The 122,540-nt window shown below is 43.9% G+C and overlaps 1 protein-coding gene across 3 annotated transcripts; it reads right to left on the bottom strand.

The window, feature by feature from the left end:
• Positions 1–28,287: 28,287 nt before the first annotated feature.
• Positions 28,288–83,692, bottom strand: DSP (desmoplakin). 3 transcript variants are annotated; one of them, XM_056854404.1, is made up of 24 exons: positions 83,475–83,692; positions 69,678–69,780; positions 65,883–66,031; positions 64,673–64,844; positions 61,573–61,701; positions 60,676–60,726; positions 59,153–59,314; positions 58,128–58,232; positions 57,217–57,312; positions 56,504–56,629; positions 55,011–55,163; positions 54,199–54,353; positions 51,434–51,560; positions 48,252–48,477; positions 47,493–47,707; positions 46,746–46,912; positions 45,102–45,240; positions 44,500–44,693; positions 43,550–43,712; positions 41,773–41,856; positions 40,227–40,334; positions 39,155–39,253; positions 34,915–37,209; positions 28,288–31,531 (listed from the first exon to the last, which is right to left on the bottom strand). In XM_056854404.1, the coding sequence occupies exons 1-24, from the start codon at positions 83,690–83,692 to the stop codon at positions 28,352–28,354; spliced, it is 8,616 nt and encodes a 2,871-aa protein (XP_056710382.1). In that variant the 3' UTR covers positions 28,288–28,351. The 3 variants fall into 3 exon arrangements, with proteins under 3 accessions (XP_056710382.1, XP_056710383.1, XP_056710384.1); XM_056854405.1 differs by having other exon boundaries at positions 36,244–37,209; positions 47,493–47,695; XM_056854406.1 differs by having other exon boundaries at positions 36,712–37,209; positions 47,493–47,695.
• Positions 83,693–122,540: the final 38,848 nt, after the last annotated feature.

The following is a 122,540-nucleotide window of genomic DNA, read 5'->3' as shown; positions in this document are numbered from 1 at the left end:
CCTGAAGGCAGGCAACCCTAGTTATAAACCTCTGTAATTAACAAAGTGCATATTTTTAAAGTTCACTCCAGCCACTGGTACAGACAAAGGCTGTAACAGAAATGTGTAGAACTAATTCCCAGATAACTTATACCAATCTGTTTGTATAGCAGTTCTAGTATTTAACTCCTGCCTATCGAGTGTGACATTCCACAGGGAATTGCAGTCTGGGGAGGAGCGGGGGTCGGAGGCTTGAACTTCTACAGCAGTTGCTCAGTCAAGGCACTGCATCACACAAACTGGCTTCTATAAGAGATCAGAAATTCTGCAGGCTCCATCTCTTTTAGGATGGCCAACCTCCAGGTACTAGCTGGAGATCTCCTGCTATTACAACTGATCTCCAGCTGATAGAGTTCACCTGGAGAAAATGGCCACTTTGGCATTTGGACTCTATGGCATTGAAGTCCCTCCTCTCCCCAAACCCTGCCCTCCTCAGGCTCCACCCCAAAAACCTCCCATTGGTGGTGAAGAGGGACCTGGCAACCCTAGTCTCTTTCCAGAAGTAAGTACCAAATCAGGCACCTGGTTTTGTTGTTAATATTATTTTAAAAATTATGTAAAGTGTAAATTCATTTTTAAAGTGTTTTAAAGTGTTGTTAGCCGCTCTGAGCCTGGCTTGTCCAGGAAAGTGCAGCCTATAAATCCAATAAACTAAACTAACTAATCTACAGCTTTAGCATTTGCTTCCGCTGTAGATTTTTCTTATTTGAACCACAGGATGGTGCGTCTGCTCAGCTGTAACCAAACGCAGATTTTTGAGCATCTCTGACATGAGGCACCTTGCACTCTCCAACATTATTGTTTACTGCACACTACCATTTAGGTTTTATGTGCAAAGGAGCTCACGAGTGCTGTCCTAGTGAGCTTTACTAGTAACTCCCCAAGCCAATTAACAAAGATTACTGGAGGCTCTTTTAGTAAAAAAAAGAGCTCATTAATTCAAGTGAGATGCTGTGAAGCTTGAGAGGTTTTGTAGTTCTTAAATCTCATAAGGACAGAAAAGAACCTACTGGCAGCTTTTCCTAAGTCAAGAGGACTGTGATGCTTTTTCTCTGAGGATAGTTTTTCCCCACATAGGACCAAAACATATGTTAAAACCGGTTTTAACTTCTGTTAAAAGTAAACTGTGCATGTATGCCACTGTGATTTGGACAGTGGGGAGCAGCAATTTAACTCTTCAGGCCTGTTCATTTTCACTAATAAGCAAAGCAACATCATGGGGAAGGAACAGGAAAGCAAACATGTAGTGAACAAGATGAATAGAATATGTGTAAATGTGTCTGTGTGTGTTGGGAAACACACCAACTCAAAAGGCACACATTTGCTCTGAAATATGAAATGGGCAGACATTCAGGGACATCTTTACCAGAGGGTAATTCTGAGTAATGAAAGCCAAGTGGATTGGATACATGAGTTATAGCTATGGGCTTTAGGAACCAGCTGCGTGTGCATTCCTGAATGGAACATGGGTTTCAAAATGGAGCGTTAAAGACCCTTGTTCTAATAAAGGTTAGTCTAGCAGACCTTCTCACACAGGTCAACAAAGCCTGCCTTCTCACCACCATGGAATAAAATGTTGGTTAGGCAACAACCTAAACACTGAGCAGAAGTTTCTATCATCTTGCCTCTTTGCAGAGGAGTGAAAGATATTAATTCTTTGGTCTCTTTCAAGGCTGGTCATTCTTTGAAATGCAGTTCTGTGAAAACCGTAAGCACTTCAGCAAGAACTATAACAGCCGGCTACAGTGTTGAAGAGTTATTGGGCGTTTGTGTGTTATACAGAGAGGGGAGAAATATAGATGGATAAATGCTGATACTATGTGTCTCCGTTTCAATTGTACAATAGGTTGAAATGCAAAAACTTCAGCTGTACAAGGATTATAACCTGGTGTTGAATGAAACCTGCTATGAAATACCTGGAGGGGTGAGTTAGGAGAGATGATGATGATGGAATCATTCAAATCTATTTTTGTTCTAATTACATATCTAGTATTTATTACATTTTTGTTCATTTCTTTTTTTCTGTGCAGGAAGATGAACCTTTGGTAAGTCTAAAAAATATTAATATATCTAATAGTATAATTGCTAGCTCCTGTGCAAAAAAAAAAGCCTTACAACAATACCACTCACAAACAAGGTAGGGGCCTCTAAGTACTCATAAGACCCTCTAGGGATGACTTTGTAAATTAACCAAAAGGCACAGAAAAATGTCTAAAACCCCAGCTTGATGAGGACTGAATATTCTAGAGAAAGACTGGAATGATAAGGCCAGTTTGTTTATTTTATATTCCACTTTTCTCCCCACTGGGAACTGAAAAATAAGAACGCAGTCATGTATGAAGAATATAAGAAGTTACATTTTTGTTGTACTACTCTTAGTACCATCTCTTCCCTGTCATAGAAAGGCTTCCAGATGTTCCTGACTCCTCCATGGAAACAACATCCGATTTTTCCTGCACTACATGAGATCCGGTCCATGCTGTGCATAGTCTGTTCAAATGGAAACCTAGAAAAAATGTCACCTTATCTCCCAATTCAAACTATTTAGATCTGGCTTTGTTATCATATCAGCTGCTCAGTTTGCTTGAGTGCCACATTCTCCTGAGTAAGCATCATCATTAGGGTTGCCAGTTCCGGGTTGGGAAATACTGGGAGATTTTTGGGGTGGAGTCTCTGTCGCCTGGAGATCAGTTGTAATAGTGGAAGATCTCCAGCCACCACCTGGAGGTTCTACAAACACAATCAGCACTGATGGCTAAGTTATAAATTGTAAGCTGTATTAATATCATTGTTTCTTTGGCATCCCTACTCACAAGATGTAATGGGGATTGTAATACTGTAGTGCTTTAGCCTTGCTACTGTTCTTGCCCATAATCTGGCATGTTACACCAGACTGGAAATATTCTTTCACATTCTGCATCAGCCTGAGACAACAGAAATTCAACAACAACTTGTGTTTAGTTCACGTGATCCCAAAACATTCTGCATACAGAATATTATGAGCCAACTCAGTTAACCTCCTCTTGTACATTACAAGCTGTTTGACAGGTTCCCAAGACACACTCGGTTCCCCTGATTTCCACAATCTATACGAGATTGCTTCTTCCAGACCACCTGATCCATAAGGGTTTCAGAGAAGGCCTCTTTCGAAGAAGGCCTCTACTTGAAAGAGTAACTCCATTCTGGAGTCAGTAAGAACACATGGTCAAAAGGGAGCCCTTCATGCCAGCCGGCAGGGATCCAGAGATGAGAACAACTCAAGAAAGCCTCATTCTAATTAGGATTTTGGAAATAAGAACCGTATCATGTGCACAGAGGGGAAATGATTTTTCTCATCCAATAAAAGTTAAATTATTGTTTAATGTTCCATAATTCTCCTGCTTGTTTTTTTTTTTTTGTTTTTTTTCATTTCATCGTCCAAGGTAAAAAAGGTGATCAAGGGCCTCTGGGCTTCCAAGGTTTTCAGGGAGGTCTGGTAATTACAAACGTAGTTAGTGTAAGGACTTAAATGAAAAATGGAAGGCAGCTCCGGCAGCCTCATCCTAAACTGGCCATTATTTCCAAGGGGTTAAAGTCAGCTTCACTCATAATTTTGGTGCCATGGACAGAATTTTTAAAAACAGCCACACGGAGACTTCATCGATCTGGCAGACCTTTTGTGTGAAGTGGGTTATCGACACAGATACAGTGGTCTTTAACACAGCATAAAGAAAGCCACTTCCATGTGGTTGCATTTTCAAGGGACTACCACACTATATAGGGTTGCTAGGTCCCCCCTCTCCACCAGTGGGAAGTTTTTTGGGCGGAGCCTGAGGAGGGCGAGGTTTGGGGACTTCAATGCCATAGAGTCCAATTGCCAAAGCGGCCATTTTCTCCAGGTGAACTGATCTCTTATCAGCTGGAGATCAGTTGTAATAGCAGGAGATCTCCAGCTACTATCTGGATGTTAGCTAGAGAAGGTAAACACCAATACTATAAGGCTAGGCTGTATAAAGTAATAGTATGAGGCTCTCAATGCTTATCAAAATGCTATATTATACTTGTTACAAACATGTGGTGAATATGTACAGAGTGTCCAAAATTATACAATTCTATACAGTGTGACAACAAGACAATAAAAAATATAAAGACAGAGAAACGAAGTAGCTATATCTTTGCTACAATAGTATCAAAATGAATTATATTTCAGTTCAGTTAATAACTTTTTCTTTTCTTTTATAAATTTTGTTTCAATCATCAACTTCTTCAAGAGAACATGGAAGGAAGCATATTGAAAAAAATGGAAACGCTGCCCGGATGAACAATGACTCTAAAAATAAGAATGAGACATAGACAAACTGTTTTTGTATTTATATATATATATATACATTGTTTACAGAAACACAATATATGTGAAGCTATTGGCTGAAGAAGCTGCCTTTGGTAGTGAAAGCGCGATTGTTCATAAGCATTGTGAGCCTCATACTATTACTTTATACAGACTATCTGGAGGTTGGCAACCCTAACACTCTAGCATGCATGTCTAAATTAAGTCTACCACATAAATACGCTGAGAATCATGGCCTTGGACAGGAGTCACATAATGTAGCTGGTAGGCTACACTAATTTGGCTCCTAGGTTCTTTCATGTGCTTAACTTGTAGCAGCGCTTGCCATGGCCAGCAGCCTGATTTCGATCATTTTGAGCGTAGCCCTGAAACACATGAAAACAAAAAGCAGAAGTAAACACGGAAGTGCAAGCAGAGCCTTGCTGGACCAAACCCCTCTGGTCCAGTTTCTGTTTTCGGTGCCGCTGAGCCTGCTTCTTCTACTCACCACAGAATCATCCCGAGCTGCCTGGAACCAGGCCCAAACGGGGAAAGGAGCCATACAGCCCGGGCCTCTGGCTGAAATGGAGGCAATTATACAAACGCTAGATTTCACCTCAGCAATGCATTTATACAGAAAAGGCCTAGTCCAGCGTTTGTTAGTTTTTAAAACATGGTAATCAAATTACGTTTCACTCCTGTTTCCTTTTCCGTTGTCATCATTTTTTATTTTTATGATGGCTGGGAGCCAATACAAGTGGCAAGCGTTTTCCTCCGCTCTCTCAATTAACGTTTGATAAGCTCCTGAAGTGCTCTCTCCCCTTCACCCAAGAAGTAGGGGGCCAATTAGTCTTTTCAGTGTACATGACTGCACTTTACCACGTCTTTAGATAACAGACAATTATTTAGACATCCTGGATAATAGCAAACAACCTAGGGATGCCAGGGTGGGACCCGGGGATTCCCCGGAATTACAGCTCATCTCCAGAGTACAGAGGTCAGTTCCCCTGGAGGAAATGGATGCTTTGGAGTGTGGACTCTATGGCATCGTACCTCACTGAGGTCCCTGTCCTCCCCAGGCTCCATCCCCAAATCTCCAGCGGTTTCCCAACCTGGAGCTGGCAACCCTACCCCCCCCCATCCACCATCGGTAGCCGGGGGGACTTGGTAACCCTATAGCAACCTGAAAATATAGAGGTTGGCCCTCTCTGTGCTAATGACCTGTTCACTTTCCCATCCCAAGACCTGACCGCCAAAGAAGTGAAAACATGTCAAAATAGTCTAAGGACATTATATTACTGCAAAGCAAATCCAGTTTGCAGAGCTAGGCCCATTTTTTTCATAGTGTCCTCAGATTTGTTTGAAGCAGATAACAGATTATAGCACAAAGGCTAACTAGTGAAATAAATGACTAATATATGATACTTATGAACAAACAGCATATATTTTTTCTTCATAGATGCAAAAATAATACTTCTATCACTACATTCATACTTCTGTTTGGTAGGGAAATCCAAGTGCTTCAGGAGACGAGGGACCTTCTGGGTATTCAGGAGCTATGGTAAGTAGCCAACAGATGAACACAAATGTTTGAACACCAGGCTGGAGCTGCAATATATTCAATCAGACCGTTGGTTTATCAAGGTCAGTATTGTCTACTCAGACTGGCAGCGGCTATCCAAGTCCTCAAGTAGATGTCTTTCATATCACCTACTGCTTGTTTCTTGGAGATGCTGGGGATTGAACCTGGGACCTTCCTGCATGCAAAGCAGAGGCTCTTCTACTGATTCAAAGCCCCTCCTCCATGTTCCTAAACTGAAGTAGTGCAGGACATAGACCACAAATCGAGGCTGTAGCTTTTCATCCACCCTGTCCCCTAACATGCTTTGGATACAGTCTTTCCTTAAACACTCTACCTACACCTAACATAATTAGGTGCCATAATTCAGAAGCAACTTGACGGCACTTAACGCACACACTAGCATGCCAAAAGTTTCTTCACCCTTCTCTTGAAAGTAATATCTGGCCAAAGTAATATCTTGGCTAACTAACTCAAACCATGAATGTCTGATCATCATGGTATCTGTCAAGTCTGTTTTAGCGACCCTATGCTCAAGCCCTGTCATATGTACACTTCAGCGTGGTGAGAGCCAGCATGGTGTAGTGGTTTGGAGCGGGGGACTCTGAACTGGAGAACCGGGTTTGATTCCCCACTCCTCCACATGACCGGCGGATGCTAATCTGGTGAACTAGGTTGGTTTCCCCACTCCTACACATGAAGCCAGCTGGGTGACCTTGGGCTGGTCACAGCTCTCTTAGAGCTCTCTCAGCCCCACCTACCTCACAGGGTGTCTGTTGTGGGCAGGGCAAAATTAAGACCTTTAGAGGCCCTAAGCACTTAAAAGGTTTTGGGGTCCCCATATATATGTAAACAACAACAATTAATATTAAATTATTAAATATTTTTTAAAAAATAATAGGTTGAGCCTAGTGTGATTATTCTCCGTTCCCGATTTTTATTCATCCTTATGTTTTTTAAAAGGGTAAGAGTAAAAATTGTGATGTTCAGGGTTTTGTTGATTTACTGTATGTATGTAATTTTTTCATTTTTTGTGTGGGCCCCTTTTTGTGGACCTTGGTTCTGCTGCACCATTTGCAGTTTTGCACCATATGGTCAATGGTAAATCTGGCAGCGGAAAATTTCTGTGGTGCCCCCACTTCCCTTGATGCCCTAAGCACATGCTTATTTTGCTTAATGGTTAATCCAGCCCTGGTTGTGGGGAAGGGAAGGGAAAGTGATTAGAAGCTGGTTTGATTCTTCCTTAAGTGGTAGAGAAAGTCGGCATATAAAAACCAACTCCTACTCCTCTTCCTCTTCTTCCGGCCATCTATGCAGGGTCGATTTTGATGCTTGCTCAAAGCTCCTTTTTTAAATCCAACCTTTAAAATGACTATTCACGATCCGGATGCAAGAAGAGAAAGACAAACAAATTCCACCCCCACTTGCCTGCTCCTTTGTTCCTTCGTTTGCATAGCCATTAGCAATGCTCGTTTGCATAGCTAAGCTACGACTGAGATTCTGCATGCTTCCTTCAGTGAATGCTTTGATGCGGGGGCAGAGCAAGTACAAAAGGTCATATTAAAGGGGCTCTTAAGAAATGCGAAGCTGGTATGAGCCAGCTTTGCAGTGACGTCTGGAATGACGGTTCAGCGTGAAGAAATTAAAATAATATGAGGGGCACTTCAGCCTGGAACACACTGCTAATTACCAAGCATAAACGGCCTTTATTTTGATGCCTTGGAAACAAATGCAATGAGACTGAGGCTGTCCAGTTTCTACACCAAAGGAGGACTCCAGACCATTCAGTTTTTGCTAGAATGATTGCCGTGTATCAGCAGCAGGGCAAGGAAGGTAAGTTGGTTCTAAAGCAAAAGATAATTTTGTTTTTCTTTCTCTATCACAGGGTGAACTAGGCCTGCTTGGACCTCTGGGTGAACCTGGAGAAAAAGGAGAAATTGTTAAGTGACAGAGTCTTTTCTGATATCTTTTTTTGGTGAATGAGTACTGGCAAGACGCTTTGGCCCTGATCCATCAAGTGCTAGTTGTGAATAACTCCCATTGAAACAGATGGAATATGTTAGCAACAACTACCTGAACCTTAACTGTGGAACTCTTGTCAAAACTAACTTTTCGGATGCCATTCAAAGAAAGTTAAGCAAGTTTAAATCCTATTGGTTTCAATGAGACACAAGAGCACTTAGCGTTCTCTGAACTGGAGCGTGTCCAGAGGAGAGCGACCAGAACGGTCAAAGGTCTGGAATCTATGCCCTATGAGGAGAGACTTAAGGAGCTGGGTTTGTTTAGTCTGGAGAAGAGAAGGTTAAGGGGTGACATGATAGCTATGTTTAAATATTTGAAGGGATGCCATGTTAATGAGGGAACTAGCTTGTTCTCGGTTGCTTCAGAGACTAGGACACGGAGTAATGGATTTAAACGAAGAGAAAAGCGATTCCACCTAAACATTAGGAAGAACTTTCTGACGGTGAGGGTGGTTCGACGGTGGAATGCACTGCCTCGTGGGGGTGTGTGGAGTCCCCGTCTTTGGAGGTCTTTAAGCAGAGATTGGATGGCCATCTGTTGGGAGAGCTTTGATTGTGGGATCCTGCATGGCAGGGGGTTGGACTTGCTGGCCCTTATGGTCTCTTCCAACCTTGTGTGATTTTGTGATTTTGTGAACTGCACTAATTGCTGATATTCTATCATTCTAGAGGGGAAGAATCTCCAGAGTCTTCATTCCATGCAGTCAAAATTAATGGCCATTTTGCATTTCAGGGAAATGGTGGTGAAGCTGGTACCGATGGCGGCTCGGGAGCTCCTGGTGAACAGGTACACATGACTGCAGCCTATTGAAGCTGAATTTCGTTCCACCCTTTAAAATGTTCACAAAGTGCCTTCTGAAGATCTACAAGGAGAGGGCTCCCCTAACCTCTGCAGGAAGCCCATTCTACAATGTGGGGGCCATAGTAGAAACTATAGGCGAGCATCTGAAGAACAACTTGGTGATCCAGGGAAGTCAGCATTGATTTGCCCCAACAGGTCCTGCCAGACCAGCCTTGTTTCCTTTGTCAGGGATGCTCTCGGCTTATCCTGCATTAAGCAGGGGGTTGGACTAGATGGCCGGTATGGCCCCTTCCAACTCTATGACTCTGTGATTCTCTATGATTCTATGAAACAGCCTGGCCTCTGTTCAATTCCAGGCAGGTCACCCTAAGTGGGGAAATAGCCAGCAGGTGCACTGGAACATATGACTGGAGACTGTCCTTCAGATATGTGGGCCCCAGGCTGTGAAGGGCTTTAAAGGTCATAACCACGCCTTGAATTGAACTCAGAAACAAACTGGCAGCAAATGTATTAATTTTAGGATGGGCAAGATATGTTCCCATTGACTAGCCACTGACAGTAATTGGGCTGTAGTATTCTGGACCAGTTGCAGGTTCCAGGTTGCCTTCAAGCGCAGCCCAACGCAGAGCATCTTACAGTGACCCAGCCGTGAGATTACAGAAGCATGGATCAGAGTAGTGTGGCGAGAGTAGATGAGTCTAAGAAGGGACAGAGTTGTCGAACAAGATGCAGCTGACAGAAGGTGCTCTTGGCCAATGCTCCTGTCTGCTTTTCAAACACCAAGGCTGGATCCATGAGCACCCCCAAGCTCTTAACCTGCTCTGCAAAAGCCAACTCCATTCCATGGACTGTTGTTCATGACCAAATTGTTTTCAAAAAGACTAGTTATGTTAATTTTTCATTTAATAAGTATAAGGATTTTTTTCTTATTGTTACAGGGTTCTCAAGGATCAGGAAAACAAAGTCTTCCAGGACCTCAGGGTCCCAAGGTAAATTCTCCTGTGTATTCCCCATGCATGCTTTACCATTAGTGATAAATCATCCCATCACATTCCACTGACCCTTCCCCTTTTTCTTGACTAAATTGCTCGAGTGCATCTAAAATCTGGTCCCAGCAGATATCTCCATCCACATGTAAATCCCCAGATGATGTCTAAAATGCATTTCATAGACCCCTGTGATTGTAGAACAGGGCACCGTTATTTTTAAAGCATGACATTCTGCTGAGTTTCATAATTTCTTGAAATACTAGAAATAGAAGAGATTGACTTTTAAAAGTATGTTCTGGAGTCAGCTACTTTGGGAACCAAGGCAAAGACTTGAAGATGTTTTCTGTGATCATTACTAAAAACGTAGGGCCAAATGAGTCATTACATCTACCTTATGACCACCTAAGTGCTTCAGGTGCCTCATATGGATTGGGACAAGGGAGGAAGGGACTTCATCCTCCACTGGTGTGGTTTTCCTGACCCAAAATAGCCTTGAAGAGTGTTGTTTTCCCACTGGGGGCTGCAAGTGGCCCTGTGATTCAGAAGAATGTTCCAAGAAGAAGAAGAAGAAGAGTTGGTTTTTATATGCTGACTTTCTCTACCACTTAAGGAAGAATCAAACTAGCTTACAATCACCTTCCCTTCCCCACCCCACAACAGACACCCTGTGAGGTAGATGGGGCTGAGAGAGTGTGACTAGCCCAAGGTCACCCAGCTGGTTTCATGTGGAGGAGTGGGGAAACACATCCAGTTCACCAGATTAGCCTCCGCTGCTCATGTGTAGGAGTGGGGAATCAAACCCAACTCTCCAGATCAGAGTCCACCGCTCCAAACCAGAACTCTTAACCACTACACCACACTGGCTCTTACAGGTGCAGTATGGAAACTTATAGGTGCAGTATGACTTCCAGTCTCTGTGGCAGTCATATAATATATGTCACATCTGCTTCATATCTAAATGGTTACAAATCAGGGATTCTCTGAAGAAGTGAGCTGTGGCTCACGAAAGCTCATACCCTGCCAGAAAATATTTTTGTTAGTCTTTAAGGTGCTACTGGACTCTTGCTCTTTTCTACTACAGGGATTCTCTGGTATGATAAAAACCTCTTTGAGATAAAGGAGTTGATTTAATGAAAAAATTAGATGTATTAGGATAGTAGGCTGCGTTGGTCTCTCTCTGAATCTCTTTCACATGCACATATTACTATTCAAGGGCTTTCCAGGTGCTGATGAACATAAAGGAATAACTGGAGAGCAAGGATATATGGTAAATATGAAGTTAAGATCCACCACAGATAAAGTGCGCGGAAGTCACCAGTGTAAAACTCCCACTTAGGCCTGGTTCACACATGCAGGTACATCATCTTGTAATTTCTCTTGGTTGCTCAAGAGATTTGCAGCTGAATTTGTAAACTGACTCCATTGGCAAGTATTGTGCCCAAAGTGACATCAACCAATAAAGAAAGCAGCAGTGACAGCGCCCATGCAAGTCAGCAGTTGATACAGCAGTAATCAAGTGATGAAGATGCACGTGTTAACCAGCCTTAAGACGAGTTGAGGTTCTGTAAAGACCTTTATAAAGCTCAGCCCATAGGACGTGACGAGTCACAGAACATTTTACAAAAATTAAATTGTTCTTGATTTGTTCTATTCTGTTTCAATCTATTGGTGACCCATTGACTATTGGTGTTGGCATGGGCTGCCTAATGAGAGCAAATGTTCAACCCAGGCAGACTACAACATGAGGATGGGCCATGTCTCAGTGGCAGAGAATCTGCTTTGACCCTGGGCCCTTCCGCATGCAAACCCTGGCAGCTCCAAGTTAAAAAATAACCAGTAAGTTGGCAATGGCAAACCACCTCTGAATGTCTCTTGCCTTGAAAACCCTAAGGGGTCACCATAAGTCAGCTGTCACTTGACAGCACACATACAAGTGATATGAAAGTCCTCTGCCTAAGACCCTGGAAAGCCACTGCCAGTCAGAGGACAGGATATTAGCTTTTATAGACCAATGGGCTGGCTCAGTATAAAGCAGAATCATGTGTTCACAAGCTACAATACATGTCAATGATTTTTATAGGAAAGCATGAAGTGTAGTTTTCAGACCTGTTATTCATTCAGCTTGATACTGATTGCTCCTGGGTTGTTTTTTTTTCTAATTTGCGTGCCAAGATCTACTAAAAGCTGATTCACATATTACAATCAGCCAGTTGCTTGCAGATTTAACAGCTCACATGAATGGTCACTTACATGACCTCGGTAACATGTGAAGAAGGAGTGAATGCAATGCTGCTGCATGTATTCAGATCTCTATATTGATGCTGTGAACTGAGTATGTAAGCAGTCAGTTGCAATTGCATAAATTGGCAATTTAAATACATTTATGTGACTAAAAGTTAAATCCTTTAGTACATAAGTACATAAGTATGTGGTTATTGTTTGCTGCTCCATAACTGCAAAAACAGTTTGCTTGTTTTGCAAGTGAGCATTGCCTTGATAAAATGAGAAATGCCTAAACTTGACAGAATAGTTTTGTCAGAGAAGATCAACTGGCTATTTAGAAACAATATTTTAGAAATGATTCTGTTTGCTTTATATCTTTCAGTACTATGATTGACATCTTTTTTCCATTTAGGGATATCCAGGAATCATGGGAGAAACTGGAGATGAGGGACCAAAGGTATAAAGAGTACAAATGAAATCCAGCCAGCCCTGTCACTAAAATCTTCCCTAGTTCCCATCCACACCTCCATACTACATGGTTTTTATCCCTGGTAGTCCCATGATCTCCAGCATAGCCTTTTGAGGGTCAAAGTGGCCCTCTTCTCTTTTTCACCAATAGAAACGCTGGCTGGATCCCATCGATTTTTTTATACACCGACACACTCCTTTGTGTAGCCAATCATTAGGGTTGCCAACCTTCAGGTAACAGCTGGATATCTCCTGCTATTACAACTGACCTCCAACCGATAGAGATCAGATCTGGAGAAAATGGCCGCTTTGGCCATTGGACTCTTATGGTATTGAAGTCCCTCCCCTCCCTAAACCCCGCCCTCATCAGGCTGTGCCCCAAAAACCTCCCGCTGGTGGCGAAGAGGGACCTGGCAACCCTACCAATCATCATAGCCTTAATCCTAGGCCATTTATCCATTACATTTTCATTATGTGCTGATAATCTCTAAACAGGCAAAATTGTGATATAGGAGTGTAGCACAAATAGCTTGTCTACCATGGATTGCCAACCACTGCTTACCTCTGAGGGAAAAATTGGGGAGGGGAAACTATGTGCAGAGTTTCATCATATAGATTTAAGTCCAAGTTGTATTTGGACTCTTGTATACTAAAGATCAAGCGGCTGTATCTTTTCACTACTATTAAGGTGCCCAGTATATTCTTAAACTGCTGAGAGAGGGATTGTATAACTGATTATAATCATTACTATTTTAGGGTGATGAAGGATATCCAGGAATTCCTGGCAACAGCGGCATCCCAGGAAACAATGTATGATCTTCTTCAAAATACGAATCTCCTCATACTACAATAACACCATTATACAAAGTGAAACGTCAATTAAATCTGTCTGTCTGGGCTTATTTTAATGTAGCTCCAGGCCCAGTTATAACAGAAACAGCCTTTGTTGCTCTGCTGGACAACCCACTTTGGGAGACAGAGGGGGAAGCGTGTCCACTGAATCTCTTGGATATCTTGGAGGCCTTTAATATCATCCGTTATGGTATCCTTCTTGACCAGGGGTGGGGAACGTCAGGCCCGGGGGCTGTTTAAGACCCCCGAAATCATTTGGTCTGGCCCTTCCTGGGCCCTGGCAGATCTCTAGCTCAGAATGATCGAAGACTAGTGATCCACCCCCCTCCCGCGGACAGGAATAGCTTCTATTCAAGGCGAATGTGAGTTTGTTTTGCTGAGAAAAGGAACCATTTTTCCCCCTTGCAGAAGAGTCATTAGCTATGGAGCTGCTAGGACCGCCCAAGAAACTGTGTTAACCCTTTCCCACCCAGGCCATGGAGAAACATATTCCCTCTGTACTACAAGAGGGCTGGGGGCAGAAGTGGCGACAATGGAGGGGTTGAAGGAGGCAGAACCAGAATGCGCGTGGGGGGGGGGGGGCGAGTTCTTAGCCAGTGTGTCCTCATTTCATCCCTACAGGCAGAGGTAGCAGGAGCCGGCTGTAGAATCTGGCCCCGACCATGCGGAGCAGGAGCAACTCCAGCGTGCAGCTGAACGGCTATGCCCAGCTGGTGCAACAGATCTCCCTGTGCCACCAGGAGGGCGAGTGCACCACTGGTTGGATGCCTGCCTGCTTGCCCGCGCCTGGGGTGGACATCTGGGACAGCTACCTGCTTAGGGCTTTGTCGGCTAATTTTTAAGTTGATAGTTTTGTATGGCCCGCAAATGATGTTATAAATATCCAAATGGCCCTTGGCGGAAAAAAGGTTCCCCGCCCCTGTTCTAGACCAACTGGCAGCTACACCGATGGGGTTCAGGGGCACTGCACTGAGATATTGGCAGGAGTTGGTGATGAATCAATAACATGAATCCTGTTAAACTGAAGGTTGTGTTGGTCAGTTACAGAGCCAATCAGGGACTGAGCAATCCCTGTACATGGTTGCATTCCCCTAAAGGAGCAGGTTTGTAGTAACATAAGGTACGTGTCTAAAGTTGGAGGCACAGATCTGTAGCACATAACACCTGCCATCAGTTTCAGCTGGCACACCATGAATGACAAGATTTGGCCAGTTATCTGTCCATTGACCTTATCCTGGTTGAGCTACTGCAGTGTGTTTTACATGGGGCTGCTTTGAAGATGATTCAAAAACTGCAGTAGGTGCAAAATGTAGCAGCCAGATTTCTGACCAGTGTTGCTTATGCAGGGCATATTTCACTGATCTTAAGAAAGTTACATGCAGCCGATTGGTTTCCAGGCCCAGTTCAAGGTGCTGGTTTTGAGATGTTGTTTTTTAAATAAATGGTCTGGAATGGGACTAAGGATATGTGACAGATGGCCTGCTTCCTTCCATTCCTGCGGCCCTGCTTTGCCTGTCACCGTAATGATGGTGAAGTGACAAAAGCAGGGCCTTTTCAGCTGTGGCACCCCGACTGTGGAATACCCTCCCCTGATTTGCTCACCTGGAACTGGCTTTGGAGGGGGGTTCTGCCACCAGGGGAAATCATATCTGTTCATTCGGATGTTTGTTGATCCATTTGTTTTGTTGCTTGTTTTTATTCATGTTTTATGGATTATCATTTCCTTGGCATTTTAATCTTCTGCAGCTTAATTATTTAAGGTAGTGCTGTTGTGTTAGTCTTGCTCTGCTGTATAGTCTACTTGGTTTTTCTTTTTTTAAGAGATCTGCTGCCTTACAATGCCTTATTCATCCATGTTCATATTGGCTCCAATGCTTTTTTAGTCTGCCTTCTGTAACTTTAAAATTCTCCTAGATGTGTCTGCTGTTACCAAAATGTTATTTTTTTTATCATTTTACAGTTTGGAGTGGGTTTCAGTGATTATGTTATTGTCTCTATGCTGCACTGACATATGATGTGAGCTGCCCTTTAAATACATTTTCTTTTTAGGGTCCTCTAGGATTACCTGGATTAGAAGGCAAGGTGGGACCCAAGGGGCCAAAGGTAAAAGCAGTTTGTCAGAATGAAGAGAACAAAGCAATCAGTAAACTTATTAGGATGATACACAGTTTAAGATTTGCAGCGGAATGCTAAGAGGAGTTATACCCTTTTAAATCCATTGACTTCAAGGGGCTGAATCCTAAATTTAGGATTGCACTTAATCTGTTCAGTTGCTTCTGCTTGATGGAGTTCTCTTTCAGATAAAGCACAAGGTATCTAGAGGCCAGCACTATTTTTTTAGATGACAACATTGCAGCGTGCATGCTCTAAGAAATTCATTAAAGAGCTTTCACACTGTGAGGCCATATATGCCGGGCTGTTTCCCTTGTAGTCACCCCACCACTGCTTCGGGGCTTCCTTTTAATTATGCATGCCTTTCCCCGACTGTCAGAGGTCACCAGGCTTTCCCCATGCGTTTCCATGTGGTTTGCCCGTGTTTTCTGGAAACATTGCTAGCGTGTACCCAGCTCCCAGCATCATGCCTCTGGGCCTAGCACGAACTCATAACAGGCCCTTCCCCACCTCAGTTGTATCCCATACACACAATGTCATTCGAGAAAGATGACTAGCTTATTTCCAGAATGTCATAAATAGACCACATCAGGGTAATGACCCACAGGTTCTAATAAAGACTACCTATTACTCTCCCCCTAAACACACACACACACAGAGACATACATAGGGTTGCCACCTCTGGGTTGGGAAATACCTGGAGATTTTGGGGGTGCAGCCTGAGGAGGGGAGGGTTTGAGGTGGAGAGGGACTTCAATGGTGTATAATGTCATAGAGTCCGCCATCCAAATAGGCCAATTTCTCCAGGTGATCCAATCTCTGTCACCTGGAGATCAGTTGTAATAGTGGGAGATCTCTTGCCACCACCTGGAGGGGGGCAACCCTAGATATACACTATCCATTCCTTGGGCCATAGGTATACCTACTTGTTTTAAAATTAAATAGATTGGTCTATTATGACAGGTTTCCTGTTAAAAAGAAAACTACGAGAAATCAAAATATCTTTGCAGGGTGATAAAGGTGACCAAGGTCTGAGAGGTCCACCTGGAAGGCCTGGCCATGTGGTAAGAAGTGCTAGAACCTTTGTTGAATCTACTGAAAGCATTTCAAAATATCTGGTGGCCTCACTTTTCATTTCCTGCTTGCACATCAGTGCTGTAGTGGGATAGCTGTATCTAGGATGGGTAGAAAGGCTGGTTTCAATTAATTTATCTGCTTTGGAGTTATCCAATTTGCTTTTGTCTTAGCCAGGGTTGGAATGAAGTTCTCCCACTATAGTGGAACTAACAACCAAGTAGAAACTATGTATGTGTGTACAATGCCTGACTAACTTGTTCCTCCCTTTTTGCAGGGACTTCAAGGTTTAATGGGGGAACCAGGCTTACCAGGAAGACAAGGCCCTAAAGGAAGAAAAGGGCAAAGGGTAAACTGGCTGCACACTAATGCATAATTGTTCACTACTTAATGAGTAAATGTCAATAAGTGTTCAAAAATATATGTCAGCAATAACTCCATCTCATAGAACAGCAGGGAGTAGCCAAAGCCAGGAAGACTCATATCAGGCATGGATTGGACTCCACCCAGAAGTGGGTCCATCCTAGGGTTGCCAACCTCCAGGTACTAGCTGGAGATCTACTATTATTACAACTGATCCCCAGCCGACAGAGATCAGTTCACCTGGAGAAAAATGGCCGCTTTGGCAATTGGACTCTATGGCATTGAAGTCCCTCCCCTCCCCAAACCCTGCCCTCCTCTGGCTCCACTCCAAAAACCTCTCACTGGTGGCGAAGAGGGACTTGGCAACCCTAGTCCATCCACTCAGGAGTAGGGCCCAGGGTTGCCAACCTCCAGGTGGTGGCTAGAGATCTCCCACTATCACAACTGGTCTCCAGGCAATAGAAATCAGTTTCCCTGGAGAAAATGGCTGCTTTGGCAATTAGACTCTATGGCATTGGAGTCCCTTTCCTCTCCAAAACCCACCCTCCTCACCCCCAAAATCTCCAGGTATTTCCCAACCTGGAGCTGGCAACCCTAGTAGAGCCAGAGTTGGGGCAGGACACTCGTGCTCAGGGTCAGAGACGAGGGATAAAATGGAGCCAAAGTTCTCTTATGATATAAAGATGTGCAACTGTTCCACGTACTTACAAATCTCACCAAGCAATAAATCCACACTCAGTAAAAGACCAACATAGAAATCTACCACATTCCAGGTTCTTTTAGGTAAGTGCACCACAGTTTAGCAAAATATATAATACATAAATATACAGCATATTAAAAAATTAAAGCATCCTTAACAAATTGAAATAGCATTATGTAAATATTTTAAAGAAAGAAATGTTTAGCATTAAGTATTAAAAACATTCTGTAAAGCAATGTATTTTATAGATCAGGAATAACTGAAGCAGTGAGTGTCTAGTTCAAAAGATAATCAATGAGGGAACAGAAGAGAATTTCCCACCTAAAATAGATCCCTCAAAAAAAGAGCCAAGAAGCAGGACAAACACTGAATCTGTGCAAAATAGCAGATCACTTAAGTAAGCCTTAACCACAGAGTAATTGAATCCATGGGACAGACAACTAAAAACCCATACAGACGTGTATGCACACACACGTTGGTCTTTAAGGTGCTACTGGACTCGGATCTAGCTTCTGCTGCAACCAGCACAGCTAAAGGTAAAGGTAAAGGTCCCCTGTGCAAGCACCGGGCTTTCCTGACCCATGGGGTGACATCACATCCCGACATTTCCAAGGCAGACTTTGTTTGCGGGGGGGGTTTGCCAGTGCCTTCCCCAGTCATCTTCCCTTTACCCCCAGCATTTCACCGACCTCGGAAGGATGGAAGGCTGAGTCAACCTTGAGCCGATTACCTGAAACCGACTTCCATCGGGATCGAACTCAGGTCGTGAGCAGAGCTTTTGACTGCAGTACTACAGCTTAACACTCTGTGCCACGGGGCTCCTATACCCACCTGTATACCCACACGTATGCAGTTTCTCTCCATTATCACCCACAAAATCATTCTGGGTACAACATGCTTGGATTTGATGTGCTTTTGTCTTTGCCTTTTGGTAGTCGACAGCTAAAAACCTGCCTTTGATTTTTCATCTGAATGATTGCATTCCTTCTCTTTTCTTTAATTCAGGGGCCACATGGGGAACCTGGAGAGGATGGCCCAAAGGTAAGTTTCCTTTGAATTTCAGACTGTGCCTGTAGATATTTTCCCCAAGGTGCATTATGCGGTTCCATGCACAGATGGTTGGGTACAGGCCAGTATTCCTGAGCTGCATTATAGCAATAGTAACAGCAGAACTAGAACGTGCCTGTTTAATGCAAGCAACATTTTCACCTACTTGCTTACAATATACCGGAGGTCTCCAACATTTTTGAGCCCACGGGCACATTTGGAATTCTGACATGGCATGGGTGGGCGCAGGAACAAAATGGCTGCCACAAAATGGCTGCTGCAGGAGGCAGAGCCAGCCACAAAATGGCTGCCACTGCTTCACTTCAGTAACACAGTGCAGATCCTTGTGCTGTGGGGGCAGCTGTTGCCAGAGCAACATTTTAAAGAATCTGCACAGCCAATCAAGTCTCTAATAGTCAATAAAAATCCTTGCTGGGCAAAAGTCCTACCTGGCCCCGGCCACTTCCTAAAAAACTCTTGGCGGGCACCAGAAAAGGTGTCAGCAGGTACCATGGCGCCCATGGGCACTACATTGGGGACCCCTACAATATACATTTTCTTACAATTTGCTTTCTTGGTCTCTTGCACACTTCTTTACTTGATCGCTCCCTGACATAATAATAATGTGCATACTGGTGACTTCTCTTTTTTCTTTCACAGGGTGAAATAGGAATAAAGGGAGAAAATGGTAACACTGGGCTCAAGGTAAAGACTCTAGCAGTCTTTCTTCCTGAGGATAGAAAGGAGAGTCAGATATAACTACCATTCATACTAATAAACCTAATGAATTGTTCTCTCCAATTACTTTCTTGACAGGGTAATGTAGGGGAGCAAGGAGACAAAGGACAGGTATGGTCACTTCAGCTGAACAGAAACGTGGAATACTTTAAAGTATGACTTACAGTAAAGCTTAGTAGGACAAACTCATACTTTCTTCTGTCTAGAACACTCAGCATTTTGACACACTTCTTTTTTATGTAACGTGATACCAAATCAAGGTATTTATTGTCTTCCTTTGACATACACCTTTCTCTCAGAAACGGATTACTAAAATTAAAATACAATAAAACTAATTGAAATATTTTCAAACCGTGAAAACCACCACAACATCCCCTTCATGAAGTCCCCTCCTGAAAACTACCATGTTACGTATTCTATGGGGGGGAAAGAATTGTGGGAGCCTTCCTTACCTCATCAAGTAGGTTATTACCACAGGCGGGAACCACAAAAGAATGTCTGCGTACAGACAGTCATGAATTTTACCTCTTTGCAGAGTAGTACCTTTAAAAGGTTTTGCTGAAATTCGAAAAGCTGTTGGAGCCGAGCACATCAGAAGAAGGGTCCTGCAGATACGTGGGTCTTAGGCCATGAAGGGCTTGCTGTGTCTTTCAGCGGCAGAGACCTGAAGCTGGCTAAGAACTACTCAGGTGCAAGGAGAACCCACACCATAGTTGGAGGGTGGGACCTGATCTTCAGGGCAGCATCAAGGTTTAAGTTTGCAGGGGCCAGATTCAGAGGCTCGAGAGCCACACACTGGCCCATACAACAGGTTAGACCAACAAGGCTTCTAGCTGGGGTTGCCAACTCCGGGTTGGGAATTTCCTGGTGACTTGGGTGTGGAGCCTGGGGAGGTCAGGGTTTGAGGAAGGGGGCCCCTCAGCAGGGCACAATGCCATAGATTCCACCCTCCAACGCAGCCCTTTTCCGCTTGTGCAGTCTGAGGATGTAGATAGGATCTTGGAAGTTTGAACCCCACCACCTGCTTGTAAGACCCTTGCCCCTGCTGGCTGCTTAAATATGTGGGGGTGGGGAGCTAGCGGACCAGGTTCAGGAGACAGTAATTGCCTCACTGAGAGAGGGGGTGGTCGCTGCTGTCTTGAAGTGGGTAATAGTGCATCTACTCCTAAAAAGTCACTGGAAAAGACAATCAGGCTAGGAAAAGTTGAAGGCAGCAGGAAAAGAGGAGGACCCAACAAGAGATGGATGGACTCTATAAAGGAAGCCACAGTCCTCAGTGTGCAAGACCTGAGCAAGACTGTTAAAGACAGGACATTTTGGAGTACATTGATTCATAGTCGCCATGAGTCAGAAGCGGGTGGGATTAAAATAAAATAAAAAACTATTGTCCAGTCTTAAATGTACCATTCTTGAGCAAGGTGATTGAATGAGTGGTGGCTGACCAACCTCAGGAATTCCTGAATGAAGCAAAATGTTTAGATCCATTCCAATCTGGTTTTAGGCCTGGTTATGGGACTGAAACGGCCTTGATTGCTCTGATGGATAGGGTTGCCAACCGCCAGGTATTAGCTGGAGATCTTCTGCTATGACAACTGATCTCCAGCTGATAGAGATCAGTTCACCTGGAGAAAATGGCCGCTTTGGCTATTGGACTCTGGCCCTGAAGTCTCTCCTCTCCCAACCCCACCCTCCTCAGGCTCCGCCCCAAAAACCTCCTGCCAGTGGCAAAGAGGGACCTGGCAACACTATCTTGGGCCCACTGTCTCTATCAATTCTGCTGGATGGGGAAAGAACCTGGGGGGCTGGTGGTCTGGGGTCTGACCCTGCCAGGGTGAGGGATAGCTGCCCTGGGATCCAGTGAGTTGACAGCATACAGAGGCTTCAGAAGCAGGTCCCTTGGCCAGGACCTAGAATCCAGGGGAGGCTGGTGACTCTAGAAATCCTTTGAGCTGCCCCCATCTTCCTCTGTGGTGGCTTCTTTCTCATCTTGTTCCTTCTCAGATTAAGAGTCAGTTCCTGGGTCCAAGTCTGTCCCTGGAGGGGTCCTCACAGGGCTTTCTAGGGGACAACCAGTGGCATGAATCCAACCCAGAAGCTAACTGGTAACCAATAGAATGAGTGCAGAGCAGGTGTAATATACTCACCTGTCTAGCTTCTGACAGTGATTGAGCTGTGGTGTTCTGTACCAACTGAAGTTTCCGAGTTACCTTCAACAGCAGTCCCATCAAGAGTGTGTCACAGTAGTCTAGCCTCAAGGCTTTTGTAACATGGATCCATGTGGCATGAATCCACATTGCCCTATGTTGGGCTGATCTGAATCTGAGTTGTGGTGTGTTATGAACCATCACCTTTATTGGCCATAATAGAGGGGGAAATGGGCGTCTGATGTTTATTGCTGTTTTTCTGTTGGTCGTCTTCCTTCTCCCCAAACAGAAAGGCAAATGTGGCTTTTCTGGGATACCTGGAACCAAGGGACAAAGAGGTATAGATGGGTTACCTGGTCCAAGAGGCTTGCCTGGTCCTATTGGAGAGATTGGAGCAACTGGGTCTCCTGGGTCTCGAGGTCCTCCGGGCCCAGAAGTATGTTATGACTCCCTTCTTTTTAAAAATATTGCTTTACTTAATCATGTTTTGACACTCTACTGGTTTCTTATGCAAGTTCCATTCTTCTTTATAGATCTGAATGCCTAACTGTATTTCTCTGTGACTCCTAAGGCTGACCTTTTCCCATTGGGGAAGCATGTTATTATTATATCCCAGGCTAGCATTTGTGGTTGTCACCATTCCCCCTTTTATCATAACAATGTTGTGAGGTAGGTTGGCCTGACTGGTTCACTGTCCCTCTGATTAAAGTCCAAACATTTAGCCACTGCAGAACATTGCCTCTGCCAAACTTCCACTGTCATCTTCATTCGTATCTTTCATAGTGGAAGTAGATTCAGGTTCAAAGCCCAAATATATCTTCACATTCTGTATGTTTAACTGCCATAGCTTCTCCCAAGGAATCCTTGGAAGTTTAGGGGGAAAACTGAACATAATATATCAAGTGGATTCATCATGAACACGACATACAAACTCACCAAGCATTCCGTCTTAGCCCTCTCCATTTGCCACTGCTGTCTCTCCTTCGTCCTTCCTCTGCAGGGCAATTTGTTAATTTTCCAACACTAGGGCAGGAAGTGGGAATGGACAGGGAAGAACAAGACTGATATCTGGAAATGATTGGCTGGTCTCCTTGTCACTCAGTTCCATTATGAAACCAACTGGCAGGGCATTTGAAGAATGCATTGTGATCCCCCTTTTTATGTTATGTGTCTCCCCGCCCCTGTAGTTTAGTTAGGATAATGTGACAAGGAATTTATTGCAGGTTCCAACAAGGGTCGCCAAATTATGTACTCCAAACAAATCAAAGCCGTTAAAGTAATCTTTTATTAAAAGCTCAAGCTGAGACGTTCAACTAGTTTACGTCACTTAAAGACAGGGAAGTTCTAATAAGCTCATTATGCATACAACCTTTGTAGATTTTAATGACATCACAGCGCTACTTGGGAAGAACTGGAAAAAAATTATCCCATCCAATTAGACATAAGCAAGTATTGACGTATTCATGCAGCTTAGAAGTTGTATCTAGCTTCTTGGAGCTACTGGGAGAAGGATAAGTCAAAATTCTACTCTGTGCCATCTTATCAGCATTCAAGGCCGGAGGCCTTGTCTTCTTTGACAATTAGTCCTTTGAGAATAGCTGGCTTTGTCAGGGTACAGAGGTTCATTTTTTAGCCAGAGAGGAACCTAGCAGAAAATAAAGATGGCTCCACTTAAGCCAAGTTAAAATTCACTCACACTGAGAATGTTCAGGTAGAGATCCCTAGCTTCCCTCACAGAACTACACTTTCCAGGGTTCCCTGGCAAAAGAGAGTGGCCAATAAAGTTGCTCAAGCCTGCAGTAAAGATATGGCATGCAGTTTGTTCTCTCCTAGCCATTTCGCAAGTGTAAAGAAATGCATGAATAACTCGAAGAATTCCTCTCTGGAAGAGTGCTTTGCAGATATTCTAACACAACTGAACAATCTGTATTTCCCTCCCAGGGTCCAGGGATGCCTGATGAACAACTGTATGAATTGTGTCGTGCTGTGATCCTTGAGCATGTAGCCCAGGTTGCAGCTGGCATCAGATACAAATGTGCCAGCGCATGTCCTTCTGCCAACATGACACTGATAGGTCCCCCTGGGCCAGCTGGGCCACCAGGAGAAAAGGTGAAAGTCTGGTGTAATAACACTTGTGCAAGTAAATCTCTGAGGAAGTTAGGGGCAAGCAGTAGAGAAGAAAAATTACAGTGGGTTGAAAGGACCAGGTTACTATATGTGGGCCACATTCCGGAGCCTCACCTCATTGTGAGACTTGTTTCAGGTTTTGCAGTATCTTGAATTTTATGCCTGCATAGAAGTTTACACTTGAAATAGAAAGCTGGATTCCTTACCTTGTTAACTCAAGAGCCACTGTGATGCATGCTTTAATTCAGTTTCAGTCCCTAGCATCTGTAGCTACGCCAAGCCACTATACCATGAAACTACACTATGGGGAGGGGCTGTGGCTCAGTGGTAGAGCATCTGTTTGATATGCAGAAGGTCCTAGGTTCAATCCCCGGCATCTCCAGTTAAAGGGACTATGCAAATAGGTGATGTGAAAGACCTGAGACCCTGGAGAGCCACTGCCGGTCTGAGTAGACAATACTGACTTTGATGGATCAAGGGTCTGATTCAGTATAAGGTGGCTTCATGTGTGACAATTCTTTATATTGGGGGGGGTCTTTTAAAGTTTTTCATTCAAGCTTCCATGAATGATATATTTGGTATGAGAAATTTTAATGTGTGCTTCGAGAACAGTGAAATTTGAAAATGAAAATCTATGTTTCTCTGGCAACAGGGTCAAGCAGGTCTTGATGGGCTAAAAGGTGCATCTGGACCAGTGGGATCTAGTGGATTTCCTGGAACTAAAGGAGCTGATGGAGAACTAGGTAAGGATCCCAATGACATTAGTTTGTGAGATCTCAATTACCCCTTTCAACTTGTAAATAGGGATGGGATTTATTTATTATAATTTATACCCCACCCTCCCCAGCCAAAGGCCGGGCTCAGAGCAGCTCACGTAACATTTCAATAATAGTTCAAATCAGATACCCTCGTTTCGATTTTGCTTCTTCATGTGAATCAAACCCGTCTGCATTTTCACACTATTTTTCCTGTAACATATGTGTTCTACCCAATGTTCTGTCTGTATCAATAAATTAGTGTGTATGTGTGTATAATATTCCTGTAAGTTATGTACATATACAAACTGAAACAATGAATCTTTAGTACCAGCAGCTACATAACCGGAACAAAAATGTTCATACATGGAAACCAAAAGGGACATATTTATCCAGCCCTGCTTGTGGCATTTACCATGTTTGCTTTTCTGTTTCTCATTGCCCAGGAGAAAAAGGGCAGAAGGGTGAGAGGGGAAAACTAGGAACAGGCCTCCCTGGACCTGATGGACGCCAAGGTGCAACAGGTAAAATGTCAAATTCTAATCCTAATTGTCACCTGCTTTTCAACCACTCCCCCTCAAACTGTAATTTACGGCAATCCTAATACTGGAGGATAATTATAGGCCAGACCTGTTAGGGGTGCATTTCATCACCTTTTGCTGATGAGCCAGCTGTGGTCCTTCCTGGGTAGAAGAGTTCTGTTTTATACCCAGTTTTAAACCCCGCTTTTCTCAATCTTTAAAGTCTCAAAGTGGCTTACAATCACCTTTCCTTCCCCACAACAGACACCTTGTGAGGTAGGTGAGGCTGAGAGAGTTCAGAGAGAGCTGTGACTAGCCCAAGGTCACCCAGCAGGGTTCATGTGGAGGAGTGGGGCAACTGACCCGGTTCACCAGATTAGAGTCTACCGCTCTTCACCACACCACACTGATATTGCCACTGTAGTGAATGCCCTGGTTTAGATAAGATTGCTAGAATGTGCTCTACATAGGGCTGCCCTTGAAGACTGTATGAAAGCTGCAGTTGGTACAGAATGCTGCAGCCAGAGTGTTGACTAGAGTTGAAGGAACCGTATCACTCCAACCTTGTTCCACCTACTTCCAATTTGCTTCTGTGCTCAATTCAAAGTGTTGGTATTGACCCTTAAAGACCTGTACAGCCTCCCTTCTCCCATATGAGCCTACCCACTAACTCTGGTCATCTTTGGAGGCCCTGCTTCAATTGCCCTCGTCATCTGAGGCTAGATTGTTGGTGACCTGAGAAAGGGCTTCCTTGGTCATAATACCATAACTTTGGAACTCCCTCCCCAAGATTCATCTGTCTATTGGTGTCTTCCACCAGCAGGTGAAGACTTTTGTTTCGTTTGGCGTACCCCCAATAATGGTTACTGGCTCCCTACACGGTTTCTGGTGTTGTTTATGTGTTTTTGTTGAATTATTTTATAATTTTAAATGTTTTTAATTGTTCAAAAATTTTAATGCAGGTGGAAAGGCAGCATAAAAATGTTTTAAATAAACAAACTTCTTACAGATCATTTGCAGTGTTATCCCAAAAGAATTACATGGTTCTAAATCTACGGAAGTCAATTCTTTTCAGTGTAATTCTTTTTAGGATTACACTGCTAGCTAGTGGAGTATGTATTATACACCGAGAAGCATTTTCGTTTTTCCTGATTCTTTTCCTCAACTATGGCATTTTCCCCACTGAACAGAAAACAGATTTTCTTCAAAGAATTTTTTATGGAAAATGTTCTCTTCATATTTACTTTAGAAACTTTCTTTAAAAAATTAAGACAGTTTTCATGGTTTCTGTCAACATTTTCTACTTTTGGGATGTCAAACATTTAATTAATTAAAAAGAAAGCCAAACATTTATTGCATTTCCCTACAAGTAACCCCTCAACTGTTACACTTCTGCCTCATCATTCTTCTCCAGGATTTCCTGGCCATCCTGCAGTTTCCAGAATCGGCCCACCAGGAATGTCAGGACCCCCTGGGTACAGCGGACCTTCAGGGCATCCCGGACCTCCAGGCCCACCAGGTGTCCCTGGCCTATGCGAAACAAGAGACTGTGGTGCATACATTCCCATCCCACTGGTTCAGCAGAGACCAGCAAAAGAACCAACGGCTTAAAAATTGGACTAAAAGAATGTGGAAGAATTCTTATTGCTGCTGTAAAATACCCAGAGGAGATTCTGATGTTATGAATAAAAACCCAAGTATCTCTCCCCCCCCCCGAAATTTCAGTTGTGTATATTCATGTTCAATTTATTATTTTCAGAATGTAACATCTCCTATACATGCATACAGTCAGGAGTAACTGACAGTGCCATCCTAAGCAGTTATTCCAGTAAAGTCTATGGGCTTCTTAGAAGAACTCTGCTTAGGTTACTATGGTGAGTAACCACTGTTAAGCAGTCAAGCTAACAGTGGCTCCTACCCTTGTTTTTCTCTCACTGACTTGTTTTCTGAGTCGAGCTCTTACATTACAACTGTTTGTACTTTAGGAAATTAACCTATAAATCTTTTCCAACCTGACTTTGCCTTTACCAAATGGACAGGAAAAAATTTCTTCTCAGTTATACAATTCAACCTTAGAGTGACCTCATCAATGCTTAAATAAGCATCTGCCAACAATTCACAAACTCTTTATGGCAACCCCAGCATGGAGCTTTCAAGGCAAGTGATTAAGCAGAGGTGGTTTGCCATTGCCTTCCTCTGCAGAGTCTTCCTTGGTGGTCTTTCATCCAAGTACTACTGACCCCTGCTTAGCTTCTGATGAGACTGGACTATACCATATAATTCCACATCCCCATCGATGTGGGGGGAGAGAAGCAAAAGGAAGAAGCCAAAGGGCTTCAGGATGGATGTACTGAGGAATTTCCTGTATCCCCCATGCTGGCACTTTTAACAGTGAGATGTGGCTTCAGAAATCTTTACACCCACTATTTCTGTTAAGAAGTTAAGGAGTAGCAGTCTACTGGACCATACAGCTGTTCAGCTCTTTATTCAGTACTGTCTTCTACTCCTTGTCTCAATTCTTCTAATATGTCTACTGAAAATTATTGATTGCTATAATAGAATTTTGGTTGCAGAATTAAAGGATTTGGAAGAAATAGGACATTGGGTACCCTGGTTGAGTAATGAATTGCTGCAGTCGATGCTAACATGAGACAATGGTTTAACTTCTTCACCATTTTATGGATTTGGCTCTTTTTATAACTTGTGTGAGTGGAAAGAGTTATCCAAAGCTAGGCCAAAGGAATATCCCATGCATAATGCTCAGGATACAGTCAAGCACCCTAAGCCACTACCAAAACGACATTCGTATCAGAAGTTTAATGTCAAACTCTTACACAAATATATCAAAGGAGGTTTCAAATTTTATTGCCAGAATAGTAAATGTTATTGCTGTCAGGCCTGTACTTTGTTACACAAAGAATAAGCAAGCAAAAATGAATAGAAATGATTGGCCACTGCAAAAGAAGGGCACATTCTAATATAGCCACCCTCAGCCATCAAATGGTAGATAAGGACACAGCCCAGGGCAGCTGCAGTGCAGATAACAGATCTTCCTTATTATTCACTGCAACATCCACACTAAATCCACAGAAATACAGAACCAACATACAACTCGGGCTAACAGTTTGCAGTAGCCAATGGAAGGAAATGGACAGCATATGCAAAGAGCAATAGGAAAGATGCAAAACAAAATGCATTAAAGAAGATACTACACCTTTTTTTGCTTTATATCACCATGGCTTTACAGGTCTGCACCCAAAACATTACATGGTTTTAAACATATGGAAAAACAGCAAGGATTTTTTTTGTAGCTTGCATCTGGGTTTAGATTCTTCTGCTCTGCAGCTTAGCTATTTCACCCAAGCCAGTACTAAGTTTACCACCAACCAGTTCCTTTTTTTTTGTTTTATTTGCTAATTTTCTTGCTTAAAAAAAAAAAGAGATTCCTGCAGATGAAAGTGAAGATTCAGGAAAGCTTGCTGGTTTAATTTCTAGCGCCCAAGGGAGCTGCTGCTGATGGTTGTATAGGAATAAGAATATGAAGTATTTGTGGCTGCGTCAAAACTTCCCCTCCTTGATCCACTGCGGGAACCTGAGCGGGAGCCCGAGCGGGAGCCGGGTGCCGAGGAGACATTGTATGGGCTGGATATGCCTTTGGATGAAACAGAAGACGCTTCTAATAACCTAAGCCCAGTTTTGTCCTCCACCATGGACCGATTCATCGCCTCTTTGTAGGAGATCTTCAGCTTTGTTTTTGGACAGGTCAAAATCTTTGCGTAGTTGCTGGTGTCTTGTAATCTCTGGGAGCTTCGGCCATCAATCAATCCTTTTCTGATGGCTTCTTCGGTACTTATTCGTCCCCGTACTTCAGGATCAATAAGGCCTCCGGTGAGGAACTGAAACTCAAGGAAGCGCTGCCCAGCCTCATAAGGCAGCCATTTTTCCCTCACTGCCTCCGCTGCTGACATTCTCTTTCGACCCTTGATGCCTTCAAACCCTATGAAGGCTTTTTGAGCTGGCTTCAGTCGCGTAGACATCTCATGGTCGATGATGCCTTGGGCAACGGCATCCTGAAGGGACAGCCTCTGACCTGTGGTAGGGCACACAATGCCTCCTGTGCAGGCTTGTGCTTCAAGTAAACGCTGAGCAGTTATGCTGTCAACGATGCCCCGTTGCACCGCTTCTGAAATGGAAATTTTCTCCAAGTTTTCAGTGTCAAATATGGCTGCAATGGGAGTTGTTTCCTCCAGGGAATCGGAAAAGGAACCACTCCTCAAGATCGTGGAGGAGCTTTTGACACTCACTACTGTGGGAGACCTACTAACAACAGACTCATGCTTGAAGACTTCATCACCGCCATTTCGGCTGGCAATCATGTCAGCAAACTGCGTGAGGCTTAAGGATCCAGAACGGTATTGGTCAAAAAATTTCTTGTCAACGAGGCCTTTATCAAGGGCATCCTGAATGTCATACTGGTTGCCGGTTTTTCTGTCAACAAGGACTACTCTTGTGCTTCCATCTGATCCTGTAATAGTTATTTCTTCCCATTCACATTCCTGGTCAGAAAGTTCCATGTAAGTGTCATAATCTATAAGACCTTTATTGTATGCCTGTTGGACAGACATTTCCTTATTTGTGTCTGGATCCACAATGACAACTCTGCGTTTCCGAAGTGTATTCTTTTGGGAAGTTTGTACCGCTTTCTTCTTCTCTCTCAGGGGTAGAAGGCAAAGCCCAGTTGCTTCATCAATTATAGATCTTTCTTTTAACTGCAGATAGGTCAAGTTTTCTTCAGTGTTTGGGTCAAAAAACCCTTTGGTATCATCACTGGGATCCAACAGAATTTCATTGAGCTCTTCATTGAAGTACCCACGTTGGTACGCTGTGTGGACGGGTAAACGATGACTTTCCTTGGGGTCGATGATCCCACCAGTGGCTATCTGGGCTTCCAGCAATCGGATGCCATGACCTTTCTCAATTAGTTCTTTGTTCATTGCCTGGAACAAGGAGATGATACTTCCCGTTTCTGGATCTTTGTATCCAGTGACTGCTCTTTCAGCAGACAGAAGTTTCTCTTTAAACTCTATTCCAACCAGGCCTCTCTTGTACGCATCTTCCACCGTAAGCCTTGAATTGCTAACAGGGTCCACAATGAATCCAGTGGCTGCCTGGGCTTCTAGAAGCTCAAGTGCTGTCCCTGGCCTAACCAAACCTATCTTCATGGCCTGATAAACGCCCAGCTTCTCTCTGGTGGCCTCATTATAAATACCAGCTATGCAGCTGGAGCCCTGAAGGAAATCCTTAATTCGGTCAGTGACTTCTTCAACGGTGATTGCTCCTGTTTCAAGATCATTTGCTGTGGATTCCCGAATGATACCTGAGTCGACTAATTCAGTAATTGTGACCTGCTGCCGGATCCCTTGGAATGACATGCTTCTCTTCTGCACAGGGAGAAGGAGTAAACCAGTATGTGGTTCAATTCTACATTTGTCCCTCAGTTGCATGTAACTTATGGCCTTCTTAGTGATAGGATCGATGAAGTGCTTTGCTGAGCTTTGAGTATTTAAAATTCTATACAACTCTCGATCGATCAGCCCACGGGACACAGCAATATCTTTCGGTAAGAAGACACTGTTGATAGGGTCAACAAACCCTCCCACAGCCAACTGGGCCTCAAGCAGACGCATTCCAGTCTCCCTGTCAATCAGATTTTTCTTGATGGCTTCTGACACAGGCACTGTTTTCCCCGAGAATGGGTCTTTAAACCCAGTGACAGCTTTTTCAGCAGCATAGATTTGCTCCCTATCATCAAAATCGATCAGGTCTCTAGCGATGGCACTGTCCACACTCAACAATTCATTCCTGTGGGGGTCGATCACACCACCGGTGGCTGCTTGGGCTTCCAAAAGCAAGACGGTGTTTTCTGGCGTCAGGAGTTGTTTCCGTTTTGCCTCCACTAGAGAGTACTTGTCCTTGGGGCTGAGAGAGGCTCCAGCGATAGCCCCAGCCCCTCTAAGGTATGGTTCCAGATCAGCGGCAACCTCTTCCACTGACTTCTGCCCCCTCAGCAGCTTATCCAGAGTGCTTTTGTCAATCAGCTGGCATTCATACAGCTGGACAGCAGTTATTTTTTTCCGAAGGCCACTGAAAAGCAATTTCGAAGGATCGATAACAAAGTCCTCTTCCGTCTGGGTGCCTCTGTGGGCCCCGTACGGGCGCTGCTTAAGCTTCTCGATCTCCCTCTGCAGTCTCAGGCGCTCTGTATCCATCTCTGACTGGCTCTTCCTGCTCGTCTCCTCTAACCTACTCCGATACCGCTCTTCGATCCTCTTAATCTCTGCCTGCAACCTCTCAATTTCTATCAACAAGGCACTCTTCTCCCTCTCGCTCTTATCACGCTCAGATTCAATCTTCCGTATTGTCTCTTCTTTCCGGGAATATTGGCTCTTCCATTGATTTAGGTCATTCAGGATCTGCTGCTTTTCACTCTCCAGACGCATTTTCAAGCGAGATTCTGATTCCAGTGTTCCTTTAGTACGATTGACCTCTTCTTCCAGCCTCAACAGCCGTGCCTTGTCTTGTTCCAGGGCATTTATTTTTATCAGCAATGTTTCTCGCTCTTGCATGAAATGATTACACTGGTTTTTGGACTCTTGAATCCTATGGGATGACTGTGCAATAAAGAAAATAAATAGGAGAAAAGTTAGCTTTCTATTTCAATGTCTAACCATGTTCTTTATTCATTCCCTATAATTCAGTGTGTCCCATAAAGGCACAGGATCACTGCAGATCTCAGTAATTAATATGGTATTTTTGATGCAATTTTGGATGTTTTAATATGTGATTTATTATTTTACTTTATTGATGCCCAGCCTTTCTCCCCAATGGGGACCCAAAGCAGCTGACATCATTCTTCTCGCTTCCATTTTATTTCACTTATAAGAAGACAGTTATAGAAAATATTCTCTGATATTAACGAAAAAAATATTTTAAGTAAGTTTTTTTGCATAAAATCCTGGCTCCATCAAAAAGAGTGAGATGTTTCCTGAATGAAGAGAGAGCTCTTTCATGCAAGGGAGCACACAGACCTTTTGTGCAAGAGCTTCTCCGTTATTTTCAATGGAGAATTTGATCTACGCGTGTCTTCTTAAGTGAACTGGGAAGCGACACGCTATATTGTATTCCTTGTTAATATTAAATAGATTGTTTTTGTGTCTACAGTTCCACATTAGATTACTAGACTGCCCTCTACACAGGCTCCCTTTGGAACCCGAAAGATTCCACTGGCACAAAATGCAGCAGTGAGATTGTCGACCGCTGCAGGGAACCTATCTCATCATTTTAAAAAGTGCTACACTGGCTCCCATTGCTTCTAGGGACAATTCAAAGTGCGCTAAGCTCTAAATAGTCAGGGACTGAGGTAATGAAAGGCCGCTACAGAGTATTTAAGGACTGCTCTTATCTGAGCCTGCCCATCAGGTAAGGTCGGCTACAGAGATGCTGCTACCGTGTTTCCCCGAAAATAAGACACTGTCTTATATTTATTTTTCCTAAAGAAGACACACTATGGCTTATTTTCAGGGGATGTCTTATTTTTTATTAAGTATGGCCTGGGGCCGCCTGAGGGGAGTGGCCATGGGGTGGCCGGGCTGGGAGTTGGGGCCGGGCCGGGCCTGCGTCTCAGGGCTGGGCGTGGAGGGAGGCCCGCGCGGCCACGGCGGCCGGATCAACGAAGGCGCGACCCGTCCAAAGGCTTTTTGAAGGGCGCTTTCACACAGCCTATTTGGGGGTCGGGGGGGTCTCTCTTCCCATCCTGCCAACCCAGCCCCAGCCTCCCCCCTTACCCATGCTGTGCCGGCCCAGCGGGGAGCCGAGCCGCCTCATCCCTCTCCGCCGCCTCGTCCCTCTCGCTTCAGCCGCCGCCGCCAAGCTCAAGCCAGACATGGCGGCCCCTCCATGGGCGGGAATGGCGGCCGGGTGCGGGCAACAAGCGAGGAGCCTCCTTCCAGCGGCCGCTTCCAAGGGGCGGCATTTCCCTGCCCGCCCCGCCGCCCCTTCAGCGCCGACTCGGGCTCCCTGCCCGCCGGAACGAGGCAGGGGGAAATGGGCGGAGCTACAGGATGAGTGGTGTGAGGCCGAGGAAACTCTCCAGAAACAGTGAACTGGCGGGAAGTCTTGGTAAGCTTCATACCCACGCCTATCACCATGTCTTATTTTCGGGGTATGGCTTATATTAAGCAAATGGTTAGAAATCCTGCTACGGCTTATTTTATGGGTATGTCTTATTTTCGGGGAAGCACGGTATATATGCTCCTGCTTTCTATAGCAAAAAAAGGTGGCTCTAAGGGACAGGGTCTCTTCTGCTGTGGCGCCTGGACTCTGGAACTTCCTCCCTGAAAACATCTACAGCACCAGACTTGCCAAACGTTTGGTGCCAAGTAAGCCCTCCCCGTCCTTCCAATATTTGGATGATTATTGAGAGTTTTTCAGCACATTCCTGAGAGGAATGCCTGCGCTGAGCTTAGGAGGCAGCCCTGCGGCGTTGCCTCCTAAGGAGGTTTCGGCACGCGCAAAAAAACCCGTGCAACCCTCATAGGAAGAAAAGAACATTTATGGACCAATTCTAAGATTTATTGCACCAGCAAAATGATGCAGCCCACAAAATACTGCTAAGGCACACCCTCCATTAATGTCAATGGGTTGTGAAATGAATTACTTGAACTGCAACAATATTTACTGGCTTATTCCCATTAATTTCCCAGTTACATTGTTCTTGTGGAGACACAGGGGAGGGGCCACAGTCCAATCAAAGAGAATGTGCTTTGCCTGCTCTCAGAAGGTCCCAGTTGCATTCCCTAGCATCTCCAAGTGAAGATCTCATAGGGTAGGTCTTGGGAAAGATCTTTCTTTAAGAACTCTGAGAGATACTGCCAGTCAAATTACACAATGCTGAGCTAGATGGACCAGGCATATTCATATGCTGATACAAATCTTAGAATTGAAGAACGGCAGTTAGAAAAGAAAAGTAAGGACAAAGCTACGAAGATAAGATCATCTCACTTAAAGGCTCCCAACCCAAACTGCCCAAACCAATGGCCACAATCTAATCAGAGTTAAGTGCAAATAAAGCTCATTGATTTCAGTATGATTTAGTATAACTAACTGTGTTGGATTGAGGCCCATTTCTTTAACACAGAAAGGAATTATATTTATCGCAACTGTAGAACATCAATATAACTATGCATACATGTGCATATATAGAGATATATATAGAATATATATATATATATATACATAAACATCAATAACCAGCATCACAAATATCTCTCCCCCCAATATAATTATGCATACATATGTACATACATGCTTTAGGGCCAGTGTATATACACATAATATATACATAATATCCTACAAGAGAATAATGGTTTGGAAAAAGCAGAGGCCTTTCTTCAATATGTAACTTCATGAGTAACATATTGTATATCCCACCAGATTAAGCCATTAGACAGGTAGTTCTAAGTGTAAATCTCTCTTTGGGGAAGACAAAGGCAGGTTTTTGGAAACCCGGCCTGATCATCAGGTCTATAAAGCTGTAGTCAGTACAGGCAGCCGATCGATCTATCTCTGCATTTTAAACTGTTTCTTTCTAAGGACTGCTAATGTTTCATAGAGAAGCCTTCGAGTTGCTCTAAAATGTTTTGGTTCTAACAGTACCCAAAGAGTTTTTACACCAATATAGCCAAAGCACGGCAGGTGTTCCTCCCTCCACCTAAAGCAAGAGAGGGAGAACTGAGGGATGGACACAAAGGATCCCTCATGTCCTCAGCTGCCTGGTTAATGAACCATATGGCTTCTTTACAATAGCTTGTAGTACATGCAGTCTGTAGAAGGGGCCCAAGTCTGGATCTATAGGTAAAAAAGTCAAATCATAAGGGGGAAATGACTAAATTAAAATTCATGTCCATTAATGCATTAATTTGATTGAAAATGCATTTGGTGTTAAATTATGGGGGTTGAGGGAGGAGTAAAGTTGCGATCAAATATTTGTGAATACCTCCAAAGCCTGCTTTTGGAATTTTTCAATTTCCTGTCTCAAATTTTCCCTTTCTTTCTGCAAACCATTTATCAGACCCTGGAGTTCCAGGGTGTGCTTGCTGCTTGTTTGTAGTTGACTCTTTAGTTCAATAATTGTGGCATTTTTCCCCTCATCCACTTCACTTCTGCCCCTTCTCAGATCATCGTATTCCAATCTTAAGTTGCGCAATTCCTCCTCTAACATCAGGTGTTCTTTGGTCAGGTTCTCAGTAAGAGACTGAAGCCGCTCAATTTCTATCTTGCACTCATTGAGGCTTTTGCTCTTATCCTCAATCAGCTTCTGCAAGTGCTCGTTGCGTATGTGGGCCTGTTTAAGATTGTCTTGCTCTTGGACGAGCTGGCGGCGCAAGGTTTCAACCTCCGAAGTGTACTTCCTTATCTCCTCCATGTGCCTCTGCTTATCTCTCATGTGGCTATCTAGCACCTCTCTTTGGTGCTTCAGATCATCTTCACTCCTTTTCTTTACAATCGAGACCTCCTCTATCTGCTGAGTGAGGTTTGTGATTTTAACGGCTTGCTCTCTGTAAGACCGCCTCATTGATTCTAACTCCTCTTCTGCTTTTTTCCGTTTGGAAATCTCTTCAGCTATGGTTCTAGACTGCCTACTAAGCTCCTCCTCCAGTTTGCTTTTCTGGTGCTTCAGCTCTTTTATCGTGCTCTGAAGCCTGGTGTTTTCTTGATCTTTCCCTTTTTTCTCTTGTGAAACGCGTTCATATTCACTTTTGAGGCGTCCCAACTCCTGCTCTTGAACTTTAAGTCTGCTGATGGTCTCTGTGGCATTGATGTTGACTTTCTCCAGATCAAACTGGACTCTTTGCAACCGGATATTTTCTTCCTCCATGGATTTCCTCTGGTTTGTTTCTGCTTCTAACATCTTTCTCAGCTTTTCGATCTCTTTGTTTTTCTCCTTGACTGTTTTTCCCACATCGTCTAGCGACTGCTTGTACCGTATGGTCTCTTCTGAGTACTTCTGAACAGTCTGCTTTAACTCAATCTCAAGATGCTGTTTCTTTTGGGAGATCTCTGAGCCGATTGCTTTTTGTTGCTGAACACTTTCTTCTACTTTTCTAAGGTTGTCCGTGGTCTGGCTTAACATGTTCTTCAGTCTCCTAATTTCCTCACACAAGCTCCTATTTTCTCTCACAACATTGTCGAGTTGTGCTCGGTAATTACTGGTTTCTTCTTCCTTTTGTATGGTCACCTGATTTATTGTGGTCTTTGTAATATTAATTTCAGTCTCATACTTGTTCTTTAAACTAATCATTTCCTCATCATAATTGTTCCTTACCTTAGCCAATTCATTCTCAAGTTCCCACCGGCCTTTAGCCTCTTCTTGCAGCTGAATCTTTAATTTTTCAAGCTCCTTGGTTTTGTCCTGGATGGTCATAGCGGCATCTTCAAGCGCCTGCTTGTACCTTGCATTGTCCTCGTTGCGCAGTTGAAGGATCTGCTTCAGCTCCAACTCCAGCTGTTGCTTATGTTGGGCCACCTCTGTGCCACAGGCTTTCTGCTGAAGAGCATTTTCTTCTGCCCTCCTCCGTTGTTCTGTAGTTTCCAAAATGGCGTCATTGAGCCTGACAATCTCATCCTTCAGGTCTCTGTTCTCCCTCTGCAGTCTATCAATCTGGACTCGGAGGCCCTTGGCATCCTCCTCTTTCTGGACTGCTATCTGGTGGATTGTAGTCTTCTTAATGTTAATCTCGGTTTCATACTTGTTCTTTATATTACTCATCTCCTCATTAAACTGGTTTCTTACCTTAGCCAGCTCATTCTCATATTCCCTCTTCCGTGTCCCCTCGTCCTGAAGAAGAACCCTTAACCTTTCTATCTCGTACTCTTTCTCCTTGATGACTTTCTCAGATTCTATCTTTTGCCAACCAAGACTTTCCTTCTCATTCTGCCTTGTCTTCTGCAGTTGGTCAAAATCGGACTTCTGCTGCTCATATCTGTCTTCCAGCAGCTTCCTTTTCCTCTTCTCATCTTCAATCTCATAAGTCAGTCTTGTTATCCTGTCGTTAAGATCTTTGATCTGAGCATAGCATTTGTCCAAGTTTTGCTTGGCAGAACTGCCATCCATCTCAGCGTGTCTCTTCATTTCTTCCAAACTCATGAGTTTGGCTTTCAGCTGGGAACAATCCACCTGGAATTTCTGTAGGTTTTGTTCCAGGAATTTGTGCTTATTGCTGTTGTCAGAATTGGCATCTCTGGCCAGTCTGAGCTCTTCTTCCAATAGTTCTATTTTGGTGCTTTTCATCTGCAGAAACACAAATGGAGAGGCGATGTTACATGTGAGGACATTTTGACCACTGCTTAAAATGTAATGTGGCATTTAAAACAAAGAGTGAGCGAGAAATGCAGAAAATGCCTTTTCATGATTGGTTACAAAATCTTTGGGCTCTCTTGTTTAATTGTAAAGGACCATATCTTGATGTTCAAGCACACAGTTTAATATGTTATAAATCTGGGCACAATACCCCTACACAACAGGAATAATTTATTGTATTTGGAAAAATGTATTGTACTCCATGTGCTCTGGATCTAAGTCCTGGCACCAAAAATAGAGTTAGGGCCAGCTTAAACTAAATTAAGTCCTAGTTTACACCTCTTAATTTGACATTCCATCATACAGAAACATGTTGTTTGTTTATCATGGCTGAACTGGTAACCGATGGCAGACAATGTAACCCCACCATAGCCAGTTTCTACAAATGAAAAGCCAAGGGATCATTTCTACAAAAAAGAAAGGTGCTACGAATCACTGTCCAGGAAGCTATACACTTCACCCTGGATTTGCTGCACTGCTAATCGCTGACGTATGGAGATTAGTTCTGCAGTGAGCAAAATGCACTTTGCACGGGCTCTGTCTTCATTCTAATGCCTTCACATATTCCGTGGCTAAGCCCAGACATCCTTGCGGCCTATTCCTGGGTGCTGAGCCAGTTCAGATTTTGCCCTATGCAATGCTGGTACGAAACCAGGTTCGGAGACTTTGAACCTCTGGGAGTGGCTGTCAGAAATGCTCAGCGTAACCTTTGTAAAAGAGAAAAATCTCATGGAGGAAGAAAAGTTTCATCTACCCTAATAGGAATAGCTAGATGTCCACCCACACCTGCAGCAGAATAATCTATTACAACTTTTCCTAAACAGTATGTCAAACCGCAGGGGGGAGAAACAAACATTTGATAGCTGCTAGGACATTGTGGAAATCTAGCCTGGAATCCTTCTCCATGATGTGGTACTTTTCTGTATCTGAGAGTTTAAAGGGGCAGTGTCCAAATATTCAAGTCCCCTACAAGGTCAGAACTGGCCCAGTTCAAAAAGGATTTATCATGTTGGCCCACTGTAGGTATAGACCTCCTTAGCTGGAATGGAGAAGGAAAGCTTGGTCTAAACTTCTGGGAGAAGCAGCTGATTAATGCTAACCTCTTCTAAACATCCAATCCCCACCCCACCCCCATCACACTGAAATCTGAAGGGCAAAAGCATCTTTTTCTCTCAACTAGACAACTAATGAGCTTTCTTGTAAGTAAAAGGAACAGATGCATTTCGGGGACCCATTTCACAGACGGATGTGCGTGCATTTTAAGTGCCTTGATGCATTTTCTAGCCCAGGGGTCCCCCAATGTGGTGACCATGGTGCCCGCCAGCACTTCACCTGGAGCCCACCAAGTGTATTTAGTAAGTGGGTGTGGCCAAACAGAGCTTTTGCCAGCAAGGGTTCTGACTGACCATTCGCTGTGCAGGTGTTTTTAAAAATTGCTTCAGAGGCAGCTGCCAACACAGCACAAGCGGTCTTCATAGCATGACTGAAGGTCAGCTGTTTGTATGCAAAAGATATTTTTAAACGATATGTTCAGTTTAAAAGGCATCCTGTTAAACAAATCTTCTGCCTGAAAAGTTCAAGGGTTACTATTAGAGCTAAGCATAACCTCTCTCCCTGACATTTTGCAGTTGGCGCCGCCTCCTACAGCAGCGATTTTGTGGTTGCACCTACCTCTCTCTGTCAGAATTCCAAAGGTACCCATAAGCTCAAAAAGGATGGGGAGGGCCCTGTTCTAGCCAATAACCTTTGACTGTTATTTATGACTGTTTTATGGAAGTATTATTTACGAAGCCACTAAAACAACAAGGCAACTACAGGAAACAAGTAAGATCTTTTGAAACTGGCAACTCAAGAGACCCAGAAAGAGGCAGATTACCTTTAACTCCTCCATGCTCTTCAACATTTCACTTAGGAACTTGTAATAGTCTCCCGATCTCGTCAGAAGCTCAATGTACCGAGACTGAATCTCTCCAGCCTAGAGGGAGAAAAAAAGGACAGACACCAATTGTAAGCCTAGTCTAAATATCATTTTTAGCCTGCATCAACAGGATTTTAAAATGTTTTATAAGAAACCAGAGTCCTCATGTAGACCAAGATATAAATGTCAATAAATTCATATGGACTTGATAAAGTCAGTGTGGTTGTAATAGCACTATGAGACCCAGGTTCAAATTCCACTCTGCAGCGCAGCTTGCTCTGCGACGTTGAGCCATTTGTTCTCTCTCAGCCTATCCTACCTTGCAGGCATATTGTGAAGACAGAAAGAGGGCGAGGAGAGCTTGTACACTGCTCACTCCTTGGAAGAGGAGACAAAATTCTAATAAATAAAGTAAGAGCTGATCCTCACCTAGCGGTTAGTGTCAGAATAGGAGCTGGGAGAACATGAGTTTCAATCCCTATCCTGCCAGGGAAGCTCAGTGGGTGACCTTGGACTAGTCCCTTATTACTATAGGGGTATGATAGAAGTGGGGAGAACAATATTGGAAGCCAGTTTGAGTGCGTATCGGAGACAAAAGCATGGTATAAATAAAAAATAAACACATTTTTAAAATAACCTATGATATGGTACTGCCCCATTTCGACTGTAACTCTCTGTAGGGATTCCATATTTGAACTTTTCCATGCATAAAACATTCTGCATACAGAAAAACAGATCATCAAAAAAGACTTTGGCTTAGAGCATGCTAATTTCTGGTGGGTGCAGAGAGTTTCTGGCATGGCTCAACATTCGGTTATGTGATTTTTCAATCTGTACTCTTGAAGTGGTGCAGACTCCAGATGACTGGACCATGTGCTTCCTCTGAACTTGGTTTAAGAAGCTGAGCACCACATGGTGGTCAGGTTGTTACCTTTTTTCCACAACTGCTCACAGATTTTCCCGCCTAACAGTTTAAGAAGGTTTTACCAAGAAAGAGGTCACAAGCACAACAACAGGGGAGGCAGTGTACCTCTTGCAGAATTAACCCAGAAGGCGACTGGACCAAGCTCCTCTTAATCGGAATGTTGAGCAAAGTTTCCAGGCCTGAGCAATAAGATGCAGCCTGGAGTTCATAATCCTACAGAACGAGAAGAAAATGCAGTTTTGTATGAGCTGTTACCATCGTTCTCCTGACATCATTTTCAGAAACAAAGGCAGGTAATATTCTCCTTTAAAAGCCCCAGTAAAGTGGAGGGGAAAGCTGTTAAAAACGGGCAAAAAAAGCAGAGGCATGGTGACACTGAGGAAATGGCTGAAGAGAACTACTTTATTCCACACATGTAAATACTTAAGAAGCAGAAATGTTTTAAGGGAGGAAGTCAGAAAAGGTCTCTCTATGAGACCAGATCAGTGAGAAATAATGTTTCAGGAAGGTAGCCATATTGGTAAGTAGAAGAGCTATGTTTGAGTCCAGTAGCACCTTAGAGGCCAACAAAATTTGGGGTGGGGGGTGGGGAAATAAGCTTTTGAGACTCAAATTATCTGACAACGGGTGCTTTAACTCTCAAAAACTTATACCCAAAACTCTTGCTGGTCTCTAAGCTGGAAACAAACAGGGAAACAAATCTAGTTAATGTGTCTCAAAGCTTCCCATTAGGAGAGCCCCACAGAAAAATGATAAATTTGTAGATGTGACTAACAGAGTAACTGTAAGTTAAGACCAACTTCATCTAAAATAATTTACTTTCCAGTAAATCTGCTCAAGATTGCAATCTGAATAGAAGGTGTATTATAAGGAGGTTCAGAATCAAAAAGTTATAATATGATTTGAGGTGTCCATTTCCTTGACCTTGGCACAACCTCAGAGAGGAGAATTCTGGGAACATCTCTGTCAGCCACATGAGATCCAGGCTAAGCTTTGGTTTTCCCTTTCCATTACAGGTGGGCATGGACAGAGACACAAGCCTGTTTGGCAAGCACAGGGATTTTGATCCTTGGCTCTTCGTCAGTGGCTGCGGCTTGCTGACCGTGGCCCTGAATGAGCCAGCCCATCATAGAATCATAGAGTTGGAAGGGACCACCAGGGTCATCTAGTCCAACCCCCTGCACAATGCAGGAAATTCACAACTACCTCCCTCCCACTCCATCTAGGACCGATGCAAGAAGTAGTTGGTTTGTAATTTGTAATTTTTTTAATTTTTAAAAGTTTGCTTATTTGTCTTTTTGTAAGCAGTTTTGGATCCCCACTGGAAAGCACAGTAAAAATACCTAAGTAAAGTAATAATTAAAAAAAAAAACTCCCATACTGACTCTTGCTCTGTTGAACTGACATCAGCATTTGTGCTTTTTAAAATGCACGCTAAAGATTTTCAGCCAGCCAGACTGCCATATGTAGCTTTACAGAAATACAGTGAACATCAGTGGGGGATCGGATATTACTGGCTTGGATTTGCAAGTTAACTAAACTTACTGTGTCAGAAAACGGAAGTGTGGAAGACTAGGACGGGTTTAGCCTAAAATGAAGCAAATCTTGCTGGGTGACCCTTGGAAGTAAACGTAAACTAAAATAACTGTACCTTGATTGCCGCTGAGCAGATCTCTGCATTCTTGACCACCTCTTCCACTTTGTCCCGCTTGCCTGTTATTTCACCATGTAAGGTCTGCCAAAAAAGGGGGGAAATGTATGGATTCTATACGAGTTCCAACAGTCGTGACATCTACCTGCTCAGGAGAATGGCAATCATTTGTCAGATTGTTCTGTTGCTGACTATTATATCTCATGGCGGAGCCTGAATGGAAGATGTATGAGAAGCATACTCAAAATCAGTCATAACGCCATTCAAGATGTGCCCTTTTGTTCAATATAACCCAGGGAATCAAGAGTTTGCTATGATATGCCAAAACAAACTACTGTTTCCATACTATGGTTTCTCTGCAAATGAGAATTAGAAACTCTTAACGTGAAATGGATTTCCCAGTCTAGTTTGGACACAAAGCATGGTTTGCAGAAATCCTCACTGACTGATTTGGACAGCATACAAATCATGGCACTTATAGATCAGGAACAAGAAACTGGAGTATGCTAAGGGAAGAGTAGGGAGGAGAGAAAGGAGCCTCAGAGTCCAAGGCTCAATCCCAATGGTCATTACATCAGAACTGCACCAATGAAACAGAGGATGCTTAGAGCCTAAATCAGGGGTATCGAACTCATTTGTTACCAGGACCGGATATGGCATAAATGTCACTTGGTCAGGCCAGGCCATGCCTCGCCAGCCCAGATCGGGACTGGGGCAGGTGGCTGGCTCACGAGCCGGTTAATTGCTCTCAAGGGGCCAGATTTGGCCTGCGGAATGTGTGTTTGACACCCCTGGCCTAAATAAAGTGCAAGCTCAACTGAGCTTTGAACTAGGTATATCACTGCAATCCTAAACAGAGTGACACGCCCGTCTAAACCCACTAATTTCAATGGACTCAGCAAGGGTGTCACTCTGCTTAAGATTATACTGCCAGTCTCCTAGCTCAGTGGTCGACAAACTGCGGCTCGCGAGCCACATACGGCTCTTTGGGCCCTTGAGTGCGGCTCTGGAAAGCGCCCCCCTCCTCCCCCCTTTCCCTCCCCTCATAGAGCGGCCGGGTTTTGCACGCGGTACTCGAGAGCCAGCGGCACCAAGGCGGGCGGCGGCAGCCCATCAGCGGGCGGGATTTTTCGCGCAGGTTTTGGTTGGCGGAGGAGGCCGAGGTGCTGAGGACGGGTGGACGGCACGCCGGCCGGGGAGGGAAGGAAGGAAGGAGCCCAGGTGGCGGCGGCGAGGAGGAGGTCGGGGCCCGGGGGGGGGAGCCATGTTTGATTCATGCACATTTTCCCCATCCAGATTCTCAAAACTCTGCATGGGGGGTTATTGGCCATTTATGAATAGGAGGTTTTGCCTTGGATTTGCCACTCAGATGCACATTTTCCCCATCCAGATTCTCAAAACTCAACAATAAGCCCCCCTGCAGAGTTTTGAGAATGCAGATGGGGAAAATGTGCATCTAGAGAGCGGCAAATCCAAGGCAAAACCTCCCGTGCATGAATGGTTGTTAAAAGGCGTTTTGGCTCTCAAAAGAAATCTCAATCGTTGTACTGTTGATATTTGGCTCTGTTGACTAATGAGTTCGCCGACCACTGTCCTAGCTTGTGCTCTTAACTACAATATGACCCTAGGAAGCCCCTCTACTGGGACTGTGACAAGACCCTGTCCAGTTCCTAATCCTTCATTGATTGTAAGTTGTTTCCAAGTTTGGTCAGCAGAAGCAATTTCAGGTTAGTCAGTTCTTGAAAAACACTTCTGACTATTCAGAGCAAAACAATACCTTCTGCTCCTGCAAGTATCGCATGACTGTGCTGACATCTCCGAGCTTCATGGTTTCAACAGTGTCTTGCCGGCGCCTGGCATCACAGATCCATTTATTGAGAGCTTGGTAAAGATCACGGTAGGTTCTCAGCTGTTTCACTTGTTTTTCTAAATCCCAAGTTCTGCAAGTCAGACCAAACAAAATAATTATGCCAAGTCGGACCATATTTAGCCCAGCGCTCTCTACTGCAACTAGCAGAGGCTCACCAAGATATGAAGATATTTTCCCCATCTCTACTACCTGAAATCTCAGGGACTGAGTTTTGGTCCTACACCTAAAGGATATGTGCTATCACTGAGCTTTCTTCTAAACAAATCAATATTCCTCCTGCCCCCAGCCCTTCAACTCTCTGCTCAGCACAGAAGTTCCACACGACAGCTGCTCCAAAACAACACAGTATTTTCACAAAATGCATGGTTTTTGCAACAACTGTGTCAGTTTTAAGAATCAATTTCATTCTCTATCCCAAAATTACTTAAGGACATGCCGTTAAAAATGTAGTTTAGGATCATAAGTCAAAAACTCAAAACCCTCCCTGAGATCCCTTCAGATGGAACTTCGTGGGACCAAAATGTAGCAGAAATTTACACTGCAGTCCTTGACAGAGATACACCCTTCTAAGTTCCCTGAAGTCAATAGGCTTAGAAGAGTGCACCTCTGCTTAGGAGCGTTCTGTTCTATTCCAAACTGTTGATTCAAAATAGCTTAAAAAGTCACTTGCCCAGAAATCCTGGTCTGCTTATTTGCAAGTCTGGCACGCACGCGCGCACGCGCGCGCACACACACGCACACACACACACACAAAAGCCAAGTCAAGCAACTAAAGCTCTAGTAAAAAGAGAATCAACTAAAGAAGCGTCAGTGATGGTGGGGGAAGATTGAGGACAACCTTTAGATAAAACACAAACCTATCATCCATCTGTTTCTCCACTCTTTGCCAACGATCTGTCAGCTGGCCAACTTTTTCACTGTACTTTCCGAGATCCAAGTCATAGAGCGCGTATGCCTGGGAAGACTGAGAGTGAATCTGCAGCACCTTCTGCAGATCTGCTTCCAGGGTGCCCAGCAGTGATTTTTTCAGGCTAAGGTCTGCTTTCATTTTCTGGGGGTGGATGGGGTGGGGAACAGACACAAATGCAACAAAAAATTAAACCAGCTTCTGGGAATCTGTAGACAGTAACAACATCCTGACAACTGCTTACAAGAAGCTAGTCTATATTGTACATAATCAAGCTTACTTATACAGTACATTTAGAAAAATATAAACAGGATTTTTCCCCACAGGAAACCAAATTTACTCCTTAATTTTTGTAATTTACATTATGGGTCAAAACTTGAACAGAAACATTACGGTTTTCTTGAATATCTTTTATACTTGAAAAAGTCATATGTATAAATTACTGATATTTTTGCTAATAAAAATAACTTAGACAGTAAAAGACTGCTTAAACATTAAGTGCATGTCAAATTTACAGCTTAATCCCTGATTTTTTTAAAGGTTCACTCTCACTTTCAGGCTGGCCCGGTATGCTTCCACTTTATCAGGATCCAAGGAAAGGGTGTCTTCTTCTGTGAGTCTGACTTCAAACACCCGGACCACATCTTCTGTCTGGAGAATATTCTGGAGCAGTGATTTCAGTGCCCTCAAGCTGCAGCAAACAGTTCAGTTTTAAATACTATTAGCTCATAATCCATCATAGTTTTATCAGATAAAGGAATTACAAAAGATATCACATATACAGAATCCAAGTTGGGGGGGAGATGAGTACACTTTTCCCAGAGACCCCAGGCACAGGGAGGACAGCGAATTACTATGACATCCATATCATGTCAGCAAAATTTCTTCCATGACTCATGAGGCTATGTTATGGGATAGGATCATGTGTGAGCTGGGGCCCATGTTCAAAGTCTGAGCCTGCTTGGGCCCTATTGCTCCAGTCGAAGCCAATTAATTTCCACTGAAAACAATGAGACTTAACTCTGTCAATGAATCCTATTAGTTTCAGAAGAACATTTGTACCCACCAATGTCTAATTTGCCCCACATGCGACATAAAGCCCTTAAAGATCTGGGACCCTCACACCTAATGGGACTACCTCTCCTGTTAACAACCTTCCACATTCCCTTCAGTCATCCTCTAGGGCGTCTTGCAGGTGCCCAGCCCCAGGACAGCTCAGTTACCTGTCACCAGGGGAAGGGCCTTTTCAGCTGTGGCCCCAGAATGCACTCTCTTGTGACCCCTGTGCCCTACTGGACTCGTTTAGTTTCCGCAGGGCATGCAAGGCAGAAATTGCTTTGGACATCCACATGTTTGGGTGGTTTTGTTAGTGGTATGGTGCTAGCCACATATTTTAATAGTTTAACATTTTAATGTTAATATTTTATATTTGTTATCTGCTTTTATGTTGTTTTTAATTCACTTATACTGCTTTAATGTATGTTGCCAGGCGACCCTTTGGGTGAGCAGCGACTGAAAAAATCAAAATAAATAAATAAAAGAATCAACAAGTGCTGGGGTTTGATGAGAGAGATTATCCAGCTTCCATTTCTACTCAGTTATGAAGCTCTTTTCCAGCATTTGGTCATATCTGGTTTACATTTATGTATGCAATGAAGACCGCGCTCTGTCGTTTTCTCATACTGAATGGCCACCGCCGGAGGTGAAGCCAGGCTCCATGTCAGGGAGTGAGGTTATGCATAACTGTCATAGTAACTCTTCAACATTTCAGGCATTTCAGGTTTAATAGGATGCCTTTTAAAATGAACTTATTGTTTCAAAAATATTTTCTTGCTGCAAACAGCTTATCTTTAGTCGTGCAGCAAGGATCTTTGTACTGGGGTAGCAGCTGCTCCCAAAGCAACTTTTTAAAAAACCTGCCCAGCCAATCAGATCTCCAACAGCCAATAAGAAGCTCTGCTTGGCAAAAGTCCCATCTGGCCCCACCCACTTTCTAAAAACACTTGGCCACCAGGAAAGATGTCACAGCACATCATGTTCACATGGGGACCCCTGGTATACACTACAAATAGTTCAGGATATTTTTGACTTGTAAACTTCATGACAATATTATCAATATTTTTTTATTACCAAAGCAAATTTCTGGAATATAATAATTGATACAGATACCATAGAACAGCTTGTCGGTTTCCTTACCTGTCCAAATAGCCAGCAGAGACTCCATTAATATTTTCTAGTTTCTGAAACAAAGCACTGATTTCAGACTGCAAGTAGATATACTTTTCAGTGCCTCTAAAGTTAGGAAGGTAATCATTTTGCCTGTTCAGGGCATCAGCCATGGCCTGGGACTCATTTTGTACACCCTAAGGGGGGGAAAAGATATTAAATTACTTTGACATGTTATGATCAGATGAATAATACGCCTCTGGTATCATTATCTGTTTGTTTACTAAACGTATAAGCTGCTTTTCAAGGATTTCAAAGTGGCATACAACGTAATTCACAAATTAAACAGTGTAAAACCTTTCGGGGTGGGGGGACAGTTAAGCATCAATACAGGTCATAAAATGATAAGATTTCTACCATAGTTAAAACCAGGTAAGAGCAATATAAAAACATAGTAAGTGTGAACAGGTTTAATAAGTGATAGAAACATGAAGGTTTTCACCCTTCCACATATTGACTTTCATAGATGATCTAGAGCAGTGGTTCCCAACCTTTTTTTGACCAGGGACCACTAGGACTTTTTTGTTCGGTACAGGGACCCCAAGGTTCAAAATAAAAATTCCGAGAATTTGAAAATAAACTTTAATTATAACTGTTAGTTAAACATTAAACTTAGAATAATATTTGAATATATATATTTTATAATAGAGAACTTTTAATTGAAAATCTAGACTCACAGACCGCGCACTATGCCTGGTCATCGCAAAATCAATATACCTCTAATTCGCTGATTCTGACTAACAAATTGTGAGAGGCCCCTTGATCCAGCTGAAGTGGGGTCCTCTGCATCATCCGGAGCTCACAGTTTTCTATTTGCCGCCGAAGCTTCTGGAGTTCCATGAGCAGCCAGGCCTCTTGTTTCTCCTGGTCCCGGTTCCTATCACTCACTTGACCTTGATTGACAGAGCCCACATGAGTGACTTCAGTGACAACTGGAAAAAATATATTAGAAGATAACCAATGGGTTAGTTTCCAGGTTTGCATAGTTAATCCCTATGAACAGGGGAGAAGCATGTCATCAGGGTGCATGACGTTTGGCACCAAACTAGGAATAACTGGCAGGCTCGTTGAATGCAGTATAAGAAGTCTCCCTTCACCTCACATTCCCTCCCACCTGGCAAACAAAATGCAGTGAAAAGGTTTGGGCTATCCTATGACCCGCTATAAGCATCCCATTTACCTGTAGAAGCACCAAGTACTTCTTTGTTAATATTTGCTTTTTACAGGCTGGCCTGCTCAATCTATGATCCACCAAACCTAAGGCAGCCTAGGGCAGCCCCCCGGGCGTATGTTCTAATAAATGTCCCCTCTCCCTGTTTTTGCTGTCCCAAACAGAAAGTATAAACCCAGGAGGTTTAACCCCCCTGCTCACACCCGGTGGGAGCTTGGCTCGGCTTTGTGGTCACACACTGAGCATGCCTGCAACATGAAGCATGAAAACAGCTCATTCACTAGCATCCTTGCAGGGAAACCAACTTTGTTGAGTTGGTGGTGGTGGTGGTGGATGAGGATGAGGATGGCCTGGCAGCTGGATGACCAGAGTTTGGTAATGCTTCTGGGCGTTGCTGAACTGGCTCTGGATGTTCCTCTTTTCATCATCCCCAAACATCTCTGAGCCTTGGCTGTGCCTGAGGAATTCTTGATAATGGAGCTCCAGGTCACTTATCACCCTCTGATAATCTTCTCTGCGCATGGTCTTCAGCTGGAAACAAACAGGGAGAAACAATTTAAGGAAAGGCAATTGAAACCATCTGTTAAGTAGGGGGAAAGTTGTGATCCACACAAAATCCAAAAATAAGAACAAAATCCACATTAACACTTTTCATTGTGAGTGTGTAAAGTGCTGTCAAGTCATAGCTGACTTACGGCAACCCAGTAGGGTTTTCAAGGCAAGAGACTAACAGAGGAGGTTTGCCATTGTCGTCTTCTGCATAGCAACCCTGGTATTCCTTGGTTGTCTCCCAGCCAAGAACTAGCCAGGATCAATCCTGCTTAGCTTCTAATATCTGACGAGATCAGGCTAGCCTGGGCCATCCAGGTCAGGGCAACACCTTTCATCAGGACCAATGAAATAAAAAAAAACAACATTCTGCAGGCTTTGGAGTTCACCAGCCTGATGAAGACTTCTAATGAGCTCACACATTTGCACAATGTTTTGTGTCGATGTGGTGGGCCTAATAAAAGGTATTGGGAGGGAAGGCAGCATGGTATAGCCTGATCTCATCAGATCTCAGAAGCAGGGTCACTACTTGGAAGGGAGATCACCAAGGAAGACTCTGCAGAGGAAGGCAATTGCAAACTACCTCTGCTTCTCACTTGCTTTGAAAACCCCTTACAGGGGTCGCCAAAGTCAGCTGTGACTTGACGGCACTTTACACACAATAAAAGGTATTACATGGATTTTGTTCTTATCTTGGAACTATCAACTAGCCAGGGAATACAATCCTTCAAATGAGGAAAATAATACTGGAAGCAATACATCTGGAGAGCAAATCTGCATATATATTTTTTGGAGATAAGACTTAAAAGTGACAAATGGGTTAGCTATGGAGGTCTATGTCAGAATGAAGTATCTAAGGTTACAAATTGTGGAATGTGCAGATAAGAGCTACAGGGAGAGCCTGCATCAGCAAAAGCCTATTCAAATTGTGTTTCCTCTCAGTACATAAAGCACTTGAGAGGAGGCAGACAACATCTGTAAAGTCTGGGATGTATACACCTTAATCTGGTTATACTTGTGTATAACAAGCAACCATTTGCAAGGAGCATGGTTATGTAGTTCACTGGAAGTGCATCCTATGTGCATTTGTTATCGCCACTAAATTATGAATCAGTAAGATTCACACAGTGAAACCCGATGCCATTTTTTTAAAAAACTGCTTTGGTGCAAGGCCTCATTTTTTAGTAGAGAAGTGGTGGGAACAGGAAGAGGTGCTTAACCCTTTCCATGCTACTGTCCGACAGTCTCATTGTTCAAACACGACTAGCCAGAAAAATTCAGGAACGTAATAGAGCGGCTATTATGAAGGAACCAGGCAGTGGCTATTTTCCTTCTGCCAACTTTAACATGTATGTCCTATGTTGCACGTGCAGCTTGATCTAGCACATGTTTATTCTGAAGTGAGTTCCACTGAGTTAATGGGACTTCCTAGTATTACTTTCCTATTAACAAATGGAGGGGTGCTGACACTGTGAAATTAAAATGGACAGCCCTCAATGTGGATTTTGGGTCACAGCTGGAGAAGCAACCTAAAGATTTCAGAGGTGAATGATCTCATAATTCTTTCCCTCTCTCCCTTCCTACATTGTGTATTCACTGTACAAAGTCTATTACAGGGCTGAAAACTTATCCGGTCGATCTGGTTCTCCCAGAAAGCTAATGCTGCTCCTTTTCATATTTAAGTGTCTCTTTAAATAGCTCGGGGTTTTTCCAGATAATAGTAATGAGACAAGCTTGTATTTGAAATTCCAGAATCTATTAGGGACATGTATGAAAGATCACTTAATCTGGATCAACAACGCAATCTTATGCAGAGTTACTCAAGTCTAATCTCGTTGATTTCAGTGGGCTTAGATTGGAGTAAACCTGTACAGGACTATACTGCAACTCTCTTTAACTGTCCTAATGTGATTCAAGTTGAGTATCCCTTATCCGGACATCCAATATCCAGACTGCCCCCCAAAACTGGACTGTTTGAGCTGGCAGGCAGGCAGATCAGTGCCGCCCAGAACAAGGTACAGAGGTGACAGGAAGGAGGATGGGAAAGGGTGGGGAGGGAAAAAAAGGTAAGCCAGCTTTCCTTCCGGGGAGGAGGAAGACAATCACCAGCATGCCTGCTAGAAGCTGCTTCACTCTCTCTGCCTCAGGCTGGGGACCAGATCTTCCAAAATATTCCGAAATATAGAAAGATCTGAAATACGGACCACTTCTGGCCCCAAGCAGTCTGGAGAAGGGATACTCATCCTGTAATGATACTTACAGATGGGTAGCCCTCTTAGTCCACAGCAGCAAAATTAAACTGGAGTTCAGTGGCACCGTAAAGACTAACAAAATTGATTCCAGCATAAATTTCTGTGGAGTCAGAACTCAAGCTGCATGGAGCTTCAAGTATAAATTATAGCTGCTGTGGAAGACATTTCACACATCTGATGAAGTAAACTCTGACTCATAAAAACTTAATTCTAGAATACATTCTGATGGGCTTTAGGGTGCCGCTGAATTCCTGTATTATTTTTTCGTGGTCATGATCCAGTGATTAAGGGAGAGCTTTCCCCAAATTTTCACTGCATGCCTATGGATGAATAGAGTATTCGAAATGGAATTAGGACTGTGTCATATGGAACCAGGGGTGGTAACTAGCCCAGGATATTTGTAATACAGTTCAAGCGTGTGATTTTATGAATGCAGTTAAGGAGCCAAATGAGGGAGACTGGCTGGCACAGCAGGGAGGCCAGATTCTGCCAGACAGGCCTCCAGTTCCTTTCAGAACTCAGGTGTGGCTCCCCGTACCTGCAATGCAGTGATGACAAGAAGTCATTAAAGGCTCAGGAACCTCGCCCAGAAAGGTAGCCGACAACGGCAGGTTTGCAAACTGATGGAGAAGTAGGAAACACCTGTCCCCTCTTATTCTAACAATAGAAGTCGAGACAGTGCTCACCTTAGCAATAGTCATGGCCTTGATTTTTTCGATGTCAATCATGCAGTAATGCCAGGACACCAGGCTTTTCATGTTGATGTATAGCTGATTCCAGAGAGCCATAATGGCATCATAGTACTGCTCAATCCTAAGGAGCAATGAATGATTTTTCGTGTTAAAAAAAGCATGTATATTTCCTCCTCAATAAAATCTGTTGAGTAGACTACTGTAGCCCTGACCTGGATGGCCCAGGCTAGCCTGATCTCCTCAGATCTCAGAAGCTAAGCAGGGTCGGTCCTGGTTAGTATTTGGATGGGAGACCACCAAGGAATACCAGGGTTGCTGTGCAGAGGAAGGCACTGGCAAACCACCTCTGTTAGTCTCTTGCCTTGAAAACCCCCCCAAAAGGGGTCGCCATAAGTCAGCTGCGACTTGACGGCACTTTACACACACAGACTACTGTAAGAGAGCCCCGTGGCACAGAGTGGTAAGCTGCAGTACTGCAGTCAAAAGCTCTGCTCATTACCTGAGTTCGATCCTGATGGAGGTTGGTTTCAGGTATCTGGCTCAAGGTTAACTCAGCCTTCCGTCCTTCCGAGGTCAGTAAAATGAGTACCCAGCTTGCTGGGGGTAAAGTGTAGATGGCTGGGGAAGGCCATGGCAAGCCACCCCATAAACACAGTCTGCCTAGTAAACGTCAGGATATGACATCACCCCATGGGTTAGGAATGACCTAATGCTTGCACAGGGGACTAACTTTCCTTTTAGACTTCTGTAATCCAGAAGAAATAGGAAAACCCAAATATTCCAAAGAGAATTAACTCTGGGCTACTTTTTTCCCAGTATGGTACATTCATAAGTAATAGTTTGCCCCTAAGACATCAATTCCAGAACAGTGTGTGGCACTCATTAGCGAGAAAGGCTGAAATGTGCCTTGGAAAACTTAAGCCAAAATATTACACGCATTCCCCACAGGGCTCTCTGTCTATATCACATGAACACATGAAGCTGCCTTTTACTGAATCAGACCCTTGGGCCATCAAAGTCAGTATTGTCTACTCAGACCGGCAGTGGCTCTCCAGGGTCTCAGGCAGAGATCTTTCACGTCACCTACTTGCCTGGTCCCTTTTACTGGAGATGCTGGGGATTGAATCTGGGACCTTCCGCATGCCAAGCAGACGCTTTACCACTGAGCCACAGCCCCTCCCCTATCACTCCATGCATTAAAACCAACACACGTAGAAAGGAAGCAAGAACTAGTGCTCTAGCCACACACCCCACTGACACATGATCATATACAGGTGGGACATGAGCACGGTCTCCCTCCCTGCTTGTGATCAGGAATGTTCAAAAAAGGCTGCGTTCCAAATCACAGGGAAGGAGCTTGTGCACAAACACTTCCTGCATGCACAGATGGGACAGCAAGTTTGTGTCCATTAGCCCTCTATTTATTTTATTTACGTTATTTATAGTCCGCTTTTCTCACAGGGACTCAAGGCAGATTACACATAGTGAGTTCTAATCAACAAAATGGGTCATACAGTAACCAGTGCACTCAGATTTTAGAAGTCTGGAAACAATAGAAAGAACTGAAGCACAACGTAAGTATTCACATGACACATCAAGCAGTGCAGATCCTACTTACAATAAGCTAAACATAGCAGTATAGATCACAGTCCTTAATCACAGGCCTCCCCCCTTTCCCCCTTAGTGGGAACAATAGATAGCAACGGGTTGCCACCTGTACGGTCCCCTAAAGCTTTTAGACTTGTGCGCCACCATGTTAGGTTTTTAGAAGTTTATTGATGGTTTTATTATGGATTTTACTGTATATTTATATTGTATATTGTTGTATTTTTTTAATGATGTTACCCGCCCTCAGCCGGCTTGAGGGAGAGCGGGTTATAAGTCTAATGAATAAATTTATCCATGCAAGTTTGTAAAACCATTTTGGGCAGTGCAACCCTATCACCTGCGCAGAAAAGGCCTCTTGTATAGCTCAGTTTTGCACAGCTTGCAGAAGGCCAGGAGAGTGGGAGCTTTCCTGGCCTCCTCGTTGGTTTTGCCCATTTGCAGGCTAGCCCCTGCAGAAGCCCCTGCTGACTTGAGCGAAGTTGTCGTGGCAGAGCACAGGGAGAGAGGCGGTCCCGCAAACAAGGGGAGCTAGTGCCATGAAGGGCTTTGTGATAGCCAATAACTTAAATTGAGCCTGGTAATAGATGGACAGCCAGTGGAGAGTCTGCAGAATGGGAGTAACATGCATGCTCCATGTAGGTCCCCATCAATAGTCAAGCAGCGGCATTCTGGACCAGTTAGAGTTTTCAAGTTGATTTTGAGAGGAGATCAATGTACAGTGCATTACAGTTGTTTAGTTTTAATGTTACTGTGGTGTGGATCCAGGCTACCCCCAGCTATCCAAAGTTTGGGAAACTATCTTAACAGCAAACAGACAAAAAATCCTGATAAATACCTAGTTGCCTGATAACTCCAAGTGATTAAGGTTTCCTGTGGTTAATTGGGGCAATTAAAAAAAATTCCAATGTTCACTTAGAAAAGAAGCAAATTTCTAGATCTTAGGAGTTTGGTGAGAGGGGGATTCTGAAAACGTACTTGCAGGATGTCCCACCCAAACAGAAAAACACACAGTTTGCAAGGGCACTTTTGTTTTGGACCAAATTAAGACGGGCAGCTACAACTGGGGAGCTGGAGTCCCCAAGAAACTCCTGTTCTCTAGACCTGCCCTGCACTTCAAGAAAGGCAGCTTTAGGGCCTCGTTGCAAACTCACTTGGTTGCCAGATCCACAGCTAAGGGGTTAGGGGGAGGGATGATGAGACTGACGGATGGCACCAGCATATCCACTCCTCCCGGTCCGGTCACGTGCCATTTGCTGCGCTCGCTGTTATCTTTTAAGATGCATTCGTCGCCTTTCCTCATTGTTTTCTGCATGGAAAGCAGGAAAGAATATTGTACTATGCAGGCACATGCAAGCTAGAACACAATCAATATTGTAAAAAACAGGATGGAATGAAGTAACAGTGCTTTAATACCTCTATGGAAAACACTGACACCTCATTGCACACAGAAGAATAGCATCTCAGGAAGACGACTACACCAGAATCCTTCATAAAACCATGTGATTCTGAAGTGCTACAATCCTGAAAGGGCTGTGCCACTTAACAGTTTTGAATATAGTGTTGGATCTAGTCTTGGAAGCATCAGAGTGCCTCTTTATTTAGACAGGGTCTTAACAGCTACAGTTAAACCATATTTATTTATTTATTTATAAATGGAGGAGGTACTAGCCGTACAGGGGAAATCACCTATTTTAAGCTGATTTTTGCTGAATATTGTAAACGTAGGTTTCTCACATGTGGCATGTGGCAGCCTAGTCAATAGGGTGATCTAGAAATCTTAATATGTACAATCAATGGCTAGCAAACTATATGGGAAGCTTAGACACAAAGCTCTACCAACCCTTTCCCCCAAGGGACTGCTGCAACCCAGACATGAAGCAGGGGCTTTAAAGAACTCTCATCTAGCACTCCCATTCCACAGAGCTCCTCATGCGCACCGACCAACCACTATGTGAACTCTTACCAGATCTTGTTTGTAGTCACACAGGGCCTTGAGAATGATGGGTTTGTTACTCTTGTAGTCGGGGTTCCTCGGCTTCAGCTGCACTATCTTCTTAGACTTATTCACTAAATTTTGAACCTGCCTCTTGTATTCCAGAATCTTCTCTCGCTCATTCTAGAAAGACAGATAACATTCGTTTTGTAACTTTATTTGAACAAGAAAGACTATAAGCAACAGTAGTTTTGTCATATTAGTATGCTGCAGCAAAGCTGGAAAGTTACAGTTCCCCCCACCCCCTCTATATTTCCCCATGTCATCTAACAGCTCTCATCTTCCCAACGTTCCTTGTACGAATTAATGTTCAAGAGGACTGTACTAGGCAAAATGGGCAAAAGAAACCACAATATCAACACAAATGGTGAATAAAATGATGAAGGGTATTAAAATGTTGAAGATGGATAGATATAAAGAGTTGGAAAGAATGCTGAAGTGGTACAGAACACCGGCCCAAATAGCACATATGATCAAAGGAATGGGACTGAATTGTTGGCATTGTAACGCAAAAGAGGGGTGGTTCTCACATTTGTGGTGGGAGTGCCCAAGGGTAATGGAATTTTGGAACAAAATACTTAGTAAAATTAGATAATTGTTTAAGATTAGACTTCAAGTAATTGTAGACAATGTTTATGGGAATAATGGGGTGTGAGAAGGTAGAAAAGAGTGAACAAGAGATGTTTAAAGCGATTATATTAGCGGCTCACGCAGTTATAGCTTTTGGATGGAAAGATAAAACAAAGTGGACTATGGACAGGTGGAATAATTATGCGTTCGAATATGTGCAAACAGATGTATTGGGATACTTAAAACAACAGACGATGGGAGAAACAGAAGAAATGGAACTGAAGACTAAGTGGAACCCATACATTAATTGGGTGAAAAGAGGAGAAGCCAACGAAGAGACTTTAGTAAAACTAAAAAGGCTAAGCTCATGGCTGAAAATATGAAAATATGATATTATGGTATTGTCGAAGGCTTTCACGGTCAGAGTTCATTGGTTCTTGTAGGTTATCCGGGCTGTGTAAAAATACCAAGACCACGGTTACACAGCCCGGATAACCTACAAAAACCAATGATATTATGGATTGGTCCGTGGGGGGAGGGAAAGGGGGGGAAAGGGGGAAATTTGTATTGGAAGAAGGAAAGTGTAAATTGTAATTATAAAGGTATGGAGATGTAAAATGACCTCCAAAGCAATAAAATATATATATATATATATTTTTAAAAAAAGTGGACTGTACTATGAAGTGGTGGACAACATGCATGAAACAATCACCACAAGCTTACAGTGTCACGTGATCTTTCTTCAAACATGACACCTTTCAATGAAAATAGTTCAATGAAAATAGTTCACCCATTCATACACAAGGTATTGAGTAATGAGAGATAGAATAACTCATATGAATCAACTCAATCCCACAAAGCTGATGGAATTTCAAACACAGTGTCAGTCATACCTCTAACTCTTTGATCTGCTCCAGAAGAACTTGCAAGGACATGTTTTTATCGCAGATGTACTTCTTTCTGATAATATCCTGTAAATTTTTCAAGTAGTTCTCAGTAGATTGGGCTTCCTCAAAAAACTATACATAAATGGAAAAAAGGGACCTCAATTACGTAACTGGTTTAAATTGCAGTATGTATTTTTTTTAGAGCAATGACGATGCTGGGTTGGATCCAAACATGCCCTTCAGCTTCTAGGACTGGAAGGAGCCCTTCAATGAACAAAAGACTCCTCGCTTAGCAGGCAGGTGGATCTAACATTACCATCATTACTCACAGCACAAAATCTTAGAATGGATTTGTAGAGTGCAAAGACAACCTCTACTGAGCCAGTACAATTTACATTGGACCAATACAGATTAATATAAAACACATCACCTTCCCCTATGAATACAACTCACTTTTGAGCATCAATTTATGAAGAATGAGTAAAAGGAACCAAACAAAAGAAAATCTAGAAGACCTGAGTCTAACTCTAGATGTTTTATTTAGCAGGCGTTCCTTACTTTAAACAAAACACACCATCTATAATCTTTACTTAAAAATTGGCAGGAAAATGAGATCTTGCACACATGCAACTATGTCTTTTTTCAGTTATACAGATCAACAACTAACAATGAATTAAGTTGGGATGCAATGTGCATTGCCACTGTTCACCAAAACACACCTGAAAGTATGCTGCATTCTCCTTGAGATGGACATCAATACACTTGGTGATCTGGAGAATCCAGCTCCACTGAGTCTGCAGTGTATCCATGTAGGCCTACAAAATGTTTTTAAAAACATGTATATCACAATTCATCCTTAGGATTGACAACTCAGTTTGAATTACATCAAGAATAGAGCATGCAGGCAAAAGGCTAAATCGTACTATTGCAACTCACTCTGACCTGTCCTTCACCATCCCTCCAAGCAAAGGAAGTGGTAGTTGAGTTTGGGGGGCACCCAATGAAGTTGATGGGCAATAGATTCAGGACAGACGAAAGGAAATACTTCTTTACTCAATGACTGGCTAAATTGTGGAGTTATCTGCTGGTGGATGTAGTGATGGCCAACAGCACAAATAGCTTTAAAGGGGGTTAGACAGATTCATGGGGGATAGGCCCATCAATGGCTACCAGCCATGATGAGTAAAGGGAAACTTCACATTCAGAAGCAGTAAACCTCTGAAACCAAGTGTTAGCAGGCAACATTAGGGGAAGGCCTTGACTTCTATGCCCTGTTGTTGGCTCTCCAGAATAACTGGTTGGCCACTGTGTGAGACAGGATGCTGGACTAGATGAACCACTGCTCTGATCCAGCTGGGCTCTTCTTATGTTGGTAGGCCACTGAGGTTAGGACCTGGTCCAGCACCCCAAATTCAATGTAGCCCACCACTAAAAATAGGGCTTTGTCACCCACATGATTAGTGACCAATGAATAGCTTCAAAAGGGGCCCCAGGGGCTTTTATAAGTAGCACCATGATCCCCGTGTGCACCGTCTTAGATACGGGCAATGCGGAAGCTTGTTATCAGCAGAACTTCCCTCGCAGTGGAGACACTGTCTGCAAACCAGAACACTTGAAGCCTAAGACGCACCTCAATTTTGTCTGAAGCAGGATGCTGGCTGAGCACCAGTTGGTCACATTCTTGCTTTAGCTTGTTGAGTTCCTTTTCCTTGACTTCCAGTTGGCTCATGCGTTTCTGCAAACGAAAACCCAGCATTACACACAATTTAAATCATTGGCCTCAATGCTGTATCTATCACCCGAGTACAGTGAGATCAATATAAAATCAGGACACAGCATCATAAGATTTTTATGTCTACCTGTATTTTTTACCTTGAGAGTTAATAACAGGGGGAGGGGGAGAGGGAGAGAGAGAACCTTTGACTTGCCCCTCTGCATGCCTTTGAGTCTTATCCCAAAGGGGGGATATGAATGTGTCTCCCACTGACAAATGTTTGTTGTCGCAAAGATGAGATGCAACACATATCTCCCCTTTCCAAATAAGATCTGCAGAGATGAGAAACACAAAACCTTCACATGTTAGCATTCCACACACATCATTCCATGGAAGCCATGACTGAGAAGACGGCTTTTTCAAATGTGCCCAATCATACGGACACAGCCTATTTGCACACCCTTCCTGCGCATGTAGACTCTGTGCTCACAAGTCAGCAAGTATGCATGGAGCAGGGGCAAGGCCAGCGCGCTTGCATGTGATCCTCCTCTACACACACTGATTTCAATGCACACAATGTCATTGGTAGAGGTTTTTCTCTCTTGCAGCTTTTCTGCAACACAAAAAACATCTCTTTGCCTTGAAAACCAATAAGGTTACCCCAAAATTGTTTCAGGGAGACTGTTAAATAAATGTTAAAAAGTTCTCTCTTCTTAAGTGTTCCACGTTTTATTGTGCTGATTTCTTAACAGTTTGGGGTGACATAAGCACACCTTGTGGACCATGCTTGCTCAAAAGGCAGTTTGGAAATGATCTAACTAAATATCTTTAGCAGCTATATAGCTTCAATATTTAAAAAATAAAAAGTAGTTTGCAACAAATAACGTTTTATGGTCATGTAATCCACAGCTTTGGGTTCTTTTGTTTTTAGGGTAACTCACAGAAAAGGCCTCCTGTTTCCGGGCAATGTCGGTGTTCCGATCGCTCCAGTCATAGAGGAGTTCCTCCTCCTCACAATCATTGATCCACATGATTTCCCTGCTAGTTGCTTGGATGATGTTCTGCAGCTGGCGCAACTGATCCATTCTTTCAAAGGAGAATCTCTACAAAAACAAGAGCAACGGAAGTAATGCAGCTTTTAAAGATGAAAACATGGCACAAACAAACAGTGGCACAATCGGAAGCAAATGTGGCATGGAGGGATCAAAATGTATCCAGGTATCAACCGGCTTCAGCAAGTCATGTGTTCTGGCCACATTATTACAACACAAACTGTACACTGAAAGACAGAGAGAGAGGACACACACGTTGCATCATCTCTAAGTTATAGAAATCAAGCAAAACTGTTTGCTTTGCATAATTTATTCTGGTTTGGCTAGCCCTTGTCATATTTCAGCAAGCATTGCCAAAAAGTTTCCAGACACACCTAAGAACTATAATCTTGGGGGAGGAGGAGCGCTTTAAAAAAAAAAACAAGATTGTGAACAGTCATGTACTGGACCAAAGTCATGATCTTTTAAAGCAGTAAAGGTATGACTCAGGGTGAATCTGTGCAATTCCACCTCAGGGGGTTTTCAAGGCAAGAAAGGAGCAGAGGTGGTTTGTCGTTACCTTCCTCTGAATAGCAACCTCAGTCCTTTTTGGTGTTCTCCCACCCAAGACATACCCTGCTTAGCGTTCGAGCTCTGACAAGTTCGAGCTAGTCTGGGCTACTAGGGCTGCTGGTTTAAAGGAGTAGCCCCCCCAAAAAAAGGCAGGTGTCTGCCCAAGGAGCTTACAAGCTAAAGTTTGATGGTTGGGCATGAACTGAAATAAGGGATGAAGAGGTGTGAGCAGTGTAGCAGGCTAAATGTGGTCAAACCAGGTTATGAGGAGACACATACATGAAGCTGACTTATACTGAATCAGACCCTTGGTCCATTAAAGTCAGTACCAGACCGGCAGCAGCTCTCCAGGGTCCCAGGCGGAGGTCTTTCACATCACCTACTTGCCTAGTTCCTTTAACTGGAGATGCCAGGGATTGAACCTGGGACTTTCTGCATGCCACGCAGATGCTCTACCACTGAGCCACAGCCCCTCCCCAGACAAGGTGTAGTTGGGATGAAGAGGGGTGTGGTTAAGCACAGGGGGGGGGTGGCTTCCAGAAGTGTTGTTTCCCCCGCTGTTGGGGGATGATGGAAAGAAGAATTTCATCTGCCAAAAATTTTTCCCCTCTACTCAACCATCAACAGCACCAGAGCTCTATCCTGAACTCAGTCTGGCAACCAAAGCTGAACACCAAACCCTACACAAAACTCAGCTTCACATATTATGAATAAAGTGTGCAGAGCAAATGTAAAGCACTCATCAATCACCCTGTTACTGGAATCTATATGAGTCCTGGACTCCAAGGCTGATGGCAAACATTCTGCTGCTAAGTGGAAAACACACATACTACAGAAACTAAGAGTACATTTTGTCTTACCAGAAGATATTCGTACTCCTCTTCCAGCTGATGAACAGCAGACTTCTCACGCTGTGGGGGAGGGAAAGGAATAACTCAGGTGGACTGGTAAACTGGACCAAGGAAGTCAAGACAGGAGACCTAGAACTTATGAGATTTACACAAGGAGCTTTTGTAGAACCAAAAAATAAAGGACAATTTGGGGCAACGTTGTTTTAGGAGAGCCTATTCGGGTTACAGCAAATTGTGACTGGTGGCAGAAAGGCAGGGTCCAATGATCACAGCAAGGAGAGAACGCTGGTAACCAAAGGAGAAGAACAGCAATTTCCAACGTGTTGCCCACCAATGTATTTCTTGGCACCTGCTTGCTCCTTGGAGAAAAATCCCAAGGGTCGTGCGTGGAACAGAAAAAAAACAAGGGGCCATATCTCACTCTGTACCATCTCACCATCTAGCAAAGAATCCTGATCCAAGAAAGCACAGCCAACTGCCCTCCGCTTGGCCACAGGCACGACTTCCTTATATCTATGGGCTTAGAAACTTCTACCTGCATGGCTGTGCAGAGAGCAAATGTTCCCCTTTCTTTGAAAACTGAGACCGAGGAAAGCCTCCTCCCCAAAGCAAAGAAACAATCCCCAGTAGCAGCCATTTTGTGGAGGTGCACAGCAATCTCTCAAGTGTTTCCAAAGTGAATGCAGGCTCAGTAAGGCTGGGGATCTTGGAGGAGAGAAAAGCAGGAAGGAGGGTCCTGCTACCAATACTCTAACTTAATGCAAAAAATGATCAAAGCAAGGGTGTTATGTGTCTTGCTGAAACAGAGCTTTTCTCTTAGCGAAGGACTTCAGACGTTTCACTAGCAGTGACACCAACAGGCAGCAGAGAACAGTTTAAGCAGGGTGTGGTTTTCAAATAACTTACCAGATCAGTTTTGACTTTGTCCAAGTGCCAGCGGTAGTCTCCAACGGAGTTGTGAAATCTCCTGTGCTCGGCAATTTGTTGTTCTATAGTTGCTGCCTCAAACCCCCATTTTACTAGCTCCATGTCAGCCTGATGGCAAATAGAAAAAAAGAACAAACCTTGTTATCTACAGGTCATTCATAAGGCACATATATGCAAAGAAAAACAGGCGAGGGACACATTCAAGAACTGTTTTCCACCAGATTTCCATCCCTTAAGTAAGAGCATCTCTATGTTCAAGTTTCACAGTAAACAGGTACAAAACACAGGAGTGGTGGAAGAAGAAGAAGAGTTGGATTTTATATGCTGACTTTCTCTACCACTTAAGGGAGACTCAAACCGGCTTACAATCATCTTCCCCTCCACACAACAGATACCCTGTGAGGTAGGTGGGGCTGAGAGAGCTCTAACAGACCTGTAACTTGCCCAAGGTCACCCAGCTGGCTTCGTGTGTAGGAGTGGGGAAACAAATTCAGTTCACCAGATTAGCCTCTGCCGCTCATGTGGAGGAGTGGGAAATCAAAACCCGGTTCTCCAGATCTGAGTCCACCAGTTCAAACCACCGCTCTAAACCACTACACCAAAAACGTCTCCAACTTCTGTCTTTTCTCCCTAGAGGGGCCAAGGACAGCTCTGAATTTCACCAGGCAAAGCTACTCAAGGTGCAACGGCAGAGCAGGCAGGTGCAGCAAGCCTTCCAAGCAGCTCTGACGGATCGCACCCAGGCTCTTCTGAATTTGAGAGGAGCCAGGTACTAAGCTCCTGTTGCAGGGACAAATCCACTTCTGTGCAGCCCCTTTTCTCCATAGTAGTGGAGCAATCAATCACTCTGGGAAAGTGAGGGCCACGGCCTGCTTTCCTACAGCTCCCATCACTGTTCCTTCTATGACAGAAAGGCTTTCAAACTGTGTCAGTAGCAAAGTAAGAATATTTACAGTAACTTGATTTCAAGGGCCTGGTATCTCATTTTATAAATGGACATATACATTTTTTTAGAATGGGGTAGTGATGGCAAAGATAAACACAGACTGATTCGCTGTTGCTAATTTCTATAGCCTTTTTACTGCGCGAACTGCATTACAATCTTCACCCCATTCCTTTTCCTTCAACATGTCCATTTTATGGATGAGGAACTAAGGCTGGGCAATAATTTCTTGCTCATGACCATCCAGTAAATCCAGTAGCTGATTCCCAAGCTTGATGAGATTGATTGATGAGAGCGCTTTTCTTTTTTCCAAATCAAGTCGCACGCTTTCAGAAAATCCGTATGACTCAGGACAGCAATAATGCTGCTACAAGCCACACCTGTGCTTGAGCGAAGCTGGAATGGCTCCAACAAGCGAAGCCATTTTAGGCTGTGAGCCATCTAAAAGTTACACAGGACTTTGACCTTCCTCCTTTCAGCTGCCATGATTTCAAATGGCAAAAGCAGCAACAAAACAGAACATTAATCAACATTTGTGTATGTACAAACAAAGGGTGGGCCCAGCCCAGCCCCCCAGCCCCACTGTATACTAGAGAAACCTGATCCAGGCCTGTGGTTTTATTATCTGCAGAACTGTTAAGAAAGTAAAACAAAATACTGGCAAGAAACCAGACTCTAGCAGGAGGGACTTCCCAAGTTTCACATTGCAAAGGAAACACTTGGACTTTCTACGCTATAGTGAATATGTCAATGGAATACAAAATAAAATGGAATGCAAAACTAAAGAAGGTCAAGATAAGATAAGGTTGAAAGCACCAAAGAGATCCGTTTATGGCTGGCTAGGTAATGGAGCTTGAAAGGGCTCTTGGCTTCCCCATAGCTCCTGCGAAGATGCAGTATGGACTGCCAGTCCTCCTGGCCCCCTATATATATGATGTTGCATTCTTGGAACAATGCTTATCATATTTACACAGGAAGGAATCTGTCCAAAGCTAGACTCTGACAAAGCGCAAAACCCACAGGATTTTCTAGACCACTGCTATCATAGTTAGGGCACACACTCCCTTGCAGAACATCTGGAGGAAATATGTTGTTGCTGGGACAGCCACTCCACAAACAAAATCACAGCAATAAAAATGTAATGATACAAAACTCATTTAGCCTGTCCCTGTCACTATTCCAAGACTTTAAATTCTGTATCATTATCTAATGCTGATGATTTTTACCTAAAACAATCTACGTGTGAGAAACATCTTATCTTAGAAAAAAATTCACTGGTTCAAAAAAAAAAAATATTATAGGAGGTTTTTCTTCCCCAATGTCCCCTGAAATTTCACAATTTTTCCACTGGAAAAACTGGAAAAGTGTCCTCAAGGGGGGGGGGGATCTTTTGGAGGCTTTCATGTTAACTAAATTACATGGGGTGGGACCAGGCATGGATTCCCAACTTTACTTGAAGACTGACCTTGTTATTGTCCCTAAAGAGACAAATAAGATTACTAGGGAATGCGTTAGCTCCTCTGTGTCCTCATCCCAAGTTTCCTTTGCATGTGTATGTTGATTGGGTTATAGAGCAAATGTTCTTTTACCTGTTGCAATGTTAACAGTATTACAGCACATTTGCATAATCAAATTTTAGAGGGAGTTGTCACTATTAGGTGAAAAATCCTAGTTATTCTTCAGTGGTACCTTCATGTGTAAAACAGAAATACAATCACAAGGAATTCATTGAAATTTTACAATATCTTAGATGCAATCATAAGAAAAAAGCAAAAACAGGAAAATGAAAGGTAACAACTCGCTGTAAAAAATGGTTATGTAAATCCACCCCAAACCCAAGCTCTTTTGAACAGACTAGATTTCCAAATTTATGCCATCAGAAAAACAGAACAGAAACTAGAAATAGGCCCAAAGAATGGAATTGTCTGCTGTTGTAATTTGTCATCTCTATTCTCTGCCTTTTCTTTCTTTTGATGTTAGAAGTCCCCCTCTTTAAGTCAGCAAGCATGAGGATTGGCTGAGTTGTGGGGAAAGACGCAAATATATTTAAATGGTTTCTAAAAGTACTACCAACTACAAAATTTAACACCACCTTTGGGGTTTTGAAACCTCGTGTTCATATTCAGAGAGATTTACCTTCTGCTGCCTCATCCAGTTCAGACAGTCAGTGGTGACGCGCCTGGTGTATTCATCCCATCCTGATGCACTTTGGGAGCTATAGCCGCCACCTTTGGAGCTGGCCCTACGGACGCGGGGCACGCTAATCGCTTTGTAGAGGGCACGCATTTGCTCTTGAAGCTGAAGCAGCCTAAAAGGAACCATATTGATGACAGTTAAGAACATCAATGGCTATTTGGCAAGAATTTTAGAGAAAGAGTAAATAGGTGTTCAAATTCCAAGTCATCCCAGCCAAGCAAATGCTGAAAGTGAAAACCAGGGAATACATTATTCCATTATTGCCCTGTTCTGTAAGCTTGTTCCATAATATTCAGAAAATTGCTTTGACTTTCATTCAATGCAATAAAATTATTTGATTTCAATATTCAGAGGGGGAAAAACAGAAGTCAGATATAAAGGGAAAATTTCCCAGAGGAGGCAGTGTACTACTCTAGAAATATTGCCTGCTGTCATTTTCTAGGATGCTGCCGAGGAAATAAGTATATAATAAATATGAGCGTTTAATTCACAGACCTGATGTTTAAAATTATATGAATGGAAGGAGAAAATTAATTTTTACTGCAGACTGAATTCATGATGAATCTGAGGCATACAGCCTTGTCAAACACACAACACTTTGGAGAGGGGGTGGGGGAATGCCACCTTTATATCTTGCTGCCCCTGGAAAGGGTCTGTGACCTTATCTGAAGCAAAATATTTGTCCACAGAAAGAAAATCCCTGAGATGATTTAATATTCTCTCTTCAACAATCAAGTTGACACACAGATAGCAGATTATGAGGGAAATCTGTGAATCACAAGTAAAGACTCCATTTCTGTAGAAACCTCCCTCCCTTATTGTTTCTGAGGTACTAAAATTCACAAGGATCAAATTTACTAGTAATATTGAACAACTGAAAAGCATAATATGGAGGCAAGATGTACCATTTGTTGGCTGAGGAGAGAATCTGACTGATTACTCTTTAAATGCTGCCTCACCTTCCCTCTTTACTTGAATAGTGTGTTACATCACACCACTTAACAACCAGTAAACCTCAACATTTGGAAATCACTTGCTGGTCTTTACTTTTTGACTCAGTATCAGGCCTAGCCATTACTTGGATCATCTGGATATTCTGCATATACTACTAGGAGATCAATGGAAACAGCCTGAGGTACAACGGGAATACCTTTTCTGGTAGAGTTCACAAGGCTGTCCCATTTGTCTCATCTCTCTGATCAGCCCATCAAGGATGTCCACGTGTTCGTTCGCCTGCGCAAAGCACTCCTCCAGCTCCCTGTTCCTGCTAATCTGGATACCATCCCCATACTTTAGTTCCTAAATGGGAAAGAATAAACTCTATAAAGTCAAATAAGAGCAAAAGGCATGACATTTGAACAAACTTTAAAATGTCCCTAAGAAGCACGATAAGCAGAAGTATAAAGAGCTAGATGCTATCAGAGGGAAGCACTTGCCATCAGAAGAAGTCGTCCATGGAATCCAACCCAATGCTCTACATTTCACATTAGAAGTTTTCTGTCAGAAATGCACTGAACTAATGAAGTAAGTACTATTGGATACATCAATCTAGGTGTGTGGTTTTAATATGCATCTACAGGTTGCCACACTCTGAAACTAAACAGGATATTTGAACAGATGAGGTACAATCCCCTGGGAAGACCTCCTGTGCAAACCCCATTGCAAACGAATAGAACAAGTGCACTCAAGAACTTTGGCAGATTTTGTTGATTATCCGATTGTTCCCCCATTTCTTCTGCTCCCAACGTAATTTTAACCACAAACACCAGTTGTTAATATCCCCATTACAGACATTATGGACTTTCAAGAAAATCGATTCAATGGACAGTAAAAAAAAGATTATAGCAAAAAGAAGCCACAATACTCTGGCAATGGTCAAACAGGGCTCTTTCTCACCCAAGTTTCTCACGCAAGGGTTCTTTCTCACCCTCTGTGTGTTTGTGTGTGTGTAAAGTGCCATCAAGTTGCAGCTGACTTACGGCGACCCCTTTTTGGGGTTTCCATGGCAAGAGACTAACAGAGGTGGTTTTGCCAGTGCCTTCCTCTGCACAGCAACCCTGGTATTCCTTGGTGGTCTCCCATCCAAATACTAACCAGGGCTGACCCTGCTTAGCTTCTGAGATCTGATGAGATCAGGCTAGCCTGGGCCATCCAGGTCAGGGCTTTCTCACCCTAGTATTTATGATGAAGCCTTCCAGTGCTGCCAAGACAAACTAAGAAGCAGGGAATGATCTGAGTAAAGTCAAGGCAGTTTCAAGTGGCCTCCACAAGATGTCCATACCATATGAAAGTGCCCTTTGACCCCCTTAAAGAGCAAGGAACAATCTGATGCTAAGCAGGCCTATGCAAGAACAGCACTTGCAAGTTTTAAGTAAACACAGGAAGAGCCCTGCTGGGTTAGACCAATGGTTCAATTAATTCAACATCCTAATTCACAGTGGCCAACCAGATGCCCCCAAAGGGATAACACACACACTTTCCCTTGAAGTCATCTCCCAACACTGATATTCAGAGACTTACAGCCTTTGAATGTAAAGGTTCCATTTGGTCACCACCAGTGCTGGCATTAGCAGTAGGCGGGATCAGGCACATGCTGAGGCCCACCCCTGCTATGAAGTGATTGTGGGCTTTCTTTGCACCTTGGTCTCCTCAAAACTGGAATCTGGTGCTGGTGCATGCTGCAGACAGTTCTAGCGAGGCAAATGAATCTTTTTTTTTTGTAATATACTGTCACATTTATTTGTCTCTCCCCCCCCCCCCCCGGAGCAACCAAATGATGGAAAGTGGCCTCACAGCATTTGCCAAAACAGGGTCTCAGACATCTTGGAATGCTACATATTGGAGTGGATGCTGTCAAACTGGTTTTGCTGCAGTTGCCACAACTAGTTGATGCATCAGAGGTGCTTTCTCATGGCACACATCTTGATAATTATAGGTAAAAAGGCCAAAAAAAAAAAAAACTACTTAGCCATCATTGTACCCAATTAGGGCCTTCAAGGCAACGAGAAGTTAAAAAAAAAGATAATAAAGCAATCTTTGAAACACTGTGTGTGTGTAAAGCCAACAAGAATTTGGATTGTGATATTTGTTGGAGGATTAAATTAGCAGTATCAAAGATGTTACTCTTGGTTTAAAAAAAATGAGTGATGTATTTCTCAAGATTAAAAATAAGTATTTTTTTGATTTAGCTATGGCTCCTTTGATTCTGTGCTGAGTGATGAAATTTCTCTCCATTGGATGGTTCCAAAGGAAATCTTCAGTATAGTGAGACTGTTCAGCTTCTTAAGCATTTTGGAGGGATATGGATTAGCCTCCTCACTTTCAGTGAAGAGAGTGGGAAACTTTTCTGCATATCCTTATACCGAGGCTCCTCCAGAACAATATTCGTATTGCTTTTACACAAATGATGCCAATTTTATTGAATAGCATTCCAATAACATCATAGAAGGCATACTTTCTTCTCTCTGGTTTTATACAAAGTAATTGGAATAACTAAGAAATCAAAATTTTCTATGACCTCGTTTATCAGAGTAAGCCAATTGAAATAGAAAATGGAGGGGCCAAAGAAGAAAAGGTAGAGCCAAGGGAAAGGGGCCAGATGTAAGTGGTGTGGTTAGAGGCAAAGGGGGTGTACCAAAGGGGATGGGGGCCCAATTACACTTTATTGCCCAGGCCCACACAAACCTAGAACTGGCTCTAGCCATGATAGCTACTAGCTACTAACAGAACTATCTGTCTGATCCCTTTTTGTTAATTGGGACCTCAGTATGGAATAGGATTGCCCACTCCACTTTGGGAAATACCTGGAGATTTTGGGGACGGAGCCTGAGGAGGGCGGGGTTTGAGGTATAATGCCATAGAGTCCACCTTCCAAGGCGACCATTTTCTCCAGGTGAACTGATTTCTGTCAGCTGAAGATCAGTTGTAATCCCAGGAGATCTCCAGCCACCTCCTGGAGGTTGGCAACCCTAGCATGGAAGCTGCCTGTAGCTCTCTTCAGGGCCACAGATCTGTGGTAGAACATTTGTTTTGCATGTAGAAGGCCTCAGATTCAATCTCTAGTGTAAACATTCAAAAGGACCTCAGTAGCAGGACTGACAGAGATCCAAATAAGGCACCTTTAACGTGTTCTTGAACCTAGCAGGCACCACAGAACAAAGGCAGCCCACCAAGCAACTGGAGTGGGGAAGCAGCAGCAGCAGAGATGAGCCTAATTAAGGCTTGAATGACAACGTCCTGTGCAGTTATCTGTACAACCACGTCACCCTCTTGACATTCTGACAGCAACCTGGTCATTTTTTATTTTCCTTCCCCGCCCCTATACAACCTAAGCACTCTGTTTGCACAGAGGAAAGATTTGGAGATCATGTTTGTTCCTCCTGGATTCCCTCCCCCCACCTCTGTTAGTCTGTTGCCTTGAAAACCCTACTGGATTGCCACAAGTTGGCTGCAACTTGACGGCATTTTACACACACACACACACACACGGTAATCAACAAGAGTTAAGTATACCTGCAGGCTGGCTGGGGAGAGCCAGCATGGTGTAGTGGTTGGCATGTCAGACTAGGCTGTGCGAAATCCCCACTGTGCTATGGAACTCACTGGGTGACCTTGGATTAGTCAACCCCTTGGCCTAGCATACCTTACAGGGTTCTTGCTGTGAGGATAAAATGGAGGAGGGATGTTGTACACTGCTTTGGGTCCCCACTGGGGAGAAAAAGTGGGGTATACGTATCTAAATAAACAAATTACTCTTTTTTGGGGAGCAATTGGGAAGAAAAATAAATGTTCATGGGCTTCTCCTCAACCCATGCTGGACTATCATATACATTCTCCAACTCAACAAACTGTTCCAGTGCACTTGTCTAAGGTCTGTATCCTTATTTGCTTCTTCAAAGCAGTGAAGCAGCAGCGACTTAAGCATTCATTTAGGCTCAAGACTTACAGGTTGCACTATCAGCTCTGCACGCATAAGACAATCCGAACAATTCTGCAGAAGGTCCTGGATGGTGTTCTGACGCCTGGACATGGTGCCGGTTCCATTTTGACTGGGGAGGGAGGAAAGGAAATACATTAACAGCTGAATTAATCACACTGTTGTAATTCATCACAAACTAAATATTTTCCAAAGTAAAGCGGCACACCTTGCTTAAATGAAAGTGTTGCAATCAGAGCAGCTTTGCAAAGATCGACATGATATTCTGGCCCCTCCTTTTGTGGTCTCCTAGCTGAGTTATAATGCTGAGTCGGCAGCTTCATATTAACCACTGTGATAACATGTTGTATGTCTCAAACACCAGTTGCAGCGGATCTACCAATGGGATCTAGCTGAAGAATGAAACTGGTCTACAAACGTGGAAGTTCTTACTAAAACAAATATTGGCTGGGGGACACACAGGAAGTATTGACATAATGAAGCATTCAAGTGAAAAAAGCACCGGCCCACTCCCTCTTGCTGATCTTTATTTCTGGAACTTCTTCAAATACACCACTATGGTACTACTTCCCATCCTTCAAATCTCACGTCTTCCAGGAAGGCCTAGGTCCTTCATTGACCCTGATCTGAAAGCAAAATGAAGCCTCACAAATGGCTAAATTTAGGCTGGTAGCATCTCTAGGCAGGGACCTGCCTTTATCCCTTAAAGCATCCTATGCTGTAATAATAATAACAATAATAATTGTTCAAGCTTCTACTCAAAGTCGTACCATCTGAAACCTGTATGTTATAATTACAATAAACCCAACCCTGGAAATCCGACCAGACAATTAACATGGAAACAAGTTTTCTACACTACCCTACAAAACCAGATACAATTACAGATTCAAATAAGTGAGAAATTGGTGAGGTGTAGCCAACCCACTTTCAAGCAATAATGAACTACAGGCCTAGACATTGCAAGGTCTGATAAGGAAAGAAAGAAGAGAGCCAAGATGCAGATGTTCTACCTTTTGTAGGCAATACCAAGCATCCAACCCACATCAGTATAATCTAGGTAAATTAATTTGTAAATTTGTTCCACAGGGTTCGGATTACTATATGAAATTTAGAGACGGTTTGGGAATTTGGATTTTGCATGCATACTAGGAGGGCTGAATGGATTCAGATTAGTTATTACCCTGTTCACGTGGCGGTTACTCCATAATGTAGATCCTCTCATTGATCATTATTCCTATTAGATTAAAAAAAAACTACCTTCTTAGTGAACCCCCATGTAATCAAAGTACTACAGGACAAAACTGCTATATGATAGCTGTTATCAGCATGCTTCTAATACGGGTTTCAGACTAGGGTAGCCTTGGAAGACAACATGTTTTATTATATGCTGTGAACAAAGAATCTCTGTGTTTTAGGTTGCTTTGCCAGTACTTGGTCATGCCAGGATTTGCCATCGCAGCAAGCCAGCACTAGTTGACTATGGGTGAGGCGCTACAAACTAGGAACCACACCTCACCGATGGGATCAGAGCTCTTGAAACAAGCTCAGGCATTTCCCAAACAGAGGCACCTGCCATTAAGAACAGAAACACGCCGCTGTATAGATACCATACGAAAGTAATTAACATCCAAAGCTAATCCAAAACTCTGTGTACCAAACTGGATTTTTCTGCTGCAAAGATATCAAGCTCTAATTTTATGCTGAGCACTCAAATTGATAGGAACCAATTTTTAAAAAAACAATTTCAAGTTCTGCCTTTTGCAGCCAACGATTGTGGGCTGTTCTTCCAACAGCCTTAATAAGTGTGTGTTTATACATGCATGGTCCTCAATTAATGAATGCATAGATCAAGTGATGACTGACATCTATGAAACAGCCATCACAGATCAAACACTGTATTGCCTTACATGAACTCAAACACACTGAATTTTATTTATTAATCTGCAGTTAAACAGTCTTCTCTTTACATCTCGTTGGCTACCCCTCCAGGTTTTGGGCAAGTGCTAAGTGTGAGGCCACGAAGCAGGAGAAGACTGGGAGGTGAAATCAGCCCTGGATCAAGTCAAGTTGAGCGATTCCTGCTGTGCTACAACTCGGCACTGCAGAGCCACTCAGCTCAGTGGGGCTGACAATGAGCATTGCCATGTTCAGAGGCAGTAAACCCCTGACTGCCAGTGCCAGGAGGCAACATCAGGGGAAGGCCTCAGCCTCTATGGCTTATCATTGCACCTCCAGAGGAACAGGCTGGCCACTGTGTGAGATGAGATACTGGATTCGACGGACCACTGGTCTGATCCAGCAGGGCTCTTCTTATGTTCTTATTAGCCCACCCACTGCATCATTTCCCAAACTGGAAGCAGTTGAGGAGGCGACAGTTGGTGAGTTGACAGAAACTGCCACAACTGATGAGGGGCCTAGGCCTAGAAACCCCTGGGGCTTGGGCAAAATTGCCGGGCCTTGGCTTGGTTCTGCTTGCTCCTGGCCACCAGTGGCCCTCTGGGGCAGTGACCCATCAGGAAACTTCCCTGTAAGTTAAATGGCCAGTCTGCCCATGCAGAGGAGCAAATGACAAGAGCAGCTACAGACCAAAAGGTCACAAATGAGGGAGAAAAGGGGTAGGAAGAGTATTGAGGTCAGCTCAATCACATATCTATTTAGTTTTCCCCATCTGACGTCATCAAAGGCTTCCAAAAATTTTCATACTGGACTGGTGGTGTTCTTCAGCAAAGAACCACACAGTCTTAAACACAATACTTTTTAAGTGGGATTGTTCACATGTTCCGCTGAGTGTTGTCAATAAGCAATGCATGTTTGTGTCATTTGGCTCTCAATCTACTATTCTACGCAATAACATCCAATTCTTGTGCTACTTTTTGAGGAACGACTTTGCCCCCAAAACATTAGCATGCATCCTTCCACTCAACTAAAGCAAAGTATGAAGCCTTCCTGAAGCCTAATGAGCCCTCCTCCAATGAAAGAGCCACTTAAGTTGGAGAAAGGCACCTTAGAATGGAGGAATGCAATACTAGTCAGCAAGAACTAGGCTTGCTACCTTAATTGCTGGGCAAAATTATAATTACTTCTAAAATGGCAGAGCTAACAAAAAAAAAAGATTTCTTATGTCCCCAGAGTTCCCACTGATGTCTAAATGGAAGAAGAGAGCTCCTTGGAGGAGTTTTGGGATACCACTGTCTTAATAATACTGTCTTTACCCATTCTAGAGGCTTGCCATGATCTTCCTCCCACTTTGAAGGAAGGCCTTATAATGGACAAGAAGGAAAGCTTGCAGCTGAACTACTGAAAACATCAGTCAGTTGCAATGTGCACACAAAAAAACCCTTATACACCAATGCAAGCAGCAACGCCATAGCCCATTTTAATACTATTGCAAGCCATACAGTTAAATGTATAGGTGTGCTTACTAAATGAAGGGCAGACAAAAGTCGTTGGTGGCAATGGACACTGAAGAAAATGAATGTCTATATCAGAATGAGAGAGCTCAAACATTTGGTCAATATATTCTGGACCTACATCTAGACAAGGGACTGGAGGAGCACAGAAGCAATTGGCAATTAAGTTTGCATCCTAGACTGCACTGGCCAGTAAAAAGAACACTTCTGTTACCACCAAGCCCAGTTCAGCTAGACATATTGGACACAATGCTTTTGACATCTATGCCACTACAATACACAAAGCCCCCCAAAGGTACCACCTGTACCACGCCTGCACACCCTGGTCTGGCTATGTAATAGTCACCATCAGTGGTGCTTTCAGGACTGGATTTTAGGGTTAAAGTCCAGAGTCCTACAGGGAAGTCCCTAAAAGTTGGCCTTAGCTTCACCCTCTAAATACGGGCCCCCATGAGGCCATTAAGTCCAAAGTCTAATTGCATCATTTGTCTCCCGACACACATAGGCAACACCAGGTCAAAGTCACATATATGTTTCTTCTTAATAGGGTCAAAAATAGGATCTATATGTGCTCAAGATATATGAGGAGAGGGCTTCTCTCAACATTATGCGTTCACATTAAGTCGGCCACAAGCTAACCATAATGATTTTTTTTCAGTTAGTTAACTTTAATGACAGCATACATGAGCTGTATCCAGGCACACACCCTTTCCTGGATATGGGTGCGGTGGAGAGATGACTCTCGGCTGCCCAAAGAAGAGTCCTTAGGGGAGTGTTAGACTCATGGCACTATCTCAGGACTCAGGTGTTGAACTGGGAACGAAAAACTGACCCTTCTTCAAGGAACTCATGAAGAATGCTTTCAGCCTTGGTGCAACTACACTTCTGATCAGTTTGCATGTATGTGTTTCTAACCAAAGCATTTTTTACAAAATCATTTTGCTCCAGTTTCATTAATTAAGCAATTCCATCTCCAAAGACAACACCTGAACAGAGAATCATGTTTTCCATTTTTCATCTCCCAACAAGCCTGTTTCAACAAGCAAAAGATTACAGTGAAAGGACAGAAGAACCTCAACTAGATTCCAAACACAAAGAACAAACATGGTGCACTGTACTTTAAATGCTGAAGGACGGTATACAGTAATTGACATGCCCCTTAAATAGGATTCTGAGTTAATACTGATGAGCACTAACTTTGGACATTCAATTATACATCATAACCCTAATATATATTTTGAAGTGAAATGAAGTGAAATAAAAAAAATTACAGTAGGGTGTGTAGAACATTATTATGTATGATACGTTCTCATTTTTCTGTACACAAATGCTTAACCAACAATTATCAGTGTCCTGGGATGTGTACAGAGCTAAGAGATGGGTGAGGATCTAAAGCCAGAGGCACAAAACATCTCAGGAGACATTCCAACATTTTTAATTCTGTAACCGAGGCAAAGAGCTGGAGAGAATATCAAAGGGCTTGGTCGCTAAGAACTACTACAGGCTCTTATGCAAAGCAAATCACATGCCTTGCCCATGTCTGTGGGCCACCAGGATTAAATGGGGCCCCGGGAATTTTGTCTCCATAGTTCCCCCGCCCTAGCAGCTCTGACTGTGGGTCAACTAGATCAAGAAGGTAGAAATGTCCCGTGCCATCCTACAATACAGTACGTTCTGCAACTAACTTTTATGTCTCCTGTGTTCTGTTTCTAAAGTGTATGCCACAATCATCCTTCAACCAAGCTCTTGATACACTGGGAGAATTACTCTGCCTCAACCACCTCCCCAATTTCCTACTCCATCCCCCAGGTGTGCACTGAAGCATAGGCTGCTTGCTATGCTTAAACCATCCATGACACTTTCCCCCCCCAACTGTATCTTCACTGATAGGAATGGCACGCTTCCTTAAAGCTTTCTACTGATCAATTACTCATACTAACCCTCTATACATATTGCAGTGAACCAGCGTACTTTCAGATGGGCAGCCATGTTGGCCTATAGTAGAAGAACTAGATTCGAGACCAACAGCACCTCACAGACCAACAAGATTTCCAGGGTATAAGCTTTTGAGAGTCAGAGCTCCCTTTGTCAGATACCAATGTACACTCTGTGTACAGCACATACTTCGCCCGAAATGGCTTAGATCATTCTCCTCTCCTCCATTTTATCCTCCTAATAACCCTGTGGGATAAATTCGGCTGAAACCCATGGCTGAGTGGGGATTTGAGCTGGGGTCAACTGGATCCTAATGCAACACTCTAACCGCTACACCATACTAGCTCTCAAACCAGTCTTATCTAGGAATCAGTCACCATTTTTTACCTTTAACGTGAACGCACATTGGCTGTTTCTTACAGATGTACACATGTTCACTGTAATTTGTGAACAGGGATACCTGCCATAATCCATCACACAGATGCATGCTTAACCTCCACTATATGCTTCAGCCCAGAGCGCTATGCTGCTTTCCAGTTTCCCCTCACATCCCAATATCTAGCTAAATATCTATTTCAGAGAGAACCTGATTGCAACCTAATCATGCAGCAGTAGAAAAGAGAATGAGTCCAGTAGCATCTTAAGGACCTTCTGCTACTGGACTCTTGCTCTTTTCTACTGCTCAGACAGACTAACACGGCTACCCATCGTAGCCTAATTCATGGTTCGCTGTGCTGCTGTATCAGTGCAGATGAAACACAGAACCATGGTTAAAGAAGGGATACAGTGGAAGAAAAAGCCCACAGCTTGTTTCCAATCTCTTAATCACCAGCAGCCTTACATCAGGACTGGACCTTACCGGAAGTCTAATTTCCCTCTATCAAGTATCTGTCTACTCTGCCACATTCCTTAGCACTGAGGCACCCATATTGATCCTGCAAGTCTACCATTTAGCCTAAGGAGAAACAACATAGGTTCAAGCACTGTATTTGGCTATCAGTAGGACTGAAGCAGTATGCTGTGGCTCAGGATCTGCTTGGCATGCAGAAGGTCCCAAGTTCAATCCCCAGCATCTCCAGGTAAAGGGACTAGGCAAGTAGGTGATGTGAAAGACCTCCACCTAAGATCCTGGAGAGCCGCTGCCAGTCTGAGTAGAAAACTCTGACTTTGATGGACCAAAGGTCTGATTCAGTACAAGGCAGCTTCATGTGTTCATGCCAGACTTTTGGGGAACCCTTAAACTGAATGCTCCCCCATAGTTTGTGGCAGAGGCCTCACTCATTCTTCTAACGAAAGGCTGAGGCCTCGTGTTACTTCTTTCCTTTCTAATTATTCACTCTCTCTCTCTGCATCTAAAGCACGCTTGGCAAGTGGGCAGCTCTTGATGCTTTTTAATCATATGATCTGTTCATTAGTCATGGCGTACACAGGGCACTCCTCACTCGCGAAAGGGATATTGTAATGGGGTGGCTACCAGCACAGAAGAGACGTATTGCATTAATTCACACAGGGTAGGGCACTCTAAACCAAAGTGAAGAATTTGTGGACAAAACACAGGACACTCTCAGCTGTTTAAACCAGGCTTTCCTTCATTTGTTGCACAGTCTGTTGTTTCTTCATGTCATAAGAGTGTTTGATGTCACAATTTTAATTATCTGTATTTGAATATGGAGCCACTTCATTATACCCTTTAACAATTTTGCAGAAGAGAATTAGAAGGGCCTTTAAACATGTAGAACAGGGGTAATGTGACAACTGAGGCCTGATTTAAACATAAAGCCGGCAAGGCAAAAGAAGCCTCCACTACAACTTTGCAGCTCCCCAGATGCCACCTATGCAAAGGAGCTATGTATATGGCACAACACCCGCCCAGGCTATCAGACGCCACCAAGCAGGCACAGCAGATCTGCATGGGCGGCAGCCCCATGTCAAGTAAGAATCTGGAGGAATTTGTTTATTTAGTTACTTCATGTATACTCCACCTGTCTCCCCAATGGGGAACCTAAGCAGCTTACGTTGTTCTCTCTACTCCATTTTTTCCTCATGCAAAGTTGCACACATGAGCTCACTGGCCTTGCTAGCACTGCATTTAAATCAGGGCTCAGACTGAAAATGATGAGGCAAGAAATCCCCAGTTTAATCTCAGTAGGAAGAGTTGCTCAAAGTAGCCAGATGATATTACACAAATAGCTATCTTTCAGCTCCTCATCAGCAATAAGGTAATAACAACACTGGTCTACCTAATAGGGTAGTTGTAAGGTTCTATAAAAGAAAATATGCTAAGAGTGTAGCAAACAGCTGTCTCCCCACCACCACCACACCAGCAGCTGGATGCAGAAGTTGTCATCTTTCCTTGAAAGCACTGTATGAGTTCTAAATAGTAGTAATGGTATTTTTGCATAGACAGGGTTAGATCCAAAGTACCATAAGAGGAGTGAAGCTTGCGGAATGGAACCTTCCTCTCCCCACCCCCCACAATGCAGTTGATTGAGCTCCCTGAAATTTGGGTCCTGGAGTCAAAGTACACTCAACAAATAGCATGGGGGGTGTCTACAGTGGGAAGAGAGAACCAGGGGAAATTGCCCCCTTGGCTACCCTAAGCACCATTACATAGATGGAAAAGAGCCACAGGATCTAAACAGGATGATTATTAATCACTAGCACACGATGCTTTGTAACTCTTATCTTCTTCGGCAGCACCATTGCAAATTCTATGTCAAGTTAGCTTTGATGAAGCCAAGCGCAAGCCCCCCACACACACACAAACATCCAAATAATACAGCACAAGTACAGCACTGATGATATTTTTCCTTGTTGATCATGCAAAATACTTGCAAAATCTTTGGGTGTACAGGTGGCAACAACAACTCTGCAGTTACAAAAGCTAAAATAAACCGGTGAAACAGCGTCACGTTTTCAACCAAATGGACAGTGGCTGCTCAAACTGCAGAGTAAACGTCTCAGCAGTTCCAAAAGGGGTTAACAGCACTGAAGGTTTTTACTTGTGCTAAAGCTGCCATCAAAATGGCCCCAAAGACGAATGACAGAGAACTAGTGACTCCCTCGGTTCCCAGGATTACAGAAGCTGGGAATATTACAGAGACAGCATGTTCAGCCCTTGGGGCAGGGAGAGGCTGACACCGCTCTCTGAGGAAGGTAATATTTAAAACATGAACAAGGGTGAGCCTCAAAGGGATCAGGGCCCAACCCTTAAAAGGTCACTGCCAAAACTCAGTTTAAAGCATGGCTGTTTGTGCATTTCAACATAAATAGATCCCAACACTTATACAGTGTTTAAGGTTTGCAAAAATGAGTTGATGGGTTACAGGCACAGGCAATCCTACAAAGCCGTACGCCAGTCTAAACCCATTAATTTCAGTGGGTTTAGAATGGAGTATCTCTGCACAGGATGGTGCTGTACATTCCTGATCTTTTAGACTGACTGAATTCTAAGAATTACCCAAAGATAAAGTGTTACTATTGCAAGCATGAAGACACCTATGCCCAATAAAGGAAACAGATGCATAATTAAGAAGAAATGTTTGCAATAAAGAAAGTTGCAATCACTTGGTGAAATCCACAGTCATTGTAGAGACAGCAGTTGTGCAAACTATTTTTAGTCTTTCATTACCAATTTCTTCGCTCTTTGTTGTATTTAACTACTTTAAACTTAATTCAGTCAATGAAATCAGAAGCACAAAGAAGGGCTATTCTTCTGAGGTCAAAGAGGACAGTCGGTGAATTATTGACAACATTGGGCAGGTTTACGGGCAAGAATCTGTTTACACTTTCGTCACTAACAGGTTTGGGGCTCGGATACGCAATCTGGGGAATACAGAAAAATGACCAAAGTCAAACTGTTCAGACCTCACTAGATCAAAGGAGGAGCAGGCAGACTCTTTTTGTCTCATGCACATGTGGGCAAGGTTCGAGTTTATTTATTATTTAGTTAAAACATTTATTAGCTGTCTTTCTACCTAATAGGAACACAAGGTGCCTTACAATGTAAATAATGAAATACAATAAAATACATTGAAACCACTAGATAAAACTGAAAATTTAAAACTGCCCATAGGCAGAAGAAGTAATCAGATGCCGTCTTGAATAAAACTTTATTCAGCTGCCTCCAAATGAATGAGAATGAAGGGGCCAGGCGCCCACGAAAGCTCCAAGTAACTTTTCCCAAGGAATTTCTGCTAGACAATTTTACCAGAACTGACCTGAACTGAACTCAGCCTTACAAATGGGAAGGGACAAATGCTGCATGTGTGTGCGTAAAGTGCTGTCACGTCGCAGCCGACTTATGGCGACCACTTTTTTGGGTTTTCATGGCAAGAGACTAACAGAGGTGGTTTGCCAGTGCTTTCCTCTGCACAGCAACCCTGGTCTTCCTTGGTGGTCTCCCATCCAAATAGTAACCAGGGCTAACCCTGCTTAGCTTCTGAGATCTGACAAGATCAGGCTAGCCTGGGCCATCCAGGTCAGGGCAAATGCTGCACATCTATGGAATTTACTTGTTTGGCATTCACACAGAATTGGGAACTGGGGGGGGAAATGACCCAAGCAAAGCCACTGCCTACATGCCATACACATACCCACCAGCGTGTGTTGTTTCTGTTAAACAATATTTGCACAAATGGTAGGTTTTGTAGCAAAGCAGAGAAACTAGTGGCTGAGCCATCACTGCTACAGGTATTGCCTGCTTGTGATTTATTTACTTCATTTATAACCACACCTTTCTCTCCAATGGAGACCCAAAGCAGCTAATATCATTCTCTCCTCCACAGCAGCCCTTTGAGGCAGGTTAGCCTGAGTGTGTGTGACTGGCCCAAGGTCACCCTGCAAGCTTCCATGGCCAAATGAGATTTGACCATGAGTCTCTCAGATACTAGTTTGACACTCTAACCACTATACCATAATGGCTCTTATGACGATGTATGACCATGTTTATCTTGACATGGTGATGCACTTCTGAACACTCATGCTGCTGACATCATGAGCAAATATTTCAGGGCTTAGGAGGGAGTAAGGCTGCCAGCTTTTCTTCCAGCAAGGTTCTCATGCCTCTAAAAGTTGTACAACATAAAAAGCTGGCAGGTGAGAAAAGCTTCACCTACTGAATTCCAGCTTGGCATGCCACAACCTGGAAAGGCATGCCTAGCCCACCTCACAGGGCTGTTGTGAGGACACAAATGGAAAATAATAAAATGTACTAGATAGGTGTCCACAGTTAAAGGGCATACTGTATTACCATTGCCTCTGTGCAGATGTTTCTGAGGTACTTTGGTTCAGTAGAGAGAGGGTCAGACTTAATGCTGGTTCACACACGCAAAGAGATCACTTTGTTTCTCAATTACTGCTTGCAGCTGAACATGTCTACTGACTTCACTGAAAAGCACCTGAGTTTGATGTGACGGGATAAAAAAGGCTGGATGGCGCTGTTTGATCTGTGACAGTCAATTTATGTGCATAAGACACCACTGGATGCTGAACTTATTACTTGGTAAGCATGACTGCGTGGACCAACCATCACACTCAGAACACATGGGGGTCCTGCATCAATTTAGTCTTACTTAGTGTGAAACTTGTGAATTGTTCCCTCTCAACCACAGTTCCACATTAATAAAAATGAAGATTCGTGGGAACCAAGGACAAACCAGGGGATCTGCCCCATCTGGAGTGAGAGGTTTGGCTTTTAGCGTCCAACAAACATGTGCACAGAATAGGTCACGGAGCTCCGCGACTGTGTTTACATGACCTCACGATGCTATCCTGTCTGCTTTGGCGTTCAAGGCTCCTACAAGGTCCCAAGAGATGCTCATGTAAAAACAACATGCTTAGAAGCAGGGTCTCATCAGTACAAATACTGTCTGATTTCTGTAGCCATACAAACTTTTAACAGCTTGTGGGAAATCATTCAAGTCAGCTGCCAACACCCAGCCCCTCAGGGGGAAAAACACATAGGCAAGGAGCCCAACACATACAAGTTTAAAGGATTCTCTCATGGACAAGGTAGGGAGGGGACCAAAGAGGAATGTCTTTCCAAACACAGAACACAGAGGGGGGTTTAAAAACAAGAAGACGATAGCGCCAGTTGCCTGTGCCAGCACACCCACACAGGCAGACTTCAGAAGTTAAACAGTTGCCTTGCAAGGCGGACGGTGAACTTGCCCCTTACAATAGATGCAGGAAACCTGACTTGTGGCTTCCCTCCCGCAGCTATGCACTATCCTGCACATCCTCCCACTCAAAACTCTGCATGGAGGCTTGTTGTTGAGTTTTGAGAATATGGATGGGGAAAAAGTGCATCTAAAGAGTGGCAAATCCAATGCAAAACCTTCCATTAATAAATGGCCCGACGAGCCCAGCAGCCGCCACGAACCAACGGAGGAGCCATTCAGGTCATATTACTGAGACTTCTGCAGGAGTTCTTGTATGGTGGAAAGTACAGCCTTTCCAGGCTAATAGAACTCCAACCTCTACAAGACCTCTACAAAAACATGCTTCACCAGAAGGGGCTACTTTCAAAACAAAAGATGCTGGTGTTAAAAAAACTCTCCAGAAGCTGCCGCCTCTCATCTGACGCCCTGTGTGGGAACAGACTTAGTTGTGAAGGGAACACACTCAGTATATGCTTAGAAGCACACTCTTCAAGATTATTGCACATGCTCTACAGCTGTCCTCCAAACACACTCTGGGGTGCAGATGAGTTTTATCCCAGTCAACCATAATACACAAAGCAAGCAAAAGGGTAACTGTGCATGTTAATGTTTTTTCGTAGATTGTTGTATGTGCAAATCACGTGTTTGTATGAGCACCGCCAAGTCACAACTGGTCGTGGCTTCCCACGCCAATGAATGACTCACATGTGATGGGGTGGGTTGTCACATATGATGACCCACATGCAAGAACCATTTCACACGTCTCAGAGGGAAACCTGGCTTTGTACTGTGTGTACACCCAAAAGGCAGCTGCCTCCTATCATTAGCGTACATGTGTTTTGTAAATACATTTGTTACACACACACACTTTTACACTTTGTACATCCAAAAATGCCACACGTGATCACAGTCCCATATGCTCTTCTTGAACAGTGTAGAGGAAAAATACACATCCAGTATAAAGAAACTCCAAATTTTTCCTCCTGTGGGCATTAAGCCACAAATTCCTCTTTTTTTGTAGGATTATCTGGATTTAGATTCTGTTTTGGCGTTCCTGTTCAAGATCACTTGTGAGACCTGGGGAAGGCGGAGACCTTCTCACCCTTTCTCAGCCTTGATTCTTCGCCTCTCCCCCATTTAAAAGGGAAGCACCCTTCGGGGGCACGGGGGTGTAGGAGTTGCAAAGGGAAGCTTATCTAGGGGGAGCTGCAACTGCCGAGGACGGCAGCCAGGGCCGTGCAGGAGATACGGCCGCTGGACGCCGCGCCGCCATTTATTCATGGAAGGTTTTGCATTGGATTTGTCACTCTATAGATGCACATTTTCCCCCATCTGAATTCTCAAAACTCTGCATGGAGGCTTATTGTTGAGTTTTCAGAATATGGATGGGGGGAAAGTGCATCTAAAGAGTGGCAAACCCAATGCAAAACCTTCCATGAATAAATGGCCGGGCCATGAATAAATGGCCGGAGCCCAGCAGCCACCACGAACCAACGGAGGAGCCATTCATGGAAAGTTTTGCATTGGAGTTGCCACTCTTTAGATGCACTTTTTCCCCATCCATATTCTCAAAACTCAACCATAAGCCGCCATGCAGAGTTTTGAGATAGGGGAAATGTGCATCTACAGAGTGGCAAATCCAATGCAAAACCTTCCACGAATAAATGGCCGGGGGCCATCCGGACCCCTTCTCGCGTCGGCCTCTGCTCTCCCCAGTCCCTTTTGCGCGTCTCCCCCGCCACGGGGGCTCCGATCTCCCCCTCCAACAGCAAACCCCAACGAAGCCCGGGGCGAACCGAACCGCCGGCAGCGCCCAGCGGTCCGATCCGAAGTTCGCGCACAAGTTCTGCGCTTCGCCGTGCGCGCAGTTTATTCTTTTTTAAAAGCAGCCCGCCGGCCCCAAGTGCAAACTGGCCCGACAGCCGCCTCCTCCCTCTGCCGCCAGCACAAACGCAACACGGAAAAGCAAAGGACGCGGGAAGAGGGTTTGTGGATCCCCCCCCCCTCCCCTCGCATTGGATCACCGGGGATCAGGCGATACACTTTGCATGGTTTTAATCTGAACATCGTTCAGGTCGGTGACTGTCATGTAGTGGCAGAGATTATTACAAACGGTAGAACCAGTGGATCTTCCATAGTCAGGGGAAGTCTACCTGGCTGTCTCAAAAACGTTACTAAATTGAGACGCGGTCATCGGGGACGGAGAAACGGGGGCCCCCAACAAGGAATGGCAAAACCGCCGCCGAAACGCTCGAACGTCGATCTGGCCCCCGGGCGTTCACACGTAAGCGTGCACTTACACGAATCCTTCCGAGTTGACGTCCCCTCCGTAGTTTTTCTGGATGTAGTACATTTTGTGGGTATGGCTGCTTCCGCCGCCGCCGCCGCCGCCCCCTCCTCCTCCGCCGCCCCCCATCATATGGGAGTTCATCTCGTAGCGCATATCCGTGCCGGAGTCGGTCCGGACCATCCGCCCCAAGGTGTTGAGCCTCGGGTGGGACCCCCCGTTCATGCTCATCGGGGCGGCTGGAGCGAGCGCAGAGCGCAGGAAGGAAGAGAAGAAAGATCAGGAGAAGAAAGGCATAGAACGCCCCCGGGAAGCGGGGGGGGGGGTTTGCTGCGCGCAGGGGGGGGGGAAACAGCTCTCTCTCCCTGTCCCGCGAAGCCTTTGCAAGGCGCAAGTCCTCAACGCGAGGAAACCGCAGGCGAGCGCGCGACCCCCAGCCCACCCTGCCCGGAGCGCGAAGAAGAGCCCAAACAAGAGAGCCGGGGGGGGGGGGAGGGAAGGAAGGAAGGGGGCAGACGCGGCTCAGGAGGAGAAGGGACGCGGGGAGGCGAACTAGGGGCCGGGGGGAAGCTGGTCCGGAAGGCAGAAGAAGAGAAAAGTGGGGCGGGGGGAGCGGCGGTGGCGTCCAGGTGAGAAGGCAGCTGAGGCTGGGGAGGATGGCGGTGGTGGCGGCGGCAGAGAGGAGGAGGAGGAGGAGACGGCCCAGTCCCCGCCCTGCTGGCCCCGCCGCACCTTTCCGGGATCCTTTTCCTTAGCCAACAAGCCCGGGCGGGGAGGAGGCGCCGCCCGCCGCCCCTTTGCAAGCCTCGCCTTCCCCACCCACTGACTCAGAGCCCCCCTTTCCCCTCCCCTCCCCTCCCTTTACCTGCGCCCAACCCAGAGGCGAGGGAGCCCACGCCCGCCTCCTGGGCTCGCGCTGCGGGCGGGAGCCGAGTCCCTGGCCCCACCCTTGGCCACCAGGCGCCTGGCAAAGGCCCCCTGGGAAAGGGGGGCCGGAGAGTCTTCGGCCTGGCCTGGGGAGGGCGGCGCCCGCTTCCGGGACGCCGCTTCTGCCGCTGGACAGATCCAGTTGCAAAAGGGCTGGCTCGTTCTCCCCCCACACACACACACACACACACACACACTCCTCCGCTAAAAAGGTGACTCTCCCAGGTTGTACTCCCCATCAGGATGGATTCCCACCTTTAAAACTGTTTAGACACTTCTTCGGAAGTCGGGTGATGGGTCACTTTTTAAGGTGGGTGGAGGGTCGGAGGGGTCTCTTTTTGAACTTTACAATTTTGTAACCATGAATGTATTAATAAGTATGTATGGATACTCTTTTGTATTTTCTTTTTTTTCTAATTTTTTAAAAATATTATTGTTGTATTTGTTTTGTTTTATGTTTTAAAAATTAATAAAACAATTTATATACACACACACACACACACACACGATGGATTCCCCCCCCCCACATGGGCGTTTTGTGGGTTCAGGTATCTGTTGGTGTAGGGCTACAACACATTAAGAAAAAAACTTGTGGTTCAGTCCTTGTGGGAAAGGGAGGCCAGGTATCTCTTTAGAACGCCAGTGGTAGATGGCACATTTGAGTCATAGGAGCTATTTGCACAGCCCAAATAATGCCCTCTCAATCCACTTTGAAAGCACTCTGAAGGTGGATTTTACAGGGCAAAAACGCATGGTCGCTTTAGCCTCCTTTATTCCCTGTTTCAGGCAGGATTCAGCCAGGATCAAACGCACGTTTGGCGAAAGGATCAAACGCACGTTTGGCGAAACGCACGCATTTCGCCAAACGTGAGTTTGATCCTGGCTGAATCCTGGCTGAAACGGAATAAAGGAGGCTAAAGCGACCATGCATTTTCGCCCATGTGAACTGGCAAAATCCACTTGCAAACGATTGTTAAGGTGCAATGAAAGAGGATTGAAAGTGCATTATTTGGGCTGTGTAAATAGCAAACTCCCTGTGCTCTGAAAACTAGCCCAGGAACCATGAGCAAAGGAGGGATATAAGTGTTTTAATACAATTTAATAAAAAAAATACTGTCAAAGAGACAGAATAAAAACCCAGCACCCTGATAGGCATAAAGTTTATTCATTTGAAATGTGGTGTTGGAGGGACAGTTTACAGATACAATGGATTGCCAAAAAGACAAATCAAATCAACCTAGAACTTTCCCTAGAAGCTAAAACGACTAAGCTGAGGCTGTCATACTTTGCTCACACTATAAGACACTATAATGCTAGGAAAAGAAGCAGACCCAGCATGAGATGGATTGACTCAATCAAGGAAGCCAGAGCCCTCAGTTTGCAAGACTTGAGCAAGCCTGTTAACGATAGGATGTTTTGGAAGTCATTAATTCATAGGGTCGCCATAAGTCGGAAGCATCTTGATGGCATAGCGCACATACCCTGTCAGACTTTCTTTCCACAAACTGAGTTTGAATGGAACATTCAAACATGGTAATTTTATTTCTTATATTTTTATTCCCCAAAGCAGCTAACAATCAAAATATGAAATTAGAAACATACATAGAGCTGGAAGGTATCTCAAGGGTCATCTAGTCCAACTCCTGCACAATGCAAGAAATTCACAACTCTCCCCCAGTGACTCCTGCTGTATGCCCAAAGGAAGGCAAAAAAACCTGTAGGATCCCTGGCCAATCTGGCCTCAAGGAAAATTCCTTCCTGATCTCAAAGTGGCAATCAGCATTACCCTGGGCATGTAAGAAAGGGCCACAAGAGCCAAGCACTGACTCATCCCTTCTGTCCTCCTCATAATCTACCTAAATTCACAGAATCAGCATTGCTGTCAAGGTGGCCATTTAGCCTCTGCTTAAAAACCTCCATAGAAGGAGAGCCCACCACCTCCCGAGGAAGCATGTTCCATTGAGGAACCGCTCTGTCAGGAAGTTCTTCCTAACGTTTAGCCGAAAACTCTTTTAATCAATTAATTATAATTAATTTATGATTGATTAATCTATTAATTATAAACATTCATATATTTATTAACGCAATAGAAGTCAAGTGGCACCTTAAAGTTTATTCTAGCATCAACCTTTGTGAGGCAGACATCAACTTCTCCATAAAGTGAGAGCTGCCCATGGAATGAAAATAGCGCTCTAAACATTTGACCAAATGAGGTGTGACTCATGAAATCTGATGCTGGAATAAACTTGGTTAGTCTTTAAGGTGCCATTTCTGTTTTACTTTTACTGCAACAGACTAGCGTAGCTAAAATCCTGGAATTATATTTATTAATATAAACAGGGAGATCGTCCTCTCTTTCCACAGCACAGAGGGAGCTGCCCTTCTAAAGATAAGCATTCTTAAGTGTGCAGGAAGTCTGTGTCATGTCCCTTTTCAAATTATCGTTATGATGTAGGTTGATCCTTTGAGTTTGAGAGCAGAGAAACTAAAGGTAATACTTATTCTAGATGAATTAATGTGGAGCACCTGATTATTATCTTGCTGTGTGTGAATGTGATTATTTTTTCAATTGTATGTTTTTCTGATTACATGCAGCAAAGCCAAGAAACAACCCCTCCTTAACAACCCTTGCATTTCCTCATCCCATCTCCCTTAAAATCTCCTAAAGACCATGGAGGTTGAGTGAGAGGACCTTTACTGACTTCACCATCTCGATGCCAAGTTAAATCAACAAACATGTAGAGAAGGGTTGCCAACCTCCAGGTACTATCTGGAGATCTCCTGCTATTGCAACTGATCTCCAGCCAATAGAGATCAGTTCACCTGGAGAAAATGGCCGTTTTGGCAATTGGACTCTATGGCATTGGAACAGTGAACCAGTATCCCTGAGGGGAACAGATCAAGCATGGAGATTGATATATCCAGCATGAAAAATGAACATTAAAGATTGAGAAAATATATTTGAAACGGGACTGATAAAGGACTCCGAAACGGGGTAATCTCAAGAAAAAACATCTCCTCCTTCTGGAACTCCTTGCTGCAGGAAAGCATCAGTACAACCTGGAAAAGAAAAAGAAAGAGAAAGAATTTAAACCATTAATCTGGACACTTCTTTGCACTTATGTGGAATTTAATAGTGGACTATTTACTACTATATGGGTGAATGTTTCACAGATCAAGAGCATTAGTTTGGTTATTGTTAAGATTCTTCAATGTGTATATTTAGAGTGTCAAGATTCTTTTATGTGTATTTTTCTAACCTATAGTTGTATTAGCTTTTTAATAATATAGTTGTGGTTCGTGGGAGCCCTTCTGTGTCAGAATTTGTCTCAACTACCTGGAGGTTGGCAACCCTAGCTGCAACTGCTCCTGTGCACTAGGAAAGCAGCACATGCTCCTCCTTGCCGTGATGCCGCATCCTATGGAGCAGCAGCTGTCCTGTTCCTCCTTGTCATCATTCTCCTCCACCTCATCCTAAGCTAGCACAGAGGGTGGATGCCACTCTGCTTGATAAGGTTCCTCCTGATGTACTTTGGAATAACCTCAGATCAGCTATATCACTATAGGCAGGTTTACTCCTAAGCAGATTTACTCAGAAGTCCCATTTTGTTAAATGGGGCTTACACCCAGGAAAATGTTCTTAGAATTGCAGCCTAAATGTATATAAAAAAAATCCTAACCTGCAAAAGAAGCACTTTACTGTATTCTTGGGGTGTGTGTGTTTGGTTTAGGGGTTCCCTTTATCAGGAATTAAAAGACTGCAGCCCCAAGAGTTGCCAACTTTTAATTTCAAAAATACTGAGCCCTTGTTTGGGGCTGAAAGAGGGTGGAGTTAAGTGGGATAGGCAGAATTTGGTGACTCAGATCAAAGTCTTGTGGAATCTGGCTGGCTAAAGACAGAGCTAGATCAGTGTCTGAGTGAAGCATAGTTTTGAGTGTGGAATCCACAATCTTTGTATTTGTTAGCTTGGCTCTAGATATTACTGGTTTTATAGAGATGATGGTTTTATTCAGATCAGTAAAATAATGGGTGGATAAAATGGTCTCTTTAATTACTCATTTCCCCATATCTTTTAAACTGGAGGTGGCAGGGATTGAACCTGGGGCCTTCTGCATGCAAAGCCAGGTAGTAGCTGGAGATCTCCTGCTATTACATCTGATCTCCAGCCAATCAAGATCAGTTCACCTGGAGAAAATGGCCGCTTTGGCAATTGGACTCTATGGCATTGAAGTCCCTCCCCTCCCCAAACCCTGCCCTCCTCAGGCTCCATCCCAAAAATCTCCATGTATTTGCCAACCCAGAGCTGGCAACCCTAGTAATTCCCCAGTAGTCATTACTTTTGTCTTCTTGATGTTCAGCTGTAATCCTGTTTTGGCATGTTCTACTTTAACCTTCATCATGAGTTGTTTCACGTTTTCACCATTTTCTGCCAGTAATGTGGTAGCATCTGTATAGTTCAAGTTGTTAATGTTCCTTTCACCAGTTTTTATTCCACCTTCATATAAATCTAATCTACCTTTCCTGATTATATGTTCTGCATATAGACTGAAGGGATAAGGAGATGAAATATATCCTTGTCTGACACCTTTGCCAATTGGAAACCATTCTATTTCTCCATATTCTGTGCTACCAGAAGCCTGTTGGTCAAATTACAGGTTGTGCATCAAAAACATTAGATGTAGTGGCACACCCATTTCTTTTAAAACCAGCCATAGCTTTTCATGATCCACTCAGACAAAAGCACTGTTGTAATGTATGAAACACAAGCTGATTTTCTTCTCAAATTCTCTCATATGCACCAGTAAGAAGTAAACTTTGTTGGTGTTTTTTAATATACCTTTCACTTGTTTAGAAGCAAAAGATACATTAAAGATTGATAAAAGCCACACAGTCTTGTGTAAAATATAAGATATAATGTAGATTGTCATCTATAAACTTCCTATATCATGTATATGTTCTTTTGTCAACAAATTTTTATCAAGTATGCCATATATTTTTATTTAAAGCCATCTGGAACCCTACTGTCAAGCTACCAACCCTCCACAAACTCCACCTTCCATAGGCACCACCCCTAAATCTCCAGGAATTTTTCAAATCTGAGTTGCCAACCCTAAGCCAGTTACACCAGTGCAACTATTCAGGATAAAATGGCTAGTATGGCATAGAGAACATATGTATACAGAAGCCCATAAGTGATGTAAAGTGAGAGGAAAAGGCAGTAGAAAATTATAGGAAACAGGGAAATTTGAATTTAAACTTTGTATTTTGGTGGAGGATGTGATCTCACAGGAAGGGGAAAAATTGGAGGTACTGACCTTTGATCTGGATGTTACTGCTGAGCTCCCTTTCCTCCCCAAACTTCACCCTCTCCAGATATTGCCCCCAAACCTCCAAGAATTTCCCCAGCTGGCGTTGGCAAACCTAAATGAGAAGCCGTTTGATAAAAGCATCTGAAAGAAAAAAAATCTACAGAAGGCTTGAGGAAAATTAACATTTAACTTGGTGCTAAAATTTCATCAAATATGACACCAGGCAGATAGCTCTGGGGAAACTCTACAAGTAAGGACCACCACAGACCTGGAGCTGACAACCCTACCTGTGGTGGTGCCTTAGATGTCAACCTCTTCATCTCTGCAGGTGGGAGATTTTATGGAGAAGCACCAACAGTGTCAATCTTAATGACTGGACACGTTCATATGTGAATACAAGAGAACTGTGAGGACGTGCAAAGTGCCTTTTCCATTTGATTTACAACAACTTGGCCCAAATAGCTAGGAGAATTTTTTTTCAAGTCAGAGGGGATGTACTGTAAAGTAGGCCTGAGAACTGAGAACTGGTTTTCGAAGCGAAACTTTTGCCTCTAGATAAATTACATGACTGTACAATGTTCTGATATGTAAGTGAAATGATAACGAAAAGATATGATGAAATATTTTAATGAGGCTGCTAATTGACCACAATAAACATGAGTTATCACTTCAAGGTTTTTCTTCCCATCTCACTATCTTATTACGTTCCCTCTTGACAGACTTCTCCTGAGGCAAGAGAATAAGAGATGAAATGAAACAAGTTATCCAACGTGGTTGAGAAGGTGTGTGAAAGATGGCAGTGCAACTTGAATGTGAGACTAACTGTGCATTCCTAAGGAGAGTTACTCCACTCTAAGCCCATTCATTGCAATGGGCTTAGAGTGGAGTAACTCTCCTTAGGAATGCACTGTAAGAGGAGGAAAGAACAGGGAACCAAAGCAGAAGGTAACTTGCAAAGAAGAATGTACCCAGTCTGGAAACCAAGCCACATCCCCAACAGGGAAGCCATGTCCTCTAAGGCCAGGTGTGACATCTTGTGTGTGTGTGTGAGTGTGTGAAGTGCCGCCAAGTCGCTGCCAACCTATGGCGACCCCTTTTGGGGGTTTTCATGGCAAGAGACTAACAGAGGTGGTTTGCCAGTGCCTTCCTCTGCACAGCAACCCTGGTCTTCCTTGGTGGTCTCCCATCCAAATACTAACCAGGGCTGACCCTGCTTAGCTTCTGAGATCTGACGAGATCAGGCTAGCCTGGCCCATCCAGGTCAGGGCCGTGTCACTCTAGGAAATGCCAAAAACTCTATGGTTTTATCTAACAATTCCTACAGAGGACTTGTGTCACTTTTGGATTCCCCCTCCCCATTATTTTTCTCCCGCTGGCTGCAGGAGTAACTGTGGGAAACTGGTAGTCTGATGTGCTGGTATTTATCCATCTATTTACTTCTTTGGTACCCTGCCTTTCTCCCCAAGGGGGACCCAAAGCAGCCTCCATTGTTCTCGCTCTCATTTTATCCTCACAAAACAACTCTTTCAGCAGAGACGTCAACTTTAGGGGGGGCAGCTCAACCCCCCCCCCTCCAGGATTTCTTGGAGGCTACCTGGCAATGCGCCCCTCCCTGCCAGATAGCATCATGAAGCTGCTCAGGCTGTCAAGTTCAGTCAGTCCTGTTTGTAGCAATTTAACAAATTCATAGGAGGCACTGGTTTGGTGCGTTTGTTTTTGTAAAGATAAGGAAGGCCTCCAGTGGATAATACTGTCTGTGGAGAAACAATAAAGAGAGAGAAAGAGCCTGGAGGAGAGGGGAGGGAAAGATTAACAGAAGTGATGGAATCCATGTAACTATAGCTAGCTATAGAAACGGCTTCAACCACAGAGTCTTTGCTCAAATACCAGAGTGTCCCCACATTGCAGGTGGCGTGATGACATCACTTCCGGTGCACACTGGAAGTGATGTCGACGAGTTGCAGGCAAAAGAGGCCTAGGCCTCAGTTTGCTGCTGGGAAGTCTCCACTAGGTTTGCCAAGTCCCTCTTGGCCACTGGTGGGAGGTTTTTGGGGTGGAGCCTGGGGAGGGCGGGTTTGGGGAGGGGAGGGACTTCAATGCCATAGAGTCCAATGGCCAAAGCAGCCATTTTCTCCACGTGCACTGATCTCTATTGGCTGGAGATCAGTTGTAACCTCAGGAGATCTCCAGCTAGTATAGGGTTGCCAGGTCCCTCTTCTCAACCGGTGGGAGATTTTGGGGGACGGAGCCTGAGGAGGGTGGGGTTTGAGGAGGGGAGGGACTTCAATGCCATAGAGTCCAATTGCCAAAGCAGCCATTTTTCTCCAGGTGATCTGATCTCTATCGGCTGGAGATCAGTTTAATTAGCAGGAGATCTCCTGCTACTACCTGGCAGTTGGCAACCCTAAGCTAGTACCTGGAGGTTGGCAACCCTAGTCCCCACCCAGTTGCCAGGGGGTACCGGGCAACCCTAACTAGAAGTGATATCATCCCATCGCCAGCAATTCAGGACGCTCTGGTATTTGGGCAAAAATTCTATGGTAGAAGCTGTTTTTACCATAGAGGGTTTTTTGCCAAATACCAGTGTCCTCTATCACTGGCAACAGCACACTGGGCTAGTCCTTCTCCTGCTGCTGGTAAGTCCAGTGAGCGGCACGAGATTCCCCCAGTGGGGGCTTGGCAGCCCTACCTGCAACACAAACTCTGATATAAGTAATGGATCAAGAGAATTATGGTTTGCCTTCATAGATGATATAATAGTAATTGCAATGTTACTGTATCCTGGGAGGATACGATGCGGTACTTCTGGGTGTAAACTGGACACCCTGGCTGCCTTAGACAAAGAAATAGTTCCATTTCCATTTTCTCTTTAGCTATTGGTGGGGGGAGAAAAACTGGTTCCCCAAAGGTAGAAAGGTTATTCTACTACCGACACCCTCCTTTAAATAAAGAAATATTTCCATCTCCATTTTATATTCAGCCCAGTGTGTTCGGGGAGGTGCAAAAGCTTGATGCCCAAATATTGGAAGTTGGGAGGGGTGAGCAGAGGCCAGTGTGGAGGTCACCAGAGCATATGCAACCATAAATCACCATTTTCCAGAGCCTCGTGTGGCTGCAGATACAGCATGCTTGATGTAGCTGTACTATGCGCCACATAAGGTGGACGCCGCAGAGAATATCTTCAGTTACAAGGGTTAGTTCAATTCAACCTTTAAAAATGACTTCGTGGCACTGCACACTTGCTTCCATTAAAGGCCCAAATGTTTCTCACAAAGGGTGTGGTGGATTTTGTTTCGATCTTGTCAGTCCTGACTGGCGAGTCTGCTGAAAACTTGACACGCCTCACAGTTTTGCTTCGAGGTGGAGCTGAGGAAGACAGTCAGCTGGCTCCCTTTCTCATCCATGGACAATGGACAGTGCGTATCACATTACATGCCTTACTCGAGGGCTTTCCAACAGCGGAACAGCAAGGTCCATTATTTGCTGTTATTTGCTGTTAAAATAGTTGGTCTTGGACAACGTTTTGTGTTGTAATGACTGTTGCAGTCAATAAAAGATATTTAGAAACAATAGGAATGTTGCCATCTTTGTTAAGATAATTGTGGGCAGCAGGCAGCTGCCTACATTCTTCCTCACAAAAATGAACCAAAGAAAGTAAGTACTCCAGGGGTGCCTGAATTTTTCTCTGACTTCGTTGTAGAGGGTGGATCTGTGGCATTATCTAGAAAAGCTATTTGAAGATTGTGCTGGAAAAGAGAGAGAGACCCTCTATCTACTCAAGCACTGAGGACAGGATAAAGTCATCTCTGCTGCCTCCTACCGAGTCTCTCTGCGTGCCTCAGGTTTATTTAAGATAGGCTGTTGATTGAGGTAATTCAATACCCTGCCTTTCTCCTGCGGGCCCAAAACAACTAAATATAATTTAAAGAAACAGTTCAACAAGTTACAATTTAATTAAACGAAGAAAACCATAAGCACAACATCATGAGCAGGTTCTGAATCTCATGGAATGGGTCACACAATGGCAATGGGATGAGAGCCACAGGCGAGGGTTGCCAGGTCCCCACTCTCCTCTGGCAGGAGTTTTTTGGGGCGGAGTTGGGGCAGGGATTACACACCCTGTTGACATAATTGCATCACTTCCCGTTTACACCCAGAAGTACCGCATCGTGATTGGCCACTTTACCACTCAGACCCTGGGCACAATCCATACTCCTGAGCTGGTCAACCTGGCAACCCTACCACAGGCCAGGAGCTCTTGGGCTTGTTCCTCTGGTCCTACCCGAGCTTAAAGTACCTGCAGACAGGAAGGAGGCAGTTAGATGTCCCCCCCCACAAAAAAAGATGTTCCAGCCCCCCCCCCAACTCTCACCCTTTTAGTACTACATAGGCACCCAAATGTGGTGTGAAGAAAAGAAGGACCAACAGCCATTTTAAAGTAGAAGGATAAACTACTTCTTTTATGGCAGTTCCACACATGTGGGAAGGGAACACTGCAACCATCCTTGTGTCTTGGCTTGGAAAAGGTTTTGTTTTGTGTGTGAGACTGAAGTTACATTACTATCATTCCCTTGGAGAGGGGCACTTTTTAAATCAAAATGTGTAGGCTGTCCATTCATCTGCCACCTTTCCAAGCATAAAGCTATAGAAGTTTATGACCCCAGAAGACGCCATCTGTGCTATGCTGCTCCTCAGCTACTTAGCAGCAGTCTCTCTACATGCTGTGGAGCATCTGGGGCTAGAAGGGTGAAAAGCAGTCCTAGACCTTAATCATCACATCACAATGGGCTGATATTGTACACCTCAGACATTATGTGCTAGAAGTGGCCAGCCTATACAATCCAGAATATAAAAGGGAGAGTAACCATTCTTGGAATTCAAATGGGTGGTGTCAGAAAGAGGGTTCACAACAGAGGAGGAAGAGGTTCTGCAGTAGGTTTTCCAGTTCTCTCTTTGCCACTGGCAGGAGGTTTTTGGGGTGAAGCCTAAGGAGGGCGGTTTTGGGGAGGGAAGGGACTTCAATGCCATAGAGTCCAATTGCCAAAGCGGCCATTTTCTCCAGGGGAACGGATCTCTATCGGCTGGAGATCAGTTGTAATAGCAGGAGATCTTCTGCTATTACCTGGAGGTTAGCAACCCTAATTGATGTGGAGGAGTGGGGAACCAAACCCGGTTCTGCAGATTAGAGTCTACAACTACACCACTCTGGCTCCCTATGTGGGGGTGGGGGAGAATATGAATCAAAATGGCAGTTTATTAACAGTGTATGTATATGGGTGCGTATTTGTTCAGAGATATTCTCTCCTTCATCATTACTTCACAATTCCTGAGGTGCAATATTGAAAACAGTTTAGCAGATTAAGCTAAATCCAGTCATAAAGTGTCAAAAGTATTTCCTCATGTATTATCGTGTGTTCCAGGTTGATCCCTTGCAGTGTACCAAAGCCTAGCTCAAATTAAGCCCTGACTTAACAGCTAAGCTCTTTCTTATCAGTAACAAGGTGTAGTGATGTCAGAGCTTCCAACTGCACCTGATACTGCAAACTTAAATCCTAGTCTGTGAAAATAGTTCAGGAAGAGGGCTAGTCTGGAACTTATTTTCCTGGATGTACTACTTTTCGAAGTATTATGTGTACTTAGTGGATCCAGAAATTGTTATATGATCTGTATCTGATGTGGTTAGACTTCAGTTCACATTTGGGCATGCTTCTGGGTTCAGCCTTGCTTCTGGATGGTTGGGTGTTGGCTCCAAGCAGGAGTGCCTTTATTGGTTGAGACCAACATACCTTGTACATTATTGGAGAGGAAGGAGCTAGCAATGGTTACATATGCTCTGGTGACCTCCACATTGGACTATCTATGTGTGTTCAAGATCAGCTTGTCTTTGAAAAGTGCTTAGAAATTAGCTGATTCATAAACTGCCAGTGGCAGGCTGATATGTTTGTAGTACTCCAATCCTGAAAGAACTGAGGTATCTATCCATTGGTTTCTAGGCACGATTCAAGTAATGGGTTTAATTTGTAAAGCCTTGAACTGTTTATAGCCCTGACCTGGATGGGTCAGTCTATCTAGGCTGATCTCATTACATCTTGAAAGCTAAGCAGGGTTGTCCCTGGCTAGTACTTGGATGGGAGACCACCAAGGAAGTCCACAGAGGCAGGCAATTGAAAACCACCTCTGTTTGTCTCGTCCATAGACAACCTTACGAGTCACCATAAATTGGCCCCAACTTGATGGTACTTTTCACCTCCAAACAGTCTCCAAAAAAGGTATCTTACAAAGAAATCCTAAACAGAGTTACCATTGCCAACCTCCAGGTGGGGCCTGGAGCTCTCATCGGAATTACAACTAATCTCCAGACTGTAGGGATCAGTTCTCCAGCAGAAAATGGCTGCTTTGGAGAGTGGACTCTATGGCATTATACCCTACTGAGGTCCCTCCTCTTCCTTCCCCCAACCTTTCCCTTCCCAGTCTCCACCCCCAAAATCTCCAAGAATTTCCCAACCAGAAGTTGGGAAATTCTGAAGCCATTGACTTCAACTGTGCTTAGGGTGGCACTGTTACAGTCAGCTGTCTCCTGCACCAGTCTACTAAGCACTGAGATCTTCCACTGATGCAGTGGTTGATGTTTACCCTATCATTATGATAATACACGGAGGGAAGTTGCATGGAAGGACAAGGAAGCGATAGAATGGATCCGTCTTTATATTACAACCTTTCGAGCATGAAAAGGCTCTCTAGATGTCTCTGCCAGTCCTTCTAGCTGATCACTCCTCCCACTTTCCTGACTGCACAAGGATTCTTGGCAATGCTTATGCGGGGGGTGGAGTTTTCCCATCTATATGTGTGTCCTCCTCTTGCAACACCCATGCAGATCAGAGAACTCTGGGGCCATGCCAACACCATAGAAGAGGGTGTGCCATATGGTGTACAAACAAACACTTACCATTGCTTTGGTAGAACATCATTTGGAAAATCTGCCAGCTGGAAAACACTGATTAAGCCAGAAGACATCACCTTTATCTTAGTGCCGCCCAGGATGGTTGGGTTAGTACACAGAACTGTTGTTGACCATATTCCAGAAGAGGAATGATTTGAAATACGAACAGAAAATACTGGGTTGGATCCTACCCCTATCATACCACTCCACCGAGTCAAGTTTGGAGTCTTCCTCCAATGGAATGGCCACAAGTTAGAGAAAGGCTCCCAGTGGAAAGTAGGATAGGGAGTCGGATCCACCCCACTATACTTTCTACTGGATCATTTTTACTGAAGTACAAAATATCCTGGATGGCCTGTGCCATAATCTCTCCTGAGATTACTCCACTGTTCTTTATTTAAAGGAACCAGTATGAGCGATATGGGGGGGATGCCTCTTTTTCAGATGGTGCTTGCCATCTGCACTTTTTAAAAACACCTGTATTAAAAACTCATAGTAAGGTTTATTTAAAAAAAAAATCTGATGCCTGATTTAATCAGGTTAACCTTGTGATCAAACTCTTTTAAGAACTTTTTTTTTAGAATAGGCAAAATGCATAAGGGTTGTCAAGTTGAAAAAAATGTTTTTCCAGCAGTGCTTTCTTTTCGCTTTTTCTTGTTTCAGTTATTTGCACAGCCCTCTTTTTTGTGCAAACTCTTTGTTTTTAAATCAGTTAATCTAATCAGTTGATCAATTAACTATCACAGCTCTCATGTTAATAGAGTTGTCATAGTGTAAAGGATATACATTTGGATCAATACTGCTGCATAGATCACATATTCTTTTGTTATTGTTGATAAGAATGACTTGAAAAAAGCCCAAAATTTATTATTTAGCACTTGCTTAAAGGCTGTTTCTTGACCTACATGTATTTAATAAACCCATAGAGAGAAAGAACAATGGATAAGGAGCAAACCAAATGAAACAGAAATAATACAGATAAGGTGAAACATTCATGATGTGTGCTGAAAATTGTGTTTCCATTTAAGGAGAGTGTTTCCCTGTTGGTTTCAAGCTGTAGAACAAATTTCCGAAGTGGTTAGTAGAAACCCAAGACAACTCTGATTTTTTTTCTTTGTTTATAGTTGAAAAGACAAAGTAGTTTTTCAAACAAAGCAAAAACAGGTACTAAAAAAGGTGTTTGAGATGCCTCTCAGGCATAGCTTGGCTGAATGAGGATACCGAGTGCCAATCGAGAGGAGCCGTCACTGTGGTGTAGTAGCTAGGGTGTGGGAAACATCCTATTCTCAAGTCTCTGCACAGCCATGAAACTCTCTGGTTAGCCTTGGGTGAGTCACTCGCTCTCAGCCAAGCCTACCTGACAAGACCTTTTAGTTTAAAACCCTATGGAAGAAGAAAACCAAAGTTTATAATTTATATAGCACTTCAGGGTGTTCAAAGTGCTTCATGAACGTTATTTCAATAATTCTTATATTTGCCCTGTAAAATTGGTGAGGTGGATCCCACTGTCCTCCAAGGAGCTTTCCCCCAGCCTACAGAGTCTTCCTCCAACTTCAGTGCTTCTTTTTCCAATGGAAGAACCACCTAATTTGGACTAAGTCTCCTTAGATTGGAAGAAGGCTTCAAACTTGAGCCAAAAGGAAAGGTAGGGCATAAATACACTAATAAACAAACAAACAAACCTTGATCCACCCAGGTCATTATAGCTGGGAAACTAAGGCTTACCTATGGCCTCTCAGACATCTCAGTAAGTTCATGGCAAAGGTGCAAATTGTGAACCAAGGACTAACCAACTGTTAGGTTTGGATCCAAAGGTTGTTGTTCCAGGTGGGGAATGTGATTTTTGCTGAGTTCCCTCTCTTGCTGCCACTTTCCCCCCCCCCCCACTGTTCCTGGGGGGTCTATTGACCCACCAGAGCACAACTGAGGTGGCACAGGAAGTTTCAGTGCAGGATGGAGGGGGAAATTGCCTTTGTCAAACGCAACTCTGCTCATGCTGTTTAGGATCTAAGTCACCAGACTCCACCAGTTGTCATGGTTAGGAAGCAAGTATAATAAAGAATAATGTTCTCCTAAACAATGCTCTCTTTTTTGCTGTCAAGTCACAGCTGACTTATGGCGATCATGTAGGGTTTTCAAGGCAAGAGACATTCAGAGGTGATTTACCATTGCCTGCCTCCACGTCATGACCCTGGCATTCCTTGGAGGTCTCCCATCCAAATACTAGCCAGGGACATCCCTGCTTAGCTTCTGAGATCTGATGAGATCAGGCTAGCCTGGGGTTATCCAGGTCAGGGCACATGGACATAATTCCCATTTGGGCCTGCGATTGTAAATACTAATATGATCATGTGAGAGGAGTAAAATCATAGAATCATAGAATTGGAAGGGGCCATATAGGCCATCTGATCCAATGCAGGATCGGCCTAGAGCATCCCTGACAAGTGTTTGTCCAGCCTCTGCTTGTAGACTGCCAGAGAGGGGGAGCTCACCACCTCCCTAGGCAGTCGATTCCACTGCTGAACTACTCTTATGGTAAAAGTAAGGAGTAATGCACTAGCGGCACCTTTTTATAGACACTGTGACTAGGAAAGATAAAGAATAAAGTTGCTAGAGAGTGTCAGATAAGATGCCGAGAGGCAGATCGAGCTGAGAAAGGGTATTCTGTGTAGAGTCAACCATCCATCACTCCTGCCTGACAGAACTGTGCTTGCGCCTGCAGCTGTAGCAAAGAGGATTCCCTAAAAACCTTCAAGAACTTTTCCCCAGAGAACTTTATCTCCAGTAAGGTCAAAGACCCGTTTGGCATTCATGTACACTCTCCCCTGCTTTACACCTCTTTTGATTTAAGGGCTATGTCTGTGGGAAGATATCTAGACAAGTTGCATGCAATGGAAGATAGTGCTGGATAGATGTGCAGACTGCAGAAACTATTGCTTTTGCAAAGAGCAAATTATTACAATTAGTTTTTAACACTATTGCTTTGTTCTGTCATGATTTTCCCGTTTGGGGTGGTTACTATTAGGAATTTTGCCTCCAAGTTTCATAAGAAAATAGGAAGACTGACTGAAAGGTCCCTCTGGACTATCTGCTTTCCAACACCACCAGCCAGATGCATCCAAGATGTTTAGAAGCAGGGCAAGAAGGCAATAGCTTGCTTCTTTCAGCATTTACTGCCCATTTCAGGATTATAGCTGTTGCATTTGGACAAGAGACCACTTGTTTTTATTTGTTTTTTTTCTAAATATAAAAGCAGAGCATGTGGAAACAAAAAAGGCACTCCTGCAATACAGCAGACTCACGACTTTGTATCAGATTCAAGGAGAAAGAACCAAAATGCTTCACATCCAGCCAACTCACAACACACTCTGCATTTGTGGTGCTAATTCCAACTGCAAACATTGCTGTTTCTCATTCATTTACCTCCAGGGTCCTCTTCTTTGCCTTGTTATTACAGATGCACTGCCCATTCAGGAAATAACCACTGTCGTTAAGAAACATTCATATTCTTTGGTCAAAGGCCTTGACTTTCATCAGGTATCACTATAAGCAAATGGTGGCAGAAATCCACCGAGTGACTTGTTCTAACTTGAAATTATATGGCTTTTGCACAAGCAGTTTTCTGTCTGGCGCTCAGAACTTTTTCAAGAGGCGTGGCTTCTTCTAGGACAAAATACATGAATGAGTCACACCTTTATTAATTCTTAAGCAGTCGGTCCTACCCCAAGGAGTGCCGCAGCTTCTTTTTTCCCTCTCTCCTCCCTGCCTTTCACAGGCCTTAGCTCTTTTAGCTAAGAAACTACCCTTAAGGGCACAATTCAACATATATCTTTGCAGATTTATGCCCATAGATATATATAGCTTCATAGTTGCCCTTATTATTCTCATTTGAGGCATGACTATTCTTTACATCTGTTTCTAGCGCCCAGAGGATTTCATCACCGCTTCAAAGTGATGGCTTTGAGCACAGATACACAGAAGGGTGAGGTGATGCCCACTCTTGAGCAACATGGGCGAGCCAATTGGTTAATGGCATCACCCGAGCTTTCATCAGACATCAGGTGTGCCTGTTTATATTGATAAATTGCATGGAGTTTGAAGTCTGAAAAAAACCATCCCAGAAGCAGAATCTTCTGTACATCTCCAAATTTAGTTTCCAGTTGCAATGAAGTCTTGAACAACTTCATTCCAAGAAGGCAGGTGCACACACGTGCACACATTCATATTATTATGCAATCTCTACTACATGCATTGAGAAACCAAGGCTGTCATGAACCTCAGCCAGCATGGTGTAGTGGTTAAGAACGGTGGTTTGGAGAGGTGGAGTCTGATCTGGAGAACCGGGTCTGATTCCCCACTCCTCCACATGAGCGGCGGAGGCTAATCTGGTGAACTGGATTTGTTTCCTTACTCTGCCACATGAAGCCAGCTGGGTGACCTTGGGCAAGTCATTCTCTCTCAGCCTCACCTACCTCTGTTGTGGGGAGGGGAAGGGAAGGTGATTGTAATGGTTTGATTCTCCCTTAAGTTGCAGAGAAAGTCGGCATTATTATGTATGTAAATAGTTGGGATAGTAAGCAGGGGGAACCCAGGAGCTTGAATCCCCAATGAAGGCTCCTGGCCCCTGCTCATGCTATTGGCCTTTGTCAGAGAGCCCCATTGGCCCTAAGCCAGGACATGCCATTGGCACCCCGGGGGTTATTTCCCCCCTATCACGGATCAGGGGGGAAGTGGCCGCAGGCGGCCAGGGGGGCATATAAGCAGGGCCCCTTTGCACAGTTCTCCAGTTCTGTTCTGTACCACAATAAAGCGTTGCTGTTTGAACTCCGTCTCTGACCTCGTGAATCCTTCCCACGCGGACTTAACAGGCATATAAAAACCAACTCTTCTTCTTCTCTTCTGGTTCCCTTTGTAGGTAAGAGCTTTGGAGACTTGTGGCATTTTTTATTCGTTTAAGTATATTCCAGAAACTTCCTGCTTTCCAGGTGAGGAGAAAACCCTACGTGAATGCAGCCTCAGTGTTCTAAGACCAACAGCAAGATTAATAAATTATGTTGTGAAGTGTTCTATTTTGTTTGGGTGTAACAAAAAGTATCATATATCTTTTGTTTTTGGATTTTGCTATGGAGCTCTCACCATTCAATGAATGGTTCCGATGCCAGCATTCCTTTCGCTCACTATCAGGGCTTCTTCTGTATGTGAGCATCCCCATCGCGTATGTAGACTGTTGCCCAAGATTGAAGGGAATGGTGTAATTCCTGACCACACAGAGATTCTACATGCATTCAGGAGCTACTGAATCAGAGCGTACATCTGCTCTTCTGTGCATTAGGAAACCAATGTTAATTAATTCTTTGATTTGTTCATTCCTTTAGGAGCAAAAATTCCTGTCGTCATGATGGGCAGGGTACACGCACAGGTGCGTGGAGGACTTTTATAGTGCAAGAATCTCTGGGACTCACACAGACACATTGCATAGAAGCTAGGGTTGCCAATCTCCAGGTAAGCAGTGCATTTGGAGATAAGCTTGAGATGTGAGCGAAAGTGGCCCTCTCCTCTGAAACTGGGTGGGCTGGCCCTCATTATCCGGGATTGTGCACATGGGCTTCTATTAGGGTTGCCAGGTCCCCCGTCGCCACCGGTGGGAGACTTTTGGGGCAGAGCCTGAAAGGAGGGACTTCAATGCCATCGGGTCCAATTGCCAAAGTGGCCATTTGCTCCAGGTGAACTGATCCCTATCGGCTGGAGATCAGTTGTAACAGCAGGAAATCTCCAGCTAGTACCTGGAGGTTGGCAACCCTAGGCGACAGTGAGCAGCATGGGGACAGGGCTGAAGACCCTACCTCTACCCATGGTTGCCTCCTGCTCCTGTGTGGGAAAATCCTCCAGAAGGGGAGGGTGTGAATGAAAAAAATAAAGCAAGAAATTGTGAATCACCGCAAGAAGAAAACAGGCAGATTAATGGAGAGAAAAGTCAAACTCCACTTGATGTAGGGGATCTCTGCCTGGATCCTCTAGTGTGTAAACCGGGTTGCCAGCTCTGGGTTGAGAAATACCTGGAGATTTGGGGGGGTGGAGCCTGGGGAGGGCAGAATTTGGGGATGGACTTCAACAGCATATAATGCCATAGAGTCCACCCTCCGTACCAAAGCAGCCATTTCCCCCATAGGGACTGATCCGTGGGAAATGATAAATCTGGAGATCAGTTGTAATTCCAGGAGATCTTTGGACTCCCACTTGGATGCTGGCAACCTTCATAATTTAACTGCAAAAAAAACCCTCATAATTTAACTGCAAAAAAGCAAAAAACAACATTGGGGAGTGGTTGTATATGGATTGGGGCAGTGGAACTAGAGAAGGGGGAATTCACTCTTCCTCTCATGCTCTTTCCCTAATTGAAAATGCCTCATAGGCTATTGTTAGAACCACATTGTATTTTTTTCCCCTTCATGGGGCTGAAAGTGTGTGCATGCGTGTGCATGTGTGGGGGGTTTCAATCAGAGGAAAGCATGAGGGAAACAGTTACTTCACCCTTTCTCCAGCTCCAGGGCACAATCCGTGTTGCACCCACTCCCCCCACCCAGAGCTGCTTTTTGCAGCTGAATGACATGTCAGGAGATCCAGCCGGAGATCTTGTCTATGTAGTTTGGCCCTCAATGATGGTGCAACACTTTTGAAGCAAAATCTGAAAAGCCGAATGAAGGTTTAAATGGTGGATTTGAAGAAAAAGTGTCCACCAGATGGTTAGAAGAGAAAGATCAAATTAGGGAGGCAGGCGTAACGAAATCAAAATAAAAGATGCAGCCAGCCAAGAAGGCAAAGCCCCTTGGGAAAGTCACAGGAATGAAAAGGAAGAAATGAGACACCCAAGAATTATGCAGGGTGGAGCTTTTCATAGACATCAAAGGCGAGGACAGCCAAAGAGCCTTTTGGGGTTAGTAGAACTTAAGTAGAAGGTAAATAGTAATGTAATAAAGGGGCTCATAGAAAGGGAATAATGGGATTCAAATGACCCCAGTTTTAGAGCAAAAGTCTGTCTTGTAAATTAACTGTAGTAGAGATTAGAGGTGACCACACAGATAGAAAACAGCTTTTTTTCTGAGACTTTGAGGTGTTGTCATGACAAAACTAAGGTGTGTCCAAACATACATATTTTCAGTGGTGGAACTGCAAGTGGAAGCATAGTCACTTATTTATTTATTTATTTATTATTTTTTGGTGCTTGCATACCATCTCCTCACCAGGATCAGGTTTGGGGAAACCCAGTTCCATATACCTGGAGAAGAAACTGGCTGTGCGGGGCACTGATGGCCCAGACCTGGTGATGTCGCAAACCTTTCCCTCAGAGCAGTTTGGAGCTATTTAAAAACATATTGTTTACAAAATGCGCCAATGATAATTAAATTGGATAAGCTTACAATTGGCACTTTAAGGAAAAAAAAGACATCCTGAATAGGGTTGCCAGCTTCCAGGTGCTAGCTGGAGATCTCCTGCTATTACAACTGATCTCCAGCCGATAGAGATCAGTTCATTTGGAGAAAACGGCCGCTTTGGCAATTGGTCTCTATGACATTGAAGTCCCTCCCCTCTCCAAACCCTGCCCTCCTCAGGCTCCGCCCCAAAAACCTCCCGCCGGTGGTGAAGAGGGACCTGGCAACCCTAATCCTGAAGCACAAGGCAACTCAATCTTTGTTTCATTTGCTGATAAGAAGAAGAAGAGTTGGTTTTACACCCCAACTTTCTCGACCTTTAAGAGTCTCAAACTGGTTTACAATCTCCTTCCCTTCCTCTCCCCACAACAGACACCTTGTGAGATTGGTGGGGTTGAGAGACTTCAGAGAAAACTGTGACTGTCCCAAGGTCACCCAGCAGGCTTCATGTGGAGGAGTGGGGAAACCATCCTGGTTCACCAGAGTACGTTGCTCATGTGGAGGATCGAGGTGTCCCATCCCATAAATCATGATGGTCTGCAGTTAAGTTACTTTAAACCAAGCTTCTGCCCAGATTGTGAGACTATACTTTGATGTTGCATCAGAGATAAGCAATCTCTCTCTTTCCCTCTCACTGTGGTTCTGTACTACAATTATAATCTCCTAATGCCAACTCAAGGGTAAGAATACCAGCCAAGACTAGGATCAAACCTGACTTTAGTAGATATTTGTTTCAAAATTTATTTCAGTGCCTGAAACAGCAAATTATAATCATTGAAAGGAGTATCTGTGAGCCTGTACAATCTTTCCTCTCACTGTTGTGTAAACACCATCAACCCACACACATCTGGAACTGGAGGAACAGATATCAACGTAGGGGGGCATTCATTCCAAGAATGCTTGAGGCCCAGAACCTATGCTTTTAGAAATTAAAGAGCAGATCACACCCTAGCCTCAGAGCTGAAGAAACAGCTGTTCTTGGTACAGCTAGGCTTCTGTGCCCCCCCCCCCATTGCTTTCTGGCTATGAATCACCCAGCTGTCCCATGAAAGAAGTTCGGGAAACATTTCTGGAGCAGGCCAAGGGCTAGAGCCAGTATCTTCTTCAGCAACCTATTAAGTGTCAACTCAAGTCCACCAATATTCTATATTTTCAGCAATAATTTGGATTGGGAGACATGAATCAGCAAGCCCTCAGGACACTCGAGGAATTCTAAGTGGCCAAAAGCTGGCATGGTCTTCCGAGCGTTTGAAGACATGGATCTCCCTTCAGGTTTTATATGTTTACCTTGGCAAATAATACAGAAGTCTAGTGGCATCTTAAAAGACTAACATATTTTAATCCAGCATGAATCAGAGCCCACTTCTTCAGATGCAAATGACAAGACAATCTGTTTTCATATTTTTATAACAAAAATCACAGAAGGGGAGAAGAGGGAGGAGTTGGAGCAGACACACCAACTGATGGAGTTCTGTTTTATTTTGCTACGGTAAACTAACCCAGGAGCCCCGTGGCACAGAGAGGTAAGCTGCAGTACTGCAGTGCAAACTCTGCTCACGACCTGAGTTCGATCCCTACGGAAGTCGGTTTCAGGTATCTGGTCCAAGGTCGACTCAGCCTTCCATCCTTCCGAGGTCAGTAAAATGAGCACCCAGCTTGCTGGGGGTAAAGTGCAGACGACTGGGGAAGGCAATGGCAAACCACCCTGTAAACATAGTCTGTTTAGTAAATGTTATGATATGATGTCACCCCATGGGTCAGTAATGACCTGGTGCTTTCACAGGAGACAACCTTTACCTTTTTTAACTAACACGGCTGCCCCTCTGGAATTAGTAGCTTGGCTAATGCCAGTGACGGACCATGGATTTTGTACAGTGATAGGTCTTGAGCTGTTGGACTGTATGAAACAGGCTTGAGGCCGTTGTTTTCTTGTGTGGAGGCAGGCAATGATGGTGAAGGGTCCGTGGCTTATTTCTATCCTACTTCCAAAGAACAGAGAAACATAGAAACCACTCTGCATTCTTTGACTCAGACTTCTGATCTCATTGAAGAGAGATTGCCAACTTTTAAAAACAATTGCCTTCCCATTCTAGCAAACATCCCCTGCTGAAATGTGTGTTTGTCTGGCATTGGTTAAAAGTAAGTTTGCAAGCTCTGGGTTGGAAAATATCTGGAGATTTTTAGGGTAGAGCCTGAGAAAGGCAGAGTTTGGGGAAGGGAGGGACCTCAGTGGGGTTTATGCAAGCTGCCCTGAGCCCGGCCTTGGCTGGGGAGTGAGTGAGGGATATAAAAATAAATAAAATAATGTCATAAAGCCCACATTCCAAGGTGGCCATTTTCTCCAGGTGCACTGATCTCTATTGCCTGGAGATCAGTTGTAATCCCAGGAGACCTCCAGCTATCACCTGGAGGTTGGCACCTTAGTTAAAAGACAAGGAATCCTGCTGCTGAGGAATATACACGACCCTGAAGAGAGGCTGCCCCAATTCGGCATCTCCATAGACCTTTAAAGACTCGGGAGCCCTTTTCAGGAGCAGGCATAGGTCTTTTATGCATGACTGTTTCACTCGTTGTCACCCCTCCGACAAGTTTGGGTCTTTGTTATGATTATGCACGCCGTTTCCAACTGTCAGCGGTCGCCTCGCTCTCCCCCTGCATTTCCCCGGGTTTTGCCTGCATTTTCAAATTCAAGAGAAAATGGTTCCCTCTCAAAACATGGGCAACATGCTGGGAAACACAGGGGGAGACCGAGGCGATCTCTGGCGGTTGGAAACAGTATGCATAATCCAAACAAAGACCCGAAGTCGTTGGAGGGGTGACAGCGAGTGAGCCAGCATGGTGTAGTGGCTAAGAGTGGTGGTTTGGAGCGGTGGACTCTGATCTGGAGAACCAGGTTTGATTCCCCCACTCCTCCACATGAGCAGCGGAGGCTAATCTGGTGAACTGGATTTGTTTCCCCACTCCTACACATGAAGCCAGTTGGGTGACCTTGGGCTAGTCACACTCTCTCAGCCCCACCTACCTCACAGGGTGTCTGTTGCAGGGAGGGGAGGGGAAGGTGATTGTAAGCCAGTTTGATTCTTCCTTAAGTGGTAGAGAAAATCGGCATATAAAAACCAACTCCTCCTCCTTCTTGAAACAGCCATGCATAAAAGACCATAGTCAACCCTCAGTGCACCTTTGGCTGTTACTGCAATAGGTATTCCCAGCGATGTATTAAGAGTTTGAAAATGTTATAAAAAATACTGTTTGCACTTTGCTTGGCCCCTTTAGCTGTGATGACGTCTTCCAACCATTTATTAGCCGTGGTATCCAAAAACCCTTTTAAAGCGATGTTGTTTATAATATTTCCAAACTCTTGATACATCGCTGGGAATACCTAGTGCGGTAACAGCCTATGTCTACCGAGAGAACACAATCAATGGTAAGTGGCAGTACTTTGGGGACATTGCTTACTACTGTCCAGGTGACAATGTCCTAAAAGGTCTAGAGCCACTTCTTTACACATTTGGCCAGGCACTTCACTTGGATTAGTAGTCAGGAACTGGTAACAGCCTCAGGATTTAAAGTACTTAAGAATATAAGGAGAGCCATGCTGGATCAGAACAAAGGCCCATCAAGTCCAGCACCCAGTTCATACAACAGCCAACCTGCTGCTTCTTGAAAGTCCTCAAGCAGAATGGCTGCAACAGCAGCAGCCTCTGTCAGGGTTGATCACACACAGGGTAGAACTTAAATTCCTCCTGGGCAAAGGATCTTATGTGTATTCTCCTAAAAACGAGAGCCCTTCTAGGGACACTCACACACCTTCATTCTGGGGCTGGAGCTGCCAGTAACTGCTCTTTGTCTGCGTTGCATAACTTTCAGCCACCTCCTCAGCACTGCCTTTCTCACAGTTTAGCAGTGGGTGTGGAAAGAAGGCAGGCAACTTCTACCATCCCCTTTGCCAGCAGTAAAATTAAAAGCACACGTATTCTGGCACATGTAACAGCTTGCTTCCTGCATGTGCCAGCTCACTCTTGTTCTACAGGTTGGTTGTTTTAAGACAGTTTTTACAAAGCTGGCCAGAATGATCTCCCTAAGGTTCCCCCAAATCACAATTAGGCTGAGGCAATGCCACTTTCCCCCCTCTTACACAATTAACTTCAGATTTGTTTAGCGTCTGATTAAAAGCTAATTCAGTTTTCAAATGGAGTGCAGAGTTCTGTCCCTTTCTCCTGATTCCCTCCCTGGTACTTTCACTTGAGCTAGGGTTGCCAACCACCAGGCACTAGCTGGAGATCTCCTGCTATTACAACTGATAGAGAGCCGATAGAGATCAGTTCACCTGGGAAAAAATGGCCGCTTTGGCAATTGGACTCTATGGCATTGAAGTCCCTCCCCAAACCCCGCCCTCCTTAGGCTCCTTCCCCAAAACCTCCCGTTGGTTGCAAATTGGGACCTGGCAACCCTAACTTGAGCAGAGGCCGAGAACCTTCTTGGCCTGCAGAATTCCTTGGCCTGCGCACAATGAACATGTGTAAAAGGGCATAGCATCATGCCTCCTGACAGTGGCAGACTGAAAGGCAGAAAATTACCCTAGAAAATGGTCCCACCCACTGACAGAGAGAGGAAGGAAGGAAGGGCATGTTCTTGCAGCCCCTAGGATTTTTATGGTGGTCTTAATGGTATACATTCTTGGACAGCTGTTCAGTTTGCTGGTTCCTTACCTTCAACCATCAGTGTAAACAGAAAATTAGTATTTATACAAACCAGAAAGAAAACGATGCAATTATATTCTGCAGTCATACATAAAGACCAAAACAGAAAGCCCTTGGATACCCATCAGTAATTGTACCAGAGACAATTGTCTCCAATAATCCCTGGGAGTAGCTGCAGCCAACATGAGTAATAAATAGGTCAGACTGTAAATCAAACACTGTGCTGCTGGAGCTCCCTTTGATTCACCCTGAGCAAGTCTGCCTTATCTCTGCCCTCAGCGCAGCCCACTTGCTAACTCTTTTCCACGTAAATACAGGAAAAGTCAGACAATGAAAGAATAACACATTTGAATTAAATTGCCAAATGAAGGCATAACACATACGCAGGAAGGTACAATCTGTAGACTGGACAGTGGGAGACGCCAGTTTCCCTGGGGGGGAAACCACTTTCTCTCTTCAAAATGAAAACCAGGGACTGGGGAAATATCACAAGTTTAGGTTTAAAAACAGTTTATCTGAAGACTTAAATGAAATAGAAGCAATTTAAATTGCAGTGAAGTATTTGATTTTAGTTTCTCTGCTTCTTCACTAGAATGCTTTTGCACTGCCCACTCATTCCTGTTCCATAAGCAGCTGCCTGTAGAAATGAAACTAACATCACAGAACACTTAATAGGGTTATTTATTTATTTTTGCTGTCAAGTCACAGCTGGTGACCCCGTAGGGTTTTCAAGGCAAGAGATGTTCAAAGGTGGTTTGCCATTGCCTGCAGCCTAGGGTTGCCAACCTCCAAGTACTAGCTGGAGATCTCTTGCTATTACAACTGATCTCCAGCCCATAGAGATCAGTTTACCTGGAGAAAACGGTCGCTTTGGCCATTGGACTGTATGGCATTGAAGTCCCTCCCCTCCCCAAACCCCGCCCTCCTCAGGCTCCGCCCCCCCCAAACCTCCCGCCGGTGGTGAAGAGGGACCTGGTAACCCTACTGCCGCCACATCACGACCCTGGTATTCCTTGGAGGTCTTTGATCCAAATACTTACTAGGGTTATACCCACCCACCCCCAAATCCAGCTATGCCTCTCCCCATCCATTTAAGGCTTTGTTTGTGGCAGTATTCACTGGTACTGAAGACCACCAATTTTTGTGGGGAGGGGCTCTGTGAAGTCCTGAGGGGGGAATTGGTGGAAATTAGTGCAATCTGATATATGACTTTTAAACAAAACAAAAATAGCAGTGCTTTTACTCAAAAGTAAGTCCTGTTTTGTGCTGAAAATTCCTTTCATTCCTTGTTTTACAACCTAATAAATTACTTCCTGGTGCCTCCACAGTTAGACATTATATTCAACAAAACAGCATGTGTAGGGCTTACCTCGGAGAGAATTTCTTTAGCTTCTTAGGCTTAGATATGGGGTGCCTAAAACTGTGCATGTGAAGGGCTTACCTCGGAGAGAATTTCTTTAGCTTCTTAGGCTTAGATGCGGGGTGCCTACTCCACTGCGCATGCACGTGTTTTCCTGCTGAAAAGATCACACCAAAACAGGGAGGCATCCTTTTCCCTCAGTTCTTTATCCTGCCAGACGAATAAGTCTCTCAAAACATAATAGAACAAGAGCTCATAGTGAGGCAGGATGGAGGGAAATGTGTGCCTGCACAGAAGACTACTCTATGAACAACAATTACAGGTAAGCGCAACACTGTTTTTGTCTTCACTCTTCTGTGCGCATTGGGAGATTGTATAGCTACTCACCAGGAGGAGGTTTGACTCTTAGTCAAACAACTAATGCAACTGCTGTATTCTTTCTGCTCTCAACATCAACAATATAATGACGCATGAAGGTGTCTGGAGAAGACCACATCACCACCTTGCAGATGTGGAGTAAAACTCCACTCTGGAAGGTGGCCAAGGAAGACTGTGACATGGTAAAATGAGCCTTCAGGGAACGACAACATCTGGTGCCTCACCGTTGACAAAAGAATCTGTACAATCCACCTAGACAGAGACTGGGAAGAAGCTGCTTGACCCCTTTTTGGTTCTGAAAAACAAATAAAAAGGGAATGAGATTTTCTGAAATCCCTTGTATGATCTAAATAATACAATAAACGTCCAAAGTGTGCAAAGTCCGTTCCGCTTCAGACAAGCTGATTTGGTGGCTAGAACTGCTGAACCGGAACCGGTATGGGGGGACCCAGGAGTTTTATGTCTATCTGTTCTCTAAACGTGGTATGACAAATGCCTAATAAAGGTTATGATGATGATGATGTACATCTGTCCTCTGTTTAGTGTGGTTCACTGGCTATAGTTCTTAACCACTTAGTCTCAAGTCCCCATGGGAATTATGGTGGCCTAGTGCCCTTGGGGTTGGATGACAGAGAGCTGCCTTACATTGTGGGATCAAAGAACATATGAAGCTGCCTTATACTATGTCAGACCATTCGTCTATCAGGGTCAGGATTTTCCGCTCTGAGAGGCAGCAGCTCTCCAGAGTCCCATGCAGAGATGTTTCACGTCACTTATTACTCGATCAGAGGATATCCCTAATGCTAGGTCCTTCCTAGCATTGCTATCTCAGATGCCATAGGTGTGGTCCTTGTTTGGAGGACTGATAAAACACCTTAAGTACTTTTTGCATTAACAAGTGCTGTAAGCATTAACCTCACAATGGCTTCTTAATAACAGTTCCCAACTTTTGATGCAATGCATCATCACAACCCTCTTATCTTAGTGCTATCTGTGCACAGTTTAGCAATATTTGCTCATCAGTCTGAGCAGTCATGACCAAACGTTATATCCCTTCATAATACTTTAGAAAATGTTTTTGCAACGTGCAGAAGGGTTTGGAAAAGACCTTAGCGGTGCTTCCTATCCATGGCTTTTGAGAATTGTTGACTGGGCTTTATATCAAAGGGGAACAGCATCCATATGCTAACATTTACAGTAGCTTACCGTTTCCAAACATGGATTTAAGGCTCTATTGTGTCAGCCACTGCAGAAAAAGTACACAAAGGTTAGCTGGTGCCTCAGCCTCAAGGAAACAACTTTTGCATTCTCCTTTTCCGACTTCTATCCAAGAGGCTCGTGTACCGAGAAATGAACTAGCAACCATTAACACTTGGAATAAAAATGCACATGAATAGTATCACTTATCTGTTGTAAGAAGTTCATCTTCCTTTTGGTCTGACACATGGGGCACAAAAACCTACATTGACAGCAATGACACATGCAAGTTAATGATTGTCGAAAACAGCGGACAGTCGGAGACGAAACTTTCAACTCCTGCCTTAAGGAACTTCACTCGTCACCTGTCCCTGTAGCAGGGTGCCACAGCTAATCCTAACTACTTGGGTAGTAATCTATAAAACACATGAACGCACTGCACTGTGTTTACACATCACAGTTTGATGGAACATGTGAAATAGTTTACTATTTTTTATATTTTTTACAGTTGCAGACATTAAAAAACATTACACTTAAAATTGTAAGAAGAAAGCAATTTAATTAACTGGTGGGTGACATAATAACAATAGCGGTTATAGGACCAGACTACAGACTGGGAGACAGAGACTCGAATCTTCACTCTGCCATAAAAGATCACTGGGTGGCCTTGGAGCAGTCTTCCTTTTTCAGCCTAGCCTACCTCACAGGGTTGTTGTGGGAGAAGAGAGCAATGATGTAAGTAGGGTTGCCAGCTGCTCAAGAACGGGGATCGCATACGCGCGCAGCCACGTGTGATGCGATCACATCACTTCCGGGTTTACCCCCAGAAGTGCCATATTGCCGCAACCGCTTTGGCACTGAGCCGCGTTTTGGGGGTTTGAGTGCCAAAGTGGCTGCAGCAATGCGATGCTTCTGGGGGTAAGTCCGAAAGTGACATGATCGCGTCGCACGCAGCCCTGTGCGTGTACAACTGTCCCCGCCCCCAAAACCTCCCACCGATGGAGCTAGGGAATCCGGCAACCCTAGCTGTAAGCCACTTTGGGTTTCCATTGGGAAGAAAATGGGGTGTAAATAAACAAATCCATATTTATAGTATAATGGAGATGTAAAAGTTACTTAACATCTGAGCTCCTTTACTATGTTTACAAGCCAACATGAAGTTAGCACTAAATCAGCCACTTGATGTTTTTACCTCTTTGCTTGCTATTTCCTCTTACTGTTTGGCTTAATTCCAATTGCCGCCCTTTCTTGAAAAGAAAACCCTAATTGTGTCCAGATCTGTCTTGCTGCCAATGGATAAGCCAGGTTGATATATGTTCCTTCTTCAGAGGATCACAGAAACACCAAATTGCAAACTTTGCAAATGCGAATGGAATGAAGTTGTGTTCAGTTGTGTTCAATAGAATTAGAATGATTAACAACTAGACAGCATCCATCCCCAGGAACAGCCCATTTCTGCAGAGGCCGGTCATTAGAAATAGCCAGCTGCAACTTACTGCATTAATAAATCAAAAAGAAAACACTGAATTTGTGGGAGAATGGGAGCCATGGACAACATACTGTGTAAATGAATTTAATTTGGGAAACATTAAGGGATATGTTTTGATCGAATTCAAACTTTTTGAAGCAATTAAGATACCAAAGTTAAAGATTAGATTTTAAGAAAATGTTAAAAGTGGTTTATTATAACGAATTAGACATTAAATACAAAGAGAAATGGACAGAGGAGGGGAGAGGGGAAGTCAACTATATATATTTGTTTAGCGATAAGATAGAATGTTTATATTATATATTTTGTGAATGAAATGATACAATAGAATGTAAACTAGTTTGAAAAAAAATTTTTTTTTAAAGGAAGAAATAGCCAGCTGCATATTAATTCTAGAAAGAACTATCCTTGTGGGAAATTCTGGTGATTTATGTATAAGATAGTAAACTTCTATCTGCTTCCTGAGTCAGTGACCTTTGTTTTCCACTGTAATTATGCCATTCAAAAGCAACAGCAGTTTGAAGAAATAGGGAGATTTACAGACCAATTCAAAGAACACTTTCCTGAGAGTAATCCACATTGAATAGACCTGAGGAAGACTTTGAGTAGATCTGTTTAAGATTATTCCCTTGGGTTCACATAACCTAGGTGCGGCCCGCCAACCAGCCAAAAACGTCCTTTTAAAATATTCCTATAAGTATATACAAAAAAATAACTGTGAAGAAACTACATTTATAGCACTGTTATTAACTTGAACATTTTAATAGGCTAATTAGCAGTCGACAATTCCTAGAGGCCTTTAAAGGGAAACAAGGTACTTCGCCAAAGGATGGAACAATCCCATCATGGCTGTAACTCAAACTCCAAGGCCCACTCTTACCACCATCTGGAACACATACGATGGGGAAAGGAGTGGGAAAACAATAGCTGGAGCATTCTCTCCAGCTCCCTCACAGCACAGCAAAAGGCCATGTTCAGTAGTCCATTTCATTATTTATGTTAGTTCCAGTTAGGGTTGCCAACCTCCAGGTGGTGGCTGGAGACCTCCCACTATTACAACTGATCTCCAGGCAACAGAGACCAGTTCCCCTGGAGAAAATGGCCCCTTTGGCAATTGGACCCTATGGCACTGAAGTCCCTCTCCTCTCCAAACTCCACCCCCAAAACCTCCAGGTATTTTCCAACCGGGAGCTGGCAACCCGAGTTCCAGTCCAGGTTTTATTCATGTCTCTGGATAAGTTGGCTAGAGGAACTGCTCTGAAGGACTCTGGCAGGCCTTGTGCTCCTGTATTAGTTTCTCCTGAATAAAGTTACTGTATGTTTATTAAAAAGACCATGAGCATCTTCCTGGATGATTGCAGTGTCTTTCGCTAACCAGCATGGAGAATCAGGCTTGTTGCTCTATGAACTCATCCTTCAAATATTTTCACACTCACTTTGTTATAAGCATGCGACTCCACTCAAACCAATTTAAGTGAAGGCATCGAGTTTAGCAAGTGAAGAGGAATCTGCAAAAGGCACATCTTAATGTGAAGGTAGCTGTGAGACATTGTTAGAAAACAATAATTCTTCTCAGAGCTGAAGGAGCCAGCTAATCACAGCTACTAGTTAAGCAATATAGGGGCACATTAGAGTGGAAACAGCAAAAAAACAGGGTGCACAGAGCTCCCCAGAATCCTCCGCTGACATAACTCAGCCAAGCAAGCAAAGCCCATGCATAGGGTTGGCCAGGTCCCTCTTAACAACTGGTGGGAGGTTTTGGGGGCGGAGCCTGAGGAGGGCGGGGTTTGGGGAGGGGAGGGACTTCAATGCCATACAGTCCAATTGCCAAAGCGGCCATTTTCTCCAGGTGAACTGATCTCTGACTGGAGATCAGTTGTAATAGCAGGAGATCTGCAGCTAGTACCTGGAGGTTGGCAATCCTACCCATGCAAGTTATTGACTGTCTAAACTGAGTGCTCTCCACTTCAGGGCTGCTCAAACCACCTCACCAAGTTAGGTGTGTATCCAAGAGGAGGTACAAGAATACAATTAACAGCACACTTCATTACATAGAAGACAAAGTAAATGGGATGTGATGCCTTTGTTGCATAGGTTTGACCAACGTCCGGACTCCCCCTCAGTGGATGGATGCCCTGTTGATCTCAGGGCTCTGTAACTGTCTCTCCTTGTTGCTCTCATGGCTCTGGCATATGTTCTCTGATGCTGCCAGGGCATAACTTGGCATATGATGAAACTGCATTTGGGACTGATCAGGTTTTGTTTTCAAGTCCATGATGCAACAACAGCCTCCACATATTCTTAAGATCCTAAGACTGAGTTTGGCACAAACATTTTAATTATGAGATTTGGCTTTTTGGATTAATCTTGGTTGAAGGAACTGGGTATGTTTAGCCTGAAGAGGAGAAGACTGAGAGGGGATATAACCATCTTCAAGTACTTGAAGGGCTGTCATATAGAGGAGGGTGCTGAGTTGTTTTCTGTTGCCCCAGAAGGTTGGACCAGAACCAACAGGTTGAAATTAAATCAAAAGAGTTTCTGCATAGACATTAGGAAGAATTTTCTAGTGGTTCCTCAGTGGAACAGGCTTCCTCGGGAGGTGGTAAGCTCTCCGTCCCTGGAGGTTTTTAAGAAGAGGTTAGATGGCCATCTGTCAGGAATGCTGATTCTATGACCTTAAGCAGATGATGACAGGGAGGGCATCTTGGCCATCTTCTGGGCATGGAGTAGGGGCCACTGGGAGTGTGGGGAGGGAGGCAGTTGTGAATTTCCTGCATTGTGCAGGGGGTTGAGCTAGACGACCCTGGTGGTCCCTTCCAATTCTATGATTGTATTATTCATCTGGATGTACAAGTGTTTATGTTTGAAACAGGGGGAAATCCCTGCATGGTTAGAACTTGGTTCTGGTGACAGGCATGATTTCTGTTACCCATTCACCCATCTCCACCCAAGAATAATGAGCACTGCTGGGGATGGGTTGGGTGGGAGAGATTCTTGCATGCAGTCCTATGTGTAATGATTCTGGGTTCCAAAATAGAGACCAGAAAAACTAGGAGTTCAAGCAGTTTTAATCTAAGCAGCAACTCCAACAGGTTTATGCAAGCACTCTTAACTAGCTGAACTGCATACTTGAACATGTGACCCTAGGGAAGGTCTTAAAATTAACACACTAGATAGATATAAGGGAATATCTTGAAATTATAAGTTCTATCACAACACTATGTACAAATGCCACTGCTGTACAGAAAGGATTCTGCCATTTGGCATTTATATAGTAAATGCTGAATGGTAACAGGTAACAGATGCAACACGAAACAAGGTTAGAACCTCAGAACTGCCTTGGTAGTCCATACAGAATGGAGCAGCATTTGGTTTCCAATAGCAACCAGCCAGATGTTGAAAAGCAGGGCATGAATGGAAGGAACATTTCCTGTTCTTTGTCCTCAGTACTTTACCTGTACACAGGGGTTTCATTTAGCTATCACTGTAAATAAAATATGATAGGGTGTTCCACATTAAAGGTCTTAGTTTAGTATTTTGGAGAGTGGGAATATTGTGGGAAAACAAGGACAGCTGTTTCTGGTTCCACCTAGACTTCAAATGATCACTGTAGTGTGTATTTGAACATGGCTTGGAATAACTTTTTCCCCAAAATCTATCCACAGTCACATGATGGGTCTGGTACAGGATACGCCTTTTACAGATATCCAAGCCCTTCAAAGCTGCCATACCAGTTTATCCAGTGGTATCCAAAAATGCTTAGGCAGCAATCTTCACTTCAATAACTTACATAGCTTGGGGCACGCCTGGGCCTGGAGCTTTGTAGTGGCTTTGCTTAGTTTGATGAGAGTTTAGATAAAACTTTGCCGAGCAGGAAGCTTATTATCTGCCTGAGGCTGTGAAGATGGTGGGTTTTGGCAACCAAGACATTGGAGGCAGGAAGAGTGAGGGCTCCTTGAGGCTGGAGTGGTGGGCATAAAGAGATTTTTGTGCGAAGTTTTGGGTTTGTATCACAGTATAAGGGTGAAGGCAGGCCAAACCTTCAAAACAGAAAGCTGTTGACTTACCACATGAGTCTAGCTTCACAACTTGTGTTACAGACATACCCATGCAGTTTATGGTAAATCAGATAGTCTCTCTCTCCCTTTGTGTATCAGGGCTGTATGCCCTTAAAAAGTTATTATCAGGGGAATTACACACGACTATTCATTTATGCAACATTTCAACAAAACCCCAAACATAAAAAGGTGGCAAAATTGCTCCGGGTGCTAGGAACAGGATGAGAATGATACTCAGAGCACTCTTTAACAGCCAGCTTTCACACACTTTAACTTAACCTTGCTGAAGACTTGCTTCAGGAAAGAAAAAAAGGGTACCATGATATGAACATCCCGGCAGCTCTCAACAGTGCATTCTTCTCTGCTTCTTCTGGTGGATTTTGAAGGCATTAGGTATGTCTCAGGTCCAGCATTCTTAGGTCTTTTAGGCAGGGACGTTTCCCCATGGTCACCCCCCGCCGACTGCTTCGGGGCTTCCTTTTGATTATGCATGCCTTTTCTGCCCATCAGAGGTCACCTCGCTCTCCCTGTGTGTTTTGGCCATGTTTTCCGGATGCTGTTTTAGCCAGAATCTGGAAAATGAGGGCAAAACACGAAGGGAGAGTGAAGCAACCTCTGATGGGCAGATAAGGCATGCATAATTAAAAGGAAGCCCCAAAGCAGTCGGCGGGGGTGACCACAAGGAAAGTCCCTGCATAAAAAGCCTTAAAAGATCTCCCCAGTTTCCCTGTGGAAAACAGAGGTGCCTCCGCCTCCCATATGCTGAGCGAACAAATAAGATTAAAGGATTCAGCATTGATTACTGCTGGAGATAAATTATATTTGGGATACACAGAGGAAACATAATTCGAGATTGACCAGAGGCAAGGAAAGGCAGGGAACTCCCGTGCTGTTAATAGCTGTGATGAGATAAATTGAGTTTGTAGAGGCCAGAAAAATTGCATCTGCTAGAATTCCTCTTCCACACAACTACTAAACGTGCAGGGGGCCTTTGCTACTATGAAAGTAGTAACCTTATCTCGCCCAACCCTTTTTAGCTAGACTGTGGCTATACCCATGCAGTTGAAATATATCTATCTTACTTTCTCAACTTTGCATTTAGTTTTAAAAAACATCCCTTGATGTTGGAGATGAACAGATGGGAGGGGTACAGGTTTGTGGAGTCACTCACCTAGAAAATGCATTCCCTGGTGCAACAGCTCAAACCCCCCCCCCAAAAAAAAACACCTTAGAGTTGTGAGAGTCCATCACAGCTAATAGGAACCTTTGGAAGGAATAAATGGGGTTGAATGATGAGTATCTGTGTCATACATCTTTTCAGTCCAGGCTGGTATTTGCTTCCTATATTGTGAAGGAACTCTGTACTGGATAGGGAAGGTAGGGAAAAAGGATCTAGCTATGTGAGCTAGAATGGAGAGAGATTGCAGCTTGCCCTCATAGTGCTCAGGGACAGGAGTTAGCCAGAGGGAACCTCTAAAAGAAGCATTCTGGGTAAGCAAAGGGACAGCAGCAGAGATGACTAGACAAGGATACAGGTAGTGACCTATTTAGCCTTGCTGGATCCACTGCCCCCTGTAAAGCACCAGTGCACTCTGGGGTTGTGGACAAAAAAACTTTTTTGGTACATTTTGGGTTTATTGGTAAACCCAGAAGAAGCCGAATACCCATACCGGTAAAGGGGTATTTTGGCTTTATTTCTGGGTTTACCCAAAAATTCAGGCCCATTATAGTCTACGGGGATTTTTTTCAAAGCTCCTGTGGGGGCACTTTTGGGGGTAGAGCCCTCAAATTTGCAGCATCGCTGCAAGGGACTCTCCTTAGACAGACATCGAAGTTTGGTGAACGTTGGGACAGGGCGTCCAATTTTATGGGCCCACAAAGGGGTCACCCTCATCCTCCAGGCATTTGCAAGCTGAGCTGTCCATCCGTTTTCAGGTCCAGAAGTTCAGTGTTGCTGAGGGCTGGAACAAAGAGCCGATTGGCAGGCTGGCGCCTCAAAGTTTGGATGCTCTATATCTGGGGCACGTAGCATGATGACCATGCAAATTAGCTTCCAAACTGAGGAAAAAGGCTTAAATGCAAGACAAATAAGGCACAGAAAACATTTCTTTTGGTGGCAAATGACATCCTGTGAACAGTCCTTTATTGTGGTCATCAAAAATCTTAGTTCAGGAGATGGCCACATTGCTGGGAAACGAAGCCTCTACCCGGGGCAACCTTCAGTTTCAGAGCAGGTTTTCAAGGGGGGGGGGGATGATATCTGAGCCAGCCAAAGTCATGACCAAGGCAGCTCTTCTGAAGGAGATTGCTCATCCGTGCAGGTTAGCAGTCTTCTTCAAAAGCCCAATGAGTAGCTGAAGAAGCTGTTTATAGTTGGAGGGTATATCCCTCTGGATGGGACTGGGTGAGCCCCGTCTTTTAAAGTGCAGATCAGCCCATCACCTCGTTGGTCTGACCAAGTTGGCTCCGATTACACAATCCCCACCTCAAAAGGGCCCCAACTATGGGGCCCTAACAAAACCAGTAAAAAAAAAAGATAGAAAAATGGGAGAAAGCACAGAGCTGAGCATCTGAGCAAAGGCAAATAGATGAACCCGAAAAAGCTGAATATTTATTTGGCTTTTTTGGGAATTGCCTATTTGGCTTCAGGGAGATTCCCAGGCTTTGGCGTTTGGTAAACCCAAAGGCCCAAAATTACCAAAATGGCTAATTTCAGGTTCATTTTCAGTTCAGATATACTGATTTGCACAACCCTGATTTGCACAACCTTTGTGCTCTGCACAAAGGAACAATGCAGTGTCTTCCACTTTCAAATGGTTAGGAGGATAAAATGGAAGATGGAAGCATAATCCTGAACTCTTTGGAGGGAGAAAGATGTGTTTTACTAAGTGTTATCTATTCTGTAAGAGGGCTGGTTCTCTTCAGACATTTACGGTTTACTTGGTTAAAGCCACCTTTGCAAACTAAGGAGAAAAATCTACTGAAGTCACAGTGAAGGTTTGCCAGATTTAAGTTTCACCATTGTGTATTAAAGTCAGTTCAGGTACATGTCTTTTTCTGTGCTGGAATTTAAAGCAGCCTGGTTGGAAATTGTAGTTCAGGGAAATAGTCCAGAGGGGAAGAGTTTACCACTCAGCTATTTAAGGGGTGCTGCATTTCTACAGTGCTAGCCTCACCGGAGACAAAATGAGGAACACGTAATCGCACTATCTTCACAGATACGTCTGCTAGTTCAGACAAGATCATAAAAAGACCTAATTCCTCTGATTCAAGTCCAACTTCCCTTCTTACCTGCCATGTAAGGAATGTGATGACTCCAGTTTTTCACGTGGGAGAAACAGTTCAGACTATCAGTTATTTTCCCAGAGTACTGTTTTGAAAAGAATACAATGAGAACAGCTTTTTCTCACTAAACCCTCTTATTTTTTTCAGCTGCTCTTTTTCAAAACTGCTTGCTTCTTTGGTTCCAACAGCAACATAATGCTTAAAACAAAATTTATATATGCCAGGCAAATGCTGTTAAAAACACAAGCATATGAACAGTTAGACTAGGACCGCCTCTTCTCCTTTGGTCCAAATAGAGGCTTGGTATTGTGTTATATAAAGCTGAAAGAAGAAGTAAAAGTATACCCTCTGGTCAGTAAATTTTATCTTTTCTGGGCAGAACTCTTGTATCACTACAAGACAGGCTCACCTTATACTGCTACAGCTTGTCCACCATAACAAATGAAGCTTTTTTCCTGCCATGCAGATAGAAAAAAAATTCAACCTGCTGAAGTTCTCTTCTTTTTTTCGCCGTCAAGTCACATCTGACTTATGGTGGCCTCTGGTGGGGTTTTCATGGCAAGAGGCGCTCAGAGGAGGTTTGCCATTGCCTGCCTCTGCGTCACAACCCTGGTATTCCTTAAGAGGTCTCCCATCCAAATATTTGACAGGGTCAACCCTACTTAGCATCTGAGATCTGACAAGATCAGGCTAGCTGGGATATGGAACAAAAGAAGCATGTCAAGAAAAAGGTTAGCAATCCTAATTTATACATAAGAGATTATGGAATGGAATTCCCAATTGGTAGAAGGCTGCTTAGGGGCAACTGCCCCAGCCTCTCTAGTAATGTGTGTGCGTGTGTGTTAAACGCCATCAAGTTGCTTCCAACTCATGGCAACCCTTTGAATCAATGTCCTAAACGTCCGATCGTTAATCGCCTTGCTCAGGTCTTGCAAACCGAGGCTTCCTTTATAGAGTCAATCCAATCTCATGTTGGGTCTTTTTCTTTTCCTGCTGCCTATCTCTAGTTTTAGAAGAGTATTTATCTCTTTCATTCATGTCTTCCCAGGCATGGAGTACTGATCATGGCAAAGCTGAAACCATCCTGAAATTAATGTGTATGCATTTATTTTCTTTTAACTTAAATTGCAAACTTCAGGAACTTTTAATGACAACCTTTTCCATAAAACAATGGAAATAGGGCAGAGAAAATATGAACAGAGCAAGCAGATGTTCATGATATGCATTGATTAATGCAGAAACCGACACAAACATGTGCAAAGCACAACTTATCACTGCCTTGAGGCAACAGTATGCCTTTATGCCAACAAATAACCCATCATGTGTTCAGCATATTTCTTTCAGCTTTTTCAGTCTCTGCAGTTGCATTCAGTGATCTGGCGAATACAAGCCACACACCGTATGAGCTGTTTTACATGCCAAACAAAAACGGTGGGTGGGAAAAATAAAATGGAAGAGGCAAATTCATATTTGGATGTATATGAAATAGCTGCAATAATTTCCCTTTTATTTAAAAACTGATTCTGGTGCATCACATAAGGCTTTCAATACTATGCCCCCTGATCTTCAAAGTAAATGATTAAAGACGACATTAATATTACAGTTTCAGGCATATCCTGTGAGCACAACAATTTCTGGCAGGTGTAGGCATGGATGCCAGAACCTTCTTGCCAATTTATAGGCAGAGCCCTAAAGTTTCTGTCCAGTCAGATGCTGAAGCTGATCAGTTTTTGACACGTCCAAGGGACAGCCCTGGACAAAAACAGACTGTTCACCCTCAGTATTCAGCTTGGGGAGGGGATCAGCCTCTTACTGTCCTAGCAACTGAAAGGAAAACATGTGGCCAAGCTGCTTCTTTTCCTGTTTGGTTGGCAACTCTACTAATGGGAGCTGGATGTTCTGCTCTTCGCCACTGTCCTATAGAAGAAGAAATTACTTAACTTGGCCATTCCGCTGAGCTACCAAGGCAGGGGATAACCGGTGCATGTTGACAATACTCAACAGC

This window comes from Euleptes europaea, chromosome 8, assembly GCF_029931775.1.
Source record: "Euleptes europaea isolate rEulEur1 chromosome 8, rEulEur1.hap1, whole genome shotgun sequence".
NCBI classification, from domain to species: Eukaryota; Metazoa; Chordata; class Lepidosauria; order Squamata; family Sphaerodactylidae; genus Euleptes; species Euleptes europaea.
The sequence above is the reverse complement of the archived record's forward strand: the minus strand, read 5'-3'. Positions and strand labels throughout refer to the sequence as shown.

Coding starts and splice junctions, on each gene's coding strand:
- DSP (XM_056854404.1), bottom strand. CDS start 83,692: ATGAGCATGAACGGGGGGTCCCACCCGAGGCTCAACACCTTGGGGCGG. Junction 59,315..60,675: donor AGGAGTACGAATATCTTCTG/GTAAGACAAAAT, acceptor TTGTTTTTGTAG/AGATTCTCCTTTGAAAGAAT. Junction 43,713..44,499: donor GAGAAACAGATGGATGATAG/GTTTGTGTTTTA, acceptor TCTGACTTGCAG/AACTTGGGATTTAGAAAAAC.